The sequence below is a fragment of the Primulina tabacum genome, chromosome 5 (assembly GCF_025594145.1).
Source record: "Primulina tabacum isolate GXHZ01 chromosome 5, ASM2559414v2, whole genome shotgun sequence".
In the NCBI taxonomy this organism is placed as follows: domain Eukaryota; kingdom Viridiplantae; phylum Streptophyta; class Magnoliopsida; order Lamiales; family Gesneriaceae; genus Primulina; species Primulina tabacum.
In genome coordinates this window covers 20,613,380-20,757,558 of record NC_134554.1, presented here as the reverse complement: position 1 = coordinate 20,757,558, position 144,179 = coordinate 20,613,380, and the positions used below count along the sequence as shown (strand labels likewise).

The 144,179-nt window shown below is 36.1% G+C and overlaps 5 protein-coding genes, 3 long non-coding RNA genes and 1 pseudogene across 10 annotated transcripts in view; 4 read left to right on the top strand and 5 right to left on the bottom strand.

The window, feature by feature from the left end:
* The window catches only part of LOC142547272 (equilibrative nucleotide transporter 1), a 12,728-nt gene extending 10,222 nt beyond the window's left edge, over positions 1–2,506 (bottom strand). Inside the window, exon 1 of the mRNA XM_075655468.1 lies at positions 1,836–2,506. Coding sequence (XP_075511583.1) covers positions 1,836–2,355 — 520 coding nt within the window. The 5' untranslated portion in view covers positions 2,356–2,506. The remainder of the gene's footprint in view (positions 1–1,835) is intronic.
* A 5,957-nt stretch (positions 2,507–8,463) lies between these two features.
* On the bottom strand, positions 8,464–11,312 carry LOC142547271 (1-aminocyclopropane-1-carboxylate oxidase homolog 1-like). The gene is made up of 3 exons (XM_075655466.1): positions 10,677–11,312; positions 8,961–9,282; positions 8,464–8,834 (listed from the first exon to the last, which is right to left on the bottom strand). The coding sequence occupies exons 1-3, from the start codon at positions 11,216–11,218 to the stop codon at positions 8,583–8,585; spliced, it is 1,116 nt and encodes a 371-aa protein (XP_075511581.1). The 5' UTR covers positions 11,219–11,312; the 3' UTR covers positions 8,464–8,582.
* Positions 11,313–48,881: 37,569 nt separating this feature from the next.
* On the top strand, positions 48,882–49,822 carry LOC142547269 (uncharacterized). Its single transcript, XR_012820640.1, has 3 exons — positions 48,882–49,055; positions 49,452–49,721; positions 49,799–49,822. It is a non-coding gene; the product is annotated as an uncharacterized LOC142547269 (long non-coding RNA).
* Positions 49,823–49,835: 13 nt separating this feature from the next.
* On the bottom strand, positions 49,836–130,991 carry LOC142547270 (uncharacterized). Its single transcript, XR_012820641.1, has 3 exons — positions 130,981–130,991; positions 56,866–56,955; positions 49,836–49,994 (listed from the first exon to the last, which is right to left on the bottom strand). It is a non-coding gene; the product is annotated as an uncharacterized LOC142547270 (long non-coding RNA).
* On the top strand, positions 57,008–59,511 carry LOC142545064 (glutamine synthetase leaf isozyme, chloroplastic-like; annotated as a pseudogene).
* LOC142547268 (uncharacterized) lies at positions 59,250–61,096 on the bottom strand. The gene has a single exon (XM_075655465.1). The coding sequence runs from the start codon at positions 60,838–60,840 to the stop codon at positions 59,539–59,541; it is 1,302 nt and encodes a 433-aa protein (XP_075511580.1). The 5' UTR covers positions 60,841–61,096; the 3' UTR covers positions 59,250–59,538.
* On the top strand, positions 69,884–72,306 carry LOC142547267 (small ribosomal subunit protein uS19). The gene is made up of 4 exons (XM_075655464.1): positions 69,884–70,040; positions 70,121–70,266; positions 71,090–71,147; positions 71,856–72,306. The coding sequence occupies exons 1-4, from the start codon at positions 70,038–70,040 to the stop codon at positions 72,102–72,104; spliced, it is 456 nt and encodes a 151-aa protein (XP_075511579.1). The 5' UTR covers positions 69,884–70,037; the 3' UTR covers positions 72,105–72,306.
* Positions 88,046–101,537, bottom strand: LOC142547266 (TNF receptor-associated factor homolog 1a-like). 3 transcript variants are annotated; one of them, XM_075655462.1, is made up of 11 exons: positions 101,427–101,537; positions 100,557–100,645; positions 100,394–100,462; positions 100,176–100,305; positions 99,351–99,516; positions 91,851–92,199; positions 91,430–91,542; positions 90,703–90,850; positions 89,925–90,361; positions 89,643–89,841; positions 88,046–89,546 (listed from the first exon to the last, which is right to left on the bottom strand). In XM_075655462.1, exons 5-11 carry the CDS (start codon positions 99,374–99,376, stop codon positions 88,263–88,265), a joined length of 2,556 nt encoding a protein of 851 aa, XP_075511577.1. In that variant the 5' UTR covers positions 99,377–99,516; positions 100,176–100,305; positions 100,394–100,462; positions 100,557–100,645; positions 101,427–101,537; the 3' UTR covers positions 88,046–88,262. The 3 variants fall into 3 exon arrangements, with proteins under 3 accessions (XP_075511577.1, XP_075511576.1, XP_075511578.1); XM_075655461.1 differs by having other exon boundaries at positions 99,358–99,516; XM_075655463.1 differs by lacking the exons at positions 99,351–99,516; positions 100,176–100,305; positions 100,394–100,462; positions 100,557–100,645; positions 101,427–101,537 and adding an exon at positions 92,611–95,059.
* On the top strand, positions 120,027–120,352 carry LOC142544922 (uncharacterized). Its single transcript, XR_012820139.1, has 2 exons — positions 120,027–120,089; positions 120,177–120,352. It is a non-coding gene; the product is annotated as an uncharacterized LOC142544922 (long non-coding RNA).
* Positions 130,992–144,179: the final 13,188 nt, after the last annotated feature.

The window sequence follows — 144,179 nt, the reverse complement described above, 5'->3', positions numbered from 1 at the left end:
CCATGCCTTCTTCAAAGGAAATCAAAAGATTGATCTTCCTTGGATTGCACCTTCGGCCGCACCTACAAGACAGCACGGCGCTCATACTCCTCCGATGACCACTGATTACATCATGATCTCTGTACCTGATGTTCACGCCCACATTGATCATGCTATGGCAAAGGTTAAGCAAGCCAAGGCTACTATTGTGCATGCCATGAATACGATTGAGCAGGCCAATGCTGACATTACCTACTACGAAGCTGTGGCGAGAAACTTTCGACTCCTTTTGGATGTAGCAGTCTTTCCCGGACAAAAAGGGAGAGATGATGATCAAACAGCAGCTGGTCCATCTGGGACCAAAGATGATATAGAGGAGGAAGAGGATGATGATGGAGAGGAAGAGGATGATGATGGAGAGGGAGATGCTTGACTGTGGAGATGCTTGACTGTGTTTCTGTTTTTGTTTCTTTTGCTTCTGTTTAGTAAATTTGTTTTATGGTGTGATAGACCTACCTACTTCTCTCTATTGTGAACTGTTAATGAACTGGTACAGGTGTTTTGTCTCAAGTGTTGCCAACAATTCTAACAACACCCGTGCTAACCGTATTTTATTCAGGGGGAAAATTTCTCTAACTCAGGGGAGTTAATTTGAGCTATTCTAGGATAAATGGGTTTGACCTCATTTTGTTCAAGAAAGGCAAAAAGGGGGAGATTGAAGGGAAATATTATTTCCGAGTTTAATTGATATATTCCGTTACTTAAATTATTTTTTTCCTTATTGCTTTACCTAAGTAAATATTTAATGTGATTTTGCCTTTCTTAGTTGATGAGATATATATTCAAAGATTTGTTACTTTCGAAATTGATTTGATAAGATATGATATTGGTGTTTAAAAAGAGTTTATTCCTAATAAAACTCTCACTTTCTTTTTGTTATAGGTTTCCTTGTAGAGATAAGATAGTTCACCAATAAATAAGAGGTCAAGGATACTGGCGAGGGTGGCTTGAATATCGATCATACATACACTGAAGAGAAGATTTTTTTTTCAGGAAAAAATATTTCTCGGAGCCGTTGCTGTTTGAAGAGCGGTGATCACCGTGTTGCTCTGAATGTGGCCAACATCTACAGACAACATCCGTAACGATGTTGACTGAAAATTACATCCAATTGATCGTGCTTTCCGGGATCAAGTTTTTGCTTTCTTATTTACGTTTTAATACTATTGGTAGTTTTTAGAAAGCTTTATTTTCTCAAAGCGTTGAGGAATTGATTTTAGTCTTAATCACTAGTGATAGTTTTTTGTAAACGATTTAGTTTTCTAATGATTAATTTTTGCCATAAGGCACCGCACAAGTATTTATACTTGTGCATATTTAATCTCGTCCATCTATTTATTTTAAGCGAATTTGTGTTACACACTTCAATTTTCCGCTACATGTTGCCTTAGATGTTGGAACATCTGGCACAACATTTAATTCCGGTAAAACACAAATCCTCTGTTTTACACCTTATACTCATCTGATTAGTTTAGAGATACTTTATTATCTGTCGAACAACACAAAATTCCTTACAAATTCAATCTCTCTTTTCTATTTCACATTGAACAAAGCAATTTGTTAAAACCTTTTAGAAACAAAAAAAAACAAAACAAATCAATTATAAACATCACTCCATCAATTCACACTAAATTCCACATTTCAATGCCACAAACCAATCTTTTGCACATATTTGACCAACGGAAACAAAAAAAGAAAAAGAAAAAAAAAGAGAAGAAATAACACCATCGAAAGTGAACCCAGGCTCCAAATTCCACTACATCATACAATAAAAAAAACGAACAAAAAGTTTTTACCTGAAGCAGCAGTTCCAGCAACAACAGCTTGCATATACCTCTCAGGCAACTCCCCAGCTTTCCCCACCACGCTCCCTTGCACCAACCCGTCAGCCAATCCGCACAATCCCACCATCACAACTGTCCCATAATACCCACTATAAACTCCAACTCTTCCCTTCACATACCAAGCATCAATCAAAGGCACAGCCAGAAGAGCCACCAAGAACAGCGCGTAGCCCAAATTGATCCTCACAACAGAGTTCCATTTGTGGGCAAATGCAACGATTAAAAGCAGAGATGTGAGGCCCACAAGCATGTAGACAATGGCAAAAACCCGGTCAACGGAGGCGTCCGGGTACAGGTAATCGAAGTAGTCAACAGCAGTGATGAATGCGTTCCATGGGAGAAGGTACCCCGCGCCTAATGTGAAGTAGATTACGTAAGCCAAGTGGAAGGAATCCCTGGGGATTTTCGGAGGTGGGTGGGGAACTAAAAGGCCGGAGGATTCGGAATCGCCGTCGACGGAGTTGATACCCATCGGAGGCAGCAGCAGTGGCCGGGAAATATCCTGCGGATTTGTAGGAATTTGGATCTATTGAGCACCGATTATAATATCTACGCAAACCACCAAGCAGCTCGGGTTTGACGTTTCAAAAAGCTCTATCCTTGACCCCTAACTTTCTTTAACGATTTTGGTAACGGTTACTGTTTACGAACCATCGGTTAGTTACGATTACGTTAACCAATAGTTCAATCATTATAATTTTAAAATAATTTATAATTTTGAATCTAACTTATATTTTTTAAAACAATTTTAACTAATGTTTTTTACAAGTACAGGAAACTAATTTAAAAAGTTTCAATTTCTGTGAATTATACATATATTTTTTAACAGTGGATAATCAAAATTTTATATTGTTTATATATATATACAAGTAGTTCTCTTGTGAGACGATCTCACAAATCTTTATCTGTGATACGGGTCAACCCTACCGATATTCACAATAAAAAGTAATACTCTTAGCATAAAAAGTAATATTTTTTCATTGATGACCCAAATAAGATATCTGTCTCGCAAAATATGACCCGTAAGATCGTCTGACACAAGTTTTTTCCTATATATATATTGGACGAATCCTATTAACATTAAAGTTGCCTACGTATCCTATTAAAGTTTAGACGAATCACCTTTTAACATTTCATACCATTGGAAGTGGCGTGACTCGATAACTTCCATTACCAGTTCCTATAGTAGTAACTCATTTGGTATAAAATCTTCATGTTTAGAGTCTGATCCCGTCCATTGTGCTCTTTTTAGAGCTCGTGTCCAATCATCTAACAATGTTGGGCTTCTAATGAATTTGTATTTAGTTTAGATCGTCTCACATCGAAAATGTTATCATCTGTGCTAAATGTTTGCTCCACAGCAACCGTTGTTACAGGACATGCTAAGATCTCCTTTGATATGATTGATAAAATTGGAAAACTTTGTGTCTTTTGCGACCACCATGACAAAATACTGAATTCTTGTTCATCATCTGTTTCACTAAAATAAAATAAAAAAATCGTAAAATAATTTTCAAGTTCATGCCTGGAACATGACGATCCCTTCGGATGTTTGATATGTTCTTCTAATCGAAGTTGTGCTTTTGTAAACTTAAAGCTGCTAGAAGTACTATTTTTATTGTTTTGTAATCAAGATTCATTTTCTTTTACAACATATTTTAAACTATATTCTTTATAATTTCTTACAAACTATATTCTTTATAATTTCATACAAACAAATTCTTGTTCATCATCTATATCATCCCAAATCATTATTTAAGATTAATTTTATTTTTTATTATTTTTATTTAACGTAAATTCGAGGCTTTCGATTTAGTTTTCTATTTACTAATTCGCGAAGAGTTTAATTTCCGAATTAATTCAAAATTTAATATTTTCTTCCCAAATTTTAAACATAATTTTTTCATTCATAAAATACCCTCGTGAGCCCCTGTGAACCATGGTTCGAACCCTTTTATTTTTCCTAGCCATAATTCGAACACTAGCTAGTTCCTTCAAGCCAACCCTTGTTTTCCTTGAACCATGGACGAGGCACCTCGTGCCATCCCTTGACCAGACCCTCTTGGACCCTTCCAGACCTAGTCTAGCCCAACGCACCACCCCCTAGCCCAAAAGCCAAGCCGCACGCCTCTCTTATTTTTTTCTGAGTCGTGGCCCTCAACGTACCGAGCCACCATCGACCACGGCTGCATCAAGGCCCTGACCCGACCCCTACCATCCTCCCTATACCTTACTGGACCAACCCTGGATCGCCCTAACCTTCCATGCAACAGCAGCATTCGACTGCACCTTATACGTATGGACTCTTCCATATCAGCTAACCATGGGTCCAAGCCCTGCTGAGACCCTTCCTAACCCTGAACCATGACCCACACCGAGCCCTAGCACAACCCTGGCAAAGCCCCCGGCGCACACCCATAGCCGAACCCCTTCCAAGTCGGGTAGCCTAGGAAAACCCTAGGTCTCTTCCTCCTTTGTCCATGCACGGTTCCAGCCCTCGATTCTTACCTAAACGCCTTTGTTCTCGTCCCTTAATCATAATGTATTTCCAACAAGCGTAAAATCATCAAAACTTTGAAAATAATCGTCACGTTAAGAATTTGAACTCGAATATTTTTCATGCAAAAATACATAAAACATGCATAATATGATTTGAATGTTGAGTCAAAGAAGTTTAGAAACGTGCATTTTCATTTTTGAACGCTCAAATATACGATCGTCGGCGTGGGGAACGAAAAAAATGAACGGGCGATGAAGACTCCTAGTTTTATCCTCTCCAATATTTCGAAAATGTGTGTTGTGTGTGTAAATTTCGGCTGGTATGAAATTCATCGTTTGCCCAAAACCGGTTTCTCGGATAAAATCATTCTCGTCTCGTAAAATAATTTGAACTCAATCATTTTTAGAAAAATCTAATCATTTTAATCATATTAAGAAGCATTGAAAACATTTATTCGAAAAATATTCATTTTGTCTTGCTCGTCTCCGGTCTCATTTCCTCATCCTATTATCAAATATTCGGACAAAATCTTCAATTCTCATGAAATCATGTCATTTAATCATTTAACCATGCAATCATACATTTAATCATATAATATGCATCATGCAATCATTTAAAATCAATTAAATAAATAATTAAGTAATTTAGTTTATTTGCATGCATGTGGTTTATGTATTTTTGGACGTTACAAACTCACTTCTTACATGCGTCTTTCAAATAACCTAACCATCTTATAAAAAAATTTAACCATAACAAAGGTATAATTTTAACTCTTAAGATCATGACTAAAACTTATGATACATCAAACCTTAAGTTCCCAAAAATATGTTAACTTAATGTCTAATATTTTAACTTAATTAAACTAATTGTTCAACTTTATCTTAAATTTTTATCACTCTAAATTCTTAATTTTTCACAACATTATTCACTAACACTTAGGATTTTCAAGCTCAATATTGATTTATCCAACAATGCCCTTGATTACCATTCCTTATGACATTAAAACCAAGATATTTCAAGGTTCTAAATATCCCTTCTAACCTAAATCATCGAAAATTTCTATCATTTAAAACATTCAATTCTCACTTATTGCTAAACTAGTCCTCAAATTCTTTAATAATTGCAAACTTAATTCCTAATTTCCTTGAAAATTATCCAACTGATCCTTAATTTCGAAAATTCAGTAATTAACCCATAAGTTCTTGGCATTCCTATTTTCATTCTATAGGTTTTTCGTGACATTAATTTCAATAATTTTAAACTTATTAGACCCAAAATCAATTCTCATAATCAATCTTACCTTTCCATCAAGACCTAAAATCCCAAACTATACATTTTTATACTTAGATCGACGCAGTCTTCGAATCATTATTCCTTGTATGTATTTCTCGAAAGCTAACTCAATTAGTAATAACGAATCATCAGTATTTTCTTAGAAAATCTACATGTCCCAAAAACATTCATAATCGTCATGATTAACTTATGACCCAAAAAGTAGAACATCAGTACTAAACCTAAAAAACCAATATAGTCAAATCATTTTCAACTTTTCTTAACGCCCATTAACCAAATTCTTAAACATGTCCAATTCCACTACGAAGTTAGTATGCATGAAAATCATATAATTTCTTATTTCATATCGTAACATGCATAAAATTCTAAAGCCTATAATCTTTTAGCATTAAAAAAATCATGCAACCATGCACGTTTAATCATAAAAATCTATCATGCAAACTTAAACATAAATGTCATTTAACTTCAAAAAGTGTTTAAACATATAGCTTAAACATATAAACCATCTAAACATGCAGGTGATAACATTAACAACATTTAAAACATTTAAACTTACAGACTTGAGGCTTGACGACTGAGCTTTCTGAAACTGGCGGTGGCACAACCCTTTACAGAAAAACATTGCTGTCAGGATCGGTTGAGAGTGAAAAAGTGTTTAGAAGGGATGGTTAAATAAACACTTGATAATTTTCACAAAATCTTCGAACAATGAATCAGTTTATTGACAAACTGAATTCTAGAATCTTGCTTGTCAATGTCAATCAGTTAACTGATGAAAGTGCGAAAATAAACTGACTGACAGATATAATAAAAACTGAAATAAAGAGACACAAGATTTAAGTATGTTCGGAGATTTCAAATACTCTTATGTCACCTCTTCTATCTCGAAGATAGGATATTTACTAAAAAACTTTGATCTATACAATGATTTGTACAAACTCACTTCAATTTTTGAACTTAACAATGCCAAAACTGAAACTCTTAGTTTCAATACAACTATCAGTACTCAAGTGATACGTAACTACTCAGCACAACTGATCTCTACAAGATCGAATAATACAACAGTAATTTTTGTGCTTTTAAGCTCGAAGTATAGTCTTGAATACTATGAATTTATATATTAAGCGTGAGCTTTTGAGAGACTTAGAACAGTGAGTTTTTGCTTGAAAAACTGATTGCTTGATTTCTAGATTACAGATTTCTCTCAATTGTGGATTGTTCTTGATCAGATGATCTTCTCGGGTATTTATAGGCTTGCTTCCAACGGTAAAAATAAATCCATTTGAAACTTTATATACGTTGTATAGCCATGTCAACATTCTTCTGACAATCGTACACTGTAGCTTTTCTGATATGTGAAGTTCCCACTATGCGTTGCAGTCTGCTCTTGTACAACTGTCGGTTGATAGCTACGTTCCTTAACTGATGATGTGTCAAACTGATTTATTAGTTGACAAAGCTGATAGGATTAACTGATTGATATCAACTGATTATAGTTCAACTGATCAGTTTCCAACTGATCATCCAGTTGACTATGTAATTCAGTTAGCTTGATTCAGTTGCCTTAAATACACACTAATCTTCAGTTCGGGCAACTGTCAGTTTACGATTTGTTTTAGTCTTCTTGATCAGTTTCATCCTTTTCACACTCAGTTTGTCAAACTCCGAAATTAAGTTTCCAACAATTGCTCTGGTACCAACTGAAACGTCAACTACTCGTTTTTCTTTAAAATGTAATAGAAAACTTTTTTTCCGCCTTACGGCCGAAATATGTCGAAAAATCCAAAAGAAAGCATTTAAAACATAAAATCGTAAACGTCAACCAACCATAAGCTAATATTATTTCAAAAATAAACTTAACTCTAACATCCTCTCAAAAAACTCTCAAAAGCATCATAAGTCATAAAATCTTTGAAGTGGTTTAAATTTTAAATACAGTTTTATTTGCGAAAAACTAGTGACGGTCCTTGGGTTGTATGCACGTTCAGTTCAGCTAGTTCAACAATCAAGTACTCTATTAGTATCATGCTCACCTGCATCGATCACATCAAGTGAGTCTATTGACTCAGCAAACCTTAATCATGAAATCTATAAATATAACTTGTATGTCATATTTTAAATGTTAGAATTTTCTTCTTCCTCGATAAACAAAAATCGGCCAACCCTTTTCTTGGAAGCCCACGGCACGACTCCACAGAACTGTCGAGCCGCCACCCCGAAGCTGCCGCCGAATTTTGAATTTCAGACGATCGAATCTCGACGCAAATTTCGTGTGGATTTCTAATGTAATCTATACGATGAACATAATATCAGATCGTGGATCTGATTAAGGAGGTTGAAAAAAGTTTGTAGGAATTTACAAAAAAAGCTATTACCGCATAAATGATATAGTTTAGCCGCAAAGGAAAATTATATTAAAGTAAACACCATATGAATGTTGATTAAATTATACGATGTCCAAAAACGTTTTGAACATCAAAACAAAAATTTTAAAACTTTCGTTGTCTTGGGTACGAGAAAACGCTACGCCTACATAAAGATGCAAAAATGAAGTTTATTTAAGAAAATGAAATAAAAGTGTGATAGTGCGTATATTGTTGTTTATATTTTGAAAATGTAGAAATTGGTTGTGGAGAACAAAACCATATATTAGCGCTATAATATGTTTATGAAAACTGGATTATGTTAGGTTCAAGGGAAAAACTAGATTATTTTCATGTATTCTTATCCATTATATTTCACTATCTTTTGGAACAATTAATAATTATTTGATTTCAACATGTGATGTTCCAGAAAGTTTCATTTATTGATATTTATAAGGTTTCGCCGACGTAAAAATATCCAGGTGCAGAGTGAACCTTGAAATAAAGATTCGATCATACATGAAAGCCCTGAGTGATCTTCAACTAAAGTCTGAAATGGACCAAAGCAGAAGTGCCATCGAGTCCCTTTCTGCGATAGAATTCAGTATACTCAGATGCGGTGGTTGCGCGATACTTGGGAGGATCGTGTTCGGATAATAGCTCCTTAACTGGTGCTAAAACCCTGGCATTTGTCCCCGAGTCTCTGCCGAAGAAGCTGGCAACCGAGATTCTTGGACCTGTCTGGCTTGCCAGCACTCTGTGCTCTACACTTTTGAATTTATCATTCGATATAAGCTGAAAACATGCCACAAAACATTTAAACCAAATATACGTACATCAACTAAAAGGGTACTTGGAGTAAAGGTTAACAAACTTGTTAATTCAATCTTCCAATGATTGAAAACAATGAAGCATACTTGCCTGTAAAAGATCTCCATGATTAACGACTAATGCGCCTGGCGTCGGAGGAACATCAACCCATTGGTTCTGATGACGCACTTGAAGCCCTCCTACATTATCTTGTAGAAGAACAGTCATGAAATCATTGTCCGAATGTTGAGTCGTGCCAATCGTTAACTCGGGCTCAGGGCAAGCCGGATAGTAATGACAGATATGCGCAAGAGCATCTGCACTACCCATGTCTATCAGATGTTTCGAACTAAGTCCCAAAGCTTCTGACAGTAATATGAACAAAGAGCACCCTAATTTCATTATATGGTTTGAGAATTCGATCAAAATTTCCCTGGAATAGCGTCACATAATAAGATGTGGATGAGTTTATATTTATATTCTGTATTCACTTAACTAGTTCAAATGGGTAAAGTTATATATATAACAATTGGTCTCTAAATTGGTATATTTTTTATTTTGGTATTTATATAGTCAAAATTTGATCTAATTAACACAATGAGTTAGGTAATTTTAGATTCTTAATTTTTTTTCTATCGAGATTTGATGTAGCACTAGACATGTCATGAATAGCATTCCATCGAGGAAAAAAAAAATTTATCCGGCTAAGATAAATGAGTAGGTCTCTTATGAGACGGTCTCATGAATCTTTATCTGTGAGATGGGTCAACCCTACCAAATAAGAGATCCGTCTCATAATATACGACCCATGAGACCGTCTCACACAAGTTTTTGACAAAATAAATTTTGACCGCTTGAAAACCAAGTTCAAATAGTTTATAGGACGATTTTGTTGCTATTTCCCGTTCAAATTCGATGGCCCCTTTCCCGTCAATGCGAAACGATATGAAGCATGATTTCGGACAACTATAATTAAAATTTCATGAATATACAATCCTTTTGTCTATATATTTTTATATGAAATTCGTGTAATAATTACTTTTATTCTCTAAAATACATTAGTTTATTACAAAGTACCCTTTTAAATGTAAGTCTGAAAAAAAATTTAGTTATACGTAAATATACTTACACAAAAATTTTCTATACCTAAAGCTATATTAAATTAAAGTTATGCATATACACCGACGAGATACACAAAGGAAAATTGGTCTGCTGTGTATTTTCAAATATTAAAAAAGATATCATTGGTTATATACAATTGGTGTACCACTGAACCATATCGTATATTCAATTCATAAATACTAAAATCATATAATAATTTTGCAAATAAAATTATGTAATCTCATTATTATTTAATCCTCACTATTATTGCTTTTGAGTAATTTAAATAATAAAAATAATTCATCGAAAATAATAATTTAAAATTAATATTAGTTTTTATGTACAAAGATCTTATATACAGGAGATAGATCAATCAGATTTATAATATTTCTTTGATATTTAAAAAATAATATTTTCGATCAGAAAGAAATATCAATCTGATTTATACACCAAAATATAATATTTTTTTAAAAAATTATAATATTTCTTTGATATTTAAAAATAATATTTTCAATCAGAAAGAAATATCAATCTGATTTATACAGCAAAATATAATATTTTTAAAATTTTTTAATATAATTAACAAAAAAAGATATTTTTAAAATAAAAAAATATATTTTGAAAATGAATAAGTGTTTTTGTTAAAAATAATTCAGGTTAAATTTTGACTTTATATGCATTAATCTCATGTTCATGGTTGAAATTTCATTTTCAATATAATCTAACCTGCACACCGCCGGCAGTTCCTCCGGCTGCGGCGTCCTGGGAGCCATAGCACAGTAAAACGAGTCCCTCCAGTTAGCTGCCGGCGAGCTATACAGATCAAAATTGCAATTGTACGCCATAGTCTTACTGTAATCTCGCGAATAATATTTCTTCCTGATCTCTGGCGCCTGCTCGTTAAATCTCAGAACTCCGTCCAGCATCTCTTCCAGAATTCCAATCGGTATTCCATGGTTAACCACTTGGAAAAAGCCCCATGTCTCCGATGCAACACGAATCTCTTCCACGACTCTCTCGCGTTTTACAGGATCCTTGTCGAACCCATCAAGATCTATTACTGGGAACTTTGAATCTGTGTCACTTGTGTTTATTTTGTCTAGATTATGTGGTGGGTGGATGAAGATTCTGGGTACTTTCGTGACGCCAGAGTCAACAAGTCCTTTAACTCCGACCTTCGTTTCGTCGAAGGCTTTGAGTTCGGCATGACGATCGTAGGTTGTTGATTTAGTTTCTTGATCTTCTCCATTTTTACCTGGATCCACCATGTTTCTGTTTGCTTTCTAGCGCAGATGTGTTCGATTTTGTGATTACTATTGACGTGTGAAGATCGGAAGAACCCACGAAATGACCAGTGTCGTTATCTTCTGTATAATTGTTTTCCCGTTAAAATTCTTAATATTAAATCAATTAATTTATAAATGATAATAATTCATATCAAAATTACAAAATTTTAAGGATGATTTCATACAAGTTTATTTGCAATTAATTAAAATATTATCTTTTTTAGTTGGAGAAGTGTATGTTACAACTTAATCTCGATGAGTAGGTCTTTTGTGAGACGGTATCACAAATCTTTATCTGTGATAGGTCAACCCTACCGATATTCACAATAAAAAGTAACACTTTTAGCACAAAAAGTAATATTTTTTCATGGATGATTCAAATAAGATATTCGTCTCACAAAATACGACTCGTGAGATCGTCTCACACAAGTTTTTGTCACTCTCGATTATGAGACATAAAAAAAATCGACATTATAATAAATTTTTTGAGAATGATGATTTTGGTTCTTTTAATGTGTGATTATTTTGTGGATTATCTTTAATTATATTTTTTTTTCAGTTGAGATATATAGGTTATTTTAACTATTATGTTAGGATCAAAAGATTGATTAGAAAAAAGATAAATAAACAATATCTGCAAAATTTCCGAAATTCGAAATTCGGTTGGGTTATTAAAACTTGAATTTTAATTCTTATCGACTAGGCTTCAAATAAACTAATAGTTAGTCAACCGTGCGGAAAATGCTCGTTGAATTGGTTTGAACAATAAAATATAAGGCTCAAGAACAGTTAGGCTAGCAAAACTCAAGTAAATACACAAAATAATTGTTTGTGAAGTTCGTATAATTAAACACTCCTGCGTCTCTCTTTATTTTTTTTCAGAAAAGATTTCACTAGAAGATTTTGGTGATCACAAACAATTTGCAACACCCACTTCAGTTGGTCTTATTTGTTGTTCTTACAACTTAAACAATCTGATCAATATATCTCTTTGTAGCGTCCAAAAAAATTCGGTTACGTAAACTGTATATATGAAAAATTTTAAATTGATAAATTACTTTAATCAAATGATTTTGTTTCGTGAATGATATATTTTGATTAAATAAATGATTAATTGTGTAATTTTACTTGATTTCATAATTTAAAGATTTTCAGGAGAATATCGATGGTTGGCCGGAAACGAAGGACCGGAGACGATTAAAGTGTTAAAGACTTAAAAGATAAATTTTTATTTTTAGTTAGTAAAACATTTATTTTAAATAATTTAAAATTTTTAGTGTTTTTGGGGTCAAATTTAAATTAATTAGCAGAAGGTGACTCGAGGTAAAGGTGGGTCACGACGCAAGTCATGTGGGAAATCGTACGGGTTCGGCTAGGTCTAAGAGAAGAGGGTGGACCGTGGTCTTGTGTGGGCTGGACTGTGGTTCACAGTGGTAGACTAGGATCTAGTAAGTCATAATTCGAATTTGGGAAAAAGTTATTAAGTTTTGAGTTAAATTTGGTTACGAAAAAGAATTACGGTTTAGCGATTAAGTTGAATAAATTGAAGGGCGTGAGTTTACGTTTAAGAAAATTAGTAGAAGTAAAAAATAATGTTGTATGACGATTTGGGATAGGCTCGAGTCAAGAAACGTAGGAAAAATTCAAAAACGGGAAGTTTGGGGTCCAAGGGCAAAATGATCATTTTACGTATCGGATAGTTTGAATGTCGTGACAGTGTCCCAAGGGGTCATAATACATGTTAAATGATTTTTAAAATGATTATGATGAATTTATGATATTTTTTTTTACCATAAATGCTACAGTTAAGCAATTTTCTCGAAAAATGCTTATTTTACGATTTTTGGAGGATATAATATGTTATATGTAATGTTCGAAATTCGATAATATAATCCAATTACATGCAAATCTAGGAAAAATAGAAAATACTTAATTAAATTATTTTAATTCTATCAATTAAATGTGGTAGGCATGTTTACATGTTTAAAATATGCTTTTTCTATTAGAATGCATAAAATTGTGTTTGAAGGGTTATTCGATGTGCGACCGAAGAACGGAGACCGGAGATTGTATGTGCGACCGAAGAACGGAGACCGGAGATTGTAAAGGAAAAATATTTTTATTAAATGATTATTTTTAATTATTTAATATATGATATATTAAATATGAAAATTTCGAAAATGATGTCTTTTGAGATATTTTTGCATACCGAGTCGTGTTTTAAACCAGTAATTGATTTTTGACAAAAACAAGGACATTTTCAAGATTCGGTTAATATTTTCGAAAACTTTCCTAAAATAAATGTTTTTCTTACTTTCTAATGGGACTAATGGTCCTATTGTACTAGGATTATTGTACCTAATTAGCTACCTTGTTATTTATAATCAAAACTTGATTTTTCCCTAATTCCCCAAAACTCACGCACACAACACAAGAGTCCTAGGGTTTCTCTCCCTACCACATACGCGCACACACCAACACGTTTTAGCTTCTTCGCGTCAGTTTTGAAGGAAGAAAACGCATGCAGCAAGGTCTTCCCCGTCTCTCTGACAATGTCCCTTCGCGTCTGGAATTGTTTATTCGTGCGTGAATCACACAAAGGCACACCTTATTCCTTTTTTTTCATCGTTCATACCATATTATATGTGAATATGTGTTCTTTCATGAAAAATATGACGTCCCTTCTTATATTTTTGTTTTTATGGCATATACATGGAAAACTTATATTATTTTGACATGAAACTTAATGTATTGATGATGCACAAGGGGCTGCTAGGTTAAGGATGATATGGGCTTGGTTTAGGGGCTGTTAAGGGGTCTTAGATGGGACGGTTTAGGGCTGGTTCTGTGCAAGAGGAAGGGCCGACGGGTTGTGTCTCTTGAGGGCTATGGCACACACGTTTAGGGAAGAAGTAAGGGAGAAGGCTGTGCAGCGGCTGTCCAGGAGAGGGGCTGGACTCGTGAGGGTCCTATCATTGAGTCATGATGGTCCACACATGGCTGGGAAGGCTTGGAAGGGCGTGCGCATGGCTAGGGCACATCCTAGCTATGCCACGCGCGTTGGAGTCCTGGAAGTATGCTGAATGCTGTAATGAATGTTAAATATTTATTTTGAAAGGATATGAAATTTTATGATGGAAAAAGGTAAATTTTAAAAGACGTGTTGCATGTTTGATTTTAACGAAAAATGTATTTATGCATGTATTTTATAAAGTGATGGAAATGCTGAAAATGTTTTGAATGAAGTGACTTAATTGTGACGGTAAGGAAATGGAGATTCGTGAGAGACAAAGCCCCATTGGAACCCAATACCGAATTTCATTGACAAAGGCCCTGTAATGAAAAAGTGGTTATCGGTGTCTCCACCAACTATAGAACAAGGCACAGAACAGAAAAGTGGTTACTGTTGCCCTACCGCTGGTACCATGCTTACAACTTAGATTGATCAATCGACCGAAAGATGAAAGGATGATCACAATTAATGAACGTATTTCACCCTAAAAGAAATGTATATATATGTATATGATGAAGGAAAAATATACGATGAAAGAAAAGGTTTAAGTTTATGCATGTTCATGATAACGCTATTTTATTAAAAATATTTTTCACGGTTGCATATGGATGTGTAAATATTACTTGTTACAATGGTTAAGGCTTACTGAATCAATAGACTCACTAGGTGTGACTGATGCAGATTAGGATTTTATTGTTGAGATAGGAGGGTTGGATGAATGAACTAGCTGGACGGATGGTGCACTAACGCAAGGATCTTTAATAGTTTTTCCGCACAGTCATGCTTTTACAGTTCTTTAAAGATTTTCATGACTTTTGGAAGTAAGAGTGGTTTTTGAGAGGATTTATGACGTTTATGCTATTTTTGAAAAAAAAATTAGTTTTAATATATTTTAAAGAAAAAAAGTTAGAGACGTTTCATTATAAATAAAATGAAAGAAAAAATATTTTGAAGGATGTAAATTGAATGTGACTCATAGGATTTGTGGGGGATCCGTCTTAAGAAGGAGCGGTAAACTTACTTTATTTTAGGCCACGGCCCAGTAACGAGAGTTGTGGGCGCCCCGCCACCAGGTACCATAGTTTATTGATTGATTAATCGAACAGAGGATAAAAGATAAATGATAGTCACTTTCAAGGATCAAAATTCATTAAAATGATTTATGATGAGGAAATGCTTTATGATATTATGTTCAAAAAATGATTTACGGAAATGTTTATATGTTTACGAGTTTATTTTTATGCTAGTTTATTTTATTAAAAGTATTCTTTTAAGGATGTATGTGACTGAATATGTATTACTCGTTACATATAGTTTTGAAATGCTGAATTGTTAGACTCACTAGGTTTGAATGGTCGCTGGTGATGATGATGTTGAGGGATGCTCGGACGCTTGAGTGGATTGGACATTACATGTAAGATATATAAAATTCGAACTAAGTAGCCTGAATTCATGCAATCTAGGATTTTGCTAAAATTTGTGTTTAATTATTAATATTATGATTATTGCATGGATATGTGGTTTAGTTCATGATTTATTTAATGTTTCATGTATTAGGGTTTTAAGTTGTATTTTTATTAAATAATTATTTTTAATTATTTAATGTATGGTGTAATTAAGTGAAAATTTCGAAAATGAGCCTTAGTGAAGTATTTTTACTCGCCAAGTCATATTTTAACCAGTACGCAAATTTTAGCGAGTCGGAGGACTTTTTTAGGGTTCAGGCAATATTTTCGAAAACGTGCCTAAAAGAAATATTTTTCGGGAATGTTGTTGGGCTTAATGAGATTATTTTGTTCCTTAATGGGCCAAAAATCCTTTTTACCCCTTTAATTTTTATTATGGGCCAATTAGTGCATAATTATACCACTTAAACACAATTATCAAACCCTAAACCTAGCACACTTCACTCGGCCTCCCCTCTCATTGTGCAGCAACAGCTCCCACTTCGAAAACAGCAGACTATTCGAAAATTCTCCCTAGCTTTCAAAGAAAATCCCTCCCCGTTTCTCTGGTGCAAGTTCTACGTGTTGGTATCAAAGGTTTCAAGCGTATATTCACAAACGCACGTCATAAATCCTTTTTTCTCATAATTCACGCTATATTATGCTGATGTGTGTGTGTTTGTATGAGGATTGCATAGGACTATCATGTTGCTTCATCTTTTGCATAGTTTGTCACAAAATATGCTTTTGTTTAACATGAACTCACGTGTTTGTTGTTCTTTTGTAATGGGATGTCGGTTTGAAGTGTTAGGGGGCTGTATAAGTTGGGAGTTAAGGAAGCAAGGGGCTGGAGTCATGAGTTGGTCACGTTTTAGGGAGGGCCGATCAGTCTTCTTGAGGGGCTAGGGTTTTCGGTTGGTCGGGTGAAAGGAAAGGGTAGGCTCAGACAAGGAGGGCTGAACCAGGCCATGTTGCAGTCCAGGAGGGTGGCCTAGGGGAGGTCCATACATGGCTGGTCTCGAGTAGAAGGGAGTTCCAAGAGCTAGGAGTCGATTTTGGACGATAAGATGGATAAATTGTGTATTTCTAGAGGAATCGAGGGATGCGCGAGTATGGGGCCGAGGGCAGTGCCTAGGTCGGTCAAGGAGGGTCCAGAGGTGGGCTAGGAAGATTTGGTTTAGGTCTGGTCCCCATTGGTTTGATCTAGGGTCGAGAATTCGAGGGTTTAGTGCACTAGGTTCGGCTCGCTTTGGTGCAGAAAAATCCAGCAACTTTCAGGTGCTGTTTGAGGGTCTTAATTGGGATGGTCTAGGTGTTTTAAGGACTGGTATGGTATGGTTGAGGCTTGTTTAAGCTTGGAAAGTTTTGGTTAAGTTTCGGTTTGATTCAGATTAAAACCAAAACCTCGGTCCAATTTTTAAAACGAATAATATATGTTATGAAATGGGCTCGAGTTTACCTCTAAGAAACGATTATAAATATGTTTTGATGTGTTTTAAGGTATTTGGTTGGCCTCGGGTCAAAATTTTGGGGTCCAGGGGTAAAACGGTCAATTAGGGTTTCCAGGGGCAAAATGATCATTTTGCATGCAGGTAAAGTTAGCAGTCCTTGCAGCGCTCCGATCACAAAAATTTCATATTTTAAATGTTTATAATATCACGAACATGACTTTTTAGGGAAATACGAAAAATACACTGCATGCTTGATTTTAAGGAAATTTACGTATATGCATGATTTTTATAAGTGATGAATATGATGACATATTTTCGAAGGAAGGGAGTTGGTTGTGACTAATATAATAATACGACAATACGATGACATGTAAGGCCAATGCTCAGTAAATGGGTAATACTGTCGCTGATGTCCCCGCCGCCGGGTACTGCGGTTATACGTAGATGGATCCATCGACTAATACGATGATACGAAAGTCACAACTGATGAACGAAATTCAAATAAAGAAAAGTGCATACGTATATGTTGATATGATGCGATAGGAACACATTTATGTTTTGTCATGTTATGTTTTTGCTTACGATTTGAAGCTCATGAAATGTTTTTTTAATTACAGTATTTTTCATTATTGCATGCTATGTAGATGTGTTTGTTTTAACAATTCAAGGTGTTGAGTCTTTGAAATCACTAGGTGTGAATGATGCAGGTGAGTGTATCGAGAGGTACTAATTATTTATTTATTTTTTTTTCCGTGGAAGTTTACCTTTGTGTACTAAATTTTTTTTTGACAAGCTTCCTTTTTTTTTTGTCAACACCATGGTTTTTCAGAAATTCAAGTACAGTGGCAATCTGAGAACTGACATCATCATTCTTTAAGGATAATTGAAAGTTAATCCTCTGAATCTGTTTAGCAAGGCTGCTAGCTAGTCGTGGTAGTTTACATATTCTTTATTGATTCTAGATTCATGAAGATATCCATCACATTCTCGGAGAGAAAAGATACTTCTTTAAGAATATTGTCTCTTAACTGATCGATCTCGCTGTAAGAATCTAACTGACTATGCTCTAATTTCTTTAGATTATGTACAATTGAGGTCATACTAGAGTTGATGTCATCCAAGGCCAGTTCATATGTAATTTCTATCTCTGGAGATTGCATAACATAATCCTTGGAATTTCTTTTGGATCCAGTTGTTGGTGGTATAATGGAAACTGTAAGATCTAGTGCTTGACTAAATGAAGAAAGACTGAACTGATCAATTAAGAAGTAATATACTATCTAAAAATTTAAAAATATAGATAAAGATAGGATTTATTTTAAAAATATAGGTAAATGAACGTATAATAATAATTTTAAAAAAGGCTTCACCAAATCAATCAAAAGTTAGTGTAATGGTCTCATGGTTTTATTCAACGACTCACAAACGATGTGTGTGTAAAATAATGACTATTACATTTATGAATCATGATTATTAATAAATCGAGTTGATTCATAAAATTTTATTATAACTTTTAATTATTATTTGGATAACGATAATGTATTTATATTAAATATGTATAGAGATAATATATGAATTTTTTTATTTTTGAAAGTGAATTAGATATATTAGTTATAAATTTTTTTAAAAATATTAATTTTAGAAATTGGTTTGGTATTTTCCGAAAAAGTAATCGGTGTCAACAATAAGAGATTTCAAACTTCACATATTCAATCCTTCTTATCTCGTTCTTGGACTTTTTTGATAAAATAAATATTAAAAAATTAGCGCCAGTTTAATAGCATTGTCTTTATTTGTAGTATTTTATTTCATAAAATTAATATGTACAGAAACTATTTAGTTTTTTTTTTATTTGAATATATTTTTGTATTTTTAATTTTCAATAATTATATTTTATTTATTTTGTGTTTTTGGTTTATTAAGGATGGTTGGATTTTTTTTAGTCAGTTCTTTTGTATTTTTTTTAAAAATAAAGTCAATAATGTGAATGTTGTGTTTTCTTATTTTCTTATTTTTTTTAAAACAAAAAAACAAAAAGTGAACCATAGTTTTCACTAATTGTTCATCAAGTCAAATCTTACTACTTTTAAAGGAATTGAAACTTCAGACGGAGTTGATATCTCCAAGTAAACTTTGACGAGAGCAAGAACATGAGCTTCTTGGTTAGCCAGGTAGTGTCTAAAACCAAGTACACGTAAACCTCATTCATGATTGAAACAATTTATTTATTTAATTAATTAATAATTTAGGTGATGCATGTTACATGTTAAATTATTTAAAATGTATATATATTTATTTTCATACAAATTAAAATGTTTTTCGAGTTTTAGTTTTCAGGTGAATATCCGATGTAGAATTGGGAAGGAGACCGGAGACGATTGAGGTGTTAAAATTTAATGTTGTATTTTTATTTTAAGTCGAGAAATTAGGTATCTTAAAAGATTTATGAATTTTAGCATTTAAGGGTCAAATTTAATTTATCGAGTGAAATAAAGATGTTAATCACTTTAATTAACAAATTTTAAAAATGTAAGGAATTTAAATACTTCCACTCGATATACAATATTTTAATAGTTATTTTATTTCTTAATTCATTAATTTAGTTAGTATTTAGTTATGCGTATAATTTAAAATTTGTAGAACTCTTAAATTGTAAAATCTAAAAATATGGAGGACTTAATTAGAAATTAAACTAAAATACCTAGCTAATATTTTATTAAATATAAGAGGAGAGTCATACCCTAGAACACACACAACACAGGCCTCTCACACACTCACACCTAGAACACAAACTAAACTCCACACTTCTCGGCCGAGTGTGTTCCAACCTAAGGGCTTGGATTTTCTCGATTCTTCTTCCACCAGCAGCCTTAGCCGATCATTACACAACTTTCCTTGATTATTTTAGTCACTTTTGAAGCAATAAAACATAGCGAACCGTCTCCGTTCGGCCTCCGTTCTTCCCCGCTTCGGTATTTGATGTTTCATGCGTTTAAAATGCAAAAGCATGTCTAAACCCTTCTTTGAAACATCAATCATGTTACTTAATGTATTTTGATAAAAAAATATGCATGAAAACTCAGTGGTTTGATTATATGAAGGCTAGAACATTACTAAAATCGTTTTCGATATTTAATATGCATGAACTTATCCGTTTTCTCGAGTTTTTGATCTCCGACTTCGCTTGACCGAACCAAAGGCTTGCTGCTACAAATGTTTATGTTATGGGGTGTGTTTAGATTTCATTAGGTTGTCCGGATGGCCCGATAGGCCGCTGGTGCAGCAATAGTCAAAGGAAGCATCAAAGCACGCATAAGGGGTGATCGCCGCTTTGGGGCGTCGGGTTCAGTGTGTGTCTGGACCAGGGATCATGGCTAGGGTATAGCAGGGTCTTAGGGTCCCGGGGTGAGCTTGGTATGGGTTGGTTAGGGACTGATTGGGCAGCGAGAGGGCTGGAGCTGAGTTTGGCGCTACACGCGTAGGGGAGGCTAGCACGGCTAGGGTTGCGGCTTGTATAGTTTAAGGAAGGTGCTAGTGTCAAGGTCTGGAAAATGTCAAACCAGGGTCTTAAATTATGCCTAAGGGTCGAGTCTATGGCTTGGTTCGGGTTGGAATCGATCGGAAGTCGTACAGACCGCATAGGTATCATAACGTCACTCTTTGGCGCAACATGTGTCTTCATGGTTTGTTGTGCATGGTGCAGGGTTGGTTTAGAGCCTTGGGAAGTAGGTTGGGATGTGTTTTACGTGTGGGTCGAGCCCTGAGTCGATTGGTACATCCTAAGTGGGTTTATTTAATTCGAGAGTCGTATGTGTCCGAGTGAACCTTTGGGGGCGGTTTTGGTACTCATTTTAGGATATTGTGGTAGGATGTCTGAGGATGATTCAACGAGATTCACGATGTTTGTAAGCCTGTATGACGTGAAAAATAATTATTTTGAGGTATGCGATTTGTTTTGTGGCCAAATTATGTTTTGGGTTTTGAAGCCGGAGAACGTGCCCGAGGACCTCTCCAACCACTTCGGGGGAATTATGTTATGTTAAGGAGTGAACATCCATTCCACGGGATGTGGTGATCCTTGCTGGCCCACTATTGTGGTTAGTTTAATCAAACGATTTATGTTATGAGCCACTTGCATTGAACATAACTCTACAAAAAATGATTTACGATTATGATTACTATGATAAGCAAGAAAATATGATTTTATGAAAATGTTTATGCAGGAAAGTCGAGTTATACATATTTATACTTATATTATGCTATGTACGAGCTATGTTAAATTTTCACGAATTTTTATTACGTATTACTTGTTATTCACTGTTTATGCATGACTAGTCTTTAGACTCACTAGACTTGATCAAAGCAGATAATGTTGTTGAGAAGACGGGAAATGGTGACCAGTGAACAGGCTCGGGCCAGTGGCAGTGCAACCCGAGGACCTTGTAGTTCACGAGATTTTATTATGAACATTTTAAAATTATTTACTCTGATTTTATGTATTTGTGATGAGGAGGGCAAGTTTTGAAACTTATTACGTTATGCTAGACTTTCTCAAATTATGGTTGTCGTTTTGACTTGGGATTTTTATGGTCGTGGTATTCAAACGTTGAGGTTTTATTATTAGCTTGATTTTTAGTACGAGTGGTGACCGTTATTTTATGAGTTATGTTTATAATAAATTATTTAATAAAAAATTTAAATTTTTTCGCAAATATTAAAGTAAAGCTATTTTAAGTAACGGGTCGTCACAGTTGGTATTAGAATGCAATGTTCCTGATATTTGGTTGTGCCTACTGTCGGTTGCTAGAAGCTCAGGAAGTCACGCCTCAAGTCCGTAATTTTTTACGGTTTTAAATGTTTTAAGAATTAAGTACGAGTTTCTTTAACTATATGTTTAAGTTTTGAATCTTTTTAACATGTTATATGAGTGTTATGCATGTTGGTTCGTGTTGGGTTAAATTGTGGTACAATATGTCTCTTATACATGTGATTGACCGCGAGGGCCGCGAGGCTCATGAGGAGGGGAGGGCGTATCCTCCACATCTACCACCAGACCTTCGGGATCAGATGCTTGCTAGTATGACCCAGTTCTTTGCGCATTTTGCTAGGAACAATGCGAGGTGGAAAGGAGGATGAGGCCAGATTCAGTATATGAGTGTCTTCCTAAGATGGACCCTAAGGATTTTGGGAGTACGACTGATCTTATCATGGCTGAGGGATGGATTAAATACAAAGAGGTGATGTTTACCTTTATGGAGTTGCAAGATGCTGACAGAGTCAGGTGTGCTACTTATTTGCTGAAGGATGATGCTCGATTATGGTGGGAAGGAGTATTAGTGTCGGTGAACCTGCAGACCCTTACTTGGGAGGGCTTTAAGAAGGTGTTTTTGAAACGTCTACTACTAAAATACTATTAGAAATTTTTTTATTCTCTTTTCTAAAATACTCAAACACATGCATGCACTAAGAGCAGTCAATCATGCATTTAAAAAGTCATTCAACCACTGAATAAAAATAATTGCAGTTAAATAATTCTAAATATCATCCACTCCTAGTCTATTGTTTTGAAAGAGTTCAACACTTGTCAAAATCATCAACACATGAAAAGATGCAAAACGTATAAAACATTTTTTCATCCCTAACTTATAAACATAAAGTGCGGAAGGATTCCTCGGGTTATCGTGCGCACTCCCAGCTCCGCCTACTCAGTCTTCAGCGTCTCTAGTCTCCACATCATCATGCTCACCTGCATCAATCATACCTAGTGAGTCTAAAGACTCAACACAACTGAACCGCTATAACAAGTACATATACATCACATGCAACAGTGAAAAGTACATTAATTAAAATAAACTTCATGATCCTTAAAAGGGTGAACATAAACATAACGTAACATAAATGTAATCAAATCATATCACAACATGTAATCATATACATGTTCATTTTCTTTTATTGAATTCAAATCATTAGTTGTGACTTTCGTAACAGCTCTAAGTCGATGTGTCCATCTACTTATAACTGTGGCACCTAGAGGCGGGGACATCAGCGGCAGTTTTACCCATCCACTGAGCCGTGTCCTTACATGTTCGTGTTCGTATTATTCACAACCAACTCCCCTCCTTCAAAAACATGTCATCGTATTCACCACTTATAAAATTCACGCATATATATACGTTTCTTAAAACCAAGCATGCAACGTATTTTCCCGTATTTTCATAAAAATTGATGTTCATATTTAACATATACATTTTAAACATGAAATTTTAGTTATCAGGGCGCTGTCAAGACTGCTAACTCGACCCGGGTACAAAATTACTATTTTGCCCCTGGAAACACTAATTGACCATTTTACCCCTGGACCTCAAAATTTCGATCCGAAGCCAACCGATCTTATTATAACACCTCAAAATTATTTATAACCATTTCCTAGACATAAACTCGAGCCCATGCAAGAACTTCTATAATTCGTTTTAAAACTTGGACCGGGGTCACAGTTTTAACATGAACAATCCAAAACTTAACCAATTTTTTCCAAATTTAAACCATTACTTATTCACATCCTACCAGCCCATAAACGACATAATTACAGCCATTTAGGACCCTCTGGACTCTTCTGTAACCTTCCTGAACCCGAACCGCTCCAATTCTACTTGCGCTATCGAGCCAAATACTCGACCCTATGCCTAACCATCTTGGACCAGCCTCGAACCAACCCTTCCTAGACAACCTATGGACCCTCCTGGATGGACCTAGCCGTGGACTCTAACCCCATGCACACGGTGGTACACGATGCATCTGAAATTCCATCGTCGAACTTTAAATCGCGTCTAGCTTCTTCGATCTCCTCCTATCCCAAGATCAGCCATGCACGAGCTGCTCCAGGCCATGTCTCAGACCCACCAGGGTCTACTACACGTCCATGGAACGTTCCCTGCACTACTGTCCTCCCCTTTCACCCGATCTAGTTCGTCGAACCCTAGAACCAAGCATATACTCTCGGCCTACCTTCCTCGATCTAGATCTGATGTACCCTCTAGAGTTCTTCGAAAATTGCTGTAAAATGATTCTTAAACGTCAAAAATCCGGCAGCCCTTCAACCATATAAAAAATCATGAGATTACACGAAGAAAAGTGGGGTATGTTTCATGAAAGTTTTCTCCATATGCACATAAAACATTAGCTCTGATATTTTTCATGCATAAACACACAAATAAACATATATTGATGTGAATGATGAGAGAAAGGAGGTATAGGGCATGCCTTTGCGTATTTACGCTCGAAAACTCAACTACAATTGCGTAGAACGGACACTGGAGGGACGTGGCAGAGTTCCTTTGAAAATTTCTTGCAAAATTTGAGTAGGGAGGCTACTGAAGGTCACGAAAAGCTGCCGAAATTGTCTGAAAGGGGCGGACGATACTATGGGAGTGAGGTGATTAGGGTTTTGAGGTTAGGGTTAGATACAATATTAAGTGTATAATGAGTCCTTAATTAAAAATAATGAGGTTGTGAAGGATTTTAAACCCAATAAGTATAAACATAGGCCCGTTAAGCCCAAGACACCCTCGTAATTAGTTACATTTTTTAAAATATTGTTTGAACCCTCAAAAAGTCCTCTATTTTGTTAAAAATTGCATATCGTTTTAAAATATGACTCGTTGAGTAAAAATACCTTAACAAAACTCATTTTCAAAAATCACACTTATTTACACCATATATTAAATTAATTATTTAATAAAAACATTTTTTCCTTAACCGTCCCCGTCTCCGTTCCTCGTTTGAGCGTAAAATATTGTTAAAAGCCCTATATCATGAAATCTTAATGAACCATGAAGAAAAATACATATTCATGTCACAATCATGTATTTAATGCATTAAAATAATTAAACACTAATTTTAACAAAACCCTATATTTGCATGCAGTCGAGTTACGTCGTTCGAATTTATAGATCTTACAGTTTTATTCAAAGTACTTCACTGACGAGGTACGCTCCCGACTTACTAAGGAGTTTATGATGTTAAGGCAGGAGACCGCGGTGTGGCGAAGTTTGTGAGGAAGTTTGAGCAGGTGTATCACTTCGTGCCCCCAATAGCAAATTACGCTAGAGAGAAACTAAGACTGAAACGTCCCTTACTAATTTTTCTTTAAAATATACTAGAAATTTTTTTAAACCCTCGACCTATATTTACACATATATATACCTGTACTTTTACTATTTTTCCCAATAAAATAAACTCACCATCTATTTTACTCAAAACTCAGTAACTACAGTAAAAGTCGTAAAATCATAAATGTATAAATCAAACCTAAAACTAGCATTTTTCAAAAAAAAATCTGAACGTCATAAATCCTTTCAAAACCACCCTTGCGCATAAAAGTCGTGAAATATTTAAAGTACTATAAAATCAATAACTGTGCGGAAAACTAGCAAGGTCCTCGGGTTTCAGTGCACCATCAGTCCAGCCAGTTCAATCATCCTACCCTCCTGTCTCAACAAAAATATCCTCACCTACATCATTCATACATAGTGAGTCTAATGACTCAGCAGATCGAGTGTTGGGCACCTTGAGGTGCTTCAAACACAATATTCTCCAAGAGCTTCAATAGCTCATATTCTAAGAATGTTTACACCGATAAATTAAATCGAGTTTTATATAAAATCAAGCGAAAAACACTCGAAGTAATCTTTTGTTAAGAAACATTGATATATTTTATATCTTTTGTACATGTGTAACTGAATAACTGAAAATATGGGTAATCAGTTGTGATATATATCAGTTCAGTTATGGTTAAAACTAAACTGAAGGATGCTCTAACTGATTAAATTAGTTTGAAAACAGTAGTTAAACAATTAAATACACAAGATATGTTTATGGATGTTCGGAGACTGAACTGCTCTTATGCCACCCCTTCTACCACCTCGGGTAGGTATCACTAGAATACTTTGATTAATTACAACAAGTGTAATAACCCACTCAAGTTAGGACTTACCCACTGCCTAACTGAACTCCTAGTCTAGACTGAAGACAGCACCTTGAAGTCAACACTTGTTTAACGTCTGTGTGCCAAAGACTACATACACAAGTTTATTGTATTTGTGCAAGACTATGTTTGAGTGGTGGTGGATGTATGTGTGAACTGATCTTTGAGTTCAACATGAAAGTGTTCTCACACACTGAGAGAATTGTGCTTCTAATCTAAGCTGATAACACGATGAAGTGTTCCCTCTGGGCTGATTGATTCTTGTAAGCTGATATACAATATGCGTACCCTTTTTCTTTGTATCATCACACACTCTTGTTAATTTAACCATACTATATTGGTCTTCACTGATCTTCTATTTATAGGCAGGAAACTGATCGTACAGTGAGACTCAATAATTGTATCTGTTGCAGCTTGAATGTGTTCCTTGATATTCAAGTCTCGACTTTTCGATATCTACGCTGGAACATTTTGTTTTTAAGCTTTGCTGCAACGTCAATTATTGTAACTTTGATCGTACAAGAAATTTTCTCAGTGCCTAGAGCTGGATTCCAGTGAATAAACTTGTGGTGTTCTGTAAACTGATTGATTCCTAGCAGATGTTTTGAACTGATCTTGACTGGTTTTGTGAAATCAGTTGGCTCGTCAGCTGAACTTATTTCACTGCCTCAGTTGAACTGGTCAGCTGAACTCTTCATCAGTTGAACTCTTCGTTAGCTGGCCGGGCTTCTGAAGATCTTCTGCTGAACTGCCTATCAGCTGGACAATAAGTTGAACTGGTCTTTGATATATCAGTTGAACTGATCCAGTTTTGTCGATCAGTTGGTATTTTCAGTTTGCGTCTCAATAGCTTCAGTTTTGGCTCGATAACTGATCAGTTCGACGCCTGATCAGTTATAGCTTCCTGCGCACTTAGGTAAATTTTTAGAAAAAAAATAACAAGTTTTATTACCATCAAAATCAAGATTGCGAACATGAGATGTTCCAAAAATCTCCCCCTTTTTGATGATCACAAAACTTGAACAATAAAACCGATTTTTAAGGAAAATTTAAATTTTAAAATTTTAAAAATATATCAAATATAACTGATTCTCCTCCTTTGTGAAAATAAAAAACATTTAAAACTATAAAGCGAATAAAAGAACTTTAAATTCGAGTGACACCAGAAAGTAAAACTCCCCCAACAATTGAATAAAACCATTTGAAAAAAAAAATTTAGTTCGAGGGAAATAAAGCTCCCCCTCACTAACTGAATAGAAAACTCCCCCTCAAAAATAATTAGTTATGCGATTAATGAAGTTTTAGCATCATTTGACATTCAAGCAGTTTGGGCAACAAATCTTTGGATAACACTTCAATTACATGAAAAACTAACTATATAAACATGATGTTTATTTAATCAAATACGCATCCCTTTTATACATTTAAGCGCACCAACAGTGTAATGGAAATTGTTACTACAATAGCAATTATTAAATAATATCAAATATCAGTCAGTTTATACATAGAACTGGATATACTAACAACTGACCGCCTTGAATGCTTTGAATGCTACAACGATCTTGAGTCACTTTTGCCAGAAGAGTGGCTAATTTGCCTTGGACTTGATCTCTATGATGGCTAACTGGTAGAACTGACTCAAACTGTACTCAACTAATGTTGAACCGCATTGATCATCTATATTGATCTGAAATGGCAATGAAGCGGCGGAACTTTTGATTATTAAGCTCCACTTAACTCATCAGTTTCAGCTGGTAGTTGGGTTTCGTCTGTAGATCAGTTGAACTGGTCGTCTTGCAACTAAAATCTTATTCACTGAACAGTTTAGCTGTTCTGCTATCAGTTGAACTCAAAACCTTGCAAGCTACTAAAACATCAAAGTTAATGAGTCGAGAGAAGTGGCTACAATGTTAGTTGCAGAGCCAAAAACCTTTTCTCTTCTCATGGAAAACACATAAAAATTTTAAGAGGATTTTAAAATCCATTTTAAATAAAATTTTGAAACATATTTTAAAATATCAGTTTTCAAATGTCCTTCTTAGAACAGCTAGCTCTGATACCAATTGAAGGATTGAGTGCTAGGCACCTTGAGGTGCTTCAAACACAATATTCTCCAAGAGCTGCAATAGCTTGTGTTCTAAGAATGTTTACATCGATGAATTAAATTGAGTTTGATCTAAAATCAAGCAGAAAACACTCGAAGTAATTCTTCGTTAAGAAATAGTAATATATTTTATATCCTGTAAAACTAAAAATATGGGGAATCAGTTGTGACATATATTAGTTCAGTTATGGTGAAAACTAAACTGACGGATGCTCTAACTGATCAAATCAGTTTGAAAACAGTAGTTAAACAATTAAATACACAAGATATGTTTATGGATGTTCGGAGACTGAACTGCTCCTACGTCACCCCTTCTACCACCTCGGGTAGGTATCACTAGAAGACTTTGATTAATTACAACAATTGTAATAACCCATTCAGCTTAGGACTTACCCACTGCCTAACTGAACTCCTAGTCTAGACTGAAGACAGCACCTTGAAGTCAACACTTGTTTAACGTCTGTGTGCCAAAGACTACATACACAAGTTTATTGTATTTGTGCAAGACTATGTTTGAGTGGTGGTGGATGTATGTGTGAACTGATCTCTGAGTTCAACATGAAAGTGTTCTCACACACTGAGAGAATTGTGCTTCTAATCAAGCTGATAACACGATGAAGTGTTCCTTCTTGGTTGATTGATTCTTATAAGCTGATATACAATATGCGTACCTTTTTTCTTTGTATCATCACACACTCTTGTTAATTTAACCATACTATATTGGTCTTCACTAATCTTCTATTTATAGGCGGGAAACTGATCGTACAGTGAGACTCAATAATTGTATCCATTGCAGCTTGAATGTGTTCCTTGAGATTCGCGTCTTGACTTTCCAGCCGACATCTATGCTGGAACATTTTGTCTTTAACGTCCATTATTGTACCTTTGATCGTACAATAACTTTTCTCAGTGCCTAAGGCTGGATTCCATTGAATAAGCTTGTCGTGTTCTGTAAACTGATTGATTCCTAACTGATGTTCTGAAGTAGTAAGTTGAACTGATCTTGAACAGGTTTGGTGAAATCAGTTGGCTCGTCAGCTGAACTAATTTTGCTGCTTCAGTTGAAGTGGTCAGCTGAACTCTTCATCAGTTGAACTTTTCATCAGCTGGCCGGGCTTCTGAAGGTCTTCTGCTGAACTGCCTATCAGCTTGACAATCAGTTGAACTAGTCTTTGATATATCAGTTGAACTGATCCAGTTTGGTCGATCAATTGGTGTTTTTAGTTTGCGTCTCGATTGCTTCAGTTTTGGCTCGATAACTGATAAGTTCGACGCATGATCAATTTCAGCTTCCTACGCACTTAGGTAAATTACAAGAACAAAATATCAAGTTTTGTTATCATCAAACTCAAGATTGCGAACGCGAAATGTTCCAACACTCAGCATGCCTTAACTGTTATAACAAGTAATACGTATACATAAACATGCAATAGTGAAAAATACTTTTAATAAATATCTTTAACATGAACATGCATAAAATTCAACATTTTCTTTCATCCTATACTTTGCTTTTCATCATATACATATACATTTCCTTTTAGGGGTGAAACCAGTTCATTAATTGTGACAATCCTTTCATTTTTCAGTCGATTAATCATTCTCAGCTGTAACCATGGTACCAGGTGGTGGGGCAACAGTAACCACTTTTCCGTTTTGTGCCTTGGCTATGAATTCGAAGGTACTCCTTTACTTTAATTTGACGACTTCCGGGAAAGGGTAGAAGAATGGGACCTATTATGGGACATACAATGCATTACAGACGTATAGTTGGTGGGGACACCAGCAACCACTTTTCCGTTACTGGGCTTGGCATATGGAAATTCGGTGTTGGGTTCCCACAAGGCTTTGTCCCGTAAACGTGTTCCACTGGGGCTTTGTCTCTCACGAATCCCCATTTCCTTACCATCACAATCAAATCACTTTATTCAAACATTTTCATCATTTCCATCACTTTATAAAAATACATGCATAAATATATATTTTTTTAAACCAAACATGCAACACGTTTTTTAGCATCTATCATTTTTTATCATAAAATTCCATAACCTTTAATTAACATTCATTACCATATTCAACACACTGCTAGGACTTTTTTTCACGTGAAAAATGAACGTTTTGCCTCTGGAAACCTAATTTACCTATTTTACCCGTAGACCTTAAAACTTTGACCCAAATCCATCCAAATTTAGCATAACACTTTAAAACACACCCATGAACATTTCTTAGGTAAATACGCCCATGAACATTTCTGAGCATAACCCCTTGTGCAACATCAATACCATGAGTTTCATGTCAAGAAAACCAAGTTTTTCCATGTATATATCATAAAAACGAAAAATATCAAAAGGGATATTAGAATTTTCATGCAAAAATATATTTTCACACGTATTATGGTATGAATGATTAGAAAAAAGGAATAAGGTGTGCCTTTACGTGATTCACGCATGAATATTCGAGTCTTGACGTGAGGGAACGTTGCCGGAGCGACGAGGAAGACCTTTGCTGCATTTTTTTCCTTCAAAATCACATGAATTGCCCTAGGTTTGGTGTAGGTGTGTGTGTGGGGCTGCTAGAGAGAGAACCCTAGGTTTCTTTTGTGTTTAGGCGTTAGTTTGTGTAGGATTTAGGGCTTGGAAATTCAAGATTTAGGTATTAATAATAAGGTAGAAAATTAAGCCTAATAACCTTAGTATAATAAGCCCATTAGAATGTAGAAAAAATATCTCATTTAGTAAAGTTTTCGAAAATATTAACCAAGTCTCAAAAAAGTACTTATTTTCTTTAAAATATAACTCGACAAGTAAAAGTATCTCAAAAGACACCATTTTTGAAAATTATACATTAAATATACCATATAATAAATTGTAACGCTCCAAAAATTCAAAGGTCCACGCGAACTACATGCACGCAAGTTATTAAATTCCTTGTGTATTTCAATTAATTTTTTAATTGCATAAATTAATTATGTGGTGCATATTGACATGTTTAAAATATACTTTTCTTCATGGTTGCATTAAAATGTATTTTTAAAGGTTATTCGAGTTGCGATCGAGGAACGGAGACCGAGGGCTGAAAATAGAAAATGTTTTTATTAAATAATTGTTTTTAATATGGTTGATGCTTTTTCTTATTTTTGAAAATAAGGAGTTTTGAGGTGATTTTATACGCCGAGACGTAATTTTTATCGGTTTTGGATCTTCAACAAAAATACGAACGTTTTGGCAACCCGGCTAATAAATTCACAAACTTTATTAAACAATATTTTAATTAAGCACTAATGAGCTAAATGGCCTAAGCTACCATTAACCTTTTAAATTACTATTTAAAGTACAATTTACCCCCAAACTAAATGATAATCCCACGCCCCACTCCCCTTTTGAATTCAAACTCTCCCCTTCACATAAAACTCACGGCACTCAAGGATATCAAACAAGAGAAAGCTTCGAAAATTCAAGGGTCTTCAAGCCATTGTCTTCGTGCATCGTTCTTCGATTCGTCAACGTAAAATCGTGCATTTAAAAGCAAAGGCACGCCATATTCTCCTTTTTACTCATCATTCACACCATAGTAATTATTTAACATGTTTTGCACGAAAAGCAAGGGAAACTTGGTTATATTTTTGTTTTTGCATCAAGGATGGTTTTTAAATCATGTGTTTTGATCCAAAATTATGTTTAACATGATCCTCAGGGGCTGCCATGATTAGGAAAGGTTTAAGGGGGGTTTCGACATGTTTTGAAGAGTCCTAAGTCACACAGTACATGCTGCACACGTACATAATAGAAGTTGGAACCGAAAAGGGACATGGGTTGATCAAGGGACACGGTTTTGGGGACTTGGTTGCTTGGCTTGGGTTCGGCTGGACCAAGGCTGGGCTAGAGGCACGTGAGGGGTTAGGTAAGGAGTCCTGGCCATGCTAGGACTCGAGACAAGAGGCTGGGGAGGAGTCCTAGCAAGCTAGGACTCCACCCGAAAGAGTTATCAAGGAGGGGCACAGATTGCAGCAGCATGTGCAGGGTTTGTTGGCTCGGCCAGGGGATTTGGGCTGGGCTAGGTTAGGTCCTTAGGGTCCTAAGAAGGGGCACAAGGGGCTGGTTCAAGGTCTAGGACGGTTTTCCAGGTCTTAGAAACAGAAACGTAGAGTCCATGTCAAATGGGTTTCCTCGGCTGCTGCTTGCACCTGCTGGTGTGGCTTCGGTTCGAGCCAATGGTAGGTTCCTAAGGGTTATAAGGGTCTAGTAGGGTCCATAGGGGGTCTGGGTAGAGGTTGGCTCAAGAGGGTTTGAGCTTGGCTCGAGAAAAAACGAACATGGTTCAAGGGTAGTATAGGTGGGTCTCGGCTGTTTCTTGCAGCTTATGTAGGGCTTCGGTTTTGGAGTTAAGATCAGGTCCTATGGGTTCTAAGGGTCTAATAGGGTGCCTAGAGGGGCTGGTCAGGGATGGGCTTGGTGGTGGCTCGGCTGGAAGTGTTATAGTTGGGTTAGGAGTCCTAGATATGCTAGGAGACTTACATACACACATGCATGCCATCGGGTGTGGGGGCAGAAGTGTTCTGAGCGAGCTAGGGCTTGTTCCATGGGCTGGGCTTGGTTAGTAGGTTTCCTAGGTGGGTTGGCTTGGGTTTGGCTCGAGGTGGCTTGACCATGGCTCGAGTATTTTAGGAGATGGCTCGGTGTGTCCTTATATGTGTCAAAAACGAGATTTTAAAGATTAAAATTGGAACCATGAGTCCATGTGTGTGGTTCATGACTCACAAGGATAGTTTAGATAATAAAAATGTTATGTTTAAAATATGGGATCAAAATAATAAGTTTTGAATTTATTCGGGATTTAATAGCCTTACGAAACGTTAATTAAAGAATTAATTGAAACGCCTAGATTTAAGATTAATAAAATTATAGAAAATTATATTTAAGCTCAAATAATTATTAAAAGTCTAAGTTTTTAATTTGGGAATTTTATATTAAGGTTTGGTTTAATACGGGGTTAAGACGCATTAATATGTTATATTTAAAGATTAAATTAAAAGTCATCGATTTAAGCTAAATAAAAATATGAGAAAATTCATGTTAGCTTAAATAATTATTTGGGACATGTTAGAGTCAACGGAATTAAGAAAATGTCAAAAACGTGAAATTTTACGTCTAGGGGTAAAACGATAATTTTACAACTAAAAATTAGTAAACGTCATGGCAGTGTTTTGAATGTTGTTTTACATGCTAATATGATTATTTTAAATTTTATATGATTTAATATGTTAAAATGTTTATTTTAAAATGTTTATGGATTTTTATATGTCAAAATGTTATTTTAAATGTTTATGATTTATTATGTCAAAATTTATTTTAAATGTTTATGATTAATATGTTAAAATGTTTATTTTAAAAGTTTATGGATTTTTATATGTTAAAGGGTTTATTTAAAATGTTTATGGATATTTATGAGAAAACGATAACGTTAAAAGATATGTTGCATGCTTGTTTTTTTAAAAAAAATGATATTAAATGCAATGTTTTTATAAAGTGATGAAAATGTGAAACATGGGAGGATGTGAAGTGGTTGTGACTATTATGATTGACTATTATGATGATATGAAGATATGAATGAGGATATCGTGAGGGAAAAAGTGCTAGAGGAAGCCCATTTACGGGAGAAGGCACCAGAGGGAGCCCATACGTGGGAGAAGGCCCCAGAGGAGCCCGTCTATGGAAGAAGGCCCCAGAGAGAGCCCGAAGATCGTATTTCCATATGATGATGATAGGCCAAGGCTCAGTTGACGGGTGAGAGTGTAGCTGATGTCCCGCCGCCCAATACTGTGGTTACATGATAGATAGATCCATCGACCTTATGAGGATACGAAAGTCACAATTAACGATCCAAATTCAATAAAAGGAAAACGTATATGCTTATGATGAAAAAGGGAAATGTTTATGATAAACTGATGAAGGGATATAGGATATGAAATGATAAAAAGGAAAATGTTGATGTTTAAGTTATGCATGTTCATACGAATAGGATTATGATGATATGAAAACGTTTACGAAAATGTTTATGAAAATTTTTATGAAAAGTTTATGGAAATGTTTGTGTTTAAAGTTGATGCATCATTATGGAAAATATTTTTGTTTAAAGTCTATGCATCTTCATGAAAACGATATTTTAAGTACAATTATTTTCACTATTGTATGTGATATGTATACGTATTATGTTGTTATCAAGATTATGGTGTGTTGAGTCTTTAGACTCACTAGGTATGATTGATGCAGGTGATTATGATAATAATGGCAATTGAGGTCTTGATGGTTGACTTTTCTGGACTGAAGGTGCACATAACCCGAGGACCGACACTAGTTTTTCGCACTAGTTTATGATTTTAAGATTATGTAAAAGATATTTTTACGAATTTTTATTTATATTATGAGAGGTTTTTGAGATATTATAGTATGTGCTATACTTTTCAAATAATGTTTTGAGGTTTGGTAAAACGTTTGATGATTTTACGATTTAAACTATTTTCCTTTGGATTTTTAAATGTTAGTTGGTTGTTTTAATTTTAAAATGGTGTCAAGTAATTTTAAAGTATAAAACATTGTTTTATGCATTCTAATAGAAATCCATATTTTAACTTATAAACATGTCTACCACATTTAAGTAATGCAATTAGAATAATTTAATTAGGTATTTTCTATTTTTCTTAGATTTGCATGCAGTTGGATTACGTTATCGCATTTTGGACCTTAAAAAAACATTCATTGATGGTTTACGGCCGATCTTATGCCGTGATGTTCATATTGCTGGCCCTACTACTTACAATTGCGTTGTCTAGAGCTTTGGCGACTGAACATTATCAGAAGGACATCGAGAATGACAAGTAGGGCAAGAGACCCTTTCAGGCGCCTTAGCGACAGTTTCAGCAGCCAACCAAGAAGCCATTTCAAGGACCTAACAAGGGCAAGGGACAACAATGATGATGACTGAACGGGCGGAGCTGGTGGCGCACGTTAACCCAAGGACCTTGTATTCTTATGCAAGAATATGATTTTATGAGAACACGTTTAAACAACTGTTTAATTGGTTGATAATTTTATTTTGTTGAGGGCTTTTACATATTTTAATATGCTCGACATTTTATATTTTTAAACGGTAAATTGTTTAGGTTGGTTGCTCTTTTCATGATTTTAACTTTAGTTATTTTATTCAGCTGTGGGATGATTTCACAAAATACATGTTTCGAATTTTATGAATTTATGTAGGCATGGTTTCGGCCATTGCATTTAAAAAAATGTTCATTATAATTTTAAAATGAGCAGACGTTTCAAAAATTATGCATATTGATGAAAGACTATTTTTATTAAAAGTATTTTCATTATTGCTTGTGAATATATATGTATTACTTACTATCATGGTTAAGGTTTACTAAGTCAAAAGACTCACTAGGTGTGATCGATGCAGGTGAGAATAATTTTGATGATGATGGAGGACTTGATGGTTGAACTAGTTGGACTGATGTTGCACATAACCCGAGAACCTTTGCTAGTTATTCCGCATTTGTATGATTTTGAAGATTTTATGTAAGGTCCAAAATACAATTACGTAATCCAACAGCATGCAAATCTTGGAAAAATGAAAAATGACTAATTAAATTATTTTAATTGTATAAATTAAATATGGTGTACATGATTACATGTTTAAAAGGTAGTTTTATATTAGAATGCATAAAACTGTATTTTAAAGGTTATTCGAGACGCGATCGAGAAATGGAGACCGAGGACCATATAAGGAAAAATATTTTTATTAAATGATTATTTTTAATTATTTAACATATGGTATATTTTAATAAGTATTTTTGAAAATGAGGTATTTTGAAATATTTTTATGCGTCAAGTCGTATTTTAAACCGGCAATCAATTTGTGACGAAAATAGGGAATTTTTGGAGGCATGATTAATATTTTCGAAAACCAACCTAAACAAAATATTTTAATTACTATCTAATGGGCCTACTATACTAGTTGGGCCTAACATGTTACCATAGTATTTTACATCAAATAATCAAGCTTCCAAGCTCTTTTATTCCACTCAAACACACGCACACATCACTAGAAACCCTAGGACTCACCATCAGCATCACAACCACAAACACACGGTTTTTGGGAGAGCAACTCATGTAAAATTGAAGGAGAATTCATAAAGGTCCCTCTCCGCCGATGTTCCTCGCATCGCAAGTCGTTTTTCATGCGTAATAAACGCAAAGGCTCGCCTTAATCCTCTTTCTCTCATCTTTCACACCATATTATATTTTTTGATACATGATTGCATGAAAAACATGATACACTCTGTATATTTCATTTTTATGGTATAAACAAGATAAAACAAGAGTTTTCATCTTTTAAAACTCTTGCTTATGTTGCACAAGGGGCTGACATGGTAGCGCTATGGGAAGGATGTTTTTCCACCTTTTTAAGAGTCCTTAAGGGCATGTTTAAGGGCTGGACATAAGAGGGTGGCATGAGGAACGAAAAAATAGAGTTTCATGGGGCTAGGGTTGGGGTTTTGCTTCCTAGGTGCATGAGGCTTCTAGCTGCTGTTAGGTCACATCCAGGGGTCTTAAGAGGGCTGGGCCGTGGTCCTAGATAGTTTACTAGAGGGCTGGTTTGAGGGCAAGGGGGTTGTGGGATGGAGGAAGTCATGCATGGCTTGTAGAGCGAAGGGCTGAGTGGCTGCGGCTTCTAGGTTTTTTAGGTTCTGTCCATTAGGGTCCCTAGGGGTCAGTCATGATCCTAATGTGGTTGATTAGGGTCTGGACGGGTTGGCTAAGGGCTAGAGTCGAAGGTTGCGTGGGATGGTCAAGTTAGGGTCCGAAAATAAGAGGGCAGAATTTTCAATAGTTTTTTTGGATTGTTCAAAGGTTTAAATGTCTTGAATTGGGTGTTATATGGTATGATTAGGTGTTAATAAGTTACGGTTCAAATTTGGTAAGATTTAGGTAAGTTTTGAGCCGAATCGGTTCAAAACCGAGATGTACACGTAAGTTTTAAAAACAAATTGAGAAACTAGTCGAGGAGCTTAAGTTTATGTCTAAAAAATATCATGGGTGTATTTTAAGGTGTCATGTTAAGTTTGGAATGATTTGGATCATCGTTGTAAGGTCTAAGAATAAATTGGGAAAGTTAGGGTTTCAGGGACAAAACGGTCATTTTACACCTGAAAAATATTAGGCGTCCTTGCAGTGCCCTGAATGCTGTAATGAATATTAAAATATTCATTTCCAAGTTTTATGGAATTTTATGATGAAATGTTAATAGTAAAGGACATGTTGCATACTTGGTTTAAAAGAAAAATTATTTATATATGCATGAATTTTTATAAGTGATGGATATATGAAAAGTTGAAGGAGGTAAATTGATTGTGACTAATACGATGATACCATGATATGATGCTACAGTTTATGGGTGAGAGTGTCGTTGATGTCTCTGCCGTCTGATACCAAGGTTATACGTAAATGGATCCATCGAACTACAGCTGATACGAAAGTCGTAATTAAGGATCTGAATTCAATAAAAAGAAAAACATATACGTATTTGATGGAAGGAAAGAAAAGTGTATGATGAATGAAAAGGTTTATGATAAAAGGAAAATGTTTAAGTTTACTCATATTCATGTAAAACTTTTTTATTAAAAGTATTTTCACTGTTGCATGTGGATGTATATGTATTACTTGCTATCCTGGTTAAGGTTTTCTGAGTCATTAGACTCGCTAGATGTGATCGATGCAGGTGAGCATGATGTTGATGTTAATTGAGGACTTGATATTTGAACTAGCTGGACTGAAGGTGCACACAACCCGAGGACCGTCACTAGTTTCCAGCAATTATGTTTATGATTTAAGTTTACTTTAAAGATTTTATGATTTATGATTCTTTGAGAGATTTATGAGATATTAAGATTTTTATGTTTTATTTTGAAAAAAATATTAAATTTAGGTTTGGTTGACGATTTATGTTTTCACTTTTTGAATTGTGTTTTTGGAATTTTCAAACAATTTGTTGGTGAGGTTATTTTTAAATGGTGCAAAAATTTCTATATATATGTGTATGTGGTCCAATCAAATGGTTTAGGAAAAAAAATTTCTAGTAAGTTTTAAAGAAAAACGAGTAGACGTTTCAATTGATATTAGAGCAATGTTCTTGTATAGGGTTGTGCCACCGCCAGTTCCGGAAAGCTCAGTCGTCAAGCCTCAAGTCTGTAAGTTTAAATGCTTTAAATGTTTTTATGATAGTACCTGCATGTTTACATGTTTTATATGCTTAAATTACATGTTTAACTGCTTTTTAAAGTTAAATGATATTTATGCTTAAATTTTCTCAAAAAGGGATTATTTATGCTGGATGATTAGAAGCTTAGATTTAAATATATGTTGGTTACGTTTAGAATTTGAAAAAATTTCAGATATAATGCCTCCTAGACGCCACCTAGTACCGATAGGCAAGCCGAGACTAATGATGATCGTCAAGGAAATACACCCCCACCTCCTAATGGGAATGTTGATGCTCGTGTTCTAGAGGGCATGGCACGTTTCTTTGAGCAGCAGGCTCCGAGGCCACAGCACGACATGTATGATCAGTTCTGGAGGCTGGGTACGAAGGAATTTTGTGGCACCACCGACCCATTTGCTGCTGAGAGTTGGATTCAATCTCTCAAGGTGAACTTTCGCTATCTGAATATGGGAGATGCTGACCGAGTTAGGTGTGCTACTTATATGCTTCGAAATGATGCCTCTCTTTGGTAGGAAGGAGCTAAACATGGTGTCAATCTTGCCACACTCACTTGGGAGCAATTCAAGAACATTTTCTATGAGAAATATTTTACTATTGATGTTCGAGGACGCTTGAAGAGGGAATTTATGACTCTCCGTCAGGGAGATATATATGTGGCTGAGTTCGTTAGGAAGTTGGATAGGGGCTGTCACTTTATGCCCCTTATTGCTATGGATGTTGTTGAGAAACTAAGGTACTTCTTGGATGGCTTACGACCTACTATACACTGCGATGTGATGTTGATGCGATCTGCCGATTATGCCGTTGCCACTTCTTGTGCATTCCAAGCTGAGTTAGCCTTGAAATACATTGATTTTCAGATGCGACACAAGAGGTAGCAGTACCAGCAGAATTCTCAGCCGAATAAGAAGCAGTTCACAGGACCTCCTAAAGCGCAAGGGCAGCAAAAGCCCCAAGGACAATGGAGGAAGCCGAGGCAGCAAAAGCCACCACAGTCTGGAGCACCAAAATCCGAAGAGAGGCCACTACGCAAGGAATGCAATTGCTAACACTATGGCAAGTGCATGTTGGGAACATACAAGTGCTTCCTATGCAAGGAGGAAGGGCATAAATTTGTATATTTCCCAAAGAAGAAAGCATCAACTGTGGGCAACGCTTATGTGATGCATACTGAAGAAGCTGAGGAGGAGCCAGACACGATTTTGATCACTGGTAACCTAGTTCTTTAACATTTTTATATTACTCTTATTGCATGAAATGATAAGTTGGTTATGAGAATTGATTGGATAATGAAGACACTGAAAATTATAGAAATTTAGCATAAAATTTAAGGCTTAATAATGTAATGGAATGAATTGAACCAAAATATAAATTTTAAGGTTTAAAAATTGGAAAAAATAAATCGAGATTATGGGATGTTTTTGGCATAATTCGAAATCTTGGGGACCAAAGTGCAAAAACCGAAAGTTTAAGGGCTAAATTGCATAGGGCTGAGATTTCAAGGGCTAAACCAAAATTTTCAAGAGTCCAGGGACTGAAATTGAAGGAACCAGAAGTTCAAGGGTAAAATCTGGAATTTTAGATATTCAGGGACTAAATTGCAAACTTTAAAAAGTTTAGGGGCTGTTTGGTAAATCCTCGATAAATGGAGGTTGTTTTCGCAATTTCTGGAGTCCTAGGGGTCAAAAAATGATTTTCGAGATTTTAGAGCCTAAATTGATTGGATTAGAATTTTATGGGGCTAGAATGTAAATTTTTGAAAAATAAAGGACCAAATTGAAGAAAATTCGAAACTTTAGGGTTGTAAAAGCAATTTCCAAAAATTATTTTTGTCAAGTTGGGTAATTTTCAAGAATTACTAGGACTAAAATGGAATGTTTCAAGAATCTTCGGTAATTAATGATAGAAATGCCTTAAGTTTCAACATCAACACGATTGGATTTGATGGTATATTCGTCGCAGGGAGGAAATTCATTTTAGGTGTAGCTACCTACGCATTGCTGGATTTCAGAGCTACACACTCATTTATATCCGAGACATTCGTCAAGCGACTAAAGATTATATCCGAGGATATGGAATAAGCTTCAAGGTTTCTATTCCTTCTGGTGATCAAATGGTCACTTCGAGTATTGTGAAGAATTTGGACCTTCGTTTGCAAAAAGATGTGGTTCAAGCAGATCTTATCGTACTCCCAATGCCTGAATTCGACATCATTCTTGGCATGGATTGGCTATCATTAAATGGATATTCGATATATTTTCGACACAGGTCAGTGTCTATTCGACCACCCAGCAGGAAATATTTTGTCTTTGAGACAGCGAGGAACAAGCAAATTCCGCACATCATCTCCTGCATTTGTGCGAGGAAACTTGTGAAGCGAGACTGCCAAGCGTTCCTAGCATTTGTTATTTCAGCGCATGTTCCTGTCAGTCAGAGGCTAGAGGATGTTGAGGTTGTCAGAGACTTTTCTAGTATCTTTCCTAATGACGTTTTTGGCATTCCACCGGACGAGATGTGGAATTTCCTATTGAGTTGATGTCGTGCATTGTGCCCATTTCTAAGGCACCCTATCCTCTAGCACCCACCGAAATGAAAGAGTTGAAGGATCAAATTCAAGAATTGTTGGGCAAGGGTTTTATTCGCTCTAGTTGTTTTTCGTGGGACGCACCATTATTATTTGTGAAGAAAACTAATGGTAGTATGCGACTGTGCATTGATTATCAAGAGCTGAATAAATTCACCATAAAAAATAAGTATCCCCTACCTAGAATCGAAAACTTATTTGATCAGTTGCAAGGAGTATTGATTTTCTCGAAGATAGATCTTCGTTTGAGATACCATCAGCTGAAGGTGAAGGAGTCTGATGTTCATAAGACGACTTTCGGGAACCGATATGGGCACGACGAGTTTATGGTCATGCCTTTTGGGTTGACCAATGCGTTAGTGATCTACATGGATCTAATGAATCGCGTATTTTAGCCGTATCTGGATCAATTAATCATAGTCTTCATAGATGACATTCTAATTTACTCAAAGAGCCGAGAGGAGCATAGTAAGCACTTGAGAATGACGCTACAAGAAGTTAAATGCTAATTTTAGCAAGTGTGAGTTTTGGCTCGAGAGAGTGGCGTTGCCACCGACGCTAGTTGGAGTGCATAATGTATTCCACATCTCGATACTGCAAAAGGATATGTCGAATCCTTCACATGTACTGAATTATGAGCCTCTACAGTTGACTTCGAACATGTCATACGAGGAAAGACTTATACAAATTCTGAATAGGTAAGAAAGAAGGCTACGAAACAAAGTTATTCAAATGGTCAAAATCAAGTGGCTAAATCACTCGAAGGAGAAAGCTACTTGGGAAATCGAGAGGGACATGAGGAGTCGTTACCTGGAGTTATTCGGTAACTTTTAATTTCGAGGACGAAATTTCTTTTAAGGGATGGAGGAATTGTAAGGTCCAAAATACAATGACGTAATCCAATTGCATGCAAATCTAGGAAAAATAGAAAATAGCTAATTAAATTGTATTAATTGCATGAATTAAATATGACGTACATGATTACATGTTTAAAATGTATTTTTATATTATAATGCATAAAAATGTATTTTTAAAGATTGTTCGAGACGCGATCGAGGAACGGAGACCGAGGACCATATAGGGGAAAATATTTTTATTGAATGATTATTTTTAATTATTTACTATATGGTTTATTTTAATATGTATTTTAAAAAATGAGGTATTTTGAGTTATTTTTATGTACCGAGTCGTATTTTAAACCGGCAATCAATTTTTGACTAAAATAGGGATTTTTGGAGGCTCGGTTAACATTTTCGAAAAGCAACCTAAACAAAATATTTTAATTACTATCTAATGGGCCTAATGAGCCTATTATACTAGGTTATTGAGCCTAACATGTTACCATAGTATTTTATATCAAATAATCAAGCTTCCAACTCTCTTATTCCACTCAAACACATGCACACATCACTAGAACCCTAGGACTCTCCATCAGCAGCACAACCACACACGCGGTTTTTGGGAGAGCCACACACATAAAATTAAAGGATAATTCAACAAGGTCCCTCTCCGCCGGCGTTCTTCGCATCGCAAGTCATTTTCATGAATGATAAATGCAAAGGCACATCTTAATCTTCCTTCGATCATCTTTCACAACATATTATATGTTTTGATACATGATTTCATGAAACACATGATACACTCTGTAAATTTTACTTTTTATGGCATAAACATGATAAAACAAGAGTTTTCATCTTTTAAAACTCTTGCTTATGTTGCAACAAGGGGCTGCCACGGTAGGGCTATGGGAAGGGATGTTTTTCCACTTTTTTAAGAGTCCTTAGGGGGATGTTTAAGGGCTGGACATAAGAGTGTGGCATTAGGAACGAAAAAGTAGAGTTTCATGGGGCTAGGGTTGCGGTTTTGCTTCCTAAGTGCATGCGGCTGCTAGCTGCTATTAGGTCACGTCCAGGGGTCTTAATAGGGCTGATCCATGGTTCTAGATAGGTTACACGAGGTCTGGTTTGAGGACAATGGAATTGTGGCGTGGGGGAAGTCGCGCATGGCTTGTAGAGCGAAGGGCTGAGTGGCTGCGGCTTCTAGGCTTGTTAGGTTATGTCCATTAGGGTCCCTAGGGGTCGATCATGATCCTAATGTGGCTGATTAGGGTCTGGACGGGTTGGTTAAGGGTTAGAGTCGAAGGTTGCATGGGATGGTCAAGTTATGATTCAAGTTTGGTAAGATTTAGGTAAGTTTCGAGCCGAATCGGGTCAAAACTGGGCTTAAGTTTGCGTCTAAGAAAAATTTATGGATGTATTTTAAGGTGTCAAGTTAGGTTTGGAATGATTTGGATCGTTGTTTTAAGGTTTAAGAATAAATTGAGAAAGTTAGGGTAACAGGGGCAAAACGGTCATTTTACACCTGAAAATTGTTAGCCGTCCTGGAAGTGTCCTGAATGTTGGAATGAATGTTAAAATGTTTATGTGATTTTATGATGAAACGTTAATATTAAAGGACATGTTGCATGCTTGGTTGAAAAGATAAATGATTTATATATGCATGAATTTTTTTAAGTGATGAAAATATAAAAAGTTGAAGGAGGTGAATTGATTTTGACTAATACGATGATGCAATGAAATGATGATATGTAAGGCCAAAGCTCAGTTGACGGGTGAGAGTGTCGCTGAAGTCCCTGCTGCTTGGTACCATGGTTATACGTAGATGAATCCATCGAACTACAGCTGATATGAAAGTCACAATTAAGGATCTGAATTCAATAAAAATGGAAATCTATACGTATATGATGAAAGAAACGAAAGGTTTATGATGAAAGGAAAATGTTTAAGTTTATACATCATGAAAAGCTATTTTACTAAAAATATTTTCACTGTTGCATGTGGATGTATATGTTTTACTTGCTATCATGGTGAAGGTTTGCTGAGTCATTAGACTCACTAGGTGTTATCGATGCAGGTGAGCATGATGTTGATGTTAATGGAAGACTTGATGGTTGAACCAGATGGACCGAAGGTGCATAAAACCCCAGAACCGTCGCTAGTTTTCCCCAATTACATTTATGATTGAAGTTTACTTTAAAGATTTTATGATTTATGATGTTTTTGAGATATTTATGAGATATTAAGATATTTATGCTTTATTTTGAAAAGTGCTAAATTTAGGTTTGGTTGACGATTTATTTTTTCATATTTTGAATTGTGTTTTTGGGATTTTCAAACAATTAGTTGGTGATGTTATTTTTAAACGGTTCAAAATTTTTCTATATATATGTGTATTTGGTTCGGCCTAATGGTTTAGAAAAAAAATTCTAGTATATTTTAAAGAAAAACGAGTAGTGGACGTTTCATTTTATGACGTTTATGACTTTTGATGATTTTGAGTGGTTTTGAGAGAATTTAAGATGTTTATGTTATTTTTGAAAAATTCTAGTTTTAGGTTTGGTTTGACGATTTACGATTTTATATAATGCCTTTGAAAAGTTCAAAGAATTCATAGCAGAAGTAGAGAAAAAATTAGGAAAAAATAGTACAACACTTTGATCCTATCGAGGTGGATAACACTAAAGTATTGAATTTCAAGACTACCTTAAAGAAAATGATATATTCTAAAGTGGACTCCTCCCGCCACACCACAGTTGTATGAAAACTTAAAATATCCATTTATTGACTCAGACAAGAATCGAAGAGTTCGAAGCTCTGATTTGATAACATTATCGGATTCCTTTGAAAAAACTCAAGAAAAACCAAGAGAATGGCTGTTGAAAAATCGAGAGGCTGCTGCTAGTGGAGGGGTGGCCGTAAGTGAGGAATATGGTTAGAGTTTAATTTTGTGTTTAAGTCAATAATATTATACACTAATGGGCTCTTAATAATAGTTAAAGGAGTTAAAAAGATTTTAGCCCATTAAGCAATAAAATAATTCTGTCAAGCCCAATAACACTCTCGAAAAGTATTACGTTTAGGTACGTTTTTGAAAATATTGTCCGAGCACTCAAAAAGCCCCTCGACTCGCTAAACTTTGGTACCGGTTAAAAAAATATGACCCGACGAGTAAAATACACAACCAAAGCCCATTTTCAAATATCACACTTCATTTCACCATATATTAAATAAATAAAAATAATTATTTAATAAAAACATTTTTTCCTGATGATCCCCGGTTTCCGTTCCTCGTTCGAGCACGAAATACAACTTAAAGCCCTAATGCATGAAACTTTAAATAAATCATGAACCAAGCCACATATCATGGAATAATCATGTAATAAAATAATTAAACACATATTTTAGTAAAATCATATATTGCATGCAGTCAGGTTACGTAATTCGAATTTCCTAGACCTTACACACAACATATGTAATGAATCCAAGAATCAATATAATTGCTTAAAGTGCAAACGTCAAGCTCCTTGCCTCCGTTCCAACAAACTTATTCATCGAAAGCAAACGTACATTTTAATACAAATCAATGGAATACATGAGCAACCAACTCGATTTTTGTTTAATGACAATTCAAGTTCCACTATAAACTCTAACTCATATTATATATATAATTAGTTAACCAATATATAGAATCAAACTTAAAAATAATAGTTTCCAGAGAACTCATTGAAGGATAAATCAAGGTGTACAAGATTTGAAAGATTACCAATGAGGCCATTGAGCTGTCCAGTAAATCGATTTTCTTGAAGAGCCATATTCAAAAAATGGGAATACGAATATAAATATTATTTGCAGCTACAATAAAATCCTGCAATGAAGTACTATCCCAAGTCACGCAATGAGAGAAGCCACCAAAAAAATTGTGAAGGACTTAAATCAGTTGAGAAGCAAAAAAAACAATAAAAAGCATAAAAATTTGCTTGTCACAACTACAGCTAGTAATCAAACACTTGAAAAAACATGATATTTGAATAACATAGTTAAACTTGAAGCATAAATTCAAAATAATCAAATACATAAAATACACGATCCGTGAAAACATATCCCAAACTAGAAGTATAAAATCAAAATAGAAACTTCGAATTTCTACAATTTCACATCCAAAATCGTCCAAATATATTCCATTTTTGAGTTGTGGCTTTCAAAATTAAGAAAAACGATGCCAACATCTTATACTGCCAAGCTAGACCTTGAATTGAATTTTTTGAAGCCAAAAGAGGATACATGATATTGTAAGAGTAGATGCCCGGCAAGTCAACTTGTGGCTCAGGCTTTATTGACTCTAATGTAAAACAATCTTTATTTTAATAATTTTTATGATTTTATTCGATTATGACATTAGACTTTATCTGTATATCCATGCAAGCTACATAGATAAAGTCCTTAAATATACAATAGGTACCATGAGGTCTGCGTCGCAACGTAAGATCATGGAACTCATTAGGAAGTGTACCGTATATTCTAAACAGGTTCCTAGTCGAATCAACCGGCAAACAAGGATAAAGGTCGCTCGAGCTCTAGACTACCATATGTGATGTAAACGCCATGTTTCATTGGCAAGGGAATGGAGATGTCCATTCACACAGATGGGTGATCATGTGATGATGCACTGAACAACCCTCCCTCGGATTGTCCAAGTGGTTCTCACTTATCGAGTGGAATAGTCCGCAGTTATGGTTGTACACCATTAGTCCTTTGACCCGAGACAATGTAGGGGCTATACGTACTAGCATGCACTTTGATCCGTTTATCGACTCCATTGAGGGTCATCGGGTGGCGAGGTTGGGTGTAGTTTCGAAATACGTAGGAGCAAATGCATTGTAGTCGGGGATTCACCGTTCGTCTACGGGTGAAGATATCCTATGTGATCTGATAAGTTAAAAGTGCAAAGAGTCTCTGGTCAGAGCAAGAAATGTGTTTTAGGGAAAGGTGTTTTTCTAGTTGCACATACCATGCCACTATTAGTACTCAAAGATAAATCTCATCATTTTCGAATTCATATGCAACTCTCGATATACCAATGGTTGCAGATTCGATCGGGATATGTGTATTGAAGGGACCGTACTATACGCTAACCATGACTAAAGGTTCTTGCATGCACAATCAGAAATAAGTTCTGACATTCTTGATCAAGGCGTTGATGAAAAGAATGAGGCTAACTAGGATAAGCCCGAATAAGAATAAATGTTATTCTAAATCACATGGAGATGTGAACCCACAGCTAGCTGTATCCCTGAACCATTAATGGTCACACAAGTATCAGATTCTGTGTTCCCGTTGAGATAGTCAAATTTCAAGGAGTTGGAATTTGGCGACTATAGTTTGATGGAGATCAAACAGGAAGTTTATAAAGGAGTTTATAAGCTGATTCCATACGATGGAAGAAATGGAAGTTAGCATGATTGCTAAATAAGGAAGGAGAGTGGAACTGCCTGTTTTGTGAAGGAGTTCACTAAAACTGGCAGCTGTCTAATAGGGTAAGTGAAAATTTTGATCTTCGAAATTTTCAATTTTCATTATATGAACAAGATTTGTATCATTGATACATCGGCGCTCTCGGATCGTCGATCGAGGTTATAATGAGTTCGGAATCATTTTTTAGTGAATTTAAAATTTACTAATTAAATGATTGTGCTAGCAGTGGTGACTACTAATATGCACAAATTCCCATAAATATTCTAGAAGAGTCTAGAATTAAATTAACCAAGGAGTTAGTTTATAAATTAAATAATGGTTATTTAATTTAATATACATATACATGTATATATTTTATATGGTGATATAAAATATGTGTATATGATATTATTATATATTGTTTTATTAAAGGTTAATAAATACATTATATATTATTTATGTAGGAGTTTAAATATAATGAAATTATTAGAGTCCTTGTGGGAGATGGACTCCCAATCTAATTAGGAGTCTCATTCTATAAATAAAACATTAGAGCTCATTAATTGATGATGAAATTTTTGCACACAAAATTGAAAAACACTTTCCTCACTTTGCCAAATAGCTCTCGGACACCTCATGAGAATTGGAAGATTATTTTGGCCAAAATAAATTAGATTTGTTTTAACTATGGATTAAGAATCTATAATATTTCGTAATGATTGATTAAGAATTAATTAGCCAAAAACTCATGATTTTGAATCATGAACATTCGGCCAATTCAAAAGGATTAGAAAAAAAATAAAAATTTGGACAATTGTTTTATTTCATCACGCCGCGCCGCCGTCGTTGCACCGTCTCCGGATTTTGAAAATTCGGAGGCTACAGTCTCAACGCACAAATCGCTTGAGATTTCTAGTGCAATCCAAGCGAGGAAGATAGTGTCTTCGATCGTGGACCTAATTAGGCGATCAAAGGAGAAGAGTCATTCGTAGGGATTTACAAGAAGGGCTATATCCGCCTAAACATTGGAAGTTTGGAGTCCAGCGTTAAGAACGCAAAATTATAATTCTAAACACCATATGGATGTTTTTAAACACACGACGCCCAAGAACAAAATTTTAAACTTACGCTGCGTCTTGGGTGCGAGAATATGATGTCCCAACAGATACACGATGGATGAGGCGATGTACGGGATTAGGGAAAGGGCCGATGGAATTGCTCGAACGAGCATATGATTTTTTGGGTAAATGGGTGGAAGATTTATATTTAATAAATGTGTAAATAATAAAAAGATAAAAATATAATGTTAGCATGAATGATAAGAAGTTAAAACTATATTTAATGTGTAGTGAGGTGTTATATCACAAATTATATTATACAAATATTGAATTTTAACTTAAACATTAGCGAAGGGGTTTTACCTCAATTTTCCTTCAATTCAATAAATATTTACAATAAAAATAATTTTAACATAAAAAATAAAAAAAAAAACTTGTTATCCTACACTCAACACACCCGTATCTGTCGCGGAAAGGCCAATCCCTATTGTCTTTCAATAATAATATACAAAACATTTGCATTCCTTCCTATTTTGTATCTGCTTTCTCTCTCTTCGTTGAGATTTCAGTCCAGTTTATGCAGTTGTTCTTCTACCCGTTTTCTTGCAGTTACAAGGTTAGTTCTTTACTTGTCTTTAGCCATTTTTTTCCAAAGGTTTCATGGAAAGATTCGGTGGAATATTTGCTTTATTGGGATGGGACCAGGATTTGATTTATGGTCATTTCCACGTCTAAGATCTGTAAAGTTTAGAGAAAGGGATGAACGTTGTGATTTTCGAGTAAATGTCGTTGTTTTACTGTTTTTGGAAGTTTTCATCTTTCACGAATGGTAACGATGCGTTGGTAATCAGCCCATGTATGATATTTTGGCATTGTCTTGTATGATATGCCAATGTTTCTTGGTCCATTGTTCTCAATTAATTTCTAAATTTACAACGTATCTAATTTTATAAATATATTTCCAATGGATGATACAATAAAATCCCATATGTTTGGTAATGGTCTTTATCAGGAAAGTGAAAAATGGCAAAAATCTTGTCTCCCTCTGCTCAATAGCAAATGAGAATTGCAAAGAACACAATGGATGCAAGTCCATTGATTACTAAGATGTTGAGCTCCTTCCTTGTTTTGAAACAAAGCAAGAGAGGATGTCTAAAAGCTCATCCAAGTTCCGAGTCTTCGCTGTGCTTCCTGGGGAGAATGAAACAATTAACCGTGTGGAACAATTGCTTAACTTGGACGTGACTCCATATACTGATAAAATCATTGCTGAATATATTTGGTATAGTTTCATGTTCTAAGTTAAGCTTAAGATTCTTTGTTTTTGTCACTGGTACTTATTTACAGCCATTACCTTAGGATTGGAGGATCAGGAATCGATGTCAGACTAGCATTTAAACAAGCGTGTTTTATCCAAATAGAAGTGCTTAAGCAATAAAAATCTAATAAAGCAAGCTTTTGAGGGTGCTTTGGGGCAAAGAATCCATGTGAATAGGAAGCGAATCGCTGTTAGAATCAAGATAATTTATGATTACTGTAGTTTGTGTGGCATCCTCTGCTCCATTCCAGTAACCCTAAGGTGTAAAGAACAAAAAAAAACTTATCAGATTCCTAAGGTAAACTTATTGAAATGTGCACTACTCGAAATATACTGTTCATATCAAATTATATGAAATATACTGTCCATCAATCTTAAATCTGTGAATGATATTCTCATTCAAAAAGTTAATGACATCCTCTTGTTCCGCTTTCTTCAAAGGCACTACTTCTACCCATTTGGTGAAAAATATGTGGCCACAAGGATAAACGAGTGGCCTTTAGATGATGCTGGGTAAATTTTTCCAATTAATTCCATGGCCCAGCCTTTGAATGGCCATGGTTTGACAACACTGCGGAGCTCATCCGCAAGAATTCCTTGGATGTTCCCGTGTCTCTGACATGGCTGACATCTTTTTGCATATCTGATGCAACCTTTCATGATAGATGACCAATAGTAGTCATACTTCTTTATCAACCATCTCATCTTCACTCCAGATTGATGGGCTCATTTCTCAACTTAGCGAACTCTTCTCTTCTCGCGATAGTTCTTTCTCTCAACATTCTTCTTTTCCGAGTCCTAGTCAGTGGCCTAAGGAACTTTTTGTGTTGATCCACTCTACAAGACTCACCAAACTCGCAACTAGCAGGAAGCACATACCTGGTTTTTGCCCCTCTGCCCTCCATTTTTTTCTTTGCAACTTCATACACACGCCGCTATCTATTTTGATCAGCTGATTTCTTCTTGATTTCCATGGTTTGCGACTCAACTCTACATGTGTCTCTCCTGTCTGAGTAACTTTGGTTCTGATTCCGAGATGACTCCCCTTTGAACCATTGTTTTTCAGGCACTGACTTCTCGAAGAAATGTTGGTTCTTCAGCCTATAGGCCGCGGATTCACCAACATCTCTGGGCAAATGTTGCTGAACTGTTCTTACTCGATCAGTAATATGCCTTCCATTAGCTTCAAACAATTGACCCTTCGGGATCTAGCATTTCTTAATTATTCGGTCTTTCACAGCAAAGGATCGGCTTCTTTTCTCGTTGAGAAGATCTCTCAAATCTGTCACATTCACATTAACAGAAGCTACTGGGGGAAAAGGGTCGTCATCCACTGCCACGGACTCTTGTTTGTCAGGGAACTTCAAGATTCCCTTGTTAATTCTGTCCTGTAGAATATTTTTGAAAGCCTAACAAGATTTAGTAGTGTGATTGTATGAGTTGTGGTACTTATAATATTCTCGACCTTTCAACTCTTCTTTGGGTGGCATCCTGTGATCAGGTGGAAAGGTGATGAACTTTTCTTTACCAAAAAATCAAAAACTTCCTCGGTCTTTGACACATCAAACGTGTACTGAATATCCTTGGGGAGTTGAGAGCTATTATTCTTCTCAGGTTCTGCCGGCTTCATTTTTAGCAGGGGAACTGTACAAGAACCAGCTAATCGAATCTCTGTCAATATCACATCTTCCACCTCCTGATAATAAGACCCCATAGTAGTTCTCTTTTTTTACGACACTTCCTGCAACAATTCTTCGTATTCAGCAACCTTGGCAGCCCAGCTCAAAGATATCTCTGAACTCCATACCTTGGAATTTCTTCCTCAATTCAAAATCCAACCCCTTTTATGCCACCTTCACGAACTCAGTCTCAGATAGGAACACCTTACACCTATTCTTCATCTTTTTGAACATGTCGATAAAAGACTCCACATATTCTCCTTTCTTTTGGGTGACCCTGGATAAATCGGCAATACACACTTCTGGCTCTATTCTGTAGAATTGAATATGAAATTGTCTTTCCATCTCTTGCCAACTCATCATTTAATTTCTGGGGAGTGAGGCATACCAAGCAAATGCAGTCCCTGTGAAAGAATTCGGGAATAGCCGCAACTTTATATTGTTGAAGTTTTCCAAGCTGGTTAATTCCCCGCACTGGATGGTAAACCTGGATATGTGTTCTATGCTGGACTAGCTATCCTCCTCAGAGAATAAACTGAAATCATGAACTCTATAAACCTTCAGGTACGGGTTATTCATGTCTATGTAGTCTGGATAGGGTTTGTGGAACTCTGGGTGGCCTATCTATCTCAAAGCCGGCCCATACAGCTCTTGAACAGTTTCCCTCACCATATCAGGATCGATCAATGCTGCATTTCTGTTGGGGAGTGGATGGTGATAATAGTTTGCTCCTCGAGTCTAAGCCCTTGTACTCTAACCAGCAGTCCAACCTTGGAAACTTCCATCAAATCCGTGATAATCTGGGTGTGACATATCCTCATAAGTTCCCGGTTGATACAGAGGATTTGTCACGCTGTACACCTGAGCAATCGGTTGTTTTGAGCTCCCCACTCCATGAGCACGTGAATGTGGCTGAGCTCTCCCTTCTAAGGTTTCTTCTCTTTTGTGAGGTTGTGTATACCTTCTTTCTGGCTGATTCGAGAGAGTGAACTCCGGGTGGCGAGGATCGCCAGCCCTTGAGTTTCCTAATCCATGGTCAAATTCATGGACCTGGTTGCTTCCTTGATCAGTCTCTTTGACAGTGGTATTTTGCTCCCCTCGGATAGACTGATTCGGCATACTCAGTAGAGTCTTCAAACAGTCAGACATTGCCTTAGATAATGCCTGTGAAATTTCCTCAATTTTTATAGCAGTCAATTCTTCCATAACTCTGTTTGAAACTTGATTATACGTAGTCGTAGTGGGAACCCGCATATCAACTTCTTCGGCCTGTGGTTCAACAATAGGTTGCTCGGGTTGCTGAACCTGAGTTCCCTCTTGATTAGCCAAAGACTCCCCGCTCTCCTGACTGACGTTTTCTTTCTTTCTTGGCGGCATAATGGTCGTCTCACTGGGCGTGCCAAAAATTATTTGCACAATATTCGATTTGCGGGCGTGTTAGGTGGGAAAATGCACCAATTTGTGCAAAAACAATGAAAAATCTAACTTCTAACTATCAAACGAAAGCGACTCGTAAATTCGACAGTCGGTTCTAATCTCCTAAACAAATATGACGCCAAAAACGAAGAAAACTACTGAAATTTGAAGAATTAACCCCTGATATCATTTAAATTTTCCATAAACAGTATGAATTTACAAGACATAAAAATATAACATATAAAGTTGCTGAAATCTAAAACGATATTGACGAAGTGACAATGTTTGGTTCCTCTTCCATGTAGCCCTTCTTGAAGGACGTGCTTTGTGGTGAAGGTGGCCCTTCCCTCGTAGACCTCTGTATTTCTTTCCTAATGAGGTAAGTCCCCTCAGTTCTCTGTGTTTGTGAACTGGATTGCAAATCCAGTTAACCCTTGGGTCATTCCGGATTGTAGTATGGGCAGGATCGATCAAAATAACTTCAAAATACTTGTAGGCAGAGTCCTGAAATTTACAAGGACAAAAACATGGCCTTTTAAGTAAATGAGATGATCAGATATCTTCATCAAAGCACAAAAAAACCAAAAATTATAACTAGTTAATAACAAGTCAGTTGGGCACAAGTTAGCTTCTTCAAATTACAAAATCCACCACATAGATATATCATGCCCAAGCTGTACTACTTAAGATTGGTCAATCAATGTTTTTGGTTTCTGATTCTTTTCTTAAAGTGGGGTGGAGGAATGCGTCACAATTAGGTATACCATAAGAAAATTGACAACCTAAGTAGTCTAACAGTCAATGAATGGTTAGAATGTTCACACTCATGCAAGCTAAGTTATCATAATTACTGCAGTAAGACAAAACAAAAGCTTTATGTAGCTAATGCAAAGAGAAATGTTGAGAACAAATAAAAGATGCAGACCTCGTTGATCCAATAGGAATTCAAAACCCTAAGCCCACCCAGTTTCCTTCCAGCTCGCTCTTCTGCAACTGAACGTTTGCTGCACTGAAATTTCAGCTGTGTAACACCCTGGTTTGTGGGTTTTCCAAACATAATACCCTTTGGAACATGTCTCTTCCTTCCACCACCTCTAACACGGACCACAGAACAACACATGAAGAAGCATAAACATCTACCAGGGTTACCAAGAAAGCCACAATCTTATCGTAGCGGAGAATAAAAAAGTAGATCAATTGCATTTATCAACAGCCCTTCGAAACGATAAGAAAATCCTTCATATTCACTAAATCACACAATCAAGAAAAGCAACTGCATCATAAAGCCAGTACCATGAATTATCCCAACCCCCACATCAAAACAAACGAAAACCAACTGACATCTTGAACTCACCAAAGAAAGCAAAACACAGGTGTCGGACTTTTCGCAACAAACACTAATTTAGGCAACTTCGAGCACCATCACATCTGAGTGGGTAAAGGATTGCGTTTTCTCGTGCCCAAACGCAGCGGAAGTTTTAAAATTTTATTTTATTTTGACAATTAAAATATTTGTTTGAGTATTCGTATGGTTTTAAAGAACATAAACATTCATAGGGTGTTAAAGTTTATACCTTTAGTGAATTAATTCACTCGGCTCCAATTATTCCGCATTGGCGGATTAGCTCTTGTTGAATTCCCTACGAACTTTCTTTGAGAACTACTTTCTTTTATCTTCGAATCAGGTCCACGACTAGATGATTAGTTTCTCTTCTAAATAGCACTAGAATATTTGGAAGAAGTTTCAACGTTGGAGATCAAAATTCGAGAGACGGCTCAATCTCCTTTGCAAAGAGAATGGCCGAAATTTTGGAGAGGAGAAGGGGCTTTTTCGAAATTGTGGTGTCTCATGGAGGCTAGGGTTTAAGTTTCCTACTTAAATAAAACTCTCATGACCTAATTACCGTAATACAACATTTTGGCCTCTTAATTAACATTAATGAGCTTGATTAATTAATTGGAGTAGTCCAACTAGTTTAATTAATAATCAAAGTCCATTAAGAACTTTAATTATTTAGTATGTTGGACTTGTACTCCTACAAGCCCATTAAAATTACTTCCTACTATGTTTAATTTAATATTTAATAATCTCAACTTTTGAGTTTAATAATTTAAATTTCCAAATCTTATAAATTCAAATCCTTAATTTGTTATCTTCAAATTTTAGAAATTCATAAATTCAAATTCTTGAAATTTGTTATCTCATAAATTCAACTCATTGAATTTATTTTCTCAAAATTTAATTATCATAAATTCAACTCCTTGAATTTACTATATCAAAATTTTATATAAATTCAACTACTTGAATTTATTCTATCAACGGGAACAAATGATCCAGTGCTTGTGTGACTCTCAATGGTTCAAGGATACAGCTAGCCGTGGGTTCACAACTCTTTGTGATTCAGGTCATAATCCTTTATTCGGGCCTACCCTAATTTGCCTCATTCTATGTATCAACAATTGATCATGAGAATGTCGGAAATAATATTTCTGGTTAAACCCATCGAATCATGGTAAGAGCGTCTAGTAGCATCGCCCTGTGATTCCCTAGGTATCACTGATAATGCCTGCAAGAACCAGTCGATTATGATTAACGTACAGTACGGACCCTTCATCTCATATATCGTGATCGAATCTGCAACCATTGGTTCATCGAGGGTTGCATAACAATTCGATAACTATGTGACACATCTTTGAGAATAAATAGTGGCATCGCATGTACAATTGAAAAACTCTTTCTCTAACGTACATCTCATACTCTGGCCAAAGATTCCATGCACTATTATTTCATCAGATCACATAGGATATCCACGCCCGTATGTGAGGTGAATTCTCGACTACAATGCACTGGCTCCTACATGCGTTGCAACTGTGCCCAATCTCGCCACATGATGACCTCCTGGAGTCGGTAAACGAGTCAAAGAACAGTTGCAACCCGGGTCGTAAGGACTAATGGTATACAATCATAACCACGAACTTATCCTCTCGACGAATGATAACCACTTGGGAATTCCGAGGGATGGTAGTTCGGTATAATCATTATATGACTACTCATCTGTATGTTTGGACATATCTATTCCCTCACCAAGAAACGCGGTACACAACATCACAGACTATGTACCACAGATACCTTAAATTTTTTTTTTAAGTATCGGATACGACACGGATACGGATACGACACGCGTATCGTGTCGAATACCTCAAAATCCGTATCGTTGACTTTGTTTAGGGTTGACCATCCGGATACATTTTGGACACGGCGACGACACGCCATGGATACGGTTTTCGGATACGTTTGGGCAAAATTGCAAATATTTAAAAGTTTTAGGGGTTAATTAAAAAAAATTAAAATTTTTAGGGACTAAAAAGAAAATAATTTAAAATAAATTTGGCTGGGCTTTTAAAATCTCTAAATACATTTGTCCATCTCTTTCATTCCATTTCTGCTCAAGCGTCTCTCAATTCAACCGATATGGATGCTTGATTTCTTTTTACTTGCTTAAGATGGATTTTGCATTTAATATTTTGTACTTAAGATATTATGATTAATGAAATATTACATCGATCTTTATAATTTTTACTTTTCAATACTAGATTTATATAAATATAAATATATATAATATTTATATATATTTTAATGATTGTCGTATCTTAGCCGTATCGTGTCTTATATTTTCAAAATTTGACGTGTCGCCATATCCGTATCGTATTCGATATGATACTCGTACCCGTATCCATGCAGCATAGATCGCAGATGCTAGTCTCGAGCTCAAATGACCTTTATCTATGTTTTAGGTGGCTGAATCGACTAGGAACAAATTTAGATTATACAGTGTTTACAAATGAGTTTCAACATCGAATTACGATTCATTTGTATTAAAGTATAATCAAGGTCTTTATCGATGTTAATCACATTGGTATACAGATAAAGAAATAAAAAATCATGAAATAATGAATTATATTAAAATCAGTTGGCTTACAGAGCATCTACTCTAACACTTTGGGGCAAAGACTCCATGTGAATAGGAAGCGAAACGCTGTTAGAATCAAGATAATTTATGATTACTGTAGTTTGTGTGGCATCCTGCTCCATTCCAGTAACCCTGAATGTTCAGTAGATTAGATATTCTTGTTACTATTAATTATTGATTTTTTTCAGCACCCAAGGGAGGGTTTGACTTGATTAAGAAGGCGATTTTGAACCTCTCTCTACGCCACAAAGAGCATATCAGTGCTTATGGAGAAGGAAATGAGAGAAGATGGACACGAAAGCAAGAAACTGCCAGTATCAACTCTTTTTCATGGGTATGATATGATTGGTACTTCCACACAGGGATGTTCATCGGTCGGTTCGGTTTTCGGTTTTTTATTTCGGTTTTTTCGGTTTTCGGTTTTAGAAATATATAATCCGATATCCGAACCATTTTTCTTCGGTTCAGTTCGGTTTTCTATCAAAACGGTTCGGTTATTTCGGTCGGGTTAATTCGGTTTTGGTATAATTATTTAAATTAATAATATAAATATATTGTAAAATATAATATGTTAACTTTCTATATGTTTTCTTAATAAAATATTTAAATATAAGATCTAAATTAATTAAACAAACAACAATCAACTAAAAATTGTTCAAAATGGTTTTTCATTCAACAGATATCATATCAAAATATATAATATAAATAAAAATATAAAAAATATTATTAATTTAATGAAATTTCGGTTTTTCGGTTTGTTCGGTTTTTGACATATATAATCCAAAACCGAACCAAATAAATTTCGGTTTTAACATTTGTATCCGAATTACACAATTCGATTTTTGGTTCGGTTCGGTGTTCGGTTTTTTCGGTTTGGATTTTCGGTTTTTTCGGTTTTATCTGAAGTTTGAACACCCCTACTTCCACATACATTTTTGGACACCTTAGGTATAAGCAAATGGAAAAATAGGCAAACAAATCTTTCTTGAATGCATTCTCATATCGTTTCATAATTATTTGCAGGGAGTCGCTGACTGTGGCTGTTCGATTCGTGTGGGACGTGACACAGAGAAGAATGGCAAAGGTTTGAATATCCCATTTTACCCTTGTGGACAATGTAAAGGAATGGTCTAGTATTTCTCATGTACTCTTCTTGATAATTCAATTTTTTCTTTAGTAAAGGTTTTTTGGAAGATAGACGCCCAGCATCTAACATGGATCCATACGTTGTGACTGCATTACATGCCGAATCTACAATCTTGTGGGAGCCAACGTTGAAGCTGAAGCTCTTGCTGCTCAAAAACTTGCGTCGAAGGTGTAAAAAGCCATCGGACGTTGAAGGGAGCAAAACCGCAACATGGGCTAAATTCACAACTTCTTGTTCTATATTCCTGAGAGCACTTTTGATGTCTGTGAATGACTCTAATTGGCAATTGCTCATGCACTCAGAAAAATCGCTTCAACACAAGTTGCTGGGATTGGTTTTCTTGAATATCTTAGGCAGTCTTTCAATATTTAACGTTCATGTGGAACTTATTTTCTTTGTTCAAAGGACTAAAAGTTCAGTATTTCTTCAAGTTTCATATTCGTTCTGGAAATCAAACCGACACCAATGAACCATCCGTCCGTGCAAATTGTTTTCAATGGTACAAATCCAGGCTAATAGGCGTCCTATTCTTTTACTTGTGGCTTTCAGTTTTAGGAAAGAAATTTGAATAATTGGATTTCAAATTTGAAATCCGTTGTCATGAACGGAAAAATCACCCATTGATAAGTCTTAAATAATTTCAAACTCATGGACTTGTGAATCAAGCAAACATGTTAACGCTATCCTCGGGTATGGGGAGGGCATTGCTTATTGAACCGAGAGGTTTTAAGACAAACACCTTCGATATAGATATGTGAGCATTTTTCAGCCGCAGAGCCATTGGCTCGGAAGATGTGTTTAGGCATGTCTCAAACCTCTAATGAACATTTCATACGTAAAGGCACACCAAGCAAGAAAAACCATAGAAAACAACTCCTCAAATGGCACAACTCAAAAACTGTCATCCATCCTTTGGAGTTTTGAAGATTTGAACTGAATCACGAACAACGAAATGAATATTAACCAACTAGGACATACATGGAAGTGATCTAAAGGTTAGAGCAGCCTTTGGAATCTTAATTCTCAATAGCAGAGCCCCCGAACCACAGGGATGTCTTTGCTGCAACGGATCTTTACATAAGATTAAGAATTTGTTGCAGACTAAACTTGCTATCAAATTTTCCCTTTCCTAACTTCTTATGTCCTCCATAATTCAAATTCAATCTGCACATTTGGTTGTTTAACAAAGCAAGATACTCAAAGTAACACACCAACATCAGTTTCGACGAAAACTAGAAAAACCTATCAAGCATTATAGCATAGAAGATAAAAACACATAGAAATGCAACCCACTTTATTATCCATTATATCATACCAATACTACCGACTAGGGCAGAGCACGCCAATATATAGTATGTACATTCAGGCAAAATACTTCCCTAACGAAAAATAAAAATAAATAAATTGATTTCATCCGTTGGTATCATGCCATATCATTTGGCATAGCTGGTATATGAAACCAATGCACATCATGAAAGTATAGACTGGAAAAGTAAAGGCCACTGTGATAATCAACAATCGCAAATCAATGGCTGCACTTCCCGAAAATCTGAAGGATGCAACCAATATCATGACTTGATATGCTTGTCGTCATCATTCTCCACATCCCAAGTAAGCTCTTCATCTTGTTCAGCAGCACTCAACCGTTTTCGCAAATCAGCCAAATTACTGGTACTAGAGCTCCCATGATCAGTGATCTTGCCCTCATCACCACTGCCAAAAGCAGCTTCTATCTCATCCCACCCAACGTAATCCTCATCGAACCGCTGACTTGAAACCACTGAAAAATCACTTTCTATTTTTCCTTCTGAGCCCTCTTTGTCATTAGATTTAAATCTCTCCTCTAAACTCTCCTCACCGGCAGAATTTTCACTTTTTGACCCGGATACACCAGCTTCATCCTCATCATCCCTTTCCACTCCTTTCTCTCCACTTTTCAGCTGTAAAGTGCGCACTTTCTTTCCATTATCCTCCATATCTTTGTTCAACTCATCCTCTTCAAATCCAGCTCTCCCTTCGTGGGAATCATTATAATCATTGTCATCGTCATCAACATCCCAGCTCAACTCCTCTTCCTCCTCGATAGCTCGTTTCACAAACCTCGCTCTTGCCTCCTCAGCTTCAATAACCTTCTGTACCTTATAAAAATACAGACACCAAAAAGTCTCCTCATCAACTTTCTTCGGCACAACCTCGTCATAAATTTCCCCGATCACCCCATTTTCCTCCACCAATCGCTCGATTTCCCCACCCTTTTCCTCAAGTCTAAACCCCATTTTCCACTCAATATAATCACTATCCTCCACCTCCTCACAATATGTCTTAACACTGCATTGTAAACTACGAACCATAGCATCTATTCTACTGTACGGCTTAACATTTTCACTAAATCCCGAATCTTTCTCGTAATTCCCATTATCCCCGGCATCACCGCCAATTTCATCGAAATGGGCACCGAAAAAACCACCTTGAGAAGCTAAATTCAAATCTTTAGCAATAATCTCGGAGACAGTGGAGCCCACGTTGTCAATTGCCTGTCCCACAGCTTCAAGTGATTCCTGAGCAATAGCGGCGCCGGACTCAAGCCGGGACGGTAAGTTTTGAACGGCTCGGCTAGCGGCTTGCCGTATAACTGACGTTTCCTTCTTCAAGCCAGAGCTAAATTCTTGGATATCTTTATAGTAATTATCCAAAAGGGCTTCCGATTTAGACGCTATGGTACTGAAAAGGGTTGACCCAAATGCCCATGGTTTCGATGGCGAGTCGAGCTCGGAAGGAGACGTGGTTTGAGCATCAACCGGTGAAGTGGAGGTGGAAGCGAGTGAAGGGGAGGGCGTGGGATCCGAGAAGACTGATTTGAAGAAATCCATCGTGAAAATTGAATCGGGTTTTCGAATCAGTCGATGACTGAATTCAATTTCGGTTGTTGAATCACACGCACAGGGCAGGGTGTCGAGTCAGATTGAATACTTTCTCAAAACCGAAGAAGACGAAAGAGTATGCGCAAATATAATAATGCGATCGAGATGTGTACCCAACGGTGCTATTTTTGTGGATGCATCCTAATTTTACACGAATACACTTTCCTAACACATTGAAATTGAAAGATATTTTCATAAACTGTGTTTCTAATGAAGATAAAGAAAGAAGCATTAACTTTAGTATATTAAGATAGTATCATCTAATGTGGGTAAGAAAATAAAAATCTATATATAGAGATATGGGAAAATTATGCATTCGGTTATCTCATTGGAGGATGTAAATTTTGAGCAGGTATCTTGTGAGACGGTTTCACAAATCTTTATCTGTGAGACAGGTCATCCTTATCGATATTAACAATAAAAAGTAATATTCTTATCATAAAAATTAATATTTTTTCATTGATCTCAAATAAGATATCCGTATCACAAAATACAACATGTGAGACCGTCTCAGACAAGTTTTTGCCATAAATTTTTAATAATATTGTTAAAATCATATGAGATTTTGAATACATGTTTTTAGGGGATTTTTATGTAGAACTCAGGCCTAGGGGTGGGTACGGTACGGTATACCGTACCGAAAAATTCCATACCGATATCGAAAATTCGGTATACCGCACATTCGGTATACCGAATTTTCGGTATGAAAAAATTTCATACTGGTACCGTACCGACACCGAAAATTTTGTCGGTATACCGAACTTAAATTTAAAAAAAATAATAATAAAAAATTATTTTCGATATTTCGGTATATACCGAAATACCGAAAAAAAATATTCTATACCGATTTTTTCGGTAAGTTCGGTATTTTTTCGGTACGGTTTTTCGGTATTTCTGTATTTCGGTATTTTTTCCCACCCATACTCAGGCCTACACCTGGTGTGAGTCGAGTGAGTCCCATGCCTAAGTCTAAGAGAAGGTACAAAATAAAACAGTTACGTGGCACTGCATGTTGCTTTGTCTCCTTCCCAACTCTCATCTGTTTCTACTTCCACTGCCCTCTATCTTCTTCCTAAAGAAAATAAAAAAGTATTCAAACATAACGCAAAAACTTGTATGAGACGGTCTCACGGATCGTATTTTGTGTTGGAAATTTCAAGTAAATTTAAAGTTTGAATAAAAATTATGTCTCATGAATGTGGGAGTGTCTTTTGGCTCTCCACATTCTTGAGTTAGTTGTTGCTCATTATTGTGGAAGTGTCTTTTGACTTTCCACATTCTTGAGTTAGTTGAAGAGTTTTGACTCTTCATATTTTTTGAGTTAATGGGAAGATTAATTGAGTTAATTAATCTTGCATGACTCTTGGTATGCATTTTGAGGTTTATGAATAGTGGGTTCATTTCCTCATTTCAAGCATACGAAAATCTTTTCTCTTTCAAGTATTCTCTTGCATTTCATATTGTTATCTTTTCATTTGGCCTCCGTTAAATCTCGGTGATAAAGTAAAGGTACGTTTTCAGTTCACCGTAGTAGTGTCTCGTGCTAAGTCACTGCTGGTTGTTCCGTTATATCCTGAGAAACAGATGTCCGCTGAAATCTCGAAGCACATACCGGAGGGGGCGAATCTGTTTTAAGGAAACTGTACACGCTACAGGTCTCGGTTTGGTTTTGATTTCCTTTGCACGATATTCTTACTGTAAACATCACACTTATTTCGGTTACTGTTTTATCTTTACGAGTTCGTTTCTAAGCTATTGTTATTAGCGTTGTTTCTAACAAACTTAAAACAGATTACTCATTACATGGTTTGTTTCAGATATGGCTACCGAAACCAGCATGCAAAGGAAAACTAGTCATGTTGTCCCTACTGTGGCTCGGGTTTTCCCTCATGCTACCCCACATGCTGCTGCGGTTGCTGTCCCAGCCAGTCACGGTGAAAAACCTGAGAAGTTCACTAGTGTGGACTTCAAAAGGTAGCAGCAGAAGATGCTGTTCTACTTGACAATGCTGAACCTGCCCAGGTTCCTGTCTGAGGATGCTCCTAACCTCAAAGAGGGTGAGGGAGATGTTGAATCTGTTAGTGTGGTGGATGAATGAATCATTCTGATTTCTTATGCTGAAACTATGTACTAAAAGGATTGGTCGATTCGCTCTACAACGTGTTTTGCGAAAAGAAAACGGCTAAAGAGTTGTGGGAATCCCTTGACAGAAAGTACAAAATCGAGGATGCCGGGGCCAAGAAGTTTCTTGTGGGCGCTTTCTGGAATTTAAAATGGTGGATTCAAAGCCAGTTATCAGCCAAGTTCAAGAGCTCCAAGTGATTTTTCACGAGATTCACGGTGAGGGGATGACTTTGAGTGAATCATTCCAAGTGACTGCTATTGTTGAAAAGCTACCACCAGCTTGGAAGGATTTCAAAAATTATTTGAAGCACAAGCGCAAGGAGATGAATGTTGAAGAGCTCATTGTTCGACTTCGTATCAAGGAAGACAACAAGAGTTCGGAAAGACGATTGTTTTCTTCTGTTGCCGCTAAGCAAATGTTGTCGAGCATGGTCAAAGCTCGAAAAAGAAAACCTTTTCCTCCTCCAACAAAAGGTTGAACATAGGACCCAAAGGAGGTGTTTCAAATAAGAAGTTCTCTGGAAAATGCTATAACTATGATGGCATGGGTCACAAGGCATCTGAATGTAAGAAGCCAAAGACAAATCGAGAGGTGAATGTGGTAAAGAACATTTCTCAGGAGGTTTCGAACATGAATCTCTGTGCTGTAATATCATAATTTAATCTGGTGGGTTCTAACCCAAGGGAGTGGTGGATCGACACTGGTGCCACTCGCCATGTTTGCTCGGACAAGGAGATGTTTGCAGCTCTCGAGGAATATGAGAACGGGGAAAAACTATTCATGAGAAATTCCTCCATTCTGAGATCAAGGGTCAAGGAAAATTTTTCCTAAAGATGACATCTGGAAAAGAACTGACTTTGAACAATGTGCTCTATGTACCTGACATCTGAAAGAACTTGGTGTCCGGGTCGCTTATTAACAAGCATGGTTTCCGCATTGTCTTCGAGTCAGATAATGTGGTTTTGTCGAAAAGTGAAATATTTGTTGGCAAATGTTATGTTTGTAATGGGTTATTCAAACTCAATGTAATAGCTATTAAGCCTGTGATGAATAAAGTTAATACTTTTGCTTACTTGCTTGAGTCTTCTTGTTTATGGTATGGTAGACTTGGACACGTTAATTACGATACAATTCGTAGACTAATTAACATGATAAGCATTTCTGCATTCCAAATTGATAAACAACACAAATGTGAAACTTGTGTTGAGATAAAACTAACGAGATCATCTTTTCGAACAATTGAAAGAAATAGTGAGCCACTTGTTATAATTCACAATGATATATGTGATTTAAAAGGTGTACAAACTCGTGGTGGAAATAAATACTTCATTACTTTTGTTGACGATAGCACAAAATTTTGTTATGTATATCTCATCAAAAGTAAGGATGAAGCTAGTAAGGATGAAGCTATTGACAAATTTGTCCAATATGAGAGTGAAGTTGATGGGTTTTCAAAAGGAAAATGAAATCAGATGGAACCATAGATAAGTATAAAATCAGATTGGTAATCAAAGGTTACCATTAACGTGAAGAGCTTGATTACTTTGTCACATATTCTCTTGTATCGAGAATAACCTCTATTCGTGTGATACTTGCGATTGCCGCCTTGCGAAATCTTGAAGTACACCAAATGGACGTAAAGACAGCTTTTCTAAATGGAGATTTAGAAGAGGAAATTTACATGGAACAACCTGAAGGAATTTCTGTGACTGGGCAAGAAAACAAGATTTGTAAACTGGTGAAGTCTCTATATGGCTTAAAACAAGCACCAAAGCAATGGCACGAAAAATTTGATAAAGACATGATAAAAAGTGGATTTAAATTCAGTGAATGTGACAAATGTGTATACATAAAAAACACTGAAAATGGATATGTCATTTTATGTTTTTACGTAGATGACATACTTATCATTGGTAGTAATGATAAGATGATCAAATCCACCAAGAAGTTATTGAACTCAAGATTTGACATAAAAGATTTGGGCTTTCTTTCTGATGTTTTATGGATTTTAATTCTAAGGATTACATCAGCTAATTATTTCCTCACTTAAACTATTAAATTCTCACTTATTGCTGAACTAGTCTCCAAATTCCTTAATAATTGCAAAATGAATTCCTAATTTCCTCGAAAATTATCCACTTGGTCCTTAATTACCAAAAATTCCACAATTATGCGTAAGTTTTTGGCGTTCCTAATTCCATTTTATAAGTTTCCCGTAACATGAAGTTAAATAATTATAAATTTATTAATCCCAAATTCAATTCCCATAACCAAATCTTAAATTTCCATCAATACTCAAAATCACAAGTTATACATTTTATACTTCTAAGGATTGCCGTAGTCTTCGAATCATTATTGCTTATATAAAATCCTCAAAAATTAATCCAACTAGTAACCACGAACCATCAACATTTTCTTAGAAAACCTACATGCCCCAAAAGCATTCATAATTTTCCAGATTAACTTATGATCCATAAGTAGAACATCAGTACTACTAACCCAAAAAATAATATAGTCAAATAATTTCCAACCTCTCTTAACGCCCAATATTCAAATTCTTAATCATGTCCAATTCCACCACAAATCCAGCATGCATGAAAAACATATAATTCCTCATTTCATGTCGTAACATGCATAAAATTTTTAAAACATCTAATCTCAAACATAACGACAGATAAACATTGACTATAAAACGTATATTATGTAAACATGCAGGTAATAACATTAAAAACCTTAAAACTTACAGATTTGAGGCTTGAAAACTGAGCTGCAGAAGCTGACGGTGGCACAACCCTATACATGACCCTTGCTCTGATACCAACTGAAACTTCTACTCATTTTCAAATTCTACTAGCCATTTTTTTAAAAAAATCTAAGGCGGAAAATGCACACACTCAAAAATATTTAAACAAGTTAAACATGCTTTTAAAAGGGTCATCAAACCTCGGAATAAAAATAACTGCAATTAATTTAATCTTTAAAATAAATCCATTCTCCTAGTCTACTGATTTAAAAGAGAAACTCGAACCGATAACAAAAATATGATGAATCAACAACGTAAACCAAGATTCAAAGACATTTAACCATAAATCTTAAACACATGACTCATAAACATGTTTTGCAGAAAAATACAAAGTCCTCGGGTTCGCGGTCGCACAACCAAATACGCGTACTCAGTCCTCGGCACCTCCAGCCTCCTCATCAATGTGCTCACCTGCATCATTCACATCTAGTGAGTCTAAACTCAACACGCCTATAACGTTAATAGCAAATACGTATACGTAAGATACAATAGTGAAAAGTACTATACTCAACATACATTTCATGATCTTTAAAGCATAAACATAAATATATCATAAAAGCATACGTGTCAAAACAGTTCATCATATCATCACATACTTATACATTTTCTTTAATTGAATTCAGTTCATTAGTTATGACTTTCGTATCAACTCTATCGTATCAGCTCTATTCGATGGATCCATCTACATATAACCGTGGTACCCGGCGACGAGGACATCAGCGACAACATTACCCATCCACTGAGCCTTGGACTCAGCTCATAATACCTCATATCATCGTATACGTATAAATCATCAGTCACAACCAACTCCCATCCTTCAAAACATCATCATTATCATCACTTAACAAAATCATGCAAATACGTAAATTTTCCTTGAAACCAAGCATGCAACATATTCTCATATTTACGAAAAAAGTCACATACATGATGCATAAACATTTAAAATCGTGTTTAGGGTGCTGCCAACACTTCTAACTCGACCCGGGTGCAAAATGACAATTTTGATCCTGGAAACCCAAAATGACCGATTTACCCCCGGACCTCAAAATTTCAAACCGAAGTCAACCAAACACCTTAAAACACCCCCAAAGCATAATAATAAGTATTTCTTAGACGTAAACTCGAGCACGTTTCAAAACTTAAACGATTCGTTTTAAAACTTGGACCGGAGTCCCGGTTTTAACCCGAATCAACCCGAAACTTAACCAAATTTTTCCCAACTTAAACCGTGACTTAAACCTACATGATCAGCCTATAAACCACCCATTCTAGACCACTTATGACCCACGAAACAAGCCCAAAGGTTGCTGAAAATCTCCAGCGTATGTACACAAATTTTCACAGCTTGAGCGATGTTACGAAAAAAATCATCTCTCTCTCATTTCTTATCAGAAAATTACAAATTTTCTATCGAATCGAAGATAACACAGAGTGCTACAAATCATATGTTGAACAAATTTTAATAAAACCAAATTTTAAGTCTCAGAATTTGAGATAACAGAGTGTGATATGTTTTGTGACACAAAAATTTCACAGCTTGTGCGATTTACCATAAAACCATATCTTTCTCGTTTCTTATCAGAAAATTACGAATTTGCTATCAAATCGAAGATAACATAGAGTGTTACAAATCATATGTTGAACATATTTTCAGAAAACCAACTTATAAGTCGCATAATTTGAAATAACAGAGGGTAACAAGTTTTGTGACACAGAAATTTCACAGCTTGTGCGGTTTTACGATAAAAATCATATTTCCCTCGTTAAAACTGATCAGCCCTCATCAAAACGTGACTAACTCCTGACTCCAGCCTCTTGACACCTTAACTCCACATATCTCAGCTTTTACAGCCCCTAAACTCGAAGACCTAGCAGCCTCTTTCATGCAATACACAATAGGGTGAGTTATGTTCAAGAAAAACGCATATTTCATGCCAACCTTTGCAAAAATGACACCACTTGATACATCAAAGAATTCCTCATGCAAATATATATATATATATCAGCATATAAATGGCGTGAAGGATGAGAAAAAAGATATAAGGCATACCTATTCGTTTATACGCTCGAAAACTCGAAAATCCTTGCATAGAACGTGCATCGGAGAGGCGGGAAGGAGTTTTTCTTGAAAGCTTTGGGAAAAACAAGGAGAGTGGCTGCTGGAAATTTTGAAAATGGCTGTTGGAGGTTGGGGAGGGTCGGCCACTATTAGTTAAGTAGGTTTAGGGTTTAGTTTAGGTGCTAATTAAGTCACCAATGAGCCCTAATCATAATTAAGTAGTTTAAAAGAGTTTTTGAGCCCATTAATCTCTAAAACAAGTCCAACAAGCCCAAAAACATTCTCAACAAAATAATTCGTTCCAGTAAGTTTTTGAAAATATTGCCCGAGCCCTCAAAAAGTCCCACGTTTCAATAAAATTTGCGTACCGATTAAAAATATGCTCTGACAGGTAAAAATATCCAATCAAGCTCATTTCTTGAAAAATACACTTAAAATATCTTATATTAATTAATTAAAATTAATCGTTCAAGAAAAATATTTTTCAAGAAATGGGCTTGATTGGGTAAACATCTTATATTAATTAATTAAATTTATCGTTCAATAAAAATATTTTTCTTAATTTTCCTCGGTCTCTGTTCCTCGTTCGAGCGCGAAATACAACTTAAAATTCTAATGTATGAAACTTTAAATAAACCACGAATTAAAACACAAATTCATGAAATAAACATGCATTTAATGCATTAAAAAAATTTAATAAAATACAAAAGAAATTTAATAACTTGCATGCATGTGGTTTACGTAGACATTCAAATTTTCGGGACGTTACAATTAAAAATAATTATTAAATAAAAATATTTTCCTGAATCCCCGGTCTCCGTTACACGTTCGAGAGCGAATTGCAACTTAAAACTCTAATGCATGAAACTTATAAATAATCATGAAATAAACCCTACCCATTCAATAATCATGAATGATGTGAATAAAAATCAATAAACACATATTTAAAATAAAACCTTAGATTGCATGCAGCCGCGTTACGTATTTCGAATTTCCTATACCTTACATGGACAGTCCGAGAGAGGGTTGTTCAGTGCATCATCAAATGATCACCCATCTGTATGAATGAACATCTTCATGCTCTTGCTAATGAAACATGACGTTTACATCACATATGTTAGTCTCGAGATAAAGCAACTTTTATCCTTCTTTTTGGCGGCTGATTCGACTAAGAACCGGTTTAGAATATACGGTACATTTCTTAATGAGTTTCACGATCTTACGTTGTGAGACAGACCTCATAGTACCTATTGTATATTCAAAGACTTTATCTATGCAGCTTGCATGAGTATACAGATAAATTATAATAACATAATCGAATAAAATCGTAAAATATTATTAAAATAAATATTATTTTACATCAGAGTCAATAAAAACTCGAGCCACATTTGTTGGGCACCTAGTCTAACAATATATATACACACACTTAAACACACACACACACATATATATATATTATATATATATATATATATATAGTATAAAAACCAAATTCAAAAGTTCATGAATTATCCATACATGTTACAAATCCGTTTGATATAGTTGCTTTATTGTTTTCCCTGGAATATCATATCGATCACCCTTGCGAAAATGTTGAAGAAAGGGTAAAACCCCATAATTTAAATGAAAGTTCTTTTCAAACATGTGTTTTTAAAAAATCAAGGCACATTTGCTTATTTCACGGGAGTTCTATGCATGATTTTTAAGAATAGAATGTTTTAAAAAATCATTAATTTTATATAAAGATTATGAGTTTTTCGTATTTTCACAAACGTTAACCGCATATTCGAGATTACTGAAATCTCGAGATCTAAAATCTCTCAAAAAAATTAATATAATAATTCTTCGTGTTTTCAAACACTGAGCACATGTACTTTTGAAAACGTCATACAAACAAGTAAGTGTGATCAAAATTTTAAAACATGGAGGGTTAATTTACTAATAATGTAAATACAAACAATGTTTGGGCAGATTTATGCTAATAACATAGACCTTAAGCCCAACTGTCATATTTGACGTAAAGCCCATTTTTATCCTTTTCCGTTTGCTCAGTCAGCCCACTATTTAAATAGAAATCACTCATTTTTCAATATCAACTCCATTGAAACCCTAGCGGCGTTGCTTCACAGAGCCTCAGCGAAGAAACTCCCCAAGAAGCCATGGTAGATTTTAACATCTGTCTTTAATTCGCGCAGAATAATTACTGTAAGTGTGCGTTCTATGATCATTTATGTTTCTGCAGGCGGACGTTGAAACGGAGGTGGCGGCGGGACAGCCGAAGAAGAGAACATTCAAGAAGTTCAGCTTTAGGGGAGTAGATCTCGATTCTCTTCTCGACATGTCCACCGATGAACTGGTTAAGCTTTTCAATGCCCGTGCTCGTAGAAGGTACGTTCTTTTCGATGTGAATTGTGTTATTTTATGGTGTGTGTGGGTGTGTTATGCTTTTGCAATTTACTTCGGCGGATTTAAGTGTAATAGTTGGAAAGTGCGCAGTAGCAATCGCAATTTACTTCGGCGGATTTGAGTGTAATAGTTGGATTTTGGACCATCAGCTTATAGTATCACATTTGTCTTGTTGACATATATTTAAGCTTTATGTGTAAAACTAATGATTATATTTTATGTATTTGTAATATTATTATTATATATACGTTGGCTACGTACTACGTCCATAGATGTAGGCCCCCCTTCTGCACAGGTCTGTGTTCCACGAACTATAAACAATATAGATGTATTACCACGGATCTGTGGCCAAGACCAGTTCATGGAGCTTACCGCCTAACACACACATGGGTCCTAAATACTAATTTGTACATGGATCCGGCACTAATCGATTTTTTATTACAAATTTGGTCACCACTGATATGTGGCATGCGCGTGCTAGGTATGTGATTTATTTATTAGCTCATACACCTAGAACACATCCCTAGGCATGAATATGCCTCTGTTCTTCCAGTTGTAAGTCCTATATGCTTGGCCACTAATACACCTAAGTACTCTTGTTATCTTCGTGATTGGTTCATGGCCTATCCATAATGCTAGAATTGGAATTTGAAGTAGGCATAACTCGCAACAATGACTCGGGGCACAACACTCATGGTTTCATACATGAGCATGTCCGTTTTGCAGTGCAAGTACTATCCTGTCATGTGCAATTCTCCCCCACTTTGGATACAAACCCTTTCTTATTTATGAAACTTTATTGCAGGTTTCAGAGGGGTTTGAAGAGGAAGCCCATGGCTTTGATCAAGAAGCTGCGTAAAGCTGTAAGTCATTGTTAGCTATTCTAATTTTTTTTTTTAAATTTCTGTCCTGTTTCATTGTGTTTAGTTTGTGGTGCTTTTGGGTTTTTTATGTAGTAGGATTTCAAAGAAAGAACAAGTTATCATGAAGAAGTGAGGCATAGCATTAACATACGTGACAAAATCTGATCTTGCTCTAATTCTATGATTGTTCACAAAATTCTCAGGTGCAAGCAAAGTGATGTTATCCGGATATATGGTTATTCACTTACCTTGTCAATCCATATCCGCTGAGATGCAAACATAATGTCTCTTTTCTAAAAAAATTTGTGTCTCCTGTCTTGCAAGTAAATGGCACTTACAATGAGCAAGTTTATAGGCTATCGTCTAATCACAGACGTTTTAATATTTACAAGTCTTGTCTGACCTTACGTTGCAGGCTCGTGCCTTTGGTTTCAGAACCACCTTTGATTCTTCTATTTAGAAATCAGGATCCACCTTATCAACCGACCTTGTCATGTTCTTTACTTTAAACTTTTGGTGTGTCCTTTAATTCCCAGAGCCGCTCACTATATTAGGTATCTAGTTTTTTTTTTCTCCCAGCTACACTTGATAGGCCTCATTTAATTGCTCTATAATGAGCCTACAATATTTTGAATTGGGTTATTGGTCCTGGTTAGGGTTTTGCACAATCATTTTATCATAAACAATTCTTGACATGAAACATTGCAGAAACGTGAGGCACCACCTGGTGAGAAGCCTGCATTGGTGAGGACCCACCTACGAAACATGATTATAGTACCTGAGATGATCGGAAGTGTCCTTGGAGTATACAACGGCAAGACCTTCAATCCAGTTGAAATCAAACCTGAAATGATCGGCCACTATCTTGCAGAATTCTCGATTTCATACAAGCCAGTTAAGCACGGAAGACCTGGTATTGGTGCCACCCACTCGTCAAGGTTCATTCCTCTTAAATAGACTCTTTTCCATCAAATGGCATTTGCTTCAGTTGTTTCGTGGTTGATCAATATTACTTTTTAGTATCGTTTCAGACCGCAGTTTCAATTTTCGTTGGATATTTGTGGATGTTTGTTTAAGTTTTGGTTCTGGAAAGAGGTTGTGATTACTGTCACAAACCTATAACTGAATGAAGATCGAAACCATTAAATTTTTGATTTCATGAGTTTGTTATTTTTTAATGCCATGACTGGAAAAAGCTGAATTTTTCTAGAAAGATGTATGTTTTTTGACGTAAAATTTAAAAATTAAAGAAAGTAAAAATCATCGGCTTACTATTAAATTGTGTGAGATTGAAATCGAGCCATGTATTTATTATAGCATGGTTTATAAAAAATATTATTTAAAAAGTTAACTAATCCGAATTTATTAATTCTTTGGTTGAATTTTGTTTACACGAGATAATTACTCGTAAAACATTAAGAAAAATGTTGGAAAACACACAACAAAAAATCAAATAAACTTTATTAACAAGCAAAAATTATTCAAATAAATTAAATAGGTAAAAAGCTATTCAAATATATATTCATTTTATATACTATACATAATAGACTTTATCTATATATATATGGGTTTTTTTTTAAAAAAATAATTTAAATTTTAAAAATGTATTTAAAAATAATTTAAAAAAAAATTGGCAATACTACTGCAATCCGCGCTTGATAGGCTTGGTAAGTGCGGACGGTGCTACCAAGCGCGGACTTTGCGGACGCTCCTACGTGGAGTACCGTCTGCGCTTGGTAAGTGCGGACTCTGTATATTATAATATTAGTAAGCACCGTCTAACAAATTTTATTTATCGCAGATGAGCAGGATAAAAAGAAGAACAACAAATTTGAGGATATGGACGTCAATTATGTTCTTTTCATCTTATCTTTAGATAGTGTATTTTCTTGTGTCATGATATGTAAAAACATTTTTACAACGTGTTTGTTTATATTTTTTATTTCAGCTTTGTTTAATTGTGTTTTTTTTCCTGCACTTTTATTCATCTTATCTTTCGCTTATTAACACTATACTGTAGAAATAATAAAATTTAGACAATGCAACAATGCAAACTGCATAACAATAGAAATTTTATAGTTACAATTAATTAGAAGAATCATCGTCATAATTAAAATTATACAAATTGCTCCCTGTTCCACAATCAGGTGGATTGCGTCTTCTCGTTCCTCTACGTAATCCTACATCTTCAGGATTTTCCTCATTGGAGTAACCTGGATAAGTGATAGGTGAAATAACATTCCTCTGTGGTCGAGTGTCATGCACAATATGCTGAGGTCCAACATTAAGCAAATTCGTAAAACTTTGTGTGTTCGACCAATAAGGAGTTTGAAAATCCGGCTGACCAAACGAACGAAAGTCAGCAAACCCTGAATCACTGAAAAAACCAGGTTGAGTAGTAGAGGTTCCTGCAATATTCAATTCAGCTGACGTAATAATCGTAGAGTCTCCTGCAAATCCACTTGGTTGCCTTACCATGTCGCTTCTCCATCCTAATGATGACTGATGCGAAAACGGAGAATGCGTACTAAAATTTTGTTGAACATTAATTTCTCCAACAAAAGTATTGTACAGATGTGGTTGAAAACCAACGACAGTAAGTGCAGGATGATATGGTGCGCACAGTTATTCGATTATATCATTGAAAGTAGTCTTCATCAGTTTGCATCAATCGCTCGTGTCGCACCACTTTAAAAAAATATCTCAGCCTATTATTCCACAACTCAATTGAATTTCTATGATAATCTCCCCGATCGGTGTTTCGATGTCCTATTCTCGTGATATTATGCATATCGTCATTGTCGACGGCAGACCCTGAAATTGATTGTCGTTTTCGTAATTGTCGCATTATCCGATTAGGACGATGCATCTCCACGATGTCAAAGCATATAAGGGGACAAACACATCGCCATATTCTGTTGTCGTATGAATCAATAAACGTCTTCACATCTATGTCATTTTTTTTGTAAACGATCCAATTAAACTGTAAAAAAATGTTAAAATTAAATATTCATTTAGTCAAAACAAAATAGTCTTCGTTTAATCACTATTAAATATTAAAATTCTATAATACCTCATTATTATTCATACGATCTAGAGAATCTCTTATAATTCTTACAGCATGTGTTGACGAATATGTGTAACTAAATCCAAATTTCCACCTACAATTATAAAAAAAATTACATATCAAAAAAATATACAAGATATATATGATATTACCACAATAATTTTTAAATATTACCGTGCACACCATATGGAGAAAACTGGAATCAAAGCATCCGGATCAACGGGAGGTACAACTAATGTTAACCCATCTCGATCAGGGTTAACACATTTAATCCTGCTCCATGCCCATATCTGCTTATAATAATAATAAAAAATTAAAAAATTTAACCAAAAAAATTTGTTAAATAATCACATCACATTAATGATACCTGCAAGATATATAAAGTTCCAGCCATTGTAGTCTTCTCTATACGTGACGCGTTACACAACTCACGGTATAGAAATGCTAAAACTGCACTACCCCAACTATAAGACTTCACGTTATCAACATCTCGTAGCAGTTGAAAAAATATTAGTCTAGCTGACCCTCCTGATAGTCAGAGAACATTATTCCTCCAATAATCATTAACGCAACACAACGGATAAATTTCACAACATCTACTTCTGAAGTTTCATCATTAACAAGGTTAGATATACAATGATCGTGTAGTGCAGTCATAGACAGATGACCACCTTTCAAATGTTTTGATGCTGGCAAAAATCCCAACATATCCAAACATATGTGTTGCCATTTCTCAACTTTATGTGACACATCTACTCCAGTTACTGCTTCACCATCAATTGTTAGACCCCAAATTATTGAAACATCTTGTAATGTCACTGTTGCTTCACCACATGTAAAATTAAACGTGTGTGTCTCGCGTCGCCAACGTTCAACAAGCGTAGTAATCAAATGATTATCAAGAACTTATGAGCCACATTCTAAAACTCAATAAAAACCCATATGATTTAAATATGCTAGTACATGCCTGTGTAAGTAATTATCAGTATATAATTTCCAAATCAAATTGTCTGACCTCTTCACTTTGACAATATCATCAATGGTTAACGAAGACACTCTTGATGACATATGTGTCGCTTGTAAATAGAGAACACTGGGATCTTCTGGATTTCGATTATCTGCCATTCTGAACTATGCAGTAGATCTTCTCAACTTCGTCTAAAAAAATTTTCGGTGAGGAATTGAGAAACTGATAAATGCGAGAATGAGAGGGCAAAGATAAGAGGAGGAAAGAAGAGGAGGAGGAGGAAAGAAGAAGGATTCGGGCATAGATAAGGATTGGACGAATGAAATAGCGTCACGTGGCAGGTGGAGAAGCGTCCGCGCATACCAAGTGCAGACGCTGCTCCACGTGAGCACCGTCCGCGCGTACCAAGCGCGGATTGCAGTAGTATTGAATTTTTTTTTTTAAATTGGTTTTGAAATTTTTTTTAAATTAAATTATTTTTTAAAAAAACCTATATATATATAAAAATAGAGTTTTTATCAAAAATAGTAATTTCCCGCCAAAATGACATTTCTAAAAAAAGAAAAGATTTACTTGAATATTGACATATGTGTACTGCAATAAATAATCACTTCAATTATTGTTTGCATTGATTACATCAATTCATTTAATTCAATTAAATTTTATATTAATTCAAATTTAATTTATGTATTATATGTTTTTTATTTTTTTTACTCAAATCTATATTTATATCTATATAAAAGCAGAGTTTTTGTCAAAAATAGTAATTTTTCGCCAAAATGTCATTTCTAAAAAAGAAAAGATATATCATGAATATTGATATATGTGTACTGCAATAAATGATCACTTCAATATTGTTTGGATTGATTATATCAATTCATTTAGTTCAAATTTGAATTTAATTAAATTTTATATTAATTCAAATATAATTTATATATTATATGTTTTTTTATTTTTTTACTCAAATTGAAAATAAACTCTATTGAAAACGTAAACTCTATTAAATTTTTTGCACTGATTATATCAATCAATTTAATTAAAAACTGTATAAATAAATTTAAAATACAAATGACTGCAATGTTTAGTATCACTGATGAGGTAAATCATTCAAAAATACATTTTGCTATTTTAAATAATTTTCTGCCCAAATTACTTACTGAAAAAGAAATACAATATTTAATTAGTTTATTTAATTTTTCTAAAAATAAAATTGGTTGAGTGTTAAAAGATATCACTACAACGAGGTTTTCCAATGGACATTAAATTACCATTTAATAATCATAAATTTTTTTTTATCCCAAATGTATATTATTTCGAAATTTCCTTAATTTGAAAGAATTAATGCATTGTAGTTTTTTTCCAAAAGCATATTTATATTATATAGCTTGAATTGTTTTATTAAAAATTCAAATAAGAGAGCACAAGAAAATTAAAAGAGATGGATTCAAAAGAGTTTCAAATGACATTAAATTACTCTCAATAAACATATATATTACCCTCAATAATCAGAAATGTTTGACACCCAATGCATGCAATTCGAGATTTTCATAATTTGAAAGAGTTAATGTATGATATAACTCTGTCAAAAGCATCCAATGTATAATTTTTGTTCCTTGGGATGTCTTATTTGAATTTTAAATTATAAATAATGCAATATTGCATATTATATTAGAAACTAATTTTATTCTACTTATCTTACTAAATTTATCTACTCCAAAATTGAATTCTAAAATGATTCCTCTTTTCAGCACCATATATGAGTTGAATCCTTCTAAGATGTAATGTTCGTTTAAATTTAGATTTGTTCGTTGTTATGAACTACCTACATATGGAAACAACAAAAACAACGAGACATTAAGTTTGAAATCTATCTTTCATGATCGAGAAGTAAAAAAATATTATTATTCTATTTGTACAAAATTTTAATTAGTACGTATCACTAATGTGATAATTTTCTTCTATATTACAAAGTTCACGGATACATGATAGTATAAAATGTCCTGTAATGGAAATGATTAAAGTATGCATCTTATTAGAAGACTACCTTATAAAATTTATTGACATTGTTTTGGAATACACTTTGTAAATGTTAATAAAATAACTTTTCTGATTTATACATAATTTACTTATGATCACATGTTTCATTTTTCTTTCGGAATAATAGGCTGTTGTGTATATTATGAAGAGATTTTGTAGATAAAATCACAACCCATTTGGATAAAGATATTGATGAAACAATTATTGTTATCATTCAAATGTGTCAAACACGTGTCCATGTCACAAAATTTTTTGTGAATGTGGATTTAGACGAAATTACTGAATTTTTAAAAAAGTATTTCTCATTAATTTTATTGAATGTGATTTAAAAACATATTTTTTTATCACATGTTAAAAAATAATAATATATAGCTTCTCGAAAATTAAATAATTAAATATGTATTAAGGTTGGTGATCGACATTAATACACTAAACACGATAAACATCATGCCATTGCCTTAGGCTAACACAATCTAAAATTTTGATATATGATAGTGATTATTAGCTAAAAAAATTAATCGATATGCTTGTATTTAAGAATTTTTTTTAAAATTAGCAAAAAATAGTTTTTATTTTTATTTTTTATAATTATATTATTTTTTCAATTTAAATATCTATTCATTTTTCACTATTTTTTAATAATATCATCCCGTGCATCGCACGGATGAAATACTAGTACGCTTAATACCACAATTTTTTCCTTCAAAAAAAAATGAAAAAAATACCACATAATCTTATGAATTCTAAACACAAAATATATATATATCCAAAATAAATAAAAACAAATTATATTTTGAAAACAAAGAACAGAAAACTACTGAATGAAAACAAAAAATTCTTAAATATATATTTATTTTTATAAATCTTACTATATAGAAAAAACAACATATAAAAATCATAAAAATATGAAATGAAATTGGACAGAGAATATAAAATTTCTCAACTCTCACGACTCTCACCAAGTCACCACTGCAGAATTTAGCCATTTCAAATTTCAGATACAGTCGTCGTCTTCATCCGAGTAAGATTTTACACGTATTTTTTTGTTGATATGTTTCCTTGTGCTTTTTAGATATCGTGTTTTCACGGATTTGGCTTCATTCCATTAATCGGTTATGGCTGGTTTTTCGTTTTCTGGCTTTAATTTTATCATGTTTCACAATGGCTATATAATAATTTATGAGGAATTGCTGGCAATAATGTTTGTTTTTTTTAAAAAAAAATTATTGAGTAGTGATATACCGGAAAGATCACGTGTCATTCTTAGACTCGGGTAGGGGAAGAAATAACGGAAACTCAGAGCTAGTTCCGAGAAGCCGATAGGAGACTAGGTCGAAGCCAGCCCGAGTAAATAAAGAACACCTTGTTTAAACCATCGCGAGCGAGCGTCAACCCAAAATACCTATCAGACCACTACAGACTTGTACAAGCCCAGACCCCTGGTCTCAATTGATGTAATGTCCAAAAGCCAACCTACGTAAACCACGTGCATGCAAATTAATTTAAATTACTTAATTATTTTGTTTAATTGATTTTAAATGCTTACATGATGCATATTATATGATTAAAAGTCTGATTGCATGATTAAATGATTAGATGTCACGATTTTATGAAAATTGCAGATTTTACTCGTATATTCGATAATAGGTTGGGGAAAGGAGGCCAGATAAGACTAAGATAAAATAAATATTTTTCAATAAATATTTGCAAGGCTTATTAATATGATTAAATTCTTCTATAAATGATATAGTTCAAATTATTTTACGAGACGAGCTCGATTTTATCCGGGAAGCCGGTTTTGGGCAAACGAGGGATTTTTGAAAGATAAAAATTATTATTTTTGAAAACTAATTTTTATAAACTTTTATTTTTCAATTAAATAGGTGTTATTGGGACTAATTTACCTAAATTAGTAGGCTCAATTGCTCCTAAACTCAAAGACCCAAAACTTAAGCCATTAACAAGCAAATTTAAAATATATAAAATAAAATCAGAGGTCTGTTTAAGGTTGCATTCAGCAGAAATTCCTCACACACAACACACACCAAATTTCGAAAATTCCTAGGGGAGAAAACAAGGAGTTTGTGTTACTCGTTCGTCCTTCTTCGCACCCCATGCCGACGATTGTATATTCGAGTGTTCTAAAACGCAAAGACAAGTTTCTAAATTCTTTTGACGCATCATTCAATCCATATTATGAAAGTTTTGTTTATTTTTGCATAAAAAAATTGAGTTCAAATTGCTTATCGTTTTGACGATTATTTTTAAAGTTTTGAAGATTTTTACGTGTATATGAATGTGTTATGATTTCCAACGAGTATGCAGTCAATATAGGACGTTTAAGGGATTGAACAAGTGCTGTTTAGGCATGAGACGAGGGCTGGACAAGAGCTAGAAGGCGTCGTGTATGGCTGATGGTTAGAGGCTAGGGTTTTCATGGGACATGTGTATGTAAGGTCTCGGCTAAGAGAAGAGGGGCGTGAGGCTCGACCAGGGCTTGGGCAAAGGGTCGTGCTGGATGTGACTAAGGGCTAGGAAGAGTCCTAGCATGGCTAGGACCCAAGGGCGACCGGTAGGGAAGAGTCCACAACCGCATAGACTCTTCCTATGCACACGTTGGGCTGTTGCTGAGGGTAGGGCTCGTGGCATGGCTAGGATGGTCTATGCAGGTCCAGTAGGGTCTAGGTAGGATGGTCGAGAGTCGGGACAGAGGCTGGTGCTGCTTGGTCCATGGCGGCTCAAAGAAATTGGAAGAGATGGGTTGCGGCTGTGAGGGGCTTTGCCTAGGATTTTGCGTGGGCTAGGGGGCTTCTGCGTGGTCCAAGGGAAGTCTAGGAGGGTCAGGGCTAGGTGTGGTTCAAGATGGCTCGGCCGTGGTTCGACGAACTTAGGGTCGTGGCTCAAGGGGAAAGTTGCTAGGGTTCGATTGAAGGGTTTAGGAAGAAAGGGTTCGAACCGTGGTCCACGAGGTTGATTCATGGTTCAATAGGCTACTTTAGGTATAAAAAGTTTTTGTTTAAAGTTTGGGAAGAAATTTTTTGAGTTTGAATCAATTCGAGAATTAAACGCTTCACGAATTAGTATTAAGGAATTAAATCGAAATCCTTCAGTTTAAATTAAATATTAAGTCCAGGGACAAAAAGGTCATTTTACACCTGGGTAGTACGAAGGGATTGGCAGTGTCCCGATGGATCATAATGCATGTTAAATGATATTTTATAACGTTTATGACGATGATATGAGATGTATGATTTATGGTAAAGCTGTGCAATTATTACTGTTTAAAAATGATATTTCACAAATGTGGAAATGACACGAAATTTTATGATTTTAAAAAAAATATTTTGAAAAATGTGAATTGACTGTGACATAAATGATATGATATACGATCTTTGAAAATATCATGAGGGAGAAAGATCCAGAGGGAGCCCGTTTATGAGAAAAGATCCAGAGGGAGCCTAACGATCGTATTTCAATTTTACGTCGATGCCTAATGTCCGTTTCCATGCGCAATGGTGAGCTAAAACTGATCAGTCGACCAAAGTATAAAAACTAGTCACTTTCAAGGATCAAAATTCACCCAAAATGATAAATGATTGAAAACTTTACGATTTGACGTTTTATGATATATTTATGCTTACAAGTTTATTTTAAATAAAGATATGATTTTAATGCGTGTGCTTGTATATGTATTATTTGTTACTCCTGTTTAGAACGTGCTGAGTCATTAGACTCTATATGCTTGAATGCAAGTGATGATGATACTGAAAGAGGCGCTGACGCTTGAGTGAACCGAGTCTGACAGTACACTCTGGAGGGACTTTATTTTCTGCATTAGCTTGATAGTAAAAGTTTTAAAGATTTATTAATGATTTTTATTTGATATTTTGATACTTTATTTTTGAAGTTAGTATGATCATGTTAAATGTTGGATTTGAATGTTGATAATTGACGATTTAGAGATTTTTATGCACTTGAGATTTTAAATGTTAAACTATTTTGATTTATGGAAATGTTAAGTTATTTAAAAGTGATTTCGAAATTATGTATGAGAAAAAAAATTAGTAGGATTTTAAAGTTAAAAGTAGTGGACGTTTCAGTTGGTATCAGAGCGAAGGATCCCCAAAGGGTTGTGTTACTGCCACTCCGAGAAGCTCAAGAAGTCACGTCTCAATTATGTGAGTTTTTGCTGCTTTAGATTTTGTATGCTGAACTTTAAGTGCTTTTGTGATTCATGATATAGAGGTTGGATGCATGTTTCAATTAAATGTTAAATGCATGTTGGTTACATGGTATGGAAGATTTGCAAAGAGATGCCTCCTAGACGATTTCTTCGTATGGATAATGAGGATAGACATGAGGAGGAGATTCTACAGCCTCCACATAATCAGGATGCTAGTGCTCGTGTACTAGCCGGTATAGCTCGTTTACTAGAGCAGCACGTGGGAAATGGTGCGAGGGTCCGACCGGAAGCTGTCTATGAGTGATTTAGGAAGATGGATCCCGCGGATTTCTCTGGCACTGCTGATCCTGAAACATCTACTACATAAAGTTTTTTAGACAAGCTCAATTTTTTCGAAATTCTTAGAATTATGCATGCATGCAATACTGCTGAAAAATACGTCTTTTAAAAATAATCATAATAATATAACAGATAAAATACTGCAGTTTAAAAATTCTCGCCAACTCGTCCATCCTGGATGTAGGTAAAAATAAAACAAGTAAAAATCCTGGTAATCAACAACATGTCAAAACAAAGCGTATAAAAATGATCATGTCTACTCCTAACTCATAAAAAAAACATGATGTGAGGAAAATGCGGTCCTCGGGTTCATATGCGTACATCCAGCCCTGTCGACTCAGACTTCGGCACCTCCAGCCTCCTCATCAACAAGCACGCCTGCATCATTCGCACCTAGTGAGTCTAAAGACTCAACATACCTGTAATGTTATATCGAATACATATACATAACATGCAATAGTGAAAAATAATGTAAGCAAAATATATTTCAAGAATTTAAAAGCATAACGTAAACATGTCGTATAAAATCATAACGTGCCAAAACATGTCTCATCATAATATCATATACGTATACATTTTCTTTTAATTGAATTCAGTTCATTAGTTGTGACTTTCGTATCAGCTCTATTCGATGGATCCATCTAATATAACCGCGGTACCCTGCGGCGGGGACATCGGTGACAGTATTCATCACTTAATAAAATCACGCAAATACGTAAATTTTCCTTAAAATCAAGCATGAAATGTATTTTAATAATTTCACAAAAATCATGTTCGTTATACATAAACATTTAAATATAACATGTCAAATTGTGCTCAGGGTACTGCCAGGATTCAAAACTCGACCCCGGTGCAAAATGACCATTTTGCCTTTGAAAACCCAAAATGACCATTTTACCCCTGTACAACAAAATTTCGACCATAATCTTACCAAAATCCTTAAAAAATCACAGAACTTATTTATAAACATTTATTAGACGTAAAATCGAGCCCGTTCCGAACTTAAACGATTCGTTTTAAAACTTGGACCGGGGTCCCAATGTTAATCTGAATCAACCCGAAACTTAACCAAAATTTTTCCAACATAAACTGTGACTTAATAATACTTAACCATACCCTTAAAACCCATTTCAAAACATTTGGAACCCTCGAAGACCCCATGATCTTTTCTGAAAATTTCTGCACCAAGAAGAACAAAAACCTAATGCACCTTGGGCTCTAAATAATCGATCCTAGCTCACGACCAAGCGGACCAGCACTTAACCAACTATACTAAGACCAAGTCCAAACCCAAGATGCCCCACTTGACCAACCTTAGCTACCTACTGCCCAAACAACCAACCCCACGCGCTACTCCTGAAGCCACAACAACAAGCCAACTGAGCCACCCCTCATCCTACTCATTCGATTGGTTTCTAGACCAAGAACAGCTGCTCACGGTCCTCTCCCAGCCCTGTCACGGACCAAAGAGGGTCAGATTCTTGGCCAGGATCAAACCACGCACAACTGCACACACACATCCTTCGATCTAGCCATTTCACGCACTATACGACCCAAACGCTCTTGACTCTTAAACCAACCATGATTCATTCATTTCTCAGCCTTAAACACCCATGAATATGGCTGCTGGAATAAGGGGTGGGAGGCCAAGCTCTAGGGTTAGGGTTAGGGTTTGAGGTGTTTTAATAAGTTCGGTTGGCTTCGAGTCGAAATTTTGAGGTCAAGAGGTAAACTTGTCAATTAGGGTTTCCGGGTGCAAAATGACTGGGGCGAAATGGTCATTTTGCACCTGGTTCAAGTTAGCATTCTTGGCAGTGTCCTGATCACCAAAATTGCATGTTTAAAATGTATGTGTTAATACGAATATGAATTTTTATGAAAATAAGGAAAATACGTTGCATGCTTGGTTTTAAGAAAATGTAAGTATATGAATGGATTTTATAAGTGGTGAATACGATGTCATATTTTTGAAGGAGGGGAGTTCACGAACACGAACACAAACATGTAAGGCCAAGGCCCAGTGGATGGGTAAAACTATCGCCGATGTCCCCGTCGTCGGGTACCGCGGTTATACATAGAAGAATCCATCGACTTAGAGCTGATACAAAAGTCACAACTAATGATTTGAATTCAATAAAGGAAAATGAACACGCATATGATCCATTGATGAGATACATTTGAATATGTTTATGTTACGATATGTTTAAGTTCATTCTTTTAAGATCATGAAGTTTTTTTTAATTACAAAATTTTTCACTGTTGCATGTTATGTATATGTACCTGTTATATCGGTCCAGGTGTGTTGTGTCTTTAGACTCATTAGGTGTGATTGATGCAGGTGAGCATGCTGTGGTAGAGACCAGAGGCGCCGAAGAGAGTAGGCGGAGCTGAGAGTGCGCACGATAACTCGAGGAATTTACGTTTTTCCACATATTATGTTTATGGGTCATGGATGAATATTGTTTTTACGCGTTTTACATCTGTTCATTCGTTGTGGATTTGACAGACTTTTGAGCATGGCTTTTTAATTCCTTTCAAAACAGTAAGCTAGGAGTTGATGTTAATTAGGAATTATTTAATTGCAGTTATTATTATTCAGTGATTGAATAAGTTTTTAGTGCGCATGGTGGGCTGTTTTTATTCGCATGCATGTGTATGAGCATTTTCGAAATTAGTTTCAAAAAATAATTTATATTATTATTTTAGAAAAAAATTCTAGTATTATTTTAGAAAAAAAATTTCTTGTATTATTTTAGTAGTAGAAGTTACACAATAAAAGTGAGAAAAATTGAAAATCGGGAATTGTGGAGTCCAAGGGTAAAATTGTCATTTTACGTCTCGGGTAGTATGAAAGGTCTGACAGTGTCCCGAAAAATCATAATACATGCTAAATGATATTTTAAAATGGTTATGATGAAAAGATTGTATTTTACGATATATGTTAAAGATGTACGATTTTCCCTGGAAAATGTTATTTTTACGAATTTGAAGGATTCGATATTTTATAATAAAAAAAGAAAGAAAATATTTTGAAGGATGTAAATTGACTTTGACAAACATGATATGATATGAGATGATTGGAGATATTGTGAGGGAGAAGGCCCCAGAGAGAGTCCGACTATCGTATTTCCACTTTTGGCGAGGCCCAACGCCCGCCCCCATGTATAATGGGTGAGCTAAAGCTGATCAGTCGACCACATGATGATACAATTACGACTATTCACTTTCAAAGATCAAACTTGAAGGATTGAGTGTGCTAGTGCCTTCGAAGGCATTTCAAGCACTACATTCTCCAATGAGCTGCAATAGCTCGTGTTCTAAGAATGTTAACACCGATGAATTAAATCGAGTTTTGTTTTAAAACCAAACGGAAGAAACTCGAAGTAATCCTTCGTGAAGAAGACTGTTATATTGGAAAATATTTTAACTTATGTAAACTGAATAACTGAAAAAGGGTAGATTAGTTTTTGCATTCATTAGTTCAGTTATGGTGACAACTGAACTGACAGATACTCTAACCGATCCAAACAGTTTGAAAACAGTAGTTAATCAGTTAAATCCACAAGATATGTTTATGGATATTCGGATATTTCAATTGCTCCTACGTCACGCCTTCTATCACCTCGGGTAGGATCCACCAGAAGATTTTGATTTATACAACTACTTGTACAAACGCACTCAGCTTAGGACTTACTCACTGCCTAACTGAACTCCTAGTTTAGACTGAAGGCATCACCTTCCAGCCAACACTTCTTTTACGTCTATGTGAGAAAGACTACATACACAAGTTTAACGTCTTTGTGCAAGACTATATTTGAGTGGTGATGAGAGTGTTTGTGTGTGTGAGAATTGAACAATATGTTCTCACAGACTGAGAGAAATAAGCTTCTACTATAAGCTGATATGACTGTGAAGAGTTCCCTCTGGGCTGATTGCTTCTGAAAGCTGATGTGCAATGTAGGTGCCCTTTCTTTTCTCTCGTATTTGTGTTGAATCTTCTTGTCTATGTATATTGAGTTTTCACGGATATTCTCTTTATATAGGCGGGAAAAATGATCGTACAGTGAGACTTAATTATTGTATCCGTTGCATCTTGAATTCATTTCTTGGACTTTGTGTCTCGACTTTTCGACTGCCCTTCTGAAACGTTTTGTCTTTAATGCTCTGATGAAACGTCCATTATTGTCCTTTGACTGGACAATTACTTTGTACCTTTGTGTATAGCTGTAATCCTCATAAAGAGTTTGTCTTCATCTACAACTAAAAGATTTTGACTGATGCTTCGAATTAGTCAGCTGAACGGATCTTCAGTTGGGCTGGTGAAATCAGTTGACTCATCAGTTGAACTGATTTCACTCTTGTTCAGTTGAACTGATCAGCTGTGTTTCTTCATCAGTTGAACACTCCTTCGGCTGGCCAGGCTTCTGAGGTTCTCCTGCTGAACCACCTATTAACTGGACAATCAGCTGGACTACTCAATTGACGTAACAGTTAGACTGATTCAGTTTGTGCGATCAGTTGAGTCCTCAGTTTGCGATGTAAACAGCCCGTGACTGATCCTAGCTTCTGCACACTAAGGTAGATTTTTAGTAACACAAATTAACAAGTTTTGTTAACATCAAAATCAAGATTGCGAACTTGAAAAATTCTAACAAAACTTCACCCAAAAATGATTTATGATGATGGAAAGCTTTACGATTTAACGATTTATGATTTATTTACGCTTACAAATTTATGCTAGCTATTTTAAAAAAAATATGATTTTAGTGCATGTGTGTGTATATGTATTAATTGTTTCGTATGGTTAGAACATGCCGAGTCATTAGACTCACTAGGTTTGGATGGTTGCAGGCGATGATAATTTTGAGGGAAGCGCTGACGCTTAAGTGGATCGAGTCCGGCAGTACACTCCCGATAGACTTTATTTTCCGCATTAGCTTAAGATTTAAAAGTTTTAATAAATATTTTTAGGATTATGTATCTCGAGATTCTATGCTTTATTTTGAAGTTTAATTTTGGAGTATTTTAAAGGCTACATATGATTCTTGGTGGTTGAAGATTTATGGATTTTTATGCATTTGAGATTTTTAAATGTTGAGTTTGATTTTAAACGAGTGTTTCGAATTTTATGAAAATAAAAATAAAAAAATTAGTAGGATTTTAAAGTTTAAAAGTAAGCGATGTTTCATCCTTATTTATGGTGGCCTCGTATATCATAAGCATATTGATTAGTTCTTCAAGGCTGTCGCTGGTGCCTAAACGATTTTCATTCATTTAAAGAGCTGCCTGCCCATGGCAGTGCTGCCCGGAACAGTTCACGGCAGCTGGGAAAAAAAATTATTTCTAAAAACATTTTTCATTGGTTGCGATTTTCTGGAAAAAAAATTCGTATACAATTAGAAACAATTAACTCAACACGATTTAAACTATAAAATCATACGATAGAGAAAAATTGGCTTTGATACCACTGGAGTACCATATTCTCCAACCCAAGGTGCATCGGAAGTTTAAAAATTGTAGTTTTGACATTCAAAACATCCCTTGAACATCATATGATTTAAAACATTCATAAGGTCTTTAAATCTGTTTACCTTCACATATTTATCGTTGGCTCCGATGATCTTTTTGTTTTATGTTGATTTTGTTCATTTAGATTAGATTGTATTCAGTTGGAATGATGATAATTTGGTAGTTAAGAAATTTTCGATCAAATCCATCTGTTTAGCGGGACGAGATAACTATCAATTTATAGTTATATTAGACGGCCGAGAAAAGATGACCCCCCACAACTCGAGGAATGATGATAATTTGGTAGGTTAAGAAATTTTCGATTAAATCTATCTGTTTGGCGGGACGGGATAACTGTCAGTTTATAGTTATATTAGACGGCCGAGAAAAGATGACCCCCAACTCGGCACAACCCACTATTTGGTGGGACAAGACAAGATGATTTGGTATGATAGCTGCTATTGGGCAGATTAAGAAATTGTCAACCCAACCTGTCTATTTAACGGAAGGAGGTGAGATGAACCAACCCGATCGATCTAACTCATTTTCACAGCTCTAGCAAGTTTTAATTGGTTATATTTGACTGTAGTTTCATGATATTTTTGGTAGAAAGCGGATTCCAAAACCTCTTTACTTAAATTCATATCATAAAACCACTACAGGCTACTTAACATGCAAAATTTTTTATATTTACGTTGATTATAAATTTCTATTTAAATAAAATTATTATGACGTGGTAGGAGTTTGCTTAGTTCCAATTCAATGCTAGCGTAATCAGCTCCAGGGAATACACAATATGAGACACTGAAGATAAAATATTCAAAATTAACAATAAATTTCAAATATATTCCAACATTTAAGAAAATGTAAATGGAGCAAAGAAAGCAAAATCAGTCTTTGGAAAATGTAAATTTTAACCCCCACTGATCCAAATCAAAGACCAAGGTTTCGTAGAAAAGACTGTTAAAATGGAGCACAGACTATTTCTGTGATAAACAGCATCATAGATACCTTTCAAAACCCATTCGATGGCCGGATAACTGAATAACTATTGACACCACCAATGGCATGATTCGGGAAATCCAGTACATGGGAGGGATATCCATCAATTTCTCCATTGCTGATGCTTGAACAGGGCATATCACCGGATGTTTGCCACTGATTACTCGTCAAACCATCAATATGCCGGTTTACATACGGTCTTGGACCAGTATGGAGCCGTATATCCCGGACTGAATCAAACGGATTCCCGGTAAACGAACCATATCCGTGCCGAAACCCATCATCAAGATAGCTTCGCGTCCTCTCAAACCTACACAAACCTGGTGATAGGACCTGGCTGCTTGGCATGCCATGGTTGTAACTGGGGAAGCTATATTGCCGGTTTATCCTGTGAGACCCATGTTTGAAACTCTGATAACCCATCCCAATTCCATGTTCATCATCAAGCAACTCATTGATGATATCTATGTGCGGAAACTCATCCACTGACACATGATTTTGCCGACCAGATATGGAGGCTGGAAACTCGGATGGACGGTCTTGGGATCTCCTGTGCACCGGACTATACAAATCATAGCATGGCATTTCATTAAGTAGCGGAGCATGATCACCAGTTAAGTTCCTGCTGTTATCCACTAGGGGAGTTTCCATCCATGGTGGCCTATTCTGTAATCTATCATGATGATTCACTGTTCCAAATGGGAATCTTCGTCTGATTGAATTTGAATCCATCATGTCAGAACTGTGAGGTAAAAATAATGATGCATGTGTCACTGAACTTGCTGAATGATTCTGAGTGTACGTAGATGAATTTCCAGTAACTTGGCTACCAATGATTGCATTTCGATAGGATTGAGGAATGTAACTCTCAGCAAGAGAAACCACTGAAACAGCAGGCCTGTCCCTCAAGGGCCTGGACATAACTGGCACTTGCGGCATTGAGGGCTTATCAGTTGCAACACGTGCATGCTGCATAGGAGCTTTTTCACCAACACAAACTTGATTTTCTGAAGGATTTTCAGCATGCTTTGGAGTTGCAAATTTCTGAGTATCACTCTGTGACGTGGTTGCATTTTCATCAGAATTTGAAATGGTACTTGTTCTGTCTTGTTTTTCACTCTCTGAAAAAGGCTTCTTAGCCACAATAGGATTGGCCGTAACTTGCAACTTCGAAGCAGCAATAGATGGAGTGCTTATGGAAGGGCTCTTGAGAGGTGGCACAACATATATTGTCCGGTCACCATCTACTTCTACTCTACACAGGTTTTTGTCACCGAGATTGCTATTTACTTCCTCCTTCAAGAAATAAAAAGAAACTAAGCAACTATGGAAACAATAAAATAACCTAGAATTCCTCAAAACATATAACTCGCAATTCAACATAAAGTACACCTTCCCAACCTTTTGTCCAGTCAAGTGTACATCCGGTGAAGATCGAACAAGAGCTTTATAGTTAGATTCAAATGTTTTTGAACTTTGGGAAGCATCGTTCGACTGCACTCCATCTGGAATGCTCTCAGGTGGTTGACTAAGTTCTTCATTAACCCAATGAGCTGTATCGGGAGTAATCTTGCGTCGATGGTTCCTGGCACTGCGAAGTCGAAGTAGCACCTAACATTAACCATCATATCAATTCAAAAAATCCTCAGTCAAGAATAAAGGAAAATTGCTTACCAAATTGAATCTATTTGGATTTTATTATTGCAAGAATTGCCATTATGAGGCAGACTAGTTACAATTGAAAGAACTGACTCAGTGGAACATGTTGATGAACTATCATCTACCATAGATAGATTACATCCTTCTCTTCCATTCTGAGCACGTGAAAGCCCACTATTCTCGTTGCTACTTCCTTCTGAGGAAGGGTGCAACCCAGAAACAATAGCATCCCAATTGACAGGACTCTCTTCTCTATCTGCTGAATCTGGTGGAAGTAATTCAGGAACACAATCAGCATCTTCCACTGCATCAAATGTTTCAAGTACTGTTGCTGGCTCAGAATTTAAGATGTCCTTTTTTTCATCTTCCTCAGCCTTCTCCAGGGCATTAGATTCAGGCTTATCGTTTCTTACCTTGTCCTTCCCTTTGCGAGTGTTCCGTTTCTGTTTGGCCTGAAAATACAATTTAGGAGACGATTTATTTATGTTAATGAAAGTTTCAAACCCCTTTCCCGCTGTCTATCAATAAAACCAAAGAGGTGGAAAAAGTAAGATGAGATAGGGAAGACCCTTCCATTTGTTCACCAAAAGTGCCACAGAGTAAACAAAATGGAAGACATTGGGCATTAAAAACAAGTTCGGCACAAAAGTCTGCATTTGAAGGGTATTCTAAAATTAACTGTGAAAGAAGTGTCTTGTTCTCGTTTAAGCATTGCAAGTTTGACTGTCACAAGTCAAAAGTAGAGTCGGACCACGTTGTTGACTTTTCAAGATATGAAGTGCCTTTGACAAACCTGCTTTTTTTTAGATTTCTTTTCCTTGTCCAGTGGTCCGTATTTCATTTTCTGCTCAATATCAGCAAGCCAAGCTGCTTCCTCTTCACGAATGAGCTCTTCTTGCCTCTTTAAGGAAACCGCCTCCTGGTATGCAACTTCAATTTTACTGGTTTAAAAGATAACGAAAGTCAAGAATTTGAAGTAGCATAATGAAACTGATTAGCCAAAAAATTTGTAACATTTAGAATGTATAGGGAAGAAAACAAAAGATAACAAAGATGCTTCTATATGCATTCGGAAAAGAAAGTGATAAAGTAAAATAACTTTTGAACTTCAGTCCCGTTTGAACCTTTTCTTCTCTCATTTGCTCACCCAACGAGGATAAAAATTTTAAGTCAACACCTGACAAAATATCAATCACCCCGAAGAATTTGCAGATCCAAGTGAATTGTATTTCCATGTAAAGTGGCAAATGAAGGAACCATAACGAGTAACCACCAAACAGTGTTGATCAGAACACATGATTCAACATAATTACTATTCAGTAATATATGTGCTATTATACTTCTCATACTCTTGGATTATACCACCCCACATCACAATTGACGACTATGGAAGTCACACGTAGTATGAACCAAAGATCAATATTGATATAATACGATTAGCATTTACCAGCAGTTCAAAGAAGGCTGCATTATTGGCAATACAAAACCAACCAGCAATTAGCAATTAGAAATGAAGATACCTAAAAATATGAGCCAATACAAATATCTCAATCGTCCGACGTCCCAATTCAGTCAGTCGCCTCTCATCACGTTCAACAGAATCTTTGTTGAACTCGTCTCCAGCAGCCACATCCTGAACAAGAATAGCAGAATTATTCCAAGTCAAAACCGAATTTATCTTCTTCGTTCTTTGAACGAGTGACATCCAAAAAAAATTAAAATATTGGTCAAATTTGGTTCGAGGTTGTTCTATAGCTTCCGAGAACGTGCTACTATATCGTGGTCTACATATTCCATTGAAGATATTATCAAGAAAGTGCTTGGAGTATTGGTTTGAAGTCTTTCCAGTATATTATCAAGGTCCCCATCAAACTATATCTTTAAAAATGAGCAATGACGAATTCTGGATAAATTACATAAGTAGAATATCATGCTACTCACCTTTGTACGATTTTGTGGACCTTTCTCATCCTTTGAAGGCAAAGGTTCCATGGCAGCCCTCTCCAAAAGTGGCAACACATCATCCCCCAGTGCAAGCATTTCTTTCTCAATGCAAATAAAAGGAAGTGGTAAATCTTCCATTTCCAAATATTTTCCCTTGATTTTCTTCCCGTTAGTCTGGCCTTGAAGAGCCTTCAGACCACTGTACAATGAATCCATGACCAGGGTGGATGTGACTTCTTTTTCTATGAAGAAATGCTTCACAATTACTTTTAGTATTGTGTCTGTTTTTTCCTGAGACATGCAGCACCTGGAACTTTGGTCCATGGCCAACCAGAAAGCTCGGAAGCTGAAAATATATCACAGATTGCATTGCATACATCCATTTCAGAACTACTAACTTTCAAAATTTAAAGCTTGAACAAAGCTACTCTGAATAATAAGAGCCAAGATAGTAGAAGTGCAATATAAATCAACACAAAAAGATGCAATTGATTTCTGTAACTTGTGGTTAACAATGGGGGAATAAAATTGTGGAAGAAGTTGGAAATCTTGAGTGAAAAAGGAATGATATTATTTTTTATTGTATTAGGAAAGTCAATCATATTTCCTTTATTTTGTAAAATTAGACTAGTCCGTAAAATCTTCAGATTTATTTTTTCCTTCTTTTTAGTCCTGCTTGTTTTTGTATAAATCTTCAGCCAATATTGTATAATCAACAGATGAAAGAAAAAAACATGATTTATCTTTCTTAAATTACATTGTATCAGAGACGCTTCATGATTATTGATTATCATCCATGAAAGAATCTGGGAAGGTGGTAGTGACTGGGGGCTCTAGCTCCTCAGCTTCTAACCCCCAAAATTGAAATATCACTGCAATATAGTGATAATTCTCCATTTCTCAATACAAATCACAAGTTAGATGGGAAGAACTTCTGCAACTGTCCCATTCTGATGGCCTGGTTCATAAATTCCATGGAGACCAACATCAGCCACACCTATCTATTGTCTGAAACTGCAAAGGCGATTTGGGATGCTGTTAGAGAAGATTATTCGGACCTTGAAAATGCTTCTCATATGTTCGATATTAAGATGAAACTCAAATACATTTGTCAAGGAAATTCAGAGGTACCAGCATACCACAATTCTCTTAAAATTCTTTGGCAAGAACTTGATATGTTTATGAAATCGATTGAGGAGATGTTGACGACCATGTCAAGTTTAAAGCAAATCTTGACAAAGAAAGATTATACGAGTTTTGGGCTGGTTTAAACCAAGATCTGGATGAAGAAAGAGGCAGAATCTCGGGGAGAAATTCGCTGCCCCCCATTATTGAAGCCTTCGTCGAAGTAAGAAGGGAGTAAAACCGAAGGAGAGTGATGCTAGGAGACTCTGATAGGTATTGTTTTTACGTGTTTTATTGCATTAATTTTGTGTGTCTTTGCATTGTGTGTGCGTGCATTTCATATACATTTTGTTCGTTTTAGAATTAGCATATGCATATGACCGTGTCTAACTCGTACGTGATGAATTTACAGGTGAAATGACCAGAGAGCTGAAATCGGGACAAAAATATGCAAGTGGCAGAAAAGCTGGCGCCCAAGAGGTCGAATCTTACCGCTCGGGCGCGAGATGTGCCTTTCGGAGATTGGATTACAGAGGACTCGACGCTCGGGCAGCATAATCTTACCGCTCGGGCGCGAGTACCGCACATGGCGAGAGAAATTACAGACGAGTTGGTGGTCGGGCGGTAGAATCTTACCGCCCTCTACCGCCCGAGCGGTACTGAATTTGGAAAAATATATTGAAGATGATTTTTTGACTTCCAGAGGATGTTGCCTAGTGTGGCTATACAAAGCAAACCTAGGGACAAAATTTAAAAGGACTTTTCAGCAGCCACAAAGTTAGGAATAGAAAAAAGGCTTGGAGAAAGCTTGGAGTTGAAGATGTTAAGATTTGCTTCATCGCGTTTTCGTCACGTCTAGTATTTCTAGTTTAATTTCTCTTGTTTAAATATTGTTTTGCTTAGTTTGATCATGAATTCGAGTAGCTAATTTTCATTATTTGTTGGGATTTAAGGGGATCCTACCCCGAAATCGAGTTTAGTTAATTTATCTATCGATAATTGATTTATTCTTGATTGTGATATTATTCTCAGTGCGTCGTTGAAGCGTAGCTAACTTTAATAACGATTTCATATTGCAAGTGAGTTCGAGAGAATAGCTCGTGATAGAAATGAGTAACATAATCCGTGGATTTACAATTTACATAGAAATATGAAGTCAGATACACGTCGATAGTCATAGTCCAGTAGGTCGAAAGCTAGGGGATTTCATAGAACGACATGCAATTCACCTTTAATAAATAATTAAAGAGATTTAATTACTTCACTGCGTTGAATTAGTTTGGCATAGCTCGAGAGAACATGTTCAATTGGATAGAAAATCCCGTCGAAAGCATAGATTATTGTCGAATGAATTAAGTAAATTAGCGAAGGGTGGGTGAACCGAGATTCTCAACAAATTCATTTTTCATTGAATCTTTAATCAATCATTTCAGCTTCTTTATTTCACCATTTAATTTTTGCATCATTTTGTTGAGTTTTTATTTAATCATCGTAGTAGTAAACGATCATCCAATTATCGTTACTAAAGGTTTAATAACTAAGAATGACAATTGCGAAATACAATCTCTAGAGGAACGATACTCGTACTCTAATACACTATATTATTACTTGACATCGTGCACTTGCGATTATTTCGAGCTTGAATATTATTAATTTTTATTAAGGATTTTACAGTGCAAGTTTTGTTCGATCAGACTCCAAAGACTTGAATTCTGTCACTGCCTATCGAGAGACAGATATAAAACATGGCCCTCTTCACTATTGAACATTCTAATTTAAAACACCGTACATGGAGTGCGTTAAAACAAATCAAACATGGCGAACGTCCTTTGTGTGGACACTAATAAACCAAACCATATGGAAGATGAATTTTCAAAAATTCATGATTATCCTCCGGGTTGGAAGCCAAAGAACAAAAGAGAAGGTCAAGAAGGGAAAGCCTTTAATGCCACAAGAGCTACACCTCTGAAGCAGTATTCTAAAAAGCACGAAAAAGAGCAATTAATCATGAATAAAAAACTTCGTTTTGGACAAAAACGTTAAAAAAACATTTTAATTAATTTTTTATTTTTTAAAATTATAATTTAACTCTAACATTTTATTTAAAAAATAAATATTTAATAATAAAAAAAATTTAAACGAAAAAATGCTTAAAAACATCAAAATAAAATTTGTCCGCCATTCATTTATTTGCAGCAGACACTTGTGCCAACACAAAAGTTTTACTCCACAATTTGTGATTTTGAGATTGGTATTTATAACTTGCATGTATTCTTAAAATTTATATGCCTATATATTATTTATTCTATTAATCAACTTAATATAATTAAAATATGCTAAAAAACAAAAGCGAAGAGCTCGAGAAAGAACGGGAGGGGCTCATGCCGCCGTGAATATGTACCCGGGCCCTGTACACACAGCCTGTCACACCCAAACATTTTCCACGACTAATTTCGTTTTAAACCCACTTAAGCTTGTGAAGCTTGAATTTTGATCGCGACGCTTCACGCTATTTAGAACCTTGCTCTGAAGTAGCCAGCAAAGATGAGGATCTAAGTTTGTTAGAATAAAAGGCCACCCAAAACTTCTAGCAGTTTAGCACTCAAAGGTGCAGCTCTTAATGCCATAAGTCTCATAATAGATACATCATACTCCTGAATATTTGATTCAGGAGCATCCGGCCATATGACAGGTAACTCTTTCTCGTTTTGTTCTTATACTCCTTGCCATGACCAGTCTCGAGTTAGAATAGCGGATGGATCATAGTTATCAAGGAAGCAAGGCGCACCGAATTGCACAAAGGCCATAGAGCGTGAGGCGCGAGGCCATAGAGCTTGACGCTCGAGGCATGCGTCTTACCGAAGCAAGGTACACATTTTTAAATTTTTTAACAACTATATTAAATATGAAATAATTAGGTCAAAGTGTCACACAAAATAAAAAATAATTAATAAGTTCATAATAATTAGTAACATGATTAAAATATTTCAATCATCCAAATAAGTTCATCTTCTTTCATCGAAACATTAGAATCCTCGGAATTTTCGGACTTGTATTATTCTTAGTCTTCATCATTTTCTTGATCAAAATCAATTTTTTTCCTCTTCATCCAAAAGATGCGAGATTAGCCTTTCTGGTTATTTTAGATGTAGATTTTCTCACCTCGTTCTTCTGTTTAGAGCTCTCTTCTTCTAATTCCGGCATTGCTAGGGTTTGAGTTTGAAATTTTTGTTTTAAACAAGTAATTAAAAAAATTCACTCAGGCAGCTTACTTCCAAGGCTAGCCCAAGCAAGCGCCTGGGGTCGCGGTCGACTTAATAAAACGTTGAGCCTGGGTTCGCCTGGTGGCGCCACGCTCGCCTTTGACAATTATGGAATGGATCTCTCTCTGCGGTTGCTGGTACAGGGTCCATTAAAATATCTGATAATTCGGTTCTTCATGTTCCAAACTTATCCTGCAATTTACTGTCTATTAGCAAGCTAACAAAAGACAACTGCATTGTTAAATTTTCTGCTAATTGTTGTGTTATTCAGGAGCAGATTTTGCGGAAGACAATTGGCATTGCTAGTGTTTTAGATGGACTCTATATTCTGGTGGATCGCAACTTCGAGATAAATAAGCTCAAGACTGGGAGCTGCTTTTACTTTTTCTTGCAATTCAAAAATCATGATATGGCATCGTAGATTAGGGAACCCAAATTTCTTGTACCTCAAACGTTTGCTTCCTGATTTGTTTACAAAGGAAAATTTAAATTCATTATCTTGTGAGGTGTGTCAATTGTCTATACATTCCTTAAGCTGTTAAACCTTATGAAGTGTCAAGACCATTCTCATTAATTCATAGTGATATTTGGGGAGCATCTCGTGCGAAAAACATGTCTGGGGCACGTTGGTTTATCACCTTCATTGATGACCATTCAAGAATTTGTTGGGTTTATCTCTTGAAAGAAAAATCTGAAGCTCTAAAGTTTTTCAAAATTTCCATTCTATGGTCAATAATCAGTTCCAAACTACCATACAAGTTTTGCGAACTGATAATGACTGAGAATACTTCAATCCTACTTTGGGAGAATACTTAGCTACTCATGTAATCATTCACCAAAGCTCTTGCCCTACACACCACAACAAAATGGGGTTTCGGAGACGAAGAATCGTCATCTTTTAATGAATCCTCCCAAATATTTGTGGGGAGTGGCCTTGCTAACCTCATCCTACTTCATCAATCGAATGCCTTCCAAAGTTCTGAAAATCCGAACTCCATAATCTATCCTAATCCCTAACACCTAAAACCTTTGGGTGTAAAGTGTTTGTTCATTCTCACAATCACAATCATCTAAACTTGACCCTCGAGCACACAATGTGTCTTGGTTGGTTATTCTCCAACCCCAAAGGGATATAACAGTTATTCCCCTCCTCTTCAATGCTTGTTTGTCTCTAAGGATGCTACCTTTTTTGAGTCTGAAATTTATTCTCTCTGTGCAGTGTCAAGGTGAGAATGCAAGTGAAATTGATCCTGATTACAACCTCGACCATATATCTACCACAGTAGTTATTCCTGAGATTCCTACTGTAGAACCTTCCTCATCTAATCCTGATACTATGCCACATAAAATTCATGAAGTAGACACGGGAAGCTGGATCTACAACAGCTGACCAAGAATTACTTGTTTATTCACGGAGACGTCCACCTAATACGGAAAAGTCTAATGATGAGCTTTGCCAAGAGTTTGACCAGAATGTCCACTACAACACCGAGTTGATAATACCCAATTCACCTACTTCCTGACTGATAAAAGCACCAACTGAACCAATGCAAAAAGATCTTCCTATTGCATTGAGAAGGGGGTAAAGGCGCTAAACATCCAATCAACATATTTGTGTCTTATGAGAAATTATCTCCTAGCTATCGAGCTTTTGTGACCAAAATTTTTGAAACAAGGGTCCCAAAAAATATACAAGAGGCTCTATTGAGACCGGGGTTGAGTAAAGCTGACTTCGAGGAAATGAAGGCACTAGAAAAGAATAATACTTGGGAGATTATGAATCTTCCAGCAGGGAAGAAAACCGTGGGTTGCAAGTGGATATTTACTATTAAGTATAATTCAGATGGAAGCATCGCAAGGCAGAAAGCGAGGCTAGTTACAAGAGGATTTACTCAAACATATGTTTAGATTATCAAGAAACCTTGGCATACGTAGCCAAACTCAACACTATAAGGGTGCTGATATCTTTAGCTGCAAACTTGGAGTGACCACTCCTACAATTAAATGTTGAAAATGCCGTAATGGAGAACTCAGTGAAGAAGTCGACATGAACATTCCACCAGGTTTTGAAGGAGGAAATGGAAAGGTGTTATCCTTCTATGGGTTAAAACAATCTCCATTTTGATTATAAAGATTTACGAGAATTGTCAAAAATAGGGAATTGTCAAAAATAGGGAATATAAACAGGCACAAGTTGATCACACTGTTTTTCAAGCACTCATTAAGTGGAAAATTTTAAATACTAATTCTATGTAGATGACATTGCTGTGACTGGTGTTGATCAAATTGAAATTGAATCCTATGAAAGTGGCAAGAAGTCATGAAGGCATCTCAATTGCACAAAGAAGATATACACTGGATCTTCTTCGAGAAACATGAATGTTAGGATTTTGGTTGGGACGCTTAATGGAAGAACTACAGGTCCAATAGAAATATAGCTCATAATCTAGTGCATCATGACCGAACAAAGCATGGGGAGATTTATCGTCATTTTATCAAATAAAAAATAGAAGATGGAAGTGTTTATGTGACTTATCTCCCAAAGAAGTAACAAGTTGCAGACATTCTAACAAAAAGACTTCCTAAGTGCAACTTCGAAGAACTAACATGCAAGCTCGGCTTGATTAACATACATGCTCTAGCTTGATGGGAACGTAGGAAATCTCGAATAAAAAAGGAATGATAATATTTTTTATTGTATTGGGAAAGTCAATCATATCTCCTTTATTTTGCAAATCCCGTAGACCAGGCTCTAAAATCTTCAGATTAGCTTTTTCCTTCATTTTTGTCCTGTTATTTTTGTATACATCGTCAGCCAATGTTGTATGATCGACAGATGAAATAAAAGAAAAGATTTATCTTTCTTAAATTACACAACACTTGAAGTTTTTTGAACACTTTTTTCCAAAAGTAGCTGGATCTAGACTTACTGTCATGTTAACTACAATAATTTCTAAACATGCAAATTTTGTATGTATAATTTTGGTCAAAAGCATTCAAATTAATTTCACCAGTTTCCAATAAAAAAGTAATAGGTGGAAAATAAATGAAAAATCAGTAAATTGTTGTCTGAGCTGGAATGAAAATTTGATTTGGAAAAAAAATGTACCCAGTACCTAGACCATCTAGCTTCATCCTCTATAAGATTCAAAAGCTTTCCCCGACATTCTTCTACAAAATGTCCGCAAATTGTTTCTACGTTTGCCAAATACACACGAACGAGTTCCCTCCTATACTGACAATCGAGGCAACGGAACGGACGGTCGACTCTCTCCCTGCGACCAAACAGTTTAGGTTCAATATTGGTAAAAATAGATTAAATAACTAAAGCAAAATCAATTACACAAACAGAAAGAACCAAAATAGTACTAAAAGAAAATTTCAAGAAATCAGATTAAAGTACTTTCTCTGTGCTCTCCAGTTGTTAGCAGAGTTTTGTGTATTTTATTATCATAATTCATATTATCGTATATTGTTCTGATCTACCTCTACGGCTTGAGATTAAAAGATTCTATACATGATATACTTAAAGTTGCCATTTGAAAATGGATACTCTGATTGAAATGACAAAAAAGTACGCAGCATATGAAACCCTTGCTATTTGCATCAATAACTTTAAAATGTGCAGGTGAAATATAAGATATCCTTCCAATTAATGTTACAAAGGAAAACAAAACAGCAATCCAATTTTGATGCCTAGCCTCAACAAGAGTAAATCAGTCATTGAATTAGGGTAATACAGGTTTTTGCTTGTTGTTTGATTAATATAGAAATAAATGGAATTTCTATGAGATCTTAAGTGCACACAATGTTATGTTCTCCTGCTTTTGAGAAATCGCCTTCTATTTCATCCATAATCTGATCGTTTCTTCAAAATTCAAATCTTAACATAATCAATGAACATTAAATGAAAGCACGATTATTAAAAAATTACTTTATGACTTGGACTTGAGATTTAATTACCAAAGCGTCAGCATCAATAAACCCATCCATGACCTTTGATAGCTCCATGAACTTCTTCCATCCCCAGTCATGCTCCTTCTTCCAGAAGCGATGCAATGTATCTACGAGTTTTTCAAGGAAATTTTACAGTTGATCACGTCGGGATTGAAAGGTCAACTAAAGAATTAAGAGAAATAATTATAAAACTACCAGAAAATTTGGATTTTTTAGGATCTTTATTCACCACAGCAATAGTGAATTGTGCAAAATGACTCCACCCTGTTCATATGGAGACACCGCATTATTCAATCTCGTAATTGCATATTGATTACGGAGGCATAACAGCATCAAACACCATCCAACACCATCCAACCTGGAAGAAGTTTGTCATGATTGGCCACACAAAGAAACAAAGAGAGGTGATTGCAAACATCACAGCCTTGAGGGTAAATCAAGATGTACCTTTTCGAAAAAGTTAGAAGGATATATTGTTAGGATTAGATCTTCAAATTTAACTATTTCAATGAATGCTATATTTATATACATATAATATACCACTTCCATATAATACATAAGAAAACCATTGTACTCAATGAAAAATATGAAGAACAAAAGAACATTCTTTTAATCACATCTAAGGGGAAGTTTGAAATAAACAATCAATCATTAATAAAGAAAACAATACAGACAATATAAAGCTGACTTATTCATTAATTTAAAGCGGACTTATTCATTATACAACAAGAATTACAGATAGTAAAAAACCAAACCAGGCTCATGTCTGTCGAGCCCCTAACTGTGGCTAGGATTTTCTTTCGTTCAACAAGTTTAACTTACATCTAGAAGGACCTAAAAAGTTTCAAGAAAGAGTCTGGAAAAAAAACAAACTTAAACAACATCAAACGAGCATAGCGCCAAAAAAGGGGAAAAACAACCGTAGCAGGTTGGCATATTTTGACCTAAACACATTACAAGCATTCTCTTCAACCAATTCTATGAGGGCATCCAACAAAGATATAGAACCTCGTAACAAGCAACTTATATTCGTACTATCACCAATCTAAAAAATATTCTGTAGAATAAAAGGTTAAAAAGAAAAAAAGAATATTTTTGAATGCAGTAAGCAAGTGTGATACAGACAATATAATCTGTAATTTTGAACAAAACTTAAGAACTTTGGAAATAATAATGACTTGTCATCTTTTTGCCTGGCCAGGCAGAAGCATACGGCAGTGGATCATACCATTTGTATCCCCCAACCTCAAATGCATTGCTCCGAAGTTCTCTTTTGTTTACTTGCGAAAACTTATCAATCTTCCATGTGTGCTTTCCATATAACTCAGAAGGTTTTTATCCTGAAAATATCAAGACTAAAATATAAACAATGGTGATGCTAGAGTTGTTATATAATGGCATACATTAGACAAGCCACAAGTCAAGTATTAACACAAAGCTATTATTGAGAAGGTAAATTTGTACATACAGAATAGAAAGAAATAATCACATTTCGTGCACTTTATAAAGATAACTAAGTACAGATCTAAATAAAAAGAAAAAAACAAGAGCATGTGATAGTTGCAGAGCATCTCGTCCCTTATTCAACTGGCAGCAAGTTAACTTGAAATATTAACACCCATGAGAGAGATATACAAGTAATTTAAACAGGATAAGTGCCAGACCTTCGTCATCATCATCGCTATCCCAGTAAGGTGGTGAAGTAGATGGAGTTCCACTTTCAATATGCTCTGAAGACCTCCATTCTACCAATGCTTCTCCTGATCGACATAGCTGCTGTTCATTGGCAGAATCTTCCAATGACCTTCCCACACCAAATTCCTCAGTTGCAACCCCAGCCATTTCCGACTCCTCAACTCTCAGGACGCTTATCCTGCTACAGCCTGATCCATCGCAAAGTAAACTTGGTATAAAAATGACACATAAATTTAATAAAATAATTAACTCGGAAACAGGAGAAGAGATACCAAACCGTTAATTAGATGACAAAAACAGACTAGGCTCTGAACAAGGTGTATGTATCAAAATCTGATCTTGAAAATTTTTGGATTAATACATAAAAGCGAGTACTTTTATGGCAAAAGAGTTTAAAAATCACTTTAATCAGGCGTAAAACGAAATTCACGAGTTCAAAAACTGGAAAAAAATGCAACCGACATTGGCAAAATGAACACAAACCCCACCAAAGCTATATAACTAAAAAAACTCACGAGAAAACAAGTAAATTTCTCTAAACCAATTTCAAATTGATCCAGGCAATCGAAAAAATAAAAATTCAACTCAAACTCCGTTAATCAGAATAAATAGCAATTAAATAAGTCCTAATGATCGATAAAATTTCATAAACTGCTCGACTTTCAAGCAAATCAAATTACAAAACCAAATAGAAATATAAATTACGAAAAATTCCAGAAAACCCAAAACCATACAGGTAAACAGAACTTAAAAACCCAAAAAAAAAAAATCGAAAGAGAATCAATTAACCTATTGTAATTTATGCAATAAAAAAGGAAAAAAATCTTCAGATCGAGAAACATAATCAAATGGACCCATTTAGCAAACAAGAACGAAATGTTATTCATGAATTTGACGAACTGGAAATACATACTTGCGATAGAGATTTGAGGAGTTGAAAAGGGTGAGTAGGATTGTAGGAAAAGAACAGAGGCGGAGGCAATAAAAATTGTATAATATTTGTATAGTTTTTATACTGATCTCCTTTCAAGATTAAACATGCGATTTAAAAAGCATATTTTTTTCATGTTCTAATTATAATTTTCAACAATTTAGAATTTGACGATATTAATCAAAGTTTAAAAGAGGATAGATTGGATATAAATTTCTAAATTAAAACATAAATTTATCCTAATTTTCTTGCTTAAAAAATTTTGTTTAGACTCACTAAAACAATAAAAATGACAAAAATACTCTTATTTTTTTATTTTAATTGATTGATTTTCTGGGACTAGAATGAATCAGAGCTTGGATAAATTATTTCAAACATACATATTATTATTGTAGTGCCCAAAAATCAATATACGTAATGCTCGGACATGATTGAAATAGTTTATTTATTTAATTAATAATCTAGGTAATGCATTTTATGTGTTACATTATTTTTAAATGTATATATATTTATTTTTATGGAATTTAAAAAGTTTTATCGAGTTTTAGTTTTTCAGGCGAATATTCGATGTCGAACAGGGAAAGAAGACCAAACGATTAAGGTGATAAAATTAAACGTTGTATTTTTACTTTAATCCGAGAAATTAGGTATTTTAAAAGATTTAAGAATTTTAGCATTTAAGGGTCAAATAAATTTATCGAGTGAAATAAAGACATTAAGCATTTTAATTAACAAATTTCGAAAAGTAATGGGATTTAAATCATTTCACTCGAGATACAATATTTTTAATAATTATGTTATGTCTTAATTAAGTAAATTGGTTAGTATTTAATTTATGGATAGAATTTAGGATTTTAAATACTCCTAAATTGTGAAATTTTAAAAGTTGGAGGATTTAATTATAATTATTATTGATAATTAAAACATTGGGTAATTAACCTAAAACACCTAATAAATATTTTTAAGTATATAGGATAGTCCTAACCCTAAATTCATACACAACACACCTAAAACATAAACTAAGCGCGCGCACACACACTCGTTCGACCGAAGTAACACTGCAAAAAAAAGGAGTAGCGATCGCCTAAAGGGTTAGGCGATGGTTTTAGCGACGGTTTGAAGGTCCGTAACCGGATGTCGAGTCGCCTTCGCCTAAAGGGTTAGGCGATGGTTTTAGCGACGGTTTGAAGGTCCGTAACCGGATGTCGCGTCGCCTTCTATAGCGACTGTTTCTCAATTATAGCGACGGTTTTTTTAAGAACACCGTCGCTTTCTGTAGCGACGGTATACATACAAACAGTCGCCTAATTTAAGCGACAGCTATATACAAACCGTCGCTAATATTAAGCGACGGTTTAATTTAACCATCGCTGAAGAAAAGCGACGGTTTTTAACAATTGAAGTGTTTTAAGGGTATTTTCCGAAAATTGGGCCTTGATGGGTATTTTTACTCACCGAGTCATATTTTTAATCGGTACACAAATTTTATTGAACCAGAGGACTTTTTGAGGGTTCGGACAATATTTTCAAAAACATATCTAAACGAAATATTTTTTGAGAATGTTATTGGGCTTGATGGGTTGGTTTTATTGCCTAATGGGCTCAAAACCCTTTTAATTTTTAATTATGGCCCATTAGTGCTTTGTAATCCATTTAAACCCTACCTAAATCAACCCTAACCCTAATCTCTTCAAGTGGCCGCCCCACCCCTCCATCAAAAGTCCCTCCCCTTCGAATTTTACAGCAAAAACCTACAGCAAGTTCGGCCCCCTCCATTTTCTTTCAAGCAAGCTTCCTCCCCGCTCTTCCGATGCTTGTCCGACGCGCGTTTCTTCGAGTCTTTGAGCATCTACACATCAAGGCACGCCTTGTATCATTCTTTTACTCATCATTCATACTATATATGCTGACATGTGTATATTTGTTTGGGGAATCTTTTGATCTAGCATGAAGCATCAATCTTGTTCGGTTTTTACTCGATTTCATGCATGCTTTTGATCAAAACTCACGTTTTCATGCTTTGGTGATAGGGGCTGCCAAGTTTGAGTGTTAAGGGGGCTGTTTATGTTGAAAATTATGGTGTCATATTGATGAGGGTCGAGATTATGCATAGGTCATAGGGTGTGTCATGTTTGCTTGAGTCGGAGATGGCTAGATCAGAACTTTTGAGCGTGCCGACTGTACAAGAGTCATCCTTAGACCTGGATAAGACCCTGGTGGGTCTGAGCCGTGGCCTAGGGTGGCTCGAACATGGCTGGAGATTAGTGGAGAAGTCGATCAATCGAGTTGAGGGAAGGTTAGCTCAGTTGGTACGATCTTGCTGGCTTGCGAGCGTTTGTGTCGTGCGGCTTGCATGGGGTCTTGAGCTGTGATTATGTTGGTCCAGGAGGGTCCTGAGGTGGCTAGTAAGGGTTTATCTAAGACTGGTCCGAGCCGGTAGAGCCTAGGGTCGATAATTTTCAAGTTTTGCATATTAGGGTTTCGAACGTGTATTGGGCAAAAATTCCAGCAGCATGTGGCCTTGTTTTCGTGGCTCTTAATGGGCCGGAAAGTGTGGTTTTAAGGATGGTTGGTAGGGTTAGGACATGATTCGAGTTTGGAAAAATATAGTTCAGTTTCGGATTGATTGGGGTTAAAACCAGGACCCCGGTCCAAGTTTTACAACGAATCGAATAATTTTTAAAACGGGCTCGAGTTTACGTCTAAGAAATACTTATTAATATGTTTTGGGATGTTTTAAGGAGTTTGGTAAGCTTCGGGTTGAAATTTAGAGGTCTAGGGGTAAAATGGTCATTTTGCACCTGAGTCGAGATTTTTTGTCCAGGCAGTGCCCTGAGCACGATTTCTCATGTTTTTTTTAAACGTTTATATATCATGTACATGATTTTTATGTAAAAATGAAAATTACGTTTCATGTTTGGATTCAAGGAAAATTTTGGTTTCAAGGAAAACTTATGTATATGCATGATTTTATTGAGTGATGAATATGATGACATGTTTTGAATGATGGGAGTTGGTTGTGACTAATACAATGACACGATGATGCGATTACATGTAAGGCCAAGGCTCAGTGGACAGGTAATGTTGTCGCTGATGTCCCCGCCACTGGGTACCGCGGTTACACGTAGATGGATCCATCGACTGATATGATGGTACGAAAGGCACAACTAATGAACAAAATTCAATTAAAAGAAATGAACATGTATATGATGTTATGTTGAGATATGCTTTGACACGTATGTTTTAGTATGTTTATGTTTACGCTTTAAAGATCATGAACTGTATTTTTACTACGGTATTTTTCACTGTTGCATGTATGTATATGTACTTGGTATTAACGTTACAGATGTGTTGTCTATTTAGACTCACTAAGTGTGATTGATGCAGGTGAGCATGTTGATGAGGAGGTTGGAGGTGCCGAATTCTGAGTAGGCAGGATTGGATGTGCGCACATGAGTCGAGGACCATCTTTTCCGCGCACCACGTTTTATGAGATTTGAGTAGACTTGATCAGTTTTATTCGTTTGTTATGATATGTTGGAGATTTCCAGGATTTTTACTTGTTTTAATTAGTGATGGCCGAGTTGGCAAATTTTAAACTGGAATATTTTATTTGTCATTAGATCACGATTATTTTTAAAAGGCGTAGTTCTCTGCAGTCTTGGAGGTATGCATTTAAATGGGATTTTTGTGTATTAGGTTTTTTAAAAAAATAAAGATAAAAAAATTAGTAGCATTTTTAAGAAGTAGATGTTTCAGTTGTTATCAAAGCAAGGGTCATGTATAGAGTTTTGCCACCGCCAACTTCTGCAGATCAGTCTTCAAGCCTCAAGCCTAAGCTTTTATGTTTTAAATGTTAAATGTTTTTACTGATATCACCTGCAGGATTACATGATTTATGATTTTTAGTGCATGTTTAGCTGCTTGTATGATTTAAGGATTAAATATTTTAAAAACTAGATTAAATTGCATGATGGGTTACATTTAGAATTGGACTGTGTTCAGATATCATGCCTCTCAGACGCGACCCCAGCACAGACAGACATGACGATATTTCTGGAGGTGGCAGAGAACCGTCGCCGCCGCCGCCATTGGATTCAGCTACCCGCGTACTGGAGGGTATGGCTAGACTTCTGGAGCAGGCTCCCCGACCATATACTGATATATATGAGCAGTTCAGACGGTACAACCCGAAGGAGTTCGGGGGTACCACTGATCTGTTCTTAGCATAGGGCTGGATCCGTTCTTTGGAGCTCCATTTTCAGTACCTATAGATGGGGGATGGCGATCGGGTCAGGTGCGCCACCTATATGCTGAGAGATAACGCATCCCTCTGGTGGGAGGGAGCAGCGCACGAGCTGAACTTGGCTACCCTCACGTGGGATCAGTTCAAGGAGGCGTTCTATGGTAATTATTTCCCAGCTGATGTCAGGGGTCGCATGACGAGAAAGTTCATGAGTTTCCGCCAAGACGACTCGAATATGGCGGTGTTCATCCTGAAGTTTGACAGGGGCTGTCATTTTGTGCACCTCATTGCTAGAGATTCCGCCCAAAAGCTGAGGCATTTTATGGATGGTCTGAGACTGACTTTGCGCGGGGATGTGATACTTATGATACCGACTAGTTATGATGAGGCGACTAGGTGTGCATTTCAGGCGGAGCATGCCCTGAGGGATATCGATTTTGAGGTGCAGCAGAAGAGATCCCATGCCCAGTACAGCTCCCATCCACAGAAAAAGCAGTTTACAGGGCCACCGAGGCATCAGGGGCAGCAGAGGCCCCAGGGGCAGTTTAGGAGGCCAGGACAGCAGCGGCCACCTCAAGGACCAAGGATTCCTAAGCCGAAGGGATGACCACCATGCAAGCAGTACAACAAACTTCACTATGGCAAGTTTATGTGGGGCACCTTCAGATGCTTCGTATGCAAAGAAGAGGGCCATAAATTAGCTGACTGTCCGAGGAATCAGGGCCCCACTACTAGCAGGGCATATGTGTTGCATTTCGAGGAGGCTGAGGCGAGCCAGATTCTACGTTGATCACCAATAACCCTTATGTTTAAGATTTTAATTTATTGCTTGATTTCATGAGTTTTATGATTGTTATGAGTATTAATTTTTGGGATTGATAACATAGAAGGAATTAGGATGCGTGCTCTACCTAGTTGGAATTAAGGGTTGAATTGCTTGAATTGAGAATTTTTGGGACTTAATGTTCAATTCAGAGAATTTTACAGTTAATTTTGAGGGGTCAAAAATCCTAGTTTCGAAAATTACATTATCGAAAATTTTGTAGGGTCATAATGTAATTTTCGAAACTTTAAGTACTAAATTGCAAAAATTCCGAAATAGAGGTTCCATTTCGAAAATTTTGGAGGAATACTAGAGTTAAATCAGTAAATTTTCGAGGACTTTGGGATAATTGCTGGTAAGAAACTTCTTAAACTTCAATGCGATCAGATTTGATGGTATGTTTTGTCGAAGGAAGGATATATATTTCAGGTGTAGTCACGCATGCATTGCTAGACTCCAGAGCTACACATTCTTTTATATCCGAGACGTTCGTCCAGCGACTAGAAATCATATCAGTGGCAATGGATTCAGGATTCAGGGTGTCGATTCCATCTGGGGATCAGATGTTCACTTCTCAGATAGTGAGAGGATTGGAGCTTTGGTTGCAGAGGAATGCGGTACATGCAGATTTGATTGTACTACCGTTGGCGGAGTTTGATATTATTTTGGGTATGGAGTGGCTTTCCTTGAATGGAGCTGTAACAGACTTCCGACAGAGATCGGTATCTGTTCGACCGCCTAGCGGTAAGCTGTTTATTTTTTAGGCATCCAGACACCAGCAGATGCCGCACATTATTTCCTGCATGTGTCCGATGAAGGTCTTGAAGAAGGGTTGCCAGTCGTTTTTGGCCAGTATTGTATCAGTGTCAAAGCCAGCCAGTCAGAAGCTAGAGTACATTGATGTGGTCAGATATTTCCCCAGTGTTTTCCCTGACGAGCGTTCCACCAGACAGAGAGATGAATTTTTCTATCGAGCTTATGCCAAGTACCGTGTCTATTTCTAAGGTTTCCTATCGACTAGCACCTACAGAGATGATGGAGTTGAAAGATCATATACATGATTTGCTAGATAAGGTTTTCATTCGACCTAGATTTTCTCCATGGGGCGCACCGGTATTTTTTTTGAAGAAGAAAGATGGCACCATGCGGCTATGTATTGACTATAGAGAGCTGAACAGAGTCACTGTCAAGAACAAGTATCCATTGCCGAGGATCTAGGATTTGTTTGATCAGTTTCAGGGAGCGTCAGTATTCTCAAAGATCGATCTCTGATCTGGATACCATCAGCTGAAGGTGAGAGAGTATAACGTGCATAAGACAGCCTTTCGGACGCGTTATGGGCACTATGAGTTTATGGTGATGCCCTTCGGTTTGACGAACGCGCCAGCGATTTTCATGGATCTCATGAATCGCGTGTTTCAGCCATACTTGGATCAGTTTTTCATAGTTTTTATAGATGACATATTGATTTATTCGAGGAGCAGAGAGGAGCTCATTCAGCATCTGAGGACCGTACTGCAGACTCTGCAGGACAGACGACTGTATGCCAAATTCAGCAAGTGCGAGTTCTGGCTTGACAGAGTAGCATTCTTGGGCCACATTGTATCTCGGGATGGTATAGAGGTCGACCCCAGCAAAGTTGAGGCAGTCAGAGATTTGCTAGTGCCTAAACGCGTGACAGAGATCCGTAGCTTCTTGGGATTGACTGGTTATTACATGAAGTTTATTCAGGGCTTCTCTTCTATTGCGGTGCCTATGACCGCCTTGATGAAGAAGAAAGCCAAGTTTATTTGGGGGCCGGAGTGCCAGGAGAGTTTCAACAGATTGAAGCAGGCTTTGACCTCAGCGCCAGTTCTAGCTATGCCATCGGGGCATGGTGAGTTTGGGTATATACAGATGCTTTGAGGCTCGGTTTGGGCGCATTGTTGATGCAGCATGACAGAGTTATATTTTATGCGTCCCCATAGCTGAAGGTCCATGAGAAGAATGATCCAACTCACGACCTCGAGCTAGCAGCAATGGTATTTGCCTTGAAGATCTGAAGACATTATCTGTATGGGGAGAAATGCACGATTTCACTGAACACAAGATCCTTAAGTACTTCTTCACATAGAAAGAGCTGAACATGAGACAGCGGAGGTGGCTAAAGTTAGTGAAGGATTATGACAGTGGCATTAGCTACCATCCGGGTAAGGCTAATGTGGTTGCAGATGCACTGAGGAGGAAGCACGCAGTGATTGCTGATTTGTCGGTACAGAGACCGCTACAGGCAGAGATTCAGAGGTTCGAGCTTGCAGTTTATGCCAGAGGCGATGCCCCAAATCTTGCTACTCTGACAGTACAACCGACTTTGAGAGAAAAAATTCGGGCATCACAGACCTCTGACGAGCAGTTGCAGAAATGGAGACAGAGGGACGAGGCTAAGGGCCAGAGATTGTATACAGTTGTGGATGGCATAATCAGATATAGAGACCGACTGTGGGTTCTTGATAGTGATTCCCTGGGAGCAGATATCTTGAGTGAGGCCCACAACACCCCGTACTCCATCCATCAAGGGAGTACGAAGATGTATAGAGATCTTCAGTCTCTCTATTGGTGGCCGGGCATGAAGAGAGATATTCTGCGATTCATCTTCGAGTGTTTGACATGTCAGCAGGTCAAGGCAAAGCATCAGAGACCTGCAGGGAAGCTTAGGCCACTCCCTATTCCCGAGTGGAAATGGGAGAATATCACCATGGATTTTGTGACTGGGCATCCGAGGATGACTTGTGGATATAATGCCATATGGGTGATTGTTAATCGGCTCACTAAATCAGCTCAATTTCTACCGATCAAGAAGACTTTCACCATGACTCAGTATGTATAGCTGTACATCATAGAGATAGTCAGGCTGCATGGGATTCCAGTGTCCATCGTGTCAGACATGGATCCGAGATTCACGTCTGCGTTATGGAAGAGTCTACATCAAGCATTGGGTACTAAGCTGCTATTCAGTACTACCTTCCATCCTCAAACCGACGGACAATTAGAGAGGGTGATCCAGATTCTTGAGGACCTACTCAGAGCTTAAATGATCGACTTCCAGGGATGCTGGGAGCCAAAGTTACCTCTTGTGGAGTTCACGTACAACAACAGGTATCATGAATCTATCTGTATAGCTCCATACAAGGCATTGTACGGGAGAAAAAGTAGGTCTCCAGTGTATTGGGACGATATAGGAGAGAGGTCAGAGATAGGGCCGGATATCGTCAGTCATACTACAGAGTTAGTGGTCAAGATCCAAGACAGGATGAAGACTACTCAGATCCGACAGAAGAGTTACGCAGATCAGCGGCGCAGAGATTTTGAGTTTGTCGTAGGGGATCATGCATTTGTGAAGGTCGCACCGATGAAGGGTGCGATGAGATTCGAGAAGAAGGGCAAGCTCAGTCCGAGATACATATGGCCGTTTGAGATACTGGAGAGAGTTGGGACACTTTCATAAAGAATTACATTACCGCCGAATCTGGCGGGAGTTCATAATGTGTTCCACGTCTCCATGCTGCGGAAGTACATGTCGAATTCTTCGCATGTACTGAACTATGAGCCACTTCAGCTGACATGGAACATGTCCTTTGAGGAGAGACCCGCTCAGATTTTGGACAGACAGGAGAGGAGGCTCCGGAACAAGATGATCCACATGGTCAAAGTCAAGTGGCTGAATCATTCTGAGGAGGAGGCTACTTGGGAGACTGAAGCCGAGATGAGGAATCGCTACCTAGAGTTATTCAGTATGTTTTAAATGTCGAGGACGAAATTTTGTTTTAAGAAGGGGAAAGTTGTAAGGTCCAGAAAATTCGATCTATGTAACCTGAATGCATGAAATCTAGGGTTTTATTTTAAATTATATGTTTCAATATTTTTATGCATTTAATGCATGATTATGCATGCTTAGAGTTTTGCATGATTATTTTTAAGTTTCATGCATTAGGGTTGTAAGTTGTCTTTCGCGTTCGAACGAGGAACGAAGACCGGGGGTTATCAGGAAAAATATTTTTATTGAATGATTAATTTTAATTAATTAATTTGAAGTTTTTTAATGGTATTTTTTGAAAATTGGGCCTTGGTGGATATTTTTTTACTCGTCGAGTCATATTTTTAATCAGTCGCAAATTTTATCAAACTATGGGACTTTTTGAGGACACATGCAATATTTTCAAAAACGTACCTAAACGAAATATTTTTCAGAAATGTTATTGGGCATGATGGGTTGGTTTTATTGCCTAATGGGTTCAAAACTCTTTTAATTTTTAATTAAGGACCATTAGTGCTTTTTAATCCATTTAAACCCTACCTAAATCAACCCTAACCCTAATCTGTTTAAGTGGCCGCCCCACCCCTCCCCTTCGAATTTTACAGCAAAAACCAGCAGCAAGTTCGGCCCCCTCCATTTTCTTTCAAGCAAGCTTCCTTTCTGCTCCTCTGGTTCTTGTTAGACGCGTGTTTCTTCAAGTCTTTGAGCATCTACACATCAAGGCTCTCCTTATATCATTCTTTTACTCATCATTCACACTATATAAGCTGACATGTGTATATTTGTTTGAGGAATATTTTGATCTAGCATGAAGCATCAATCTGGTTCGGTTTTTACTCGATTTCATGCATGCTTTTGATCACAACTCATGTTTTCATGCTTTGGTGATAGGGGCTGCCAAGTTTGATTGTTAAGAGGGCTGTTTATGTTGAAAATTATGGTGTCATAGGGCTGGAGTTTGATGAGGGTCGAGATTATGCAAAGGTCGTAGGGTGTGTCATGTTTTCTTGAGTCGGAGATGGCTAGGTCGGAACTTTTGAGCATGCCGGCTGTACAAGAATCGTCCTTAGACATGGACCAGACCCTGGTGGGTCTGAGCCGTGGCCTAGGGTGGAACGTCTGCCCTTTTTATTGCTTTAAAAGTACTAGAAATTTTTTTTTAAAACACTCAATTTTCGGCCATATACATATCCCACATGAAAATATAAAATATTTTCCCCTTAAATAAAACATCAACCAACTAGTATTTTAAAAATCAAGTGAAATAGTCATAAAAATGAAATCGTCGCATTTTTACCAAACCTTTCTTTTTCCTCAACATGACATAACATAAAACCATTTTCATGATCATAAACATTTTTCTTTTCCTTTGTTGAATTCAAATCGTTAATTGTAACTTTTCTTAAACCTCAAAAGTCGATGGATCCATCTACATGAAACCTCATTACTGGGCGGCGGGGGACACCAGCAACACTGTCACCGGTCAACTGGGCCCTGGCCTATCCTCTTTCGAATAGAATACGATCGTCGGGGCTCTCTCTAGGGCCTTTTCCCATAAATGGTGTGGGGCCCTTAGCTCCTAATCGTTATTACAATGCAATCTGATTAGGGTTAACTAATTACAGCGGAAAACGAGTTTAAATTTCTTTACAATGAGCCCGAAATATTTCTTCTATAATTTAAATACTAAAAATAGTATTTAATCTCATATCATAAACATGCCCACACCAAGTCATAACCACTCATATACAAACAACTCATATTCTCGGGACATGCCCCGGTATATAGATACATATACATATATACTGGGAACAAGACAAAAACATAAAACCTCAGCCCAAACTGTGGCTCCCTCCAGAAGTACCCTCTCCGGTCTCCTGATATCCTGGAGTACCTGCCATTGTCCACACACAAAGACAACAACAGCCCCCCTTGGGGGTGAGCAAAGCTCCGTATGGAACAACCAATCATATATACCAGAGATATCTAACAATGATATATGGTATGCAATGCATGTATGTCGTGGAGGTATCAGGTCAAATGCCCATCCACTGAGCACATGTCAGAATCAATCGAATCGCTATCAAATCAATGCTCGAGCTGACACACCGGCCAATATGGGATACTCGTATGATAGCGTCGGCAAAGCGCCATCAAATCCCAAATCTCATATCCAATCATATGGGGCCACAATTGTCTATGCTTTACGGGTCATATAATACCGGCATAGCGATTGTGTTCACAAACCCCGGAATCCAATCAAATCATATCAGGGTATCCAAGGATCATAGCTCAACGTGCATGTCATGTATCGATGTATGCATAAAATGATGTGTGTTAACAAAACATTTATTTTATACATCGATATCTCAATCTCAATATCATGTATGCCACATCAATCAACAAATAAGGCATATAGACACATAATCTCATTCTAGTCAATCAAATCAATCCGACATATATCATATAATACAGATACCTGTCGTATGTTACCCGGTCGCAACATACCTCAATTCTTCGTTTCCAGTTGATGTAGCCTGAAGATATTGATATTACACTTTATCTACATAAATAACATACTCATTCCAATCAATAACATATTCCAAAATCATTAATATGAGTTTCAAATATCATTTGAAACTTCAAAAAATCATATCAAATCAATTCATATCATAATTCAATTCCGACTTCAAATACAAGTTTCTTGTCGGTTATTCTACTACATATCAGAAATTCAACTTCAAATACATGCTATTCCAGCACTTTGATATTTAGAGCTGCTGGAACTAGAAGAAAATTACCTCAGTCAGAAGCTCTCGACGCGACGATCACAAATATATAATTTGTTTCGCGTTTAGACAGCGTTTTGAAGTCGATTTGGACGAAAGAAATCGAAATCCTCTCAATTCTCTCGAGATTACTGAATAAGAAATGACAAAAAGGAAGAAAAGAACTTAATCTTATCCTTCACCGCTTCGGCGCTCGGGCGGTAGAATTCTCGCGCCCGAGCGCGAGAGGTTCTGCCCCCGAGTTTCAAATGCACCGCGCTCGGGCGGTCAAAAATTACCGCTAGGGCGCGGCATGTTCTATCCGAGAACACCCCTTATTCCACACTGGCGCTCGAGCGGTCATTTTCTACCGCCCGGGCGCCACATGTACTGTACCAAATGTTGGTTTTGGTATTATATTGGCGTCCGGCCTCTCCAATCGAGCTCTTACCACGTCAATTCATATTCAATACTTATTTTCTCAATTTCATTGTCACGATATACATAAAATACATAATCACATAACAATTTCATAAATTATCGATAATCACACAGGATTTACGATAATACGATACACGGTCCTTACAAATAGACTCCCTCTGGGGCCTTTTCCCCTCACGATATTCTCATTCTTACCTTTACCTCATATCCACATATCATCATATTCGTAATGATGGAAATACGATCGTCGGGCTCCCACTGGGACCGTCGCCCTCACGATATCTCCAACATTATCGAATTAGTCACAATTACTTCACTTCCTTCAACACTTTACATTCACATCACTTTATAAAATCATGCATAACATAACATTTTTGTTTTTTGAAACCAATCATGCAACATGTCTTTTAAATGTCTTCCTTAAATCATAAAAATCTCATAGACATTTAGAATTCTTAATTTAATCATGTAAAATTCATAAAAATTTAAAAACAATCATAATATCATAAAAATAGCATTTAGAGCACTGCCATGACGTTTACTAATTTTTAGGTGTAAAATGATCGCTTTACCCCTGCACTTGACATTTTACGTTTTTGACTTTTTCTTGATTTTATTGACTCTAACATGTCCCAAATCATTATTTAAGCCTACATGAATTTTTTCATATTTTTATTTAGCCTAAATCGAGTACTTTTAATTTATTCTTTAAATAAAACGTATTACTGTGTTTTAATCCCAAATAAAACCAAACCTTAACATAAAATTCTCAAATTAAAAAAATTAGGCTTTTAATACTTATTTAAGCTTAAATATAATTTTCCATAATTTTATAAAGCTTAAAACTAGGCGTTTCAATTAACTCATTAATTAGCGTTTCGTACGACGATTAAATTCCGAATAAAACCAAAAGTCAATATTTTGATCCCAAATTTTAAACATAGAATTTTTATTATTTATTTTACCCTTAGGATCCATGAACCACACCCGTGGACCCATGGTTCTAATTTCTTTTCTTAAAATCTCGAAATTGACACACATACGAACATAACGAGCCATCTCCCAATTTACTCGAGCCACGCCCGAGCCACCTTGAGCCAAACCAAAGCCAACCCATCTATGAACCCTACTGACCAGCCCCAAGCCCAAGAACCAGCCCCTAAGTTGCTCAAAAACCTTCTGGAACTTGTCCCAAAAACCTGCATGTGTGCAGGTGTGACTCATACCCATCACCAAGACTCCTAGCCAACTAAGACACCTCCAGCTGGTTAACCCTCGACCCAACCTGACCCTAACATTCCCTGGACCATGCCCATGCCAAGCCCAGCCAGCCCAAGCCCCTAAACTCGAGCAGCGAACCCCTGAAGCTTGACAGCAACCTCACGCACACCCTTGCTGCCATGCACCTTTCTCACGTTTTCTGATGCTAGGCTTCTAACCATCGAGCCACCACTTGAACCAGCCCCTCAAGCACCCTCCTAGGACCCTAAGGACCTAACCTAGCCCAGCCCAGACCCCCTGGCCGAGCCCTTCTCTTCCCTGCACCAGCAGCAAACCTGCGCTGCTTCCCTTGCAACTCACGGGTTGGAGTCCTAGCTTGCTAGGACTCCTTCCCAGCCTCTTGTCTCGCTAGGACTCTTCCCTTGACCCCTCACGGACCCTAGCCAATCCCTGGTCCAACCAAGGCCTAGCCAAGTCTTCCATCCCAATAAAACCAAGCCCACCGCAAGTCCATGACAGAAAAGTGATTCCAATTTGTGTTGTTTTCGTCTGCAGCGTTTTTATTGTGTCTAGGACCCTTTAAAACGTGTAAAAATATGCCCCTTTTTAATCCTATACATGGCAGCCCCTTCATGCACACTTGTATCATGATTTTGGATCAAAACAACATGCTTTAAAATTCATGTTTGCACAAAAACGAAAATACATCCAAGTGCAACTTATTTTTCATGCAATCCAATTTTAAATAAATACTATGGTGTGAATGATGAGTAAAAGGGAGAATATGGCGTGCCTTTGCGTTTTAAACGCACGAATAAACGTTGACGACAAAGAACGGGGAAAGACCTTTGGCTAGAATTGCAACTCACGATTTTTCTCCACAAAATTTATGAAGGTGTGTGCCGTGTATGTTGATGGTGTTTTGGGGAGAGTTTCTGAATTTTAAAAGTGGGAGGCGTGAATAATGAGTATGGTTTTAGGTGATTAACATTTTAAATAGCTAATTAAATTACTAATTAGGCTTAGGCCTATTAAGCCACTAAATTAAGCCCATTAGTCTAGGGGTGTCAATCGGGTGGGTTGGGTCGGGTTTCGGGTCAACCCGCGAATTTTTTTTATTTTTTTTCAACCCGAACCCGAAGTAACCCGAAAACCCCCAACCCGGACACGAACCCGTATAACCCGCCTAACCCGAATTTTATTTATTTATTTTTCAATATTTTTAAAAAAAATTAATGAAAAAAATAAAAAATAATAATAATATTTTAATTTAAACACATAATAACAAAATTTTCGATTTAAATTTGAAAATTTAATAGTAGAAAATTAAAAGTATATTTACTAAATCAAATAAAAAATTGTTAAAAAAATAAAAATATGCAAAATAAATATTAAATGATGAAAATTTATCATATAAATATACAATAAATTTTGTTCAAGTATACAATATATAAAAATATAGGTAATATTTTCACACAAAAAAAAAGATCGCGGGTTGACCCGCGATCCAAACCGAAACCCGTCTAACATGGCACTAACCCGAATCAACCCAACCCGAACTTGAAAAACCCCAACCCGAACCTGATTTTTTTCGTGTTGGGTCGTGTCGGGTTGACGGATCGTGTCGCATTTTGACACCCCTACATTAGTCTTAATTAGGATTTAATAAAATATTATCAAAGTTTTTGTTTAAATAAATTTGTGAATTTATTAGCCGGGTTGCCAAAAAGCTCGCATTTTTAATGAAAAACTCACACCGATAAAATTTACGTCCCGGCGTATAAAATCACCTCAAAATCCCTTATTTTCAAAAATATGAAAAACCATCAACATTATTTTAAATAATTAAAAACAATTATTTAATGAAATCATTTTCTATTTTTTAGTCATCGGTCTCCATTCATCGATTGCAACTCGAAAAACCTTTTTAAAAATACATTTTAATGCAATCATGTAGAAAAATATATTTTAAACATGCAAATATGCACAACATAATTAATTTATGCAATTAAAACATTTAATTAAAATACAAAAAAAATTAAATAATTGCATGCATTTGGTTCGTGTGGACCTTTAAATTTTCGGGACGTTACATAGGGTGGCTCGAACATGGCTGGAGATTAGTGGAGAAGTCGATCAATCGAGTTGAGGGAAGGTTAGCTCAGTTGGTACGATCTTGTTGGCTTGCGAGCATTTGTGTCGTGCGGCTTGCATGGGGTTTTGAGCTGTGATTATGTTGGTCCAGGAGGGTCCTAAGGTGGCTAGTAAGGGTTTATCCAAGGCTGGTCCGAGCCGGTAGAGCCTAGGGTCGATAATTTTCATGTTTTGCATATTAGGGTTTCGAACGTGTATTGGGCAAAAATTCCAGCAGCATGTGGCCTTGTTTTCGTGGCTCTTAATGGGCCGGAAAGTGTGGTTTTAAGGATGGTTGGGTAGGTTTAGGACATGATTCGAGTTTGGAAAAATATGGTTCAGTTTCGGATTGATTTGGGTTAAAACCAGGACCCCGGTCCAAGTTTTAAAACGAATCGAATAATTTTTAAAACGGGCTCGAGTTTACGTCTAAGAAATGCTTATAAATATGTTTTGTGATCTTTTAAGGAGTTTGGCAAGCTTCAGGTTGAAATTTAGAGGTCCAGGGGTAAAACAGTCATTTTTAGTTTCAAGGGGCAAAATGGTCATTTTGCATCCAAGTCGAGATTTTTTGTCCTGCCAGTGCTCTGAGGACGATTTGTCATGTTTTTTTAAATGTTTATGTATCATGTACATGATTTCATGTAAAAATGAAAAATACGTTGCATGCTTGGTTTCAAGGTAAAATCTGCGTACATACATGATTTTATTGAGTGATGAATATGATGACATGTTTTGAATTATGGGAGTTGATTGTGACTAATATTATGACACGATGACATGTAAGGCCAAGACTCAGTGGACAAGTAATGCTGTCGCCGATGTCCCTACCGCCGGGTACCGCGGTTAGACATAGATAGATCCATCGACTAACACGATAATACGAAAGTCACAACTAATGAACGAAATTCAATTAAAAGAAATAAGCACGTATATGATGTTATGTTGAAATATGTTTTGACAAATATGCTTTACCGAAATTTAAAATGATGAAAAAAAAAACCATGCTGGGAATTTCCCTTGAAAAAATAAAATCAACAAGTTTCTTGATATTGCTCATTTCCAAATGGATGGAATAGGTGAAAATGTCGAGCCATCAGAGATTGAAGAAGCGGCCTTGAGAAGTAATCTTATTTAACAGATTGTCGTCTTTGGCCAGGTAAAATTTTCTACAATCTGAGTTTACTGTAGCTTCAATGCAATAGGTAAAAAATGCACAGAATCATCTATCATATAACAGTACTGATATGTATAGGACCGACGACGCCTTATAGCTCTGATTGTACCAAACAAAGACGAGATTCTTCTAGAAGCTAAAAGGTCGTCGGTGGATGCTGATACCCCAGAGCTTGGCAGGGAAGAAGTAACTAGCCTTTTGCACGGAGAATTGAGAAAATGATAGGATCACCTTGATATATAAATTAACTTCTTTTTTATCTATTATCGTGTCATCGAGTCTCAAAAGCCGCAGAGGTAACCCAAAGCTGCAGTCTCATCATTCATCATACTATAGTTTTTGAGAATACGTGTTACCTGGAACGTATATAATAAAATGTTGCCATGAGTTATCAGTTTAGCCAAACCACATATCAATTTCAATTGTCTTTTGATTATGTATCATTCCATATTAAGGCTAATCGGATATGCTCCTCTGAGCAAAATAGCTTTCCCTGGTTTAATTCTTCTCGTAACATTTTGAAATTAAGTTATTGTTGGGAAGAAGTACGTAATTGTGGCTCATATCCCGCAATTCTTGATTCTTTCGAATGGGTAACATTGCAGGACTGCACACTGTTCATTCCAAGTCGGACCAATACTCGTGATTGACGAGCCCTTCACGGTAGAGTTACAAGAACAATGTCATCAACGTTTTATTGACTGCATTTGGTGTAAAGGAATCGATAACCATTTCTGTTCCAATTTGCAGATCGATATGGGTTTAATTAATGAGTCCAACCATGAAAATTCGGCGAGAGAAGGTTGTATCATTATACGAAGAGCAAATAAAAAATTTATACAAATGACTAAATTGCCTAATATAAAGGTGTTGTATCATGCACGCATGTGTTGGTTATTGTGAATGTAATGCTTTTGTTCTTCTTATCTATACTATATTATTAAGTTTGAAGTACTTAAAGTAATTAATTTTTGGTGTCATTGTCTTTTTAATAATTATATATATATTAATAAAGTTTTAAAATTTTAATGTAATTTACTGTAGCTCAGTGCATGTATTTATCTAAGCATTAAGTTGTGGTTTATATTTTTACTTGGGTTTTTCTTACTATTTTTTATAATTATTATATTTTGATCGTTATTTAAATATAAACCAAATGATTTATAAAAATATTATACAAGCACGTGTTACGTCGTGTATAAATAGCATAATAATAATAATAATAATTTATTTATATATAATATTTATTTTTTCTATACAAATAATTGTGAATTTACTTCATTATCCCTCGTTATGTTATTCAACATGTGAATTTACCTCAATGCCCCAAAATATGTTACTTTTTTTTATAGGGGTTAGGCAGACCCTTACCTGTATATATACAACAAAACATCAGCACAAATAAAACCTAACGGAGGGGGACTAGACCAAGACCTCCGCAAAAGCTATACAATCATCACATCATAACAAAATACAAACAAATTACAACAGATAGCCCGAAAACCACCAAAAAACACACCAAGTCCAACAGGACACCCCCCTAAATATGTTACTTATGAGATATTCTCATTTATTATTGAGAATTTAATTCATTGCATTGGATTATGTTATAATTTTTAATTTTAAATTTATTTCATTGCCCCTCATTATGTTATTTAACTCGTGAATTTTCTTCCCTGCCTCTCATTATCTTATTTATAAGTTATATTCTCATTTATTATTGAGAATTTACTTAATTGCCTGTGAATCTACTTCAGTGCCCCTCATTTTTTGAGTAATTCTCATATGTTGTTAATTCTTCCATATAAATTATAATATATGTTTTATTTGTGAATTTATTTCACTGTCCTTCATTATGTTATTTAAATCGGAAATTTACTTCACTGACCTCATTATGTTATTTATGAGTTATTCTAATTTATTATTGATTTAATACTTCTTCCATATTAATTATATTTCTTACATATATGAATTATATTAACTGCTTACACTTAATCCCACCTACAAATTAATTCTGCTTGACATAGGAATGTAAACATAGTGTTTGAAATGTTGTACGTATTAAGATTGACGAAAGTTTTTAGAGAAAGGTGAATACACACTTCACTGCCCCTCATTATGTTATTTACAAAGTTATTCTCATTTGTTATTGATTTAATACTTCTTACATATGAATTATATTTCTTATATACGAATTATATTAACTCCTTGTTACACTTAATCTCACCTACAAATTAATTCTACTTGATAGAGGAATGAAAATGTGGTATTTGAAATGTTGTAAGTGTTAGATCATTAGAGGTTTTTAGAAAATTTTATTCTTCTTTACTTCTTCTTGGAATTAATTAGTATTTGTCTCTTTCACATCCTCGAACATAATCTGTTGCGGTGTAATAATTGTTAGAGCAGATGCCCTGTAAGCCAACTGTTAGCTTGGAAATTTATTGATTCACTTGTAATAAACAATTTTTATTTTAATATAATCTATTATTTCATGATTTTTTATTTCTTTATTTGTATACGCATGTGATCAACATAGATAAAAAGAGATCTTGATTGTACTTTAATACAAATGAATCGTAATTCAATTTTTAAACTCATTTGTAAACACTGTATGATCTAAATTTATTCCTAGTCGATTCAGCCGCCTAAAACATGGATAAAGATCACTTGAGCTCGTGACCAGCATATGTGATGTTGTGTACTGCGTTTCTTGGTAAGGGCATAGAGATGCCTAAACATGTAGATGAGTAGTCATATGATGATTATACCGAACTACCATCACTCGGACTTTCCAAGTGGTTATCATTCATCGAGAAGATAAGTCTGTGGTTATGATTGTACACCATTAGTCCTTACGATCCGAGATAACACTGAGGCTCTATATGCTAGGGTTGTGCTTTGACTCGTTTACCCACTCCATGAGAGTCATCAGGTGGCGAGATTGGGTACAGTTACGACACATGTAAGAGCCAGTGCATTGTAGTCGGGAATTCATCGCTTACCAATGGGTATGGATATCCTAAGTGATCTGATGAAATAATAGTGCATGGAATCTCTGGCCAGATTATGAGATTTACATTAGAGAAGGAGTTCTCCAATTGTACATGCGATGCCATTATTTATTCTCAAATATGTGTCACATAGTTATAGAATTCTTATGCAACCCTCGATGAACCAATGGTTGCAGATTCGATCGGGATATATGAGATTAAGGGATCATACTGTACGTTAATCATAACCGACTGGTTCTTGCAGACACTATCAGTGATACCTATGGAATCATGGGGCGATCTACTAGACGCTCTTACCATGATTCGATGGGTTTAATCAGAAATACGATTTTCTGATATTCTCATGATCAACTGTTGATACATAGAATGAGGCAAATTAGGGTAAGCCCGAATAAAAAATCATGTCCTAAATCACAAAGAGTTGTGAACTCATGGCTAGATGTATCCCTGAACCATTGAGGGTCACATAAGTACTGGATTATTTGTCCCCGTTGAGATAATAAATTCAAGTAGTTGAATTTATAGAAAATATTGAGATAATAATTTCAAGGAGTTGAATTTATATATAAAATTTTGATATAGTAAATTCAAGGAGTTGAATTTATTATGATAATTAAATTTTGAGAGAATAAATTCAAGGAAGTTGAATTTATGATTATTAATTTTGGAGGTGATAAATTCAAGGAGTTGAATTTATAATTTAAATATTAAATTCAAATGTTGAATTTATAAAATATTTAAATTAAATGTAATGAGTTTATGTATTATGAGCTTGTAGTAGTACAAGACCAACATAAAAATTATTAATGTTCTTAATTAGACTTTAAAATTATTATTAATTAATTAAACTAGTTGGACTAGAATAATTATTTGATGAAACTCATTAAGTATTTAATTTAATTAATGTGCATTAAGCTTTATATATAAGTATTAGGTTTAGGGTTAATTAAGAGAATTAACTCATGCAATTTTTGAAACCCTAACCTCCAAGCAAGGAATTTCGAAAAATCCTTCCTCCTCTCCTCTGCGACTGCTTGAAACATTCGAGCAGCGGGCGGCTGCCTGGGAATGTCTCGAGCACCGTGCTGGGTAATGAGCTTGAATTGTTCGGGCCCAGGGTGCGATTTTCTGATTTTTCAAAACTTTGGACAAAATTGATATTTTATGAAAATTAGTTCAATTTATCTTTCGAAAAAAATTAATTTTGGAAAATTAATAATTTTCTTGTAAAATTAATAATTAAAATATGCTTTTAATTATTTATGGTAAAAGTGAGTTTTACAAGAAATCAATTATTATTGAATTAATTGGAAATTAAATAAAAGTGTTTACTTAATTTATTAAATTATTTAATAATTGTGGTGGTTAGTAATACAATTATTAGATACATGATTTATCAATTAATTAAATTTTTTTAATTAATTTATGCTAATATTTTATATTAAATGGATGAAGGATGATTGATAGCCTTGACCAATGTGTTAGGTGTATGCTATGATATCCACGTACGTCGGTATAAACGAACGTAGCTCTCGCCTTCCATCAACCGTGGTTGCATGTTGATCACTACCCACGGACAGTGTCTGGCTCATATTGTTGGGGAGGCTTGGACACCGGAAAGCTATGACTTCCACCGGACATATGATGTGAATTGAGTAGAACTCTCATGACTTCGGCTCATATTATTGGGGGAACTCATGACAATTCAATATTGATGGGTCGGTTTGAAACGTGAAAATAAATGACGTCATATTATCGGGTCCCTATTAAACGCGAGGCGAAACACGGAGAGGTTGCATAGGGATGGAATTGGATTCTACCTTTTAGAAATTATGATTGTGTAAGGCCCGAGATTTTATTACTGTAATCTGAGATTAATTTGAAATGATTTATTTATTAATTAAGATGATTATAAACGGAACGGATCAGACCGGGAGAACCGAAAGAAGATTTGACATGAAGTACAAGAAGAGTCCCCGCGCACATACGCGACAGGTATCGGCGCACATGCGCGAAGTTACAGAAGCATCGGTGCACATGCGCGAGATAAGGCGCGCATATGCGCGACCCATCCAAAAACTTTGGCGCATATGCGCGAGATGAAGCGCGCATATGCGCGAGTGGTTAAAAGTCGAGACCCGTAGGTCTCGCGCATATTCGCGGATTGTGTCGCGCATATGCGCGAGACGTGTTATGTGAAGGAGTGAGCCACTTGCCTTGCATGCACGAGATATATATATATATATATATGTATAAATCGATTGTTCGTTCAGTAAGGAGAAGAAAGAAGTACGGAGAAGCCTGAAGAACTTCATACATCTTTTGCCTCGTAGATTTGAGTGTTACGCAAAATCCGTCTGTCTGTTTTTGAATCTGATTACAGTACTGTATTCCTATCAACGCAGGCTACAACTGAACGTGAGTTTTATTACGTTTAGACATGATTTGAAATTATGATATTGTCAGAATTGAATACGAATCAGATACGATGTTTCTGCTACAGTAGAAATTGTATAATTGAAGTCAGATTAAAGAATAGACTGGTTATACAATTATTATGAATTTCAGAGTTGATTTAGTTGAGATTCTATATCAGAGTGGTGTTATTATTCAGATTATGAATTGTACTGATACTGATTATGAATTCTGATATTATATCTGTGATGTTGAGATTGATGGGGTTATCAAGACTGTATTATTATGCCGTCGAAACATCAGTTGATTGATATTGATCAGATTCAGTATTGATTGAGATTGTATTGTTATGTCATTGACATTAATCAGATTGTGTTTGATTTGAGTATTGATCAGAACAGGTTTTGAACTGAGTTATATACTGATATGGTATTTATGTGACTTGTTATTGCCAGACTGGGTATGGATAGATTGGAATACAAGACTTCGTCTTTATCAGACCGAGAAGAGAAAGGTATAAATTGATGTTAATTGGGAGATCGACTTGAGTTAGATTTAACTCGAGTTTCCCTAAACCACATACTTGTATGGTATTGTTTTTATACCTTTGTATTTTAATGATTATGTTTATTCTATTGAATTAGAAGTAGAAAGCAGAGAGCTATTGAGTGAGAGTCACTGATAGAGGGGTTAGATTTTGACAGTATAGTCACTGACCCATTGCACATTGTCAGATTAGGCTTAGTCTTGGTAGATACACCAAGGCACTGGACGTTTGGTGTATCGATATGCTTAAGATACAGACATTGTTCATATTGTAGATTATTCGATACAGCTAGACCAAAGTCCAGAAATAAGAACGTACCGCCACCGCGACTGGTAGTAGTAGGTGGGAGACTTGTTACGTTCTTATTCACTGGGATCCCTAGATTAGAATGAGAGATGAGTCGAGTCTTAGATATCGAGACTAGAACTTGATTTATAGATTTGTATTGATTTATGTTTCGTAGATTACGATTCAGATATTATTTACAGATTGGTATTGATACATGTTGTTTGATTATGCTACATGTGATAAGATATAATTCATGCTTTTATATTAATTAAGTTAACTGCATGTATACATTATTTATACTGGGATTTATTCTCACCGGAGTATCCGGCTGTTGTCTTGTTTGTATGTGTGCATGACAACAGGTGGGGCAGGATCAGGATCAAGAGGATGATGAGAGATCGAGATTAGAGTGGTGATTCCGGACTTGGATGTAGACTTGGTTTAATACTAGAAATTAGTAGTAGAACCTTAGACTAGTTTGAATAATTGTTGGACATTATTGTACTTTTATACTGAGATGTATATTAGTTAAATTCCATTACGTTCCGCACTTTATTTTAAAAAGAAAAAAATTTTAGACCCTGTTTCTTTTAATTGATAATTAAATCCCAAAGATGATTAAGAAGATGATTAGCGTCCGGGTCCCCACAGATTGACTGATATTATTCGGGATCATAATTGTCTAATAGGGCTCTACGTGCCCACTAAGGAAATGTGACTTCTCTTTTTCATCAGAGGGTGGTGGAAATGTCGAAATAGTGGGAGGAAAATTTATAAAATAAAAAAGCATTTTTTATATTTTAAAATTTATTTTAAAATAATTAGCAACTATTATTCTGTTTTCATATCAGTATATTTTCGATTTCATCACATAATCCATTTCTGTTATTAACAAGCTAACCGAATCTAATTTTCAAGACTGTGTGAAAAAATTGTTCTAAATTCAGTGACATACACACTAATGTCAATCTTGGTGAACTGACAATGCATACAAGATGGTGGGACCATAGTATGCAATCTAAAGTGTAATATGCTTGCTTCTATGTCAAATGAACTGTAGGGACATTTTGAGAAAATGTTGAATGCTGCTGATATTCGAATACACATGCAAGAGTTGCATGGTTCATGAAACTCGTACAGTGATGCACACCACTTTTAAAATCTCATGACTACACGTATGTAAGATGGGCTCTGGCCCATGAGAGTAGTGGTGTACATATGATTGAGCTTATTGAGAAATTGATGAGCTTGGAATAGGTGATTCGTAATGAGTTACTTCATGACATCAATTTGTTGTCATTCTCTTCCACATTTGACGGATTTATAGTGAACCTCAATTTGAATAAGATTGATGATAGCCTTGAAGAGCTAGTCAAAATGATTATGACTTATGAAGCCACCATAAAATAGGAAACTGATGTTTCCTAGTTGAGATTCTTGTCAGGAACAAAAAATGGCCCACAAGGTAAGGGAAATGAAATGTTCTGTCCCTCACAAGGAAAAACAAACCCAATAAGAGGCTAACTCCGAAGGAAACATAAAGGGCCCAAAAAGCTCGATAAGTCTGAACATATTTGTTTTACTACAAGAAGAATGGACATAAGAAATTATCTGGACCAAAATTGGTTTGGAAATAATAAGTGAATGTCCAAAGTAAATAGGATTTCAACTACAAACAGAAGAAAATTATATGATCCAAATCCCGTACAAATGTGGCACGCTAGACTAGGTCGCATTTCCAAAAGATTGATGCACAAGCTAGTGGGAGAAGGCATGTTTGACTTGTAAGATGTAAATTATCTACTTATTTGTGAGTGTTAGAGTAGGTGTCCGTCGAGCCAAGTGTTGGCCGAAGGTTCACATTGAAACTCTATGTACAAACAATGATTATTTAATAATATTTGAAATTATTGGTTTTGGCACATCTTTATCTGTATACCAATGCTTGTTACATAGATAAAGTTTTTGAATATACAAATAGTAGAAAGAATATGAGATGTTCATATGATGAGTATCATGAAACTCATATTTAGAATATTATATATTCTAAACAGTTCCTAGTCGATTCAGCCGCTGCTAAGAAGGATAAAGGCCGTTCGAGTTTGAGACTTGTCTCTGCAATGTGAGTACCATGTTTCATTGGTAGGGGACATTGTGATGTCCGAGCAAGCAGATAGGTGCTCCTTGAAGAGTGCACTGAACAAACCTCTATAAAGGACTTTCCAAGTGGTTCTCACTTATCGAGTGGAAACGTCCTTGTTTGTGATTTTACATCATTAGTCCTTATTACCCGAGACAAAATTGCGACTCTATATGTTAGCATTGCACTTTGAATTTTTTACCGACTCATATGGGGCCATCAAGTGGCAAGGTTGGGTGTTTTGTCGAAACATATAGGAGTCTACGCATTGTAGTCGGGGATTCACCAATTACCTTCGGGTGTGGATATCTTATGTGATCTCATGTGTATGTAGTTTAAAATCTCTGATCAGAGTATTGGTGGTAATTAAGAAAGGGGTTTCTTAGATGACACCATCGATGCAACTACGACATTACACATAGTATCGATTCTTTGATAGCTCTCGATATACCAATAGTTGTCGAATAGGTCGGCATAAATGAGTTGAATGGACCGTACTGTACGCTAAAAAAAATAGAATGGTTATTGTAGGCACTATCATTTGATACATAGGAAATCAAGTAATCGATGCTGCTAGGCGTTTAACATGATTGATTGGGTACTATCAGACTTGGGTTCTGACGTTCTTATTATCAACGAGTTGATAAATAAGAATGGAGCAACTGGGGTATGCTCATATAAAGACATGTTAGTTCGAATCACATGGAGATGTGAACCCATTGCTAGTTGTATCAATGAACCATTGAGGGTCACACAAGTGTCAACTTTCTAGATCCCGTTGAGAAGTAAAATAGTTCAATGTCTTGAACGGCTTATAAAAGAGTTTATAAGCGCTTAGAAAAATAGAAGTATGACTTCTATAAGAGGATTATGGGGAATGTAACTTTTAATTTGTGGAAGTGTTCCTAAATTAAAAGATGGCTCAAATAATAATGTATTTGAAAATTGTGATTTTCAAAAAATTATTATGGACTAAATTAAATTAATTCAAGTGTTGAATTAATTAAACACTAGTGACCTAGTAGAGTCCAAATAATTAAATTAATTCCAGTGTTGAATTAATTAAATAACATTGTGCCCTGTAGAGCCCAATTGAAATAATTATTTAACTAGCGGGCTTGAGTAAAATCAAGTAAAGTTTAAATAGTCTCATATGTGTTTGAGATATTTAAATAAAAGTCCATGGGCTTTGTAATTATTACAAGCCCAAATAATATGCATGGGGAGGTGAAGAGTTGGGAGACAACTGTTTCAATAAACAAGGCACGTGTCTCACATGTACTTTAACTTTTTCAAGCACAAAGAAAAGACTTCCTCTCTCCTCCATTTCTCCCCATGGGCGAAATTTTGAGCCTATTCTCTATCAATTTTTCTTCTTCATTTTTGTTGAGGATTGCACAAATTTCTCAAAGAAAAATGCTTTAATTTTTCTAGTGCAAAAATAGAGTGAATCTATATTGTTAGTGGTAGACCTAATTTGAAGTAAGGAGTTCATTTGAGCAAGGAGTGTTCTTAGAAGCTTGTAGATTGTCTACCATCAAGAGCTAAGTTGTTTACAACTTAGTTGGAGCTAGTTATCAATCTTTGTGATTGATAGATAAATTTTTAAACACACTATCAATGTCATCTTTGGGTTTTGTTATTTGCTATACAACATATGAGGTGCTCGAATTTTTCTTCATGAAAATATGAATTTTCAAACTTTCGTTGCGTATTCGGGCACCGTAACCGATCCCCTTCAAGTGGTATCATGAGCTATGGTTACTATTTTGTGTAAGAAAATACATGATATTATATTCAGGTCAATTTATAACCGCATGAGATAAGCGTCGCAACAAATCGAAGCCCAAAATGGGGGCTATTTTTGGCCCCATGTTGCTGCCCGAGGGGCTGTCTGTTTCGGGCAGCAAGGTCAGCCCAATTATTGTGATAATTAATTGATGGTATATGATATGTGATATTATGCATGAAGGATGATCAAAAGCCCAAGCCCAATTTGTTATATGTATGCTAGGATATTTTGTGTTGAAAGATTGTAATAATTGTCAATTTATAAGTGGACTTGGTTTATAGCCCGTTCCCACCCCATGAGATGTATCCCTATTTGCCATGGATATTTATCTGTAAATATTAGAATAGTGGAAGATCAAGATTGGAAGATGGTGGTCATGATGATAATGAAGATCGAAGACATGTAAATATTGGAGTCTTATGTAATTATGCATTTGCATCCCATGCATTCCCTAGGATTGGACCTAGTCCTGTGTTTGTCTCACACGGGCCATTAATTTTTGGGGCGATTGATTATCCTTGTTTAGTTTACTATTTATAATATATGCATGATATATTATAAATAATGAGTATGTGCGTTATTATTATGATAATAACAAAGTTGCATGAATTCGACAAACATGCGATCAAACATGGCGATCTTTTAAATAAAATTAAAAATGAGACCTTTCAAAATTAAGAAACCATTATTTTAAATAAGATTCAAAATTAATATCAAGCCCGAAAAGGGGAATTATAAAGGTGTTTATAATTTTCATGTCTTCCATCGACAATGGGTGCATGATGAACGCTACCTGTGCTCGGGGCTCGGCTCATATTATTGGGGGAGCCCTGGACACCGGAAAGCTGTGATATCCATTGACATGGTGATGTGAACTACGTGGAACTCCCATGATTTCAGCTCATATTATTGAGGGAACTCATTGCGACCGTCCATTAAGGTTCCACATCGATGGGTAAGGCTTGACACGTAAAGATGAACGCCGTTATATTATTGGGTCCTAATCAAACGTGAGACAAAATTTTACGTAGAAGGTTGCATGAAGATGCAATTGGAAACTATCTTTTAGGAATTATGATTGACTGATATTATTCGGGATCATAATTTGCTAATTGTACCTTACGTACCTACTAAGGAAAGGAGTTTCCCGTTTTTACTAGAGGGTAATGAAGGATTTCAAAACAGTGGGAGCGAAAATTTATGAAGTAAAAGTCCATACTTTATATCTTACTAAATATTTTAAAATAGTCATTAACATTTGTATGTTCTTACTTTTCACTACAAATTTGATTATGTCTTCGATACACAACGCGTTATCTGCAATACTCGACAAACACATTTTAACTGGACCTAATTACCTCAATTGGCTAAGAAACTTAAAAATCGTCTTGAATTTGGAAAGGATAGCATATACACTGACTGAGTCGCCCCCTGTTGAGGCTCTGACTAGCTGCACTCCTGAGGAATTGCAAACTTACAAGGATTGACGTGACCATGACTCAAAAGCCAAGTGTTATATACATGCTTCTATGAATGATGAGCTGCAGAAGCGTTTTGAGGATGCAAAGAGTGCTGCTGACGTTCATTTGCATCTCAAGGAGCTCTTTGGTGAGCAAACACCTCCTCTTAGGCATGCTACCGTCAAGGAGCTGATCACTTTACGCATGCGAAATGGGGCCTCGGTCCGTGAGCATGGCCTAACGATGATGGGGCTTGTGGACAAAATTGTTGGCATGGATCTTACGTTGCCTTCGGAGTTGACCACCGACGTGTTGCTCTTGTCACTGCCTAGCTCATTTGATCCTTTTGTGGTGAATTTCAACATGAACAATCTAGAGCCTACATGATGAGTTGGTGAACATGCTTGTTACGTTTGAGTCCACCATCAAGAAAGAGAAGCCGGTTCTTTATGTGGGTTCTTCATCTGGTACGAAGACTGGTCCACATAGAAAGGAAAAAAAACGTTCTTTCCAAAGACCCAAGAAGAATGTGCCCTTGAAGAGGCAAGCTTCAAATCCCGTTGTGGCAGCCACACCAGTTAAGGCTGACAAGACTGTTGATGTATGTCATCACTGCAGGAAGCCTGGACATTGAAGGCATAACTGCAGAGAATATTTTGCCCAGAAAGGTTCTGGAAATGTTATGTTCTACAGTGAATAAACATTTCAATTAACTCTACTTCTTGGGTATTAGATACCGGCTGTGGCTCACATCTCTATAATGATTTACAGGTGATGGGAAAAAGTAAGAGACTTAGGGAAGGTGAGATCTTCTTGATGATATACAATGGAGCAAGAGTTGCTGTAAAGGCAATAGGAGATGTTTACTTATTGTTGAACAATGATTTTAAGTTAATTTTGAGAGATGTTTTGTTTGTACCTGAGTTGGTGAAAGACATTGTTTCAATTTCTATGCTTGATAAATATAGATATTCTTGTTTATTTAGCAAAGGTGTTTGCAACATTTACAAGAATAAATGTTTAATTGGTACATGAGAAATTGAAAAAGATCTCTAGAACATAAAATTGAAAGATATTCCAGTTAATAATGTCCAAGCAATAACAACATTAAAAAAGATACTCTAAATTCGGCAAAATTATGGCATGCTCGATTAGGACATATTTTCCTAAAAAGGATGAACAAGCTAGTGGGAGTGGGCATATTTTATATGTCTGATATTAATTCTCTCCCAACTTGTGAATCTTGTCTAAAAGCAAAGATGACCAAAATTCCCTTTAAGGGACATGTGGAGCGAGCCAAAGGATTATTGGATTTGATCCATATCGATGTGTGCGGTCCACTTAGCATCACCACTAAGCATGGACATGCCTACTTCATCACCTTTACCGATGACTTTTCGAGGTATGGGTATGTGTATTTGATGAAATACAAATCTGAAGGCTTTGAAAGGTTCAAAAAATTCCGAAATGAAGTAGAGAAAAATTGGGAGGAAGCATCAAGTCACTTCGATCGGATCGAGGTGGTGAGTACTTGAGTGCTGAGTTCCAAGAGTATCTTAGGGAGAATGAGATCCTCTCGCAGTGGACTCCGCCTGCTACACCATAGTTGAATGGTGTTTATGAGCGTTGTAACCGGACTTTGATGGACATGGTTCGGTCTATGATGGGGTTCACGGAGTTGCCGCCATCCTTTTGGGGATATGCGCTTGAGACAGCGGCACTGTTGTTGAACAATGTCCATTCAAAAGCAGTTGATAAGACACCATATGAGATATGGATGGGTAAGCCTCCCAAATATTCTTATCTTAGAATATGGGGATGTCATGCTTATGTGAAGCAGGTGGGAGATAAATTGGATTGTCGAATCAATTTTATGTTACTTTGTGGGATATCCAAGAAATTCATTTGGATATTATTTCTATCATCCCCAAGATACAAATGTCTTTGTTTCTAGGAATGAAACTCTTTTGGAAAAAGAATTTCTATTGGATAGAAAAGGGGAGATGCTAGAACTCGAAGAGGTTCGAGAGACACCCACAATTGCAAAACCCACACCCGAAGAGCCAAGAGAGGAGATACAAGCTCCTAGAAGATCCGAGAGAGTATCGAGACCACCTATGAGGTATGGTCTAGTTTCTTGAAGAGGGCCATGATGAGCCTAATCATGGATGTGATCCATTGACCTTCAAGGAAGCGTTATCTGATGCCGATTCATCCAAGTGGTTTGAAGCTATGGAATCTGAGATGAATTTCATGCATTCGAACCAAGTTTGGAATCTTGAGGATCCACCTGAGGAAACTGTTCCCATAGAGTGTAAATGGATTTACAAGAGGAACCTTGGGGCGGATGAGAAGGTATTGACCTTCAAGGCGCGATTGGTGGCAAAATGATATACTCAAAGACAAGGAGTTGACTTTGAGGAAGCATTTTCTCCAGTTGCAATGTTCAAGTCTATAATGATATTGCTAGGTGTAGCTGCATGGTATGACTATGAGATATGGCAGATGGATGTAAAGACATCATTTCTTAATGGGGATATTAATGAAGAGATTTACATGTCTCAACCTGAAGTGTTTATCAATCGGAAGTGAGCATATGGTATGCAAACTTTAGAGATCTATTTATGTTATAAAGCAGGAATCTAGGAGTTGGAACCTCATATTCGATGGTACAATCAAAGAGTTTGGTTTTACTAAGAATCTTGAGGAACCCTGTGTGTATAAGAAGGTCAGTGGGAATGCTATGACATTCCTGGTGCTTTATGTTGATGAAATTCTACTAATTGGGAATGATGTTGGGATATTGCAATCAGCTAAAGTATGGTTAGCAAGTAAGTTCTCGATGCAGGACTTGGGTGAATTATCTTTTGTATTGGGAATACAAATCTATAGAGATAGATCAAGAAGATTGCTTGGTCTGACCCAGTCCACATATATTGATACCATCGTTAAGAGGTTCTCGATGGATGAGTCCAAGAGAGGACATCTACCAATGTTTCATGGCGTGTACCTATCCAAGTCTATGTCTCACAAGACTGATGCAGAGATAGCACCAATGACATGCATTCCTTATGCATCTGAAATTGGTAGTATCATGTATGAAATGATAACTACACGTCCTGACGTGGCTTTTGCACTAAGTGTAGTGAGTAGATATCAATCGAACCCTGGTTTTTCCACACTGGAAAGCTGTGAAAGACATCTTCAACTATTTGAGAAGGACAAATAAATTGTTCTTGGTCTATGGGGGTGGAGAACTGAAATTGGAAGGCTAAACCGACTCTAGCTTCCAAAGCGATATCGATGACTCAAAGTCAACCTCTGGGTTTGAATTCATGCTCAATGGTGCTGCTGTCTGTTGGAAGAGTTCCAAGCAAGACAGTACTACGGATTCCACCACTGAGGCCGAATACATTGCTGCATCAGCTGCAGCAAAAGAGGCTGTTTGGTTAAGGAATTTTGTTCAAGAGCTGGGCGTCATTCCTAATGGAGTTGCTCCAGTCCCAGTGTTTTGTGACAACACGGGAGCCATTGCTCTGGCAAAGGAGCCAATGTCTCATCAGAAATCCAAACATGTATTGAGAAAGTACCACATTCCTCCGAGAGATTGTGGAAATAGGAGAAGTGTCGATTGACAAAGTCAGCTCTGCAGATAATGTTGCTGATCCACTAACTAAGCCTTTACCTGGACCATTATTCGAGAAGCATCGCGAATCGATGGGTTTGAAGCATATGGGTAGTTGGCTCTTGCGCAAGTGAGAGATTGTTAGAGCAGATGCCCGTCGAGCCAAGTGTTGGCCGAAGGTTCACATTGAAACTCTATGTACAAAAAATCTTTATTTTATTAATATTTGAAATTATTGTTTTGGTACATCTTTATCTGTATACCAATGCTTGTTACATAGATAAAGTTCTTGAATATACAAATAGTAGAAAGAATATGAGATGTTCATATGATGAGTATCATGAAACTCATATTTAGAATATTGTATATTCTAAACAGTTCCTAGTCGATTCAGCTGCTGCTAAGAAGGATAAAGGCCGTTCGAGTTTGAGACTTGTATCTGCAATGTGAGTACCATGTTTCATTGGTAGGGGACATTGTGATGTCCGAGCAAGCAGATAGGTGCTCCTTGAAGAGTGCACTGAACAAACCTCTATAAAGGACTTTCCAAGTGGTTCTCACTTATCGAGTGGAAACGTCCTTGTTTGTGATTTTACATCATTAGTCCTTATTACCCGAGACAAAATTGCGACTCTATATGCTAGCATTGCACTTTGACTTTTTTATCGACTCATATGGAGCCATCAAGTGGCAAGGTTGAGTGTTTTGTCGAAACATATAGGAGTCTACGCATTGTAGTCGGGGATTCACCAATTACCTTTGGGTGTGGATATCCTATGTGATCTCATGTGTATGTAGTTTGAAATCTCTGATCAGAGTATTGGTGGTAATTAAGAAAGGGGTTTCTTAGATGACACCATCGATGCAACTACGACATGACACATACTATCGATTCTTTGACAACTCTCGATATACCAATAGTTGTCGAATAGGTCGGGATAAATGAGTTGAATGGACCGTACTGTACGCTAAAAAAAATAGAATGGTTATTGTAGGCACTATCATTTGATACCTAGGGAATCATGTAATCGATGCTGCTAGGCGTTTAACATGATTGATTGAGTACTATCATACTTGGGTTCTGACGTTCTTATTATCAACGAGTTGATAAATAAGAATGGAGCAACTGGGGTATGCTCATATAAGGACATGTTAGTTTCGAATCATATAGAGATGTGAACCCATTGCTAGTTGTATCAATGAACCATTGAGGGTCACACAAGTGTCAACTTTCTAGATCCCGTTGAGAAGTAAAATAGTTCAATGTCTTGAACGGCTTATAAAAAAGTTTATAAGCGCTTAGAAAAATAGAAGTATGACTTCTATAAGAGGATTATGGGGAATGTAACTTTTAATTTGTGGAAGTGTTCCTAAATTAAAAGATGGCTCAAATAATAATGTATTTGAAAATTGTGATTTTCAGAAAATTATTATGGACTAAATTAAATTAATTCAAGTGTTGAATTAATTAAACACTAGTGGACCTAGTAGGTCTAAATAATTAAATTAGTTCAAGTGTTAAATTAATTAAATAACATTGGACCTTGTAGAGCTCAATTGAAAATAATTATTCAACTAGCGGACTTGAATAAAATCAAGTAAAATTTAAATAGTCTCATATATGTTTGAGATATTTAAATAAAAGTCCATGGGCATTTTAAAATGTTACAAGCCCAAATAATATGCATGGGGAGGTGAAGAGTTGGGAGACAACTTTTTCAATAAACAAGGCATGTGTCTCACATGTACTTTAACTTTTTCAAGTACCAAGAAAAGCCTTCCTCTCTCCTCCATTTCTCCCCATGGCCGAAATTTTGAGCCTATTTTTTCTCAATTTTTCTTCTTCATTTTTGTTGAGGATTGCACAAACTTCTCAAATAAAAATGCTCTAATTTTTCTAGTGCAAAATTAGAGTGGATCTACCTTATTAGTGGTGGACCTAATTTGAAGTAAGGAGTCTATTTGAGCAAGGAGTGCTCTTTGAAGCTTGTATATTGTCTACCATCAAGAGCTAAGTTGTTACAACTTAGTTGGAGCCAATAATCAATCTATGTTATTGATAGGTAAATTTCTAAATACACTATGAATGTCATCTTTGTGTTTTTGTTATTTGCTACACAACATATGAGGTACTCGAATTTTTCTTCATGAAAAATATGATTTTTCAAACTTCCGTTGCGTATCCGGGCACCGTAACTGATCCCCTTTCAGTGAGTCCTGTCTAAAGATAAAAATGACTAAGGCTCCCTTTAAGGGACACGTGGAACGTTAACAAAGTCTACATGATTTGATTCACACAGAAATTTGTGGCCCGCTAAGTGTTAGCACAAAATATGGGCAATCCTACTTCATTACCTTATCTGATTACCATTCGAGGTATGGATATGTTTATTTGACGAAACACAAATCTGAAGCATTTGAAAAGTTCAAAGAATTCAGATTTGAAGTTGAAAAACAGCTAGAAAGGAGTATTAAGACACTTGATCTGATCGAGGTGGAGAATACTTGAGTGCTGAATTTTTTGGGTTATCTAAAAGAGAATGAGATTCTCTCACAGTAGACTCCACAAGCAACACCATAATTGAATGATGTTTCTGAATGCCGTAATCGAACCTTGATGGACATGGTTTGATCTGTGATGGGATTAATTGAATTGCCTACATCGTTTTGGGGTTTTGCGCTTGAAATTGAGACAATATTATTGAATAATGTCCATACAAATGCAGTCGATAAAACACCATATGAGATATGGATGAGAAAAACTCTCAAATATTCTTACTTGAGAATATGGGGATGTCCTGCTTACGTGAAGCAGACAATGAGAGACAAATTGGATAGTAGATCCACTTTATGCTACTTTGTAGGATATCAAAAGAATTCTGTTGGATATTATTTTTATCATCCAATGAAGCAAAAGTGTTTGTTTCAAGAAATACCACTTTTTTGGAAAGAGAATTTCTTTTATATAGAAAAATCAAGATGATACAAATTGAAGAATTTAATATACTTCCTCAACTGTAGAAGTTGAAACTAATTCCCAACAACCAGTAGTTGAAGTACAAGCTCCTAGAAGGTCTGAATAGGGTTATTAGACCACCTGCAAGATATACGCTTCTTCATGAACAAGGCCATGATGAGCCTTGTGTTGGATGCGATCCAATGAACTTCAAAGAAGCAATATCTGATACTGATTCAACCAAATTGCTTGAAGCCATGCAGTCTGAAATGAACTCTATGTATTCAAACAAGTCTAGAAATTGGTGGATCCACATGAGAGAATCGTTCCCATAGAATGCAAATGGATCTACAAAAGAAATCTTGGGACGGATTGGAAGCTATTGACCTTCAAAGCAAGACTGGTTGCAAAAGATTATACTCAAAGGCAAGGAATTTACTATGGGGAAACATTTTCACCAGTTGCTATGTTTAAGTCCATTAGAATGTTACTAGCCATAACTGTAAGGTCCAGGAAATTTAAATTTACGTAACCTGAATACATGCAATCTACGGTTTTATTTAAATCATGTGTTTATTTATTTTTATGCATTTAGTGCATAATTATTGCATGGTTAGGATTTATTTCACGTTATTTTTAAAAGTTCACGCATTAGGGTTTCTAGATACATTTCGCGCTCGAACGAGGAACGGAAACCGGGGATATTCAGGAAAAATATTTTTTTATTGAATAATTATTTTTAATTATTTAATATGAAGTGTTTTTAAGTATGATATTTGAAAATGGGCCTTGGTGGATATTTTTACTCGCTAGGCTGTATTTTTAGCCGGTACGTAAATTTTAACGATTCAGAAGACTTTTTGAGGGCTCGAGCAATATTTTCAAAAACGTATCAAAACGAAATATTTTTCGGGAATGTTTCTGGGCTTGATGGGTTTTTTAGAGATTAATGGGCTCAAAAACCCTTTTAAACCATTTAATTACGATTAGGGACCCATTAGTGTATTATATTTTAAACTAAACCCACTAAGCCAAACCCTAACCCTAATATATTGAAGCGGTCTCCCCTCCCTCATTCCATTAGCATCATTTTCAAAAAAATACAACAGCCACTTCAAGGATCTCTCAAGATTTCAAGAGAAAAGTCCTTCCCCGTTTCTCCGATGCATCACCAACGCGTTTTTCTCCAAGCTTTCGATCGTATAATCATCAAGGCACGCACGTATCTTCGTTTATATTCATTCACGCCACTATTATGCTGAATTTTATTGTGTTTGCACGAAAATTTCATGATGTACCTTGTGTTTGCATTGTTATACAAGTTTGACATGAATATTGCATCGTTTCTTGACTTGCTCACGTTTTTATGGATTGTTGCAAGGGGATGAAAATTTTCTTGGTTGCTAAGCGGCGTGGAGGCTGTAAATAAGGAGACATGGTCCAGGAAGGCCGAGAGATAGTGCACGTAGGCGGCTATGGTTTCGAGAGGTCTTGGTGCAAAGTAGGGTAGACTCGGCTGAAAGGGGGCTAAACCAGACCAAGGTGTGATCCAGGAGGGTCCAACCGAGGTCCAGGGGAGGTCTCAACATAGCTGGTCTCTAGTTGAAGAGGGTTCCCTAGGTTAGGAGCCAATGCGCTTCAAGAGAGGTTCGGTCGTGTGCTTTCTTGATGGATCGAGAGGTGCGCTTGCATGGGGGCTGAAGGCTAGGCTTAGGTCAGTCCAGTAGGATCTTAAGATGGGCTAGGATAGGCTGGTGTGAGGTTGGTCACATTGGCGTGTGGGCAAGGATCGAAATTTTGAGATTTTTGTGCTTTAGGGTTTCTAGTACATATGGGCAGAAATAATTCCAGCAACTTGTAGGGGCTGTTTGAAAGTTTAGAAGATGGGTCTGGATGGTTTTAAGGCTTTAAATTGGTTTCTAATGTGTGGTAAAAAGTTGAGAAAAATTTGGTTAAGTTTCAGGTTGATTCAGGTTAAAACCAGGACCTCGGTCCAAGTTTTAAAACGAATCGATTAAGTTCTGAAATGGGCTCGGATTTTCATCTAAGAAACACTTATAAATATTTTTGGGATGTTTTAAGTAGTTTTTTAAACTTCGGGTCGAAATTTAGAGGTCTAGGGGTAAAACGGTCTTTTTGGGTTTCCAAGGGCAAAATGGTCATGTTGCACCCGGGGTGAGTTTTTGGTCTTGGCAGCTCCCTGAGCACAAATGTGTTTTTGGTCTTGGCAGCTCCCTAAGCACAAATTTAACACGATTTTAAATGTTTATGCATCATGATTATGATTTTTATGAAATTATGAAAATTTATTTGTGTGCTTGATTTTAAAAAAATTTACGTATATGCATGATTTTGTTAAGTGATGAAAATGATGATACTTTGAAGGATGAGAATTGGTTGTTACTAACGATGTATATGTAAATGCTAATGATGTATATGTAAATGCTAATGATGAGGCCTAGGCATAGTGGATGGGTAATACTGTCGCTGATGTCCGACAGTCGCTGATGTCTGACAGCCGCTGGGTACCACGGTTTTATGTAGCTAGATCCATCGTATAATGATGAAATGATAAAGCTGATACGAAGGTCACAACTAATGAACTGAATTAAATTAAAGTAAACGTATAAGTATATGATGATACGATGAGCTGTTTTGACATGTTATGCATATGACACGTTTACATTTACCCTTTTTAAGTTCATGAAAGGTATGTTGATTACAATATATTTTTCACTGCCGTGTGCTTTGTATATGTACTTGTTATTCCGGTACAGGTGTGTTGAGTCTTTAGACTCACTAGGTGTGAATGATGCAGGTGAGCATGTCGAGGAGAGGACTGGAGGTGCCGAATTGTGAGTAGGCAGAACTGGATGTGCTTGCATGACCCGATGACCACATTTCTTCCGCACATTATAATTTTATGAGATTAATGAGGACATGAATATTTTTTTTACATTGGTTTTGACACGTTGATGATTACTAGGATTTTACTCGATTATGTTTACACTTATTTTATTGGATGAGTTTGGCCATTTTAAACTGCTATATTTTTAATTGTCAAATATTTATAATTATTTTTAAACAATATATTTTTCAGTAGGGTTGCATGCATGCAAAAATATTTAAGTGTTTATTTAAAAAATGTGAGCTTTTTTTTTAAAAAAAATTAGCAGTATTTTAAATTAGTAGACGTTACAATAGCAGCATGGTATGACTATGAGATAAGACAAATGGATGTAAAGACTGCATTCCTCAATGGAGACATCAAAGAAAAAATTTATATGTCTCAACCTGAAGGATACACATCAGTAGGAAGTGAGCATAAGGTATGCAAACTTCAGAGATCAATATATGGTCTCAAGCAGGCGTTAAGGAGTTGGAACCTCAGATTTGATAGCACAATCAAGGAATTTGGTTTTGCAAAGAATCCTAAGGAACCATGCGTGTACAAGAAATTTAATGAGACTGCAGTGACATTCCTAGTACTTTATGTCGATGTATCCTGCTCATTGGGAATGATGTAAGATTACTGCGATCAACTAAAGTATTGTTAGAAAGTAAATTCTCCATGAAAGACATGGGTGATGCATCTTATGTCTTGGGAATACAAATCTATAGAGATAGATCAAAGAGAATGCTGGGGCTCACCCAAGCCACTTATATCGATACCATCTTGAAGCGATTCTCTATGGAAGAGTCCAAGAAAGGATACTTACCAATGTGTCATGTTGTTACTCTATCTAAAGCCATGTGTCCCAAAATTGATGAAGAGATAGAGATGATGACATGTATTCCATGTGCGTCAGCCATTGGCAGTATCATGTATGGTATGATATCAACGCGTCCTGATGCTGCTTACGCTTTGAGTATTGCAAGCAGATATCAGGCGAACACTGGTCCAATGCATTGGAAGGCCGTGAAATATATAACTTGTTCATGGTCTATGGAGGTGGAGAAATGAAATTGGAAGGCTACACTGATTCTTGCTTCCAATGTGACGTAGATGATTCGAAATCGACCTCTGGTTTTTTTATTCATGCTAAATGGTGCGGCTGTCTCTTGGAAGAGTTCCAAGGAAGACATCGTTGCAGATTAAACCACTGAAACTGAATACATTGTTGCATCTGCTGCAGTCAAAGAGGCAGTTTGGATGAGAAATGTTGTCCAAGAGTTGGGCGTCATTCCTAATTGAGTTGATCCAGTCCCCGTGTACTGCGACAACACTGGTACCGTTGCGAAAGCAAAGGAACCAAGGTCTCATCAACAATCCAAACATATACTGAGGAAGTTCCGCATCATCCGGGAGATTGTGGGAAGAGGAGATATATCAGACGAAAGAGTCCCCTCTGAAGATAATGTTGCTGATCCACTTACAAAGCCCTTGCCAGAACCATTGTTTGAGAAGCATCGCGAAGCAATGTGATTAAAATTTATGGGTAGTTAGCTCTAGGGCAAGTGAGAGATTGTTAGAGTAGATGCCCTATAAGCCAACTGTTGGCTAGGAAATTTATTGATTCCATTGTAATAAACAATCTTTATTTTAATATAATGCATTATTTCATGATTTATTATTTCTTTATCTGTATACACACGTGATCAATATAGATAAAGATCTTAATTGTAATTTAATACAAATGAATCATAATTCCATGTTTAAACTCATTTGTGAATAATGTATGATCTAAATTCGTTCCTAGTTGATTCAGTCGCCTAAAACATAGATAAAGGTCGCTTGAGCTCGTGACTAGCATCTGTGATGTTGTGTACCGCATTTCTTGATAAGGTCATAGAGATCTCCAAACATGTAGATGAATATTCATATGATGATTATACCGAACTACCCTCCCTATGACTTTTCAAGTGATTATTATTCATCGATAGGATAAGTCTGTTGTTGTGATTGTACACCATTAGTCCTTACGACCCGGGACAACACTGAGGCTCTATATGCTAGGGCTGTGCTTTGACTCGTTTACCGACTCCAGGAAGGTCATCAGGTGGCGAGATTGGGTACAGTTGCGACACGTGTAGGAGCCAGTGCATTGTAGTCGGGAATTCACCGCTCACCAATGAGTGTGGATATCCTATGTGATCTGATGAAATAATAGTGCATGGAATCTCTGGCCAGAGTATGAGATGTACGTTGGAGAAGGAGTTCTCCAATTGTACATGCGATGCCACTATTTATTCTCATATACGTGTCACATGGTTATCGAATTCTTATGCAACCCTCGATGAACCAATGGTTGCAGAGTCGATCGGGATATATGAGATGAAGGGATCGTACTGTACGTTAATCATAACCGACTAGTGGAATCATGGGACGATGCTACTTGACGCTCTTACCAAGATTCGATGAGTTTAATCAGAAATATGATTTCTGACACTCATGATCAATTATTGATACATAGAATGAGGCGAATTAGGGTAAGCCCAAATAAAGGATCATGTCCTAAATCACAAAGAGTTGTGAACTCACGGCTAGCTATATCCTTGAACCATTGAGGGTCACATAAGTACTGGATTATTTTGTCCCCGTTGAGATAATAAATTCAAGGAGTTGAATTCATAAAAAAATTGAGATAATAAATTTAAGTAGTTGAATTTATATATAAAATTATGATATAGTAAATTCAAGTAGTTGAATTTATGATAATTAAATTTTGAGAGAATAAATTCAAGGAGTTGAATTTAAGATATTTAAAATTTGGAGAGAATAAACTCAAGGAGTTGAATTTATGACTATTAAATTTTGGAGATGATAAATTCAAGAAGTTGAATTTATAATTTAAATATTAAATTCAAATTTTGAATTTATAAAAGATTTAAATTAAATGTAATGAGTTTATGTATTATGGGCTTGTAGTAGTACAAGACAAACATACAAATTATTAATTTTCTTAATCAGGCTTTAAAAGGATTAATTAATTAAACTAGTTGGACTAGAATAATTATTTGATTAAGCCTATTAAGTATTTAATTTAATTAATGGGTCCTAAACTTTATATATATATATGTATGTATTAGGTTTAGGGTTAAAGAGAAATAATTTATGCAATTTTTTAAACCCTAGCCTCCAAGCAAGGAATTTTAAAAAATCCTTCCTCCTCTCCTCTCACAATTTTCGGCCACCACCTTTGGTTTTTCAAAGGGTTTTGAGCCTCCACTCATTTGATTAATCTCAACGAAAAATCCTTCTAAATTTCTAGTGAAATTTAGAAGAGGAAAATTAATCCGGTCGTGGATCTGGTTCGAAGATTGAAGAAATGAGATTCGAAGAACGTACTTTGGATTTACAACAAGAGCTACGTTCGCTTATACCGGCGTAGTTGAAGCCAAGTGAAACTTGTTCACTAGAGGTATATACTAAACATCCTATGTATGTTTATTTATTAAAACCATACGAGTGCTCAAACAATATCTTGAATGTCAAGATTTAAATTTTTTAAAAACTTTTGCTGCGTTTGGGGACGAGAAAACCGAGATCCAACAATACTTGCATATGCTTGATAG

Excerpts from the sequence above, each read along its gene's own strand:
- LOC142547271 (XM_075655466.1), bottom strand. The coding sequence starts at position 11,218 with ATGGTGGATCCAGGTAAAAATGGAGAAGATCAAGAAACTAAATCAACA. Across the intron at positions 9,283-10,676 it reads GAACTGCCGGCGGTGTGCAG|GGAAATTTTGATCGAATTCT; the intron begins GTTAGATTATAT and ends ACGCTATTCCAG. Across the intron at positions 8,835-8,960 it reads ATCATGGAGATCTTTTACAG|CTTATATCGAATGATAAATT; the intron begins GCAAGTATGCTT and ends GCATGTTTTCAG.
- LOC142547268 (XM_075655465.1), bottom strand. The coding sequence starts at position 60,840 with ATGGATTTCTTCAAATCAGTCTTCTCGGATCCCACGCCCTCCCCTTCA.
- LOC142547267 (XM_075655464.1), top strand. Across the intron at positions 70,267-71,089 it reads AATGCCCGTGCTCGTAGAAG|GTTTCAGAGGGGTTTGAAGA; the intron begins GTACGTTCTTTT and ends ACTTTATTGCAG. Across the intron at positions 71,148-71,855 it reads TCAAGAAGCTGCGTAAAGCT|AAACGTGAGGCACCACCTGG; the intron begins GTAAGTCATTGT and ends GAAACATTGCAG.
- LOC142547266 (XM_075655461.1), bottom strand. The coding sequence starts at position 100,252 with ATGGAGCTATCAAAGGTCATGGATGGGTTTATTGATGCTGACGCTTTG. Across the intron at positions 99,517-100,175 it reads TCTCAAGTCCAAGTCATAAA|GGAGAGAGTCGACCGTCCGT; the intron begins GTAATTTTTTAA and ends GTTTGGTCGCAG. Across the intron at positions 92,200-99,357 it reads GATGAAGCTAGATGGTCTAG|CTTCCGAGCTTTCTGGTTGG; the intron begins GTACTGGGTACA and ends ATATATTTTCAG.